The sequence below is a fragment of the Chaetodon trifascialis genome, chromosome 3 (genome assembly GCF_039877785.1).
Source record: "Chaetodon trifascialis isolate fChaTrf1 chromosome 3, fChaTrf1.hap1, whole genome shotgun sequence".
NCBI classification, from domain to species: domain Eukaryota; kingdom Metazoa; phylum Chordata; class Actinopteri; order Chaetodontiformes; family Chaetodontidae; genus Chaetodon; species Chaetodon trifascialis.
The window spans coordinates 11,637,834-11,775,222 of record NC_092058.1 but is presented as its reverse complement, the minus strand read 5'-3'; the positions used below and the strand labels follow the sequence as shown (position 1 = coordinate 11,775,222).

The 137,389-nt window shown below is 41.0% G+C and overlaps 1 protein-coding gene across 14 annotated transcripts; it reads right to left on the bottom strand.

The window, feature by feature from the left end:
* Window positions 1-16,111: 16,111 nt before the first annotated feature.
* On the bottom strand, window positions 16,112-135,542 carry atp2b2 (ATPase plasma membrane Ca2+ transporting 2). 14 transcript variants are annotated; one of them, XM_070958577.1, is made up of 24 exons: window positions 79,963-81,113; window positions 58,276-58,476; window positions 54,977-55,234; window positions 54,222-54,347; window positions 53,064-53,189; window positions 52,595-52,627; window positions 50,393-50,485; window positions 47,986-48,027; window positions 45,049-45,213; window positions 43,398-43,612; window positions 43,025-43,267; window positions 32,563-32,804; window positions 31,313-31,547; window positions 25,896-26,075; window positions 25,700-25,787; window positions 25,443-25,549; window positions 24,374-24,565; window positions 23,825-24,038; window positions 23,528-23,739; window positions 23,256-23,363; window positions 22,912-23,094; window positions 21,696-21,885; window positions 21,325-21,374; window positions 16,720-18,923 (listed from the first exon to the last, which is right to left on the bottom strand). In XM_070958577.1, the coding sequence occupies exons 1-23, from the start codon at window positions 80,159-80,161 to the stop codon at window positions 21,367-21,369; spliced, it is 3,660 nt and encodes a 1,219-aa protein (XP_070814678.1). In that variant the 5' UTR covers window positions 80,162-81,113; the 3' UTR covers window positions 16,720-18,923; window positions 21,325-21,366. The 14 variants fall into 14 exon arrangements, with proteins under 14 accessions (XP_070814675.1, XP_070814673.1, XP_070814674.1 ...); XM_070958574.1 differs by lacking the exons at window positions 21,325-21,374; window positions 21,696-21,885 and adding an exon at window positions 135,265-135,397 and having other exon boundaries at window positions 16,112-18,923; window positions 79,963-80,718; XM_070958572.1 differs by lacking the exons at window positions 21,325-21,374; window positions 21,696-21,885 and adding an exon at window positions 98,580-98,789 and having other exon boundaries at window positions 16,112-18,923; window positions 79,963-80,718.
* Between the last annotated feature and the right edge of the window lie 1,847 nt (window positions 135,543-137,389).

Sequence of the window (137,389 nt, the reverse complement as noted above, 5' to 3'; positions counted from 1 at the left end):
GATGGCAAGTTAGCAAAATTAGCATGACCCAATGTCAGCATTGTCAGCATGATACATATCAAGAAACTACAGTTCATAAAGGCCAAAATTACATCAAATTTGAGGTAAATTAAAAAAAACAATGTCTGTTTGTCCACTAATGAACACTGACAAGTTTATTTTTCAACAGTAAAATGCCTGAATTGGCAGATGTTTTAATCAAAATATTTTAATAGCAACATTTAAGGGAATCATCAAAAAAATTGACTCAATTTGTTAAATAAATGACTATCATCCTAATTTTTCCTCTCTCAAATATTGGTACAAGCACCAGCCTGGATAATGCAGCAGGCATCAGTCTGCATGAACGCATACACAACAACACAGAAATTACATTAAAAGTCCTTTGCGCACAATGAAAGGCTAAAGGCTCCCTTTCACCTCAGGTGTTTGTTGGTTGAGGACTTGTGGGAAGTCAAGTCTCGATCTTCAAAGAGGCACTGACCCCGTTTGATTTATGAATTGATGTCAACAGTCTGGTCCCCTTTGTCAAAGCGGTCGCTCCTGGGGCTTTGCTCGCAGCATACCAACTCACACCTCTTTGTCCCCTCTAGAAGTCACTCTGCACCCGAGCATACAACATGAATGGACTTCCTCACTTTAAAACATTGGATTGCTGTTGTCACTGGCTAATGATGAATGATCAGTCTGTCATAAAGTGTTAATAACCCATGCTGCTTGAGGAACAATTATTCCTTATGGACTAAAAAAGGAGTTTGTAGGGCTTGTAGGGTTTGTTCATACACAAGCTGATTGCCTGGTTTCCAGGCGTGATAGACTCGGTGCACTAGGAACTCCCCTGACTCCAAAAGCCTGACCTAGTCTCTAAGAATCCCTTCACGCAAGGGTCACTCGTCATTAGAAGCTTAAAGGAAGTGCCCTGCATAAAAAGTATGGCCACCCAAAGCGGCTGGCAAACACTCACTGTGCTTTTCAAACAGAGTCAAGTCCTTTATTTGTGTTTCCCTGTACAACATTATCAGAGGGGGAATGCTTGATGAAGACAAAACTTTGATAATTTCTTGCAGGTACGGAGCTTCCTCCGAGACTCGTGTTCCTGATTTCACACTCCTTTGCTCTTTGCAGGCTCGGTAAGAAGTATCAGATTTATTCCTCTAGAAAGTGCTGCATGTGGCTGCAGTGCAGTGAGTGTTGATGTGAGCGCACAAAAATAACCTTTCATCTTGTCTTATGCAGCAACAGATTGCATTGTCAAACTTTAGGAAGGTCAAGAGTGAGTCATGGACTCTGACGTGAGAGGGACTGCCTCCAGAAGGCATGTTAGAAATAGAAAATCTCTCACTCCAGCACTGGATGTCTGTTGGCTGCAGGTCATTCTCTTCAACCATTATCCTTCTGGCCTACTGACACCAGAACAAGCAAGACGCTTGAAAGTGATTGGCCGCCTCTCTCCGAAGGGACCACAAACTTGTTGTTCCATTGGTTGTTGGAGTCTGGAGGAACAGAGTCATTTTGCTGTCCAGTTAGGACACTAAAAAAAAAGACTTGTTGCTAGGATACCTGTCATCAGTCTTTTACAAGGTGCTGTGAGTGAGAAAGAATATAAGATAAGAGATTGGACAGGAAAGAACCGTCGTATGTTAGAGGCAGAAAGATGCAAAGGAGAGAGGCAGAATTCAAAATGAAGGACAGCGAGAGGAGAGGGAATGAAGCTGTCTGTCGGCATCTCTCTCGCCTGCTTCTCACATGATGTTATGTAACAGTGGCAGGTTTTTTAATAGTTTGTGAATGCTGCTCCAGTTGTCTCCGAAAGTCTCTACGGCAAATATCTTTTCACTCAGGATTCAAGTACTTTGAATTGGTTTGCTCTTTTCACAGAAAGGTTCTGTTTCTCATTCATTTTACAGCAAATTGGAGCAACCTTAGCAGTTTTTAATAGTTCCACATGATTCCACATCAGCAGGGACTGCAAACGCAGACAAAAAGAAAGCATGCTGACATCGCCTACATAGTTTCACAAAGTTGATGATGCAGTTGAAATACAAATACTAAAAAATGTGAAGAGGTTAACATGAATGTGCTGAAAGTCAAAGTTTCAGAATGAAGTTGAGGTGTTGAGTTAAGTATAATCATTAAGTGTAAGCATTAGATTTAAAGGAAAACACTAAAAGGAGCTGAAATATCAGAGATGAACAAAATCAAAATGTCAGTTGATGTGTAAATGATGAAAGCAGTTGAACTGTTACTTGAAGAGTTAAAAGCCCTTTCAGACACAACATTATTTGAGCTGCACTCGTGGCTGGGTTCAGCCGTTTGTCGGCGAGTCTTGCCAAGTCATGGAAAATACAAGGGTTCAGAGAGCGGTGGTGCCGGTGTCATGTTGTCTCTGAAAGGGCCTCAAGAGGTGAAAGCAGTTGGAAAAAAGAGATAAAGCAATTGACATGTCCGTTGTGTGTAACTGTAGTAGACAGAAAAATAGCTATGTAAAAACATTTTTATTTTATATTATTTGTTATGTTAACACACTGTGATTTTGTATTTGGCTATTGATATGTTAATTTAGCAGTTTATGAAGGAGCTAGAGCTTCCTATGGGGTCAACACATGGCTGGTCTCATTTAATACAGAGCTACCTGAGAGCAGCAATGTGTTGTAGTCCTTGAACTGACTATCTGCCCTTTTACAGGTAAGAAAGTGTTCAAAAGCATTGTGATTTTGGACAGTTTATACATATTATTAAGCTTGTGTAAATGATAATTACATGCAGCTGGAGTTTGAAATACTTAATTTTACTTTAGGCAAAGTTATGCTAGCTGTTTCCGTGTTTGTATGCTAGCGTGCTCTGTATCACATGATATTGGTGGAGCTACGTTCAGGTAAAGCGGGAGCCTAGGATACCAAACGCAACTGAAGGTGGAAGATAATGTCATAATGTGTTTTATTTACTCCTTAGTGTTTTATTTACATGCTGAAACAGTAGACCACAGAGTAAAGCCTATGTCTTGAGATTAGTGTATAAACATAGTAAAATGAATTGTTATTAGGGAAACTGAAGCTGATTTAAAGGTACTCACATTAATATTATTTCATGGTACAGAAACTGGAGGTAATTTAAATTAAAGGTATAATGACATGATTTTAGTAAAACAGATATATCAGATTGTTGAAAACAAATACAATTATTATAGAGATTGAAGTATTGAAAGTAAAATATGTTGATGGTTATGGTCCGATATTTTGATTGTTGCAGGAAGATGTTTCCTTTGTCTTTCATTGATGATGTTCATGTTAATAATTTATGATATATTGAGCTTATTTTGTGAAAAAAAAAAAAAAAGTAAATCATCAAACAGAGCGACCTGAGAGCAACAATGCATAGTAGTTTCTGTAATGACTATCTGCCCCTTTACAGGGGTGTAACATAACCACTGAAAGCATTTGAATGTTAAAAATGTCAGTTGAAACATAACAGGTGTAAGCTGTTGAAGTGTCAGTGAAAGTTAGAGTGATCAAAGCGCTTCATATTTAATTCAAATCTAAGTTACTGAGACAGATGAGTCTTGGATGAAGCTGAACTACAGTGAGCGTGTGATGTTGTCCACTTGAGGTCTAAACTTTTTGCGCAACAATGTAAAAATTTGTAAAGAGCAGAACAACTCAAGTGTGATTACAGGACAACTATAAAATGTATGAAATGTATGTATGATATAGAGATGTAACGGGCTGATTCCAGTGTGCTGGGAACTGCTGCCCCGCTGCAGGTAAATACCGTATCAGGTGTAGTGATAGTGAACACAGCCTCAGGAGTGACTCCTACCCCAACAAAATCCCTAACCAGGTTCAGACTATATGAGGGCCTGCTGGCCTGTGATCACTCCTTTGGCTCCTGTTGTGGCTCATAGTGTTCGAGGTTACAGATATGTAGTTAAAGTGTAGACTGATCAGTCAGCCAGTCAGCCTTTTTTATGCCACATACTCTGATGACGGCCTTCTGTTCTAGCTTTGATCTAACTGCGTTGGCTGAGCATGTTGTGTGTTGGAACCACACTGTTGTTAAGTGAGTCTCTGTTAATGGCCCACGGTGAGTCCTTTAAATCCTGTTTTCCCTTTGTAGGTTCACCTGCTGCATTTTTGCTCTTTACTGTTTGTTTTTCTTGAGTTATCATTCTTTTTATCTGTACTGTTGAACTGAACGTGTTGTTTCTTTTTTGTGTTGTTTCTTTTAGTGCAGCAGAGAGCCATATCGTTGGGAAGCTAGGTACCCATGGTGAGGTCTCTACACTTAGTGCATGTGAGTGAAAGCACCTGGGACGTGACTATAGATTGCATGGTTTTTACTGTGAGGATTGCTGTGTTGTACCTGAGGTGAGAAAGCAGTAGCACCCCTCAGTGTGGTCTGCCTCTCCACAAGTGGCCTCAGCTTGGTTTACCCAGTTGTGCTGGACTGACAGTTAAAGGTATTTTAGGGTTCATGTATGATTTTTATTCCCCTGACTGTTTGTATTAATTCTCATTTGGCTATTACTTATCTTATTAAGTAATGGGTTCCAAACCTTCATCATTTAATTTTTGTTATGGAACATGTCTGGCTTGTGTCAGTAAGTAGTTTCTATAACTATATTCAAGGTTCCTGAGACAGCACTTCTGGGGTCCGATCCCCCAGGTGGTGCTGTCTGTCCTTTTTACCCATTCTCCCCTACTCCCTTCGATCAATATTTGGATGGATATTTTGGATTGATACACTGGTATCAGCTAGGAGATAAAGCCAATGCAATTCTAATCCTTCCCCCACTATACTGTGTTTTGTGTACCTCAGCACGCTGGTGCTACAGTGCTGCTCTCCTTACGACAGCCAGACTCGACACTGCAAATGTTGTGCTGCACATCCAAGTGAAAATTAAAGTGACTGTGGAAAATGATTTGGCAGCAGCAGTATGACTACTTTCTCCAGTGCCACTGCAGCCAGAACACTAGCGTTCCCACTTATTTTATCAGTGTGGGACGACGGGAGCTTTTCAGTCTTCACTTTCAGCAAAGTGGTGTTCAAGGGTGTGCAGTTTAAGACTTTTCAGTTTTAAACAAACATTAGGGTGTCATCAACATAATGCAGTCGGTTTTGAAATGAGAACCAAGTCAAAGCCTATAACCAAAGGCCACACTAAATAATATCTAGTAATATCACAAAATGTCATTTGAAGATAGATTTGGTGAACCTTTGTGAAATTGTGATTGTTCTCTGAGATTTAGTAATCTGATCTTTGAGGAAGTGCTTTTCTGTGTTGAGATTTAATGTATTTTGTGAAGTTCAGTGGAAGAAAAGTGTGAGTAGGTGACATTATCTTGATATCCAAATATACTACATTATCAGTTACCTGTTATTTCTGAGCAGTTAACCACCAGACATAGCTGTAACTAAAACAGCATGATAGCAGCAGTAGTAATACAGCAGTCCTGCAACTCAAACATTAGTCATACCTCTAGTTAACTCCCACCATTTTTTTTTCCACATTTATTTAAAGAGGTTGCTGACTGCAGAAAGGAGGAAACAGATTCGAAACTCCTGACAGCAACAAGATGATTGGTTGACAGAGCACTTGGCAAAAGACTGCTAGTCAGCTGTGGAAAGCAAAAAAGGAAAAACCTAAACATGTGGAGTAACCATGAAGGTGGTCTCCACGATTGAACTTTCGCTAAGCTTCATTCTATAAGAGGACTTTTTTATGAAAGTCATTCCTCTGAAAATCTACTTTTGACACGGTTAACATTTTGGAACCGTGCCCACTCAATGGAAGAACCCAAACTGACTGACAAAAGATGAAGTCATAACTTCAGCCAGACCTGCCATTCACTGCCTTGCAATGCTAATTTTTTGCCAAGTGTATAAACCTGCAGCTCAATAGAGACACCACCCCACATCTTCATATCAACAGCAATTTGTTTGAGCAATTCAACCAGACGCCCCTAGAACATTTAAACACGGGTCACTTCACTGAGAAAGCTTTAGACTGCATTGATGCACAATTTTGACCAACAACAAAAAGAAACCGCAAGGGAAAGTGCAGAGAAAAGAAGCAAGGGGAAATGCAAGACAAAGAGCCCAGCGCAACAGATCCCAAACTCAGGTTCAACAAACTAGCTGCAGCCAATCCACTGCGTCTATTCAGTCCATTCGAATTCAGCGTTTCTTTTGTCCGCGCGCGACAATTAGTCTGGTGTCCAACAAAAGGTAGTATTTACATTCACAACAATAGTGTGACAGTATCAGATAATAGTATGAGGTTGTGATAATTAAGCTTGAGTCACAAACATACGCGTGGGCATGCACACACACACACACACACACACACACACACACACACACACACACACACACACACACACACACACACACACACACACACACACACACACACACACACACACACACACACATTGACCCCACCTTACTGCTTTCCACGGAGAGTCCAATAGCTTTCTCTGCTTGGCAAGAGGGGAGCGTTGAGTAGCTACCAACCAGGCCACCCAGTAGTGACTGAGACCTGCCAACAACACCCCCGCGCACATGCCAATAGAGCTGAGAAGGCTGATATTGGCATGCTGAATATTAATACTAGTGTAACAGCATGCACTTTAATGAAGCAACAACACTGACCAACACCGCACTTGACAAGCTGAATCTCACAACACAGCTTTAAACTTTTAACTACAGGTAATATGTGTTATAAAAAAAAGTATATCGTCTGTTCTAATTTGATAAAGTGCATGACACTTAGTAAGTCATTAATAAACGCAACAGTGTGAGCAGTAAGTGCTGCAGAGGGAGCCTTCATTTGCTGTTTGGCTGAGTCAACCAGTCACCTTCACCGGTCTGCTCCGTTCTTCTGTTGAGTTGTTGACAGAGAATCTGTCTAATATCTGAGCAGACCTTCCTTCTGGATGTGGCAGAAGGGGTAAACAAGACAAAACAAAAGGCTAATCGTATCATGGGACATAACTGTGCTGTTTAGAGGCTGCACATACTGTTTTATACCTAAAGCTACATCACAGTGATATTTTAGAACAGCGATTCCCAGACTTTTATAAACCACTTTGACATACACACACACACACACACACACACACACACACACACACACACACACACACACACACACACACACACACACACACACACAGCATGCATTTATTTTATTTTTTATTCACTTAATTCAATCTCTTTGTTGGCTAAAAGCTGTTGTTTTGTTAAGGGGCATGTAGCTGCATGGCTAAAAATGCCACAGGGATGGTCGCACTCATCAGTCAGTCAGCGGGTACTCGACTTTGATCCAGGCCGAAACATGTCAACAACTATTCCATAGATCTCCATCAGTTATTCGTCATCACCAGAGGGTGAATCCTGATTAAGATGGTCATCCCCTGACACACCCTGAAGCACCACCGTGAGGTTGTCATTTGTGAGTTTGAGCTAAAAGTCACAACAACTGTTGGTTGAATTGCTATGAAATTTGGTAGAGGCATGCATGTCTCCCTAAGGATGACATTTTCTGTAATGCCTTAACTTTCATTTAGCGCCATTATCACGTCATCTTGTCCACCCCTGTGCTACGGGGGTTAAAACACTGACCCTGCACTGCGACACCCTCAGTTCAAATCCATCTGGGAACCTTTGTTGCATCTCTCGCCCTCATTTCCTGTCATCTTTCCGCTGTCGCTGTCCTTTAAAGGAATAAAATGTGGTTTTGAGCAAGCGCTACTGACCCTTTGGTTTTACCAAACCAAAATCTTCTTCTCACATTAAACAAGTCACTTTAAACCAAACCCATGTGAACCGTATTGTAGAGGTCATTGGACGGAAAAGATGAACTTTAATGTAAATGTCTCCCCAAAATTAGAAATGCTATCATAAGTCATTGACATAAAGTCAACATTTTACTGTTTTCTCAAAGGATTTTGTGATTCAACAAAGTCCTGAGTCTATTTTTTCACAGAAATGCCAAATGTAGACTGAAGTGTCAATACTGATAACTCATTGTCACTCACAGTCACTGGCTTGATGAGCACCAGGGTAATAATTGCAATCGAGCCCTTTACCCTGCAGATTCCTCACGGGAGACTGATAACATTAAACCTGATGGGCAATTATACGTTCAGCTATTCTTAGTTCTATCTGTCTCCATGCTCACATGCCAGACAGCCTTTTGATGCATGAGCTATTAGTACATCCTGGAGTGCAATGGACCATGGGTAATGAAGACAAACTGGAGATATCTTACAAATAATGGCTGCTGGTGGTCTTGTTCTCTCTCACTGTCATCCATCCACCTCCCCCTCTTCAGCTCATCCTTACCTCAAGATGAAATGTCCATCAGTCTGGGAAATATGACACCCCCGCATCGTCCTCTGAATTTCTCATTTCACTTATCGCCGGCTGACATCTCAGTATCGACTTAATGAGCCGGAGAACGGAGATATAATACCTGTGAGGTTTAGAGGTGGGACGGTAATCACACACCTGTCCATCTGCCACCACCAGAGAATACAGTGTGATAGTGTCTCTGGGCGTGAGAGACAGAAAGAGAGCGAAGCAAGCCAACATGTTTGTGTGAGATAATGTGGTGTATAGGTTTGTGTATGTGCGTGTTCCCAGGCTATGCATCTTACTTCAGGCGGAGGAACGTGACTCCTCAAGATTTATCGGCAAGATCTTTTACACCACTGCTGTTTAAATCATCTGTCATCCAAGAGGTTTTCATTTTCAGTTGGTTTCACTAATGAATTCCTCCCAGTCTGGTCAGAGGTGTGAATTAACTGGTGAAATAATGGACTTTCATGAGCGGACACAAATATTCATGTAACAACAGAAAACTGTGTTGTTTGTCCAGAACAACACATGTAAGCGTTTTCAGATGTGATGTTTGAGGTTTAGGGAAAGATTGTAATCATCATGGTTACAGTAATAACCGTGATGAAACGGCACCGGTCATAGTTAAAAGTATGTTGAAGGTGGTAACTTTGATCTCCTGTGTTAAAATGTGACACTTTCTCATAATTTGCACAGCAGCTTGCCACTTGAACATAAGTTGTTGTTTAGGTGAATTTGCTGAAACGTCTATTGCTGTCGCTTTTCTTCGGAGGACAGTCTCGCTTAAACTATTTGTCATTTTATCAATTAGCCGATGAGATTAAAAAAAAAAGCAAATATTTGCTGCTTCCAGCTTTGCAAATGTGAAATGAGAAATATAAGAATATCTTTGGATCACTGTTGGTCAGACAAAAAACTAAACTAAAGATGACACCTTGGACAACACTGAGATGGTTCATCATTCCTCTATAATCTCACAAGAGATGGTCCATTTATCACTTTGTCTTCGTCTGACAGGTAGTTATACGGGGATGGACTCGAGTTGGGTGTGAATGGCTACCTTTATATTTTGATGACCTTTAACCTCCCCCCAGTTGATGTTGCCTGTGGTTTGTTCTGGGGTTTGTCATTTAGTCTCTCATCCTGGGTCCTTGATGTTCCACTTTTTCCCCACAGCTGGCACACATGACGTCCAACAAACACTCCAGTTTTCCTCAGCAGAGGGCTGTTTTCAACCACCTGTTACGAGACACATTTAATTCTTCGGCCCTGCAGTCTTACAACTAAACATCTCTTTGAAAATTGAGCAGCTCCATCATCTTAAAGCTCAAAGGTTTAGTTTTATAAAAAAAACAAAGAAATAAGTGGAGCTTACGGTGAGAATCTTTCTGTTGAATTAATATTTCCAGAGGTAAGAATAAACCTCTGCGGTAGCTGCATCACCACACAGCATTGTTTTTCATCATATGACAGAGCTATGACAGAACTAGAGATTTGTGGTTCCTAATCTGGGGGTCCAAGACCCCCATGGAGTACCAAGATGAATCTTAAGGGGGTTACAACATAATTAAAGGTATAAGAAAGAAGGAAAATTCGGTTTCTGACTTTCAACTAATTTTTTTGTTGCAACACTGGATAGTTTTCTCTCTTTGGCCTCTAAAAGTCCTTCAAGTGAATCAGTCTATGCAGAACTCAGCCTCTGTTAGAACTGTTCACAATTAATGTGCACAGTGATGAGATAACACGTGACAAAAGGCTGCAAATTGATCATGAGTTATTTTATTGGTCACAAGCCAAAAAGGTTGGGGAAAACTGACGACTAATACTGTAACAGGCTTGTTAGCATGAAGGCTTCTGTGAATATTATGCCACAGATGACCCCTACTGGTCAGAAGTAGTTATTGCAACACCACCAGCCCTCCTTCAATCACCTATAATGTCACTTTTTTTGTTCTCCTGAAATGACCTTTCATTTTCCATTGTGTGAAATAAAACAAAACAAAAAGATCTGTAATTTCAAAACTATGAATGCACTCCAACACTGAGCGCATGAGTCATTATTTTTTTGATTATGGTTATATTTTGTCTTGCAAAAAAAAAAGTTGCAGCCCTGCCGAAAGGTTTGTCATATCTTTTTTTGGCTAGTGTGCAGAGTATTTTCAGCCCAGAGGTGTTTTTAGGAGATAACAAGGCTCCACATATCACCTTTGCTTTGAATCATCCAATAACATAGCTGCAAGTGCTATGAATGCAACGTGTGTGTGTGTGTGTGTGTGTGTGTGTGTGTGTGTGTGTGTGTGTGTGTGTGTGTGTGTGTGTGTGTGTGTGTGTTCCCGTGTCATTCCCACAGTCCCATCCCCCCAACAGGAACCATAGTCTCCCCTTATCCCATTAAGACAATTGCCAAGACTGGCATTCAAATGTGCACGTGTGCGTGTGTGTGTGTTTGTGCATGTGCGTACATGCGTATGTGTATGTGTATGTATGTGTACGCACACACAAACCCACATATACGGACGAATGCACACAAATATACAGACCCATACACACACTGGGCAGAGAAAGAGTAATTTCAAAATCAATCCTTTTGGAGAAAAAGAGTGAAAAAAGAATGAGAGCCCCAAAACCTCCACCAGTGTTGGCTGATTGTAAAGGACTGTCAGTTACTGCAGCCTTCTTTTGGGCCAAAGGGAAGCAGCAGGATTCAACTTGGGGCCCAATAAAGGGCTATTCTTCCTGGAAATCGGCCCTCGCACATGGACTTGAATGCACTTGAGCGCTAATCTTCCGAGCTGTGGGAGCCCACTCTATATTCACAGGCTGCGCCACCCCAGCAGGCACGGCCGCGCATGCTGATGCTATTACCCACACTGCCAGGCTAATGCTAAAGCCAGCGCAGGGTTAATGCTAATGTGCTGAAGTCTCTGGGTTTGTGTGTCTGATTGTTTTCTCTCATTCTCGTTGTCACACTGACTCTCTGGGACAGTATTCATCAGTAGTGTAAAGCACCTGTATTGTATAATGTTTGTTTGTTTATATGCTGTGAGCGTCTGTTTCTATACATCTTACATACTAACAGGGTCAGGTCACCCAACTGAGATAAGAAAATGCTTATGCTTGCCAGAAAGTTATTGGAACTTTTTGTAGGCAAATGCAGATGTGTCAAAAATTATCACACTTTCTGTTGATTGAATGCGATTAACTAAGATAAGCTAGAGTCTTTCTGTACCTAGACAACAACAGAATATGTGATATGAATATATTATATGAAAAGTTTCCAGTAATAGCTGATTAATTAATTAATGCACATTTTCTTAGCTTAGCAGCAGCTTTTTCTTAAGGTTACATAAATGTTTTGTGAATCATTGCAATCAAATTAAATGGCTCTTTCCAATAAACTAATTAAAAAATGAAGAAAAATGGCAGATCTGTAAAATATAAATTTATATATATAAATATAAAACTTTTTTTTTTTTTTTGAGTTGACGTTGAAGTAGTCCCAGTGAAAGTGACAGAGAGGGAAAAGCTGTGAGCACCACCAGTACAATTCCATTTATCTCCACTGAAAAAAAAAAATTACATTTTGTTTTGCCATTTGAATGAGGTGACACTTTAAAATGCCTCAGGTAAAGTTTGCACCAGTAAACGAGTGTCACGATTGCAACCTGAGTCTCAATTTCATTTCATAGTAATTTTTGAAAAATCCTGATTCCTGATTTCAGATGTAAGCAGCGTCTCATTTTGGCAGGTGTTGATTTTGTTGGCTGAAAAAAAAAAAAAAAAAAGTTTGCTAGCAGATTTGAAATTTTAAAATGAGAATCCTGTAAAAGGGTCTTAAATATGAAGTTTGTGGTTACATACAGCACTATTTCAGCCAAATGTAACCCCATTTGGCTGCTTAGCTCATATACTTGGACAATAAGACACAGATTAGATTACTTTTGGTATCGTAACGATGCTGAAATCACTTGGGGAAAAAAGAACACACATGGGGGCTTCAATGACCCAACACAAACAATACAGACACATACAAACACACAGGTGCGGTGTATACTTAATTCTGGGGATGAGGATCAATCCAGTGATGAGTGACAGCCATGGCGGGCTATTGACCAGAAGACAAACACTGTTCATTATGACTGTACACTGACCCTTTTTTTCTTCCTCATTAACAATGTTCTGGGCCTGGATTTATTTCTGCACAGTGTGTGATGAATGAGGCTTTTTTTCATCACTGTCTGATGGATATAAAGTAAAGTCTAACCCATTCCGTAAGACACAGGAACAATATATCATCCTTATGCTGATGATACACAATTGTATATTTCACTTTCACACGATAACCTCAGCCCTATAAATGACCCTGTTACCTGCATCAGTGACACTAGACACTGGATGACCCAAAACCTTCTGCAGTTAAACGATGAAAGACTGAGATCCTTGTGGGAGGTGCATATTTTTTTATGAAATGTGTCCTTTATATGTATCTAAATATGTATTCATGTTCTATTTTATTTTGCTCATATTTGTTGTGTGTGAAGCACGTTGACCTTACATGGTGTGAAATGTGCTACAAATACATTTGACTTGACTTAACTAAATTATTTGTTTGTGGTTTTCTCACTGACAGTAAACACGACTGCCGACAGCAACACGTTTATGGTAACAAGCATCTAAGATGAGCCTTTCCAAAGGTCAGCAGTGAAAATCCATCCCCAAATTTTAAGCTTCTTTTCTTGTGACAGTGCTTATTTTGTCAGACATTTTTCAACAGGGAGAGAAAAGTGATGCCAGAAACTTGAATTCCTATTTAAAGCTGTTTTCCTCCATATTTCAATATTAACAATGGATCAAATGATCATGTGTAATTTGAAAGGGGTTGGTCATACACACACCAACAATTATTAATCCACTCTGCAGTTCCCTTCAGCTCTATGGTTTATGTTTTAGCGTCTTTCAGCTTCGTTTTGTTTTGGTTCACTCAGGAAAAAAAAACAAAAAACAAAACAACTTGGATAAACCCAGTGTTCACTACCAGCCCAACAGCTATTCCCAAGTGACCACAACTAAAAAAAACTAATTTAATTTACTACATTAAACTCAGTAACAACCTCAGCCCTAAAGGGTAAAGCATGGGCAGGGACACACTGCTTCTTGTCTTGAACACTGATATGAAACCTAATCCACAGTTCTGAAGACTGAAGCAATAACCTTTGTCTTATTATCAAGGAGCACTGTCACTGAGGAGACTCTTCATATGCATCCTTACAGGAACGTATTGGTGTATTCTGTTATCTTTAGTGAAATACTGCCCTCCAGTGGACACAGGCATTTAGATAAAACATAGTCCATGACCTTTGTGTTATATAGTGATCATGTCTCCACTGACTAGAGAGTTCACAACAGGAGTGTCGGGTTGGCACTTCCTTCATTCATCTCCTCATCTAAGTCAGCTCAGCAGATTGAGCAATGCTTTTCTATTTCAAATGAGTCTAAAATAACCCTGATACTGGCAGGCACAGTCCCATTTTGAATGAAACGAGAAGACTAAGTCAGCGTGTGATGTTTTTCAGACGCCACCCTCCCCATCAAAACTGGATGGCATCAATCCTGCACAAACCTACTTTAGCATGCTGCAGGCATCAGCAACTTGACGTCATGGGGAGACAGTTTCCCATGTTGATGTGCTCAGAGAAGCTTTCAAACACAGTGCATCAAAAGCATAGTGTAGTATGTAACCACTTTAGGAGTGTAATGATCACCTGAAATATACCATAACTACTGTTGTGAGATGTGCAGCGTGCTAACAGTAACTTATGAAAAGAATATGGTTGTTTAAGGCAGTGGTTCCATCACTGGGGTGAGACAAACCAGAGTTGGACAAGTGAAAGACAAACACCTGCCTCTCCTACACTCCGTCCCAACAACTGGAACTGATGGTGATCCCCTCACTTTTCCTCGAGCACCATCTTCACTCAAAATTTCAACTTGTCCAACACAGTTTATGATGAAATACCTGCAAAACGAATGACATCCCCATCAGCCTCAGCTGTGTGAAGACGGTGAACGTGGTAAACACTTTACCCACTAAACATCAGCATGTTAACATTCTCAGCATGTTAGCATGCAGTGTTAGCATTTAGCTCAAAGCCTGACAGATTTCAGACATTTAATCTATTGTTTTCTAATGAAATACTGGATAACATTAACTAACAATCTGAAATTCACTTCTTGCCGGAACTCTGTGTGTTGTCTAATCTTTTTCATGGCCTTATTGGAGGAGAGACAGTACAGACAGACAGGAAAAGGGTAGAGAAATGGAGAATGACATGCAAGTAAGGTCCCATGGCCAGACTTGAACCAGCGATGCTGCAATTACGTGATTGTCACCTTAAACCCCTTTGCCATCAGGATCCCCCAGTATTGCCTCATTTTAAGAAGTCATTCATTAAAAATGTTGGGACCAACTGGTTGAAGGTGTATTACATCAAGGGTTTCTGTTGATCAAAGTGAAAATCCCAGACATTTGCTACGAGCAGAACTGTTTGCAACAAGTCAATGAAAATGGAAAAACAGTCAAAGTGGACACTGGTATGTGTAGCGTAACGAATCAGAACAGGACATGTCACACGGGGCCAGGACACACCATGCTGGGTCATGCTGCTCTGGGAGATTTATTTAGTGATTTTTCGTTTTTTTGTTTTTATTATGTTTTTCACTTGCGCTCCTGTCAGGAGTGTGGTAAATGGGACAGTCAAGCAGCAAGAGTCACAGTTCATCATCATCACCATCACCATCATCATCATTATCATCATCATCACTGTCACCACCATTGTTATCATCCTCCTCATGGTATCATAATAATAATTTTCATCATCATTTAACTTTTTCCCCAAGCTAGAAAATAATTTACATCACATGTTTTCACTGACTTTTGAGACCACAAACATTCCAGCAACACACTCTAGGATTAAGGGTGGGTAACAATCAGAAAAGCATGACTTTTTGCATAGTATTAAATGAACAAAGACATTGAGTTCTTTATTTACAATTATTGTATAGATAAAAAAAATATCATAAAAACAAGATGAACACTTAAATCACTTACCCATAAATGGCTAAGTATGCCATTAAGTTATCTGTTGGCATTTCTCTTTTTCTTTGTTCCACAAACTGCATGCTGCTAAATACAGTACATCGAGGCAGGTGAGAGTATATTGCAAGGAGTATCATTGATATCGTCATCATCATCATCAGCATTATCATCATCATCATCATCGTCTGTGTCATCGTCAACGTAATTATTGGTTGTTACAACACGTGTTATCATTTGGATGTGATCATGATGCTTTGAAATGTTTCTGACAGGAGCATTGATTGATTACATACAGCCAAACAGCTGCGCCGGCAGTATGACTCGTTGTGGTGCATGATGGTAGATGTAGTCAGGAAGAGTTCCTGTTTTCACACCACTCCGCATGGAGTTTCTGTCCTCAGTGGACTCATTGCTGTATTTACAAAGATTATTTTTAAACTTGTCGTCTTTGCGTCCCCTTAAAGCTGAATGTCCTCCTGGATGTAAAAGTGGTTTGAGAATGTTGGCTTAAGTCTTTTTTTTTTCTTTTCATTGAAAATGTGGTTTGTTTATTGTTTTTAATTTTGTACAGACAGACAAATAAATTGTCAAGTTAAAATGCTGGAAAGGAAACAAAATAAATCAACTCTAAGCAGAATATCAGGATCCAGACTATTTTTCTCAACTCAAATAAGACAGATTTTATTCAAATGGTCCATGTTACGTTTTCAACACGCCTGAGCTGACTGGTAAAGCTTGTGCACCCTCTCCAGATGGACGGATCGACTGGGAAATGACAGAGGAGGAGGATATAAAAAAGAAAAAAGATGCTCGGATAAATGATTGTATATACTGTAGTAGTGTATAGGAGTTTTTTAAAAGTAGAAAAACCGTCAATTTTTTCAAGTTGCATAATGAGCCTATCATGTCATGCTTGCCAATGACTTCGGTTAGTAATAGAAATAACAATAGCACAGGCTAGTTAAGTGGCCTTGTCCTTCTGAGTGCAATAAGACAGGGTAAATGTGCATTCTGTATGTAACCTCTCTGGTAATGTCTGATTGGTCAAAGCACAATAAATAGTTTACAACTAGTGAGTACAGTTGAGATGCTAGAGTACTGTATATTCTGTGACGGCAGGAAGACAAGCTTGGTTAAAACACACAAAAGCACATCTAGAATTACACCACAGAAGTTTTCATTCATAACCAGATAGTGCAGAAAAGGATCGTCTTTTTTATATATAGAAAAAGAGTCAAAGCAACATTCCATTTTTGTTGTAATTTGTTTTGTTTTTTTGTCTGTTTTTCCTCATTTTTTTTTTTTTTTTTTTTTCCAGATGTTAAAAATGCCAACAGCTTTGTGGGGCTGTGTGTGTCCCTCTGCGAGAGGAAAAGGAAAAATCTTTTCGACTAAAAATAAATCGGAACGAAATAAAAAATAAACAACACATTATATTCCAAATTTTAAACCAAAACAAAATAAGTCTGATTTCCGTGCGGCACAGATAAGCCAAATATAACTTTGCGGATTTCTAATATGACTCGATTGCAGCCTTTTCGATGGTCCCACATATTTTTAAAACATCAAGTCCTTTGAACAAACAGGTTTATCTAGAAGACAGTTCACTGTAAAGGTCCTGATATCAGCCTTTGACTCGAGCCCTGACCCCAGGCCAGCGCTGAAGCACAGAAAAAAAAACACAATTTAAAAAAAAAGAGAAGAAGAAGAAGAAGAAGTGAAAAAAAGAATTAAATATTCCCCCTCTGTCACAAAAGGGAGGCCTCCGTTTAGAAAAGGCAAGCCACTCCAACTTGATCCCAACAATCATATAGCGTAATACTAAGATTCCACATTTACTACATATCCCATTACATTTTGGTTTCTTTTTGTTTGTCAATCCTCTAAAAATATCTACAATATCTGAAAAGATAGCAGGCAAATTCCAGCACGTTTTTTCAGTAATAACACACCAACACAGCTCTGGTCCTTCTGAGCTCCAGCTCCACCTCTCTCCTTCTAGAAACCAGGAAGTTTATCTCTACGAGGTTGTAAACAAATTACATTCTCTTTAAGACATAAATAAGTCAAAGTATTTTGAGCCATTGAAGCAGGAACAAGGCAACATGCCGACAAACAAAGATAAACTCTCTCTAAATATATTTATAGTATGTATTTATATTTATAGAATATATCCCATAAATGCTATCATCATCAATATTATTTTGCGTTCCTCTTTTCCGACAGGTGCAAAACTACTGTGCAAGTTGAGCCCCACCACCTCGTCACTCATCTCTGTTTATGGATGAAATAAATTTTTACAGTTGGGTACATGTTCATGCCACACAGAAGAGGGAACTTTGCAGGCCAGGAACTCAGAGAAGCTGTCTTTAAAGCAGTAGTCCGCCTTGAGGCCTAGCCCATCACAACGAAAAAACTCCAATAAAATTAAACCCCTTTTAAATAAAACTTGGGTAATGTACATTCATGCAGGAGCAACAATAATAATAACAATAATAATCAGAATGAGAATCAGAATAATAACAATGCTTTTCAATTTAATTTAAACTATTATCAGTATTGACAATGTTATTGTAGAGGAGGGGGAGTGTAAGGGGAGTTTCGAGTCTGTCCTGTTTTGTGATTTTTACTCCTCAGCAGGGTCTCCCTCCTCATCGTCCTCCGCCTGGTGCCACTAAAGACACAGTTCATACATGTGTGCAGTCAGCGGCACGCTAATACAGTACATGCTTAACACGCATATAGTCATACACACCACTGCCGCCGCCACTGCCGTACACATACAACCACAAAAGCAGGATGGCTGTGTAGGTTTTGTGGCTTTGTTGCGCTTTTTTGATTGTATGTTAAGTTTGTTTTTCTTTTCACCTTGCCATATTACTTTAAGATTTTCTCCATTTTGAGAGGAGCAGAGAGCTTTAAGAGCTCCACGTTTAAGGGGGGCAGATGGAGATTTTGTCACAGGACCTGTCCTGTGTAGGTGGTGAATGGGGGGTTGGAGGGTGCTGGAAGATGGGAATTGAGCTGGACTGGGTGAAATTTTGAGGGTGACAAGGTGTAAGGTTGCAGTTAAAGGTCTGGAGGAATTGGAGGAGGTGCCCCCAGACTGCAAGGAAATGACGTTAGAGGTTAAGAGCTGAGGTTAGGATCAGGGTTAGAGGCTGGTCTCCAAGCTGTGAAGAGGGCTGGCAGGGCTGGAGGAAGCAGCTGATTTACTGGTGTCGATGGTGAGATTGATGCCACTGTCGATGGCGTTGTTATTCTTGTTGGGGGACGAAGGCTGGCTGGAGTACTTGCCCCTCCTCCGAGCAGAATCGTCATCTGTGTCGTCGATGAGGGGGATGTTGGGCGTGGAGTCTTCTATCCTAAACTCGGGGTGTGTCATGAAGTTGTGGATGGATGATCTGGAGTCTGGTTTTTCCAGGCCTTCATAGAGGGAGCTACGGAATGCATTCACAACGCGGATCTGCCATAAAAAAGGGAGGAAAAGGGAAGAAAAATGATGAGAGGTGATGCCAGGGACATAATGGAAGGTTTGGAGGGACCCTCAGGATGAGAGGAGAGAGGGAAGTGGGAGAGAGAAGGGGACAGAGGGGAAGGAGAGAACCTCTTAATTGGGGTAAGGAGGAGGAGAAGGACCAACAAGAGAAAAGGCAACTGTAGTCTGTGTTCTGCTTTCACACAAGATGACTACAGTTCACAAGTCACTCAGTTTGGGCGTGCACTAAGAAAAGCCGTGTGGAACACAATCCGAAAAAAAACACAACCAAATCATACATTTCGAGAAAAACAAAGACCAAAGCAACACAAACGCTCGTTGTAAGTATACGCTTTAGTCCAATGTGCTGTATACCTAGAAACAAGCCACGTTAATAAATGGAATGCTCACAGAAAAAATTAAAGGAGAATATCACATGCAAGTTTGAAGAAATCTGGTGGACGAGGTCAGTAAGAAGGAAGGAGGTTAGATCTGAGAGATCCAATCAGGTGGTTTAAAAACTTCTGGAGGTACCAGAGCACCGTCTGGGAAAATATCCACACAGACTCTGAATGGGACACACAAACACACGGATATAGCACAGGGTGGGTAAAGCATGGTCCCAAACAGGGCAATGGAGACCGTCAAACTCAAGCCTGCATAGTAGGTTGGTTCGACACGAGCATTGCAGTGTAGAACTCACAACAGAACCACACATCCAAAAAACCAAACGAAAACAAAACAACAGTGGCATTAAGAGCGAACACATCAGGTTTAGATATTATGAACACAGGAAGTAAACAAGAGGTAAACACAAACTACATGCAACAAGACAACAGGGCGGTGGTGAAGAAGTGGACACCAGCACAGAGACTGCTGACACGAAACACGTGGAAGTGAAAAATGGAAATAATACGTTTGCTGTCAGAGGTCTGACGGTCAAACCATGTCCTCAACTCCATGCACGTCTACGTAAACACTCAAGTATAAGCCCCAAACTATTGGTATCTATATGTCAGTTCATTCAATTCATCGATTACAGGAAAGTGCTGCTTTAATCAAAGCCCCGTCTGCGTGTAACATATCTGCTGAAATTTAGGATTTACATGCATAATAATAATAGTTAAAATGATGATGCTTTATCAGGACATTGACTCATGCTAAATGCTAATGCTAGAATCTATGAATCAGCGAACAACTAATGACAATTCTGATTACTGAATATATTTCAGATTTCATGTTAGTGTATAAAATAATTATGAAAAATGTAAGGGTGACATCATTAAATTGCTTGTTTTCTAAACTGACTCCACTGACTCAGTCCAAAATATTGCTAATTCTAAATGTCCAAAAAATATTATTATTATAGTTTTTCCATGGGAAGCTGTGCTAGAAGAAATGCTACTTTGTACTTCAATACATACAATTAATGCATGAAAATAAATGACTCACCCCAGTGTATTGTTTAAAACTTACAAAGATATGTTATATGAATACTGCATATGCTGTCAATATTGTAGTACTGCTGCTGTAATAAGTGTGGCAGAGTGTGGTATAAGGAGACAAAACAGACAAAGAAAAATAATAAGAGGGGCCTGTCTGGATGAGTGCATGTGACAGGATGTCTGACAAGTAACACTGATGGGGTGTCAGAAACGGGTGGGGGGTTGAATTTACGTCGCTGGTGCTGCAGAGGATCTATGTCCGTAACTATGGCAACATGACAGTCAACTACACTGACAGTATGAAGCGACAAGACGGGATGAATTATTGGCGTCGTACTGCTTTGTAGCGATTCTCCTGTCCCCTCCATTCCTGTCCACACAGCCTGAGCAGAGTTTTACATCTGATCTTCATCAAGTAAATAGAGATTAGAGACTGTGTGTGTGTGTGTGTGTGTGTGTGTGTGTGTGTGTGTGTGTGTGTGTGTGTGTGTGTGTGTGTGTGTGTGTGTGTAAAACAGAGAGAAAGAAAGAGAAGATGGAGGTGGACAAAAGCAGAGATAGTCCCTGATACTGACAGTCGTCCCTTGTGGGTAGGTTTTAGTTGCACCATTTGGGCTCCCCTTTTGAAAGATTTGTTTTTGCCGCTGCACACACTGTAGCTCCCTTTATTGTCATTGCAGATGATGTGTCAGCTGGACGATGCATCAAATAGCAGGTAAAATTTGCTTCAGATCAATTCAGTGTGATTTGCCTCATCAGTAATCAAACTCACAGATGAAAGAAGACAACACTGCGTCTTATACTTGAATGTTTACCCAGTCTCTCGGTGAGTTGATTGGAATTAGTTCACATTAATGTCTGTCAAGACATAAAAATGGAAGGATTGGAGGATGGGATGATGGATGTGGGGGGGGGGGGTGAGCAGAGTGAGACAAACTCACAACCTGAAATGTCACGCCGTGGGTATCACCCTTAGTCCTGCGCTCCTAGCACTCTGAGGAAACAAACACACATTCACCAATGAGAGGACAGTACACCCAAGCATGGGAGGAGATATCAAGATGAATTTGAAATCCAGCATGAACAGCAAAAAAGACAGAAGAAGAGAAGAGAGGAAATGAAAAAAGCATATAGTAAGAGAGGAAAAAAAAAATAACGGCTCTTCAGAGATGCCAACCCCAAAATGGAGACTGTCTTGCTAATTTGTTTTGGGAATAATTCTCCAGAGCGGAGAAAGATAAGTTTTAATTTGTGATGTGATGGCACCCCTGAAGCAACGAGAGCACAGAAGCAGACTGACAGAGATCTGACTCACGGCCAGTAGTGGGAGGAGCAGTAGCAGCAGTAGTGCTTGTAGGAGAGGAAAGGGCATTGGACAAGGACACGTGACTAGGACTAGAAACATTGGTTACATCCTGGGTCTGGCTGGTGGTGGATGATTGGCGTCTCAGAGCCCCCGCCCCCTGAAAGGAGGTGCCACTCTTGAAGGTGTTGACTACTTCAATCTGTGGGAGGAGAGCGGGACAGGAGAGGACAAATGGCTGCTCAGAGTGACAGAGACCAAATGGCAACACAGGCTGACTGGCTGGGTGACTTTGGTGGTCAATCATGGCACGATGGGGGGGGGGGGGGGGGGGGGGGGGGGGCAACGAAAGGTCAGGGTGTAGTTTCCCATCAACAAAATGCTCAATTTGACTGGAAGGGTTTGTTTTCAAGATTTCTGCCCCCAACCAAATACAATGTAGGTGAATTATTTTTTAATTGTTTCAAAGGATCTGCATGGTTAAGACACCAAATGAGGCAAGACAGGATGAGCTCATTTGGGTGATGCAACCCTTTAAAAAGACAAGCTGGTCAGTGTGGAGCATACAGATGCAGCCATTTACATCATTCAAGGTATCCACTCATCTTACTTCAGTTATTAACATGTTATTTATTTAAGGTGTCTGGCTGACTGTAGGACGCTGTTCCACGGTATCATGTTGTGGGATAGCTTCACCCTGGACCATCAGAGACACATCAGTGAGATGAAATCAAACCCAACACGCAGGCCGAACGGCCTTGAGTATCACAGTGATATCGGTGTGCAGCGCTGCTCACAGTGAGAACAATTCAGTGACTATGTCTGGTTGTATTTAACCCCAAAGCCTGAGCGTTGATCTTCCACAGGTGCCCACTGGTGATCGCCTCAGTCCAGAGAGGAAGCTGCATCTTCATGAACCTAAATAAATCATCTTTAGATAAAGTGACTTTAATACACTGACTATTACGACGTCCTACTGGAAACTGATCATATGACAAAGACAAATAGAAAACTTCCACTTTAATCTTGTTGGTGTTAATTTTGAAACAAAACCTTATTTTTTTCCTTATTATGGGTTACTTTTTAAGAGTAACCCTGTTTAAGTCAAAATTTTAAACATCCATATATTCTTTCTCTCAGGAAAAATCAATCCAGCAAAATCTCTCTGTGAAATAAAACAACAAATCACAACATGGAGATTGAATTCGCGTCCTTCTCGTGTCCTCACCTGAGTCTGAATGCGGTTCAGTCCTCTGAACCAGAGGATCTGCCCTCTCCTCAGCTCCCTCTCTGCGTGGTCGATCTCCTCGTTTTCCTCATTCACGTCCTCCTCTGGTAACTCGTCTTTCTGCGTTAACTGGCCCGCCCTCCGCAGGAAGCGCAACCTGCTATTGGGTATGGTGGCGATCACCTAACCCGCAGAGAAAGCAGAGCACTGGGTCAAAGGGAAAGGTGGCAAGCTCACAGCACAGAGGAGATTCACAGAGAAACACGATAAACTAGAATAAATGCAGGAAAACAAGAACAGTGGGAAAAAGGAAAAACTGAGAAACAGATGAGTTTGCGTGTTACCTGTCCCCAGACAAGCTCTCCCAGCCCGAGGAAAACGCACCACATCCACTTTTCCAGGTCCAGAGGTTGACAGCTGAATGGCTTCCCTCCAAACTGCACAATCACAATCTAGACAAAGCAAGGCACAAACCATGAAAATCATAAGAGAAGAGAGAACGGCTTTCATGCCTGAGTTCAAACACCCTTCCACGTTCAAATCAACTTAAGATGTTCTTCTAAAGTATGATAATAACCAAGCAGAAATACACCATTAATAAAACCAGCCTGCTCACCTGCATAGCAAAGGTGCCAAAAACAATAGAGCAGAAGATGGGGTTTCTGAAGATGCCATCGAAGACGTTCCTCTCTCCGTGGATTTTGCGGGCGTTTATCTCGTTAAAGAGCTGCATCATGACGAAGGTGTTGAAGATGATGGTGTAGTGCTCGGATGGAGGAGAGTGGAGTGGAGCATTACGGCCGCTGTCGATGTCAAAGATCTGCTCGCCTGCAGCGGGAAAGAGGTGACAGTTAGTGTGATGCGATGAATTTGGTGGTGGGATGTAGAGCAGAGGAAAATAACAGCCACCAACCAACAAAGAGCAGCGTGAAGATGATGATGAGCTGATAGACTCCGTGTCCGAGGATGTTCTTTGTCATGGTGCTGGAGATGAGGGGCTTGTTGCGACCGTATGGCTTCCTCTTCAGCAGAGACTCTGTGGGAGGCTCCGTCGCCAGGGCCAGAGATGCAAAAGTGTCCATGATCAAGTTCACCCACAACATCTGCACCGCCTTCAGGGGAGAGTCCTGGGGAGACGTGGTGGAAAGTGCAATTAAGAACCAGTAACTTCAATACAAACGGGGGTGGAATGTAACTAAAAAACAGTAGTGTAGTTATTGTAATGCTTTGTCACACACCTGTATTTTGTAAAACAAAAAGAGTTACTTTCTCACTTTTACTAGTATATTACTTTTCATCCCCAGCAAACAAATCACCAGGGCAGCAAAGGTGCAAAAATGTTTATTTTTCCAAATATCATCATTTTTTAGAAGATCTGTATTTACAGGAGTGTGATATTCGTTTAAAGAAAGTCGTTCATCTCCGCCACCCCCACATGCAGCTGCCAACACCCCCCTCTGACCTGTGTGATGCAGGCGCCAGTGAAAGCCACTATGACGGCCACAACGTTGACAGTAAGCTGGAACTGAAGGAACTTGGAGATGCTGTCATAGACGTTACGGCCCCACATGACTGCCTTGACGATGCTGCTGAAGTTATCATCAGTCAGAATGATATCTGATGCCTCCTTGGCCACATCTGTTCCAGCAATACCCTGTAGGTGTGCAGAAAAGGCGCAGTCAGAAAGAAACTCGGTATCCTAATACACAACTCAGTTGATTTCTAAATTTGCTGATCATCTTTTGCTTCACATTGCACTAATCCTCAATCTACCACAGAAACAAACCAAAGGATATCTTTAACTACCAGCCACAGGCCACACCACTGTCAAACTTTGGTCAGCTGCAACAACAAGAGGCTTGCAGATGTCAAAATACAGACATGAAGGTAAAACCTGAATGGTTTAAAGGTCCTCTTTCTGGCATGCCAGGTGGATGAAAAAGAAATACAAACTTCACCAAAGACTAAGTTTAGACTAAGCCTAAACATCCTGAATTCCATCACAATGCCTTACATGAAAAATGTACTTTGCAAATGTCCAGTTTTACCTTTTACCTAATTGACAGTGTTAACTAATAAACAATTTCAGATCAGTTAGAATAGGTTGTTTGGAACAAGACAGTCAATGAAGGGACACTGGAGCTCATCTGAGAGGCATGTGGAGTCATGGCAGGCCTGGTAACCACTGCCAATGGTGCTCTGGATGAGCCAAATTATTTCATTTGTGAGGAAAAAAAGGGAAAATGGCGAGTCAAATAGCAAAATGAATATAAAGCCATGAAAGAAAAACAGGTCTGAAAAGTGTAACGCACTGCAGAGAAATTATGAGAATATAAATCCACTAGGGGGAGCTCCACATCTACACAGCCTGAGGAACAGTGTCTGAGAACAAACCTGAAATACTGCAGAGGTGAAGAAGATATCTGCAGATGTTGACTGAGATCAATTCCAAAAGGTAGCAAGCAGGGCAGAAAAGAAAGAGAAAAACCTAAAAAAAAAAGGGGGGGGAAAGGGAAACAGGGTTTACTCACCATGGCGAAGCCGACATCGGCTTTCTTCAGCGCAGGCCCGTCGTTGGTCCCGTCTCCTGTCACAGCCACCACCTGCCTCTGGTCTGCCATTGTACTGTCGATAATGCCTGTGATAAAAACACACATACACACATAAACAAAGCAGCACATGCAGCAGTGCACATACACTGAATCCAGCATGAGGAAGGTACATACAGCAAACAGGGTGTTTCATTTTGATCAGCAGTCATGAGTATAAGAGAGTGTAACCAGTTCACCTTTGACGAGTGTGTGCTTGTCGGTTGGGGAAGATCTGGCCAGAACTCGGAGTTTAGGCCAAACCTTGTCAATGCGTTCCTGCTCCACCTGGACACAAAGAGAAAGAAAAGGACAGGTGGTGGTGATGTAGCTTTAGAGAGGTGTCTTTCTTTCTCCTGAGCTCAGCCTCTCTCACTCTGACAGTAATTACTCTACCTCTCCTTTCTCATTGCGGATCCTCCGGTTAAACTCTTTGCCATCGATGCAGAGGAAGTCCTCCCCGGGGTGGATGATGCCGCACTTGATGGCAATGGCCCTGGCTGTGTTTATGTTGTCTCCTGTCACCATGCGCACTGTGATGCCTGCACGCTGGCACTTCTGGATAGCATCGGGCACCTAAAGAGTGATGCATAAAGACATGCGCAAAACAATGTGGTACAACAGAACTAGTCACCACACATATCACTGTAAACATAAGATCACTGATGATAACAAGCTGATTTGGTGAACTTGTTAGCAAACAGCTACTTATGTATACATCCAGCACATCTAGAGCAACATTAGCATTAATGTGCAGTCATTTTTCTGGCTACCCGACAAATGTGAGTCCAGTATTCACTTTCCTTTTAACCCTGCTTTTGGTCTCAAATATTTAGTTATCTGCTGCTAAATGTGCCACTATGTTCAGCAGCTAGTCGCTAACTTTATCAATCTGCCATCTGATGCTGGGTACATAACAGTCACTTTTTCAGTGTTTATTGCTGAAAACAGCTGCCTGCCGCAGTATGAGAGCAGTAAGACTGAGTCAAAACACTAAAGTTATGGACAGAGCAGAAAAACGTTATAAAGTTCTGTCGAGCGGAGAATGACTGAGAGGACAGTCGGGTGATAACTATTTCCCTTTCACATGCAAGATCTGTTGTCGATAAAAATGTTGATCATAGCAGCTTAAAGAACAGACCAGTAGCAACAATACTGCTATCTTTGACAGGCAAAACACATTCAGGTGTACAAAACAGATCTAACTTCCTTATGCTTACTTTATCTGAACAGTATTCTGACACCTGTCCGTTTTTGTATTGCTGAGATGTATAATGAAGCATTTTATCTGAGCTCTTTTCCCTCCAGATAGTAGTGTAGAGTAGAATAACTGGAGGATATTACTGTATGGAGATTGATCTGCGGTGAAACCAGCTAGAAACAGCACAGTATTAATTCAGAAACATCTTCTTCTTGACAAAGGTCAGTGTGGGCGAGCACTGCTCTCCAAACCCACACATAAACAACCGTGTGCACACACACAGTAACAGCAACTCGTACCATTGCTCTTTTTCTCTCTGACACACACACACACACACACACACACACACACACACACACACACACACACACACACACACACACACACACACACACACACACACACACACACACACACACACACACACACACACAGAGGCAGGAATATACACTTTCCACCTCACACTCACAGACACTTGGGCATATTTCAGATACACATGGGAGCATAATTGTACTCACAAATACATATGCAAAGTACAACATAGGACGGAAGACCAAATTAATCCACCACTGCAATATCGGCCCATTAAACTGGAGGATGGAAGTTTTAATTTGCTTGAAGGAAGCTGATTATGAATGTATACAGTGGAGAAGGGCAGATCTTTAATGAGCTGGAGGTTAAACAAACAAATGTATAATTTCATCCCACTTAATGAATTTCACGTCTTATGATTCTGTTGTGTGGCTCGTCATAGATAGATGAATTGAGACTACGTGCAGAGAAACTTTTGCTCCACAGCTGCCACATGTGAAAATTATGATTTAATGCTAAACTCACCACAACAGAAGCAATACTGGAGAAAAAATATGACAGTTGTACAGCCATATTTATCTTAGGCTTGCTAAATTAGCTAACATTAGCCACCATAAGCTTCAGTGTACTGAATTAAACAAGGATTTCTTGTGTTTTACTGCTTCTGAATCCAACTTTTCATTTGTAAAATAAAGAATAATTTATCTCTTCTTTCAAACGTTACATAGACGTACACTTTAAAGATTAGAAATGCAAGGTTTTAATTACATTTTTTCAATTGATGCTTGTCAAATTATAGACATGTTACAATTAGAAACAGATATGATACATAAAAATGAGGTCAAATTAGCTTTGGATCTTATCATTCACACGAAATAAAATACTAAATAAAAAATGTGATTTCTGACTATAATTTTGCACCAATTTCCCAATGAGGAGAGGGTCAAGGAGGCTGAATGTGTTCTGAAAATGACGACAATATTATTCACAAATGTGCACTTAGCGGCCTGCTAACATCAGTATTCATACATGAGCTGAGTTGGTAATGTGTTAAATAGTCAATACAGTGCACAAGTACATTAATTCATTAGTTCATTTTAAGTAATGTGATCTGACAAAATAAAGACGCTCTTGCAGTAAATACTGTGGCAAGTGAAGCAAATTATTACATCCTGCTCTCACCAAGTCATTGTTATCAAGATATCAAGTTCCCGTCTGCCTATCTGTCATCCCTGCTGTCTGTTTTACTCTCCTCTCCTTTGGATTCACACTGCTCTAGTTGACTGGTCACCCGAAAGAGGAGGTGGAGAGAGGAGGAGAGGAGAAGAGCGGAGGCTTAATAAAATACAATCTGGCCCATCAGAGGAAGAGGGTAGGAGGCTAGTAGGTGAGACTGAAAAACAAGCCTCTTGCGTCTCTGCAGATCTGGTTACACACTTGTTTTCCTCCTGTTTCTGTCCGTACCCGCTATCCGATTCCGAATCTGTTTTGCTTTTTCTATCTTCCCCTCGTCGTTTTCTCTCCCATTCTCTCCCTTCCCATCTCTTTGGGAGCAGCCCTAGCAGCCAGTTATTAAAAGAACATTGCATTCTGGAGGAAGAAATCGGAGACTAATAAACAAACCAAAAACATGTTTACCACTCTGTGTGACCTTTTTAGCAGAGCGGAAAGTCATCTCATTTCCAATATTAGCCAGTCCTGCTAAGAGACCTGGAAAGATGTTAGTGGAGTGCAGCGGTGTTCAGAGCACTGCTTTTCCACACCAGTTATTGAAAATGTCAGATGTTAAGTGACTTCTGTGGTGGAAGAAAACAGAAGTGCAGCAAACCGGAGGAATGCAAGGGACTGTATTAACACCTGAAGTATGACTGAATATCACAAATTTTACAGGATCCGCTTTACAGCATGTCCAATGTGCAATATTTGGCTTCCTGCTGCACATTTCTTTCTAAGTTCATCTTCTCAGGATGACTCTGTAATTTGCTTAAATCCACAACCTTAAATAACACTGTGATGTAAAAGGTTGGCTATCTAGTTGTTCCTAAGATTGTTTACTTATTAATTTAAGCACCGTGGTTTCTCTTCTCCCTTATCTATTTTATCTAGGTCTGTTCGGCTGCTTGCATAACTCGGCTCCAGGCAGAGAGGGAGAGAAAGGGATAGTGGAAGAGCAAGGCAGGTGCAGAGGAAGTCAAAAGAGAAAGAGAGAAACCAGAGAGAGGTGAGAGACAAACCCTGCAGTATGGAGAGGGGTGGAAATGAGGAAACGTGATTGGGAGAGGTTGAATGAGAGACCATGTTACAGATTGAGGAGGGGGGTGGAAAAAAAAAAGATTAAAGGAGGAAGTTGAATAATGCAGTAGTCAGTTAGCTTCCTGCCTCCCTGTACTTGCACAGGAGCTGTCAAGTGAGGTCAGTTTTCCTACTGTACACAGATACCTCTTTTCACCAGACTTTCCTACTTTTCTTCAAATGAAATTCATCATAAAAGACTCGAGCTGCTGAAGAAAACATTTCTTGCTGTATCACTTATTTCTACATATAAATATATAATGCTTCTCATTGCAAATGTAATTTTACTCCTCTGCAGGCTGAGAGTATGTTTTAACCTGTTACCCTTTCTAACCCTGCTGTTCACTGATCCTTGAAGTTAACAGTTTGGGAGATTTTTACGCAATAACAGGGATTTTTTGTGGTCACAGTTTATGTTGAGTGTAATGTCTTCATCTGCAAACAGACACAAAAGTAAAGTAGCAACACCAGGAGACCCCTTTCTATCTGTTTAGCGCAGTGTATCCTTGGCATCTGCACAGTCATGTCCTCAAGTTGCATCTCTCCCAGAAACTGAAAATTTCAGGACCCAATATAATAAATTCATATATTAAAATAATATTTACATAATACAGTAATATTCACAACATGCAACATCTCAACTGCAACACATATAAGGAGCAACCGCATGTTAAAAATATAACTGAGCAGCACACGTTAGCAGCTAAAGCTGACCGTCTCAGGCTGAAGTGCACATTTCATGAATCAATAATCATCAGCGAAGCAACTGATCATACACACACCCTAACATTGAGTCTTCAAAATGACACATGAACCCTCTCTATCAGCTCACTGTGCAGGCTGCCCCAGAGTCTGGTTGCTTTGTTCACTTTTTGTCCCCACAGCTCCAGCTTGATAGAAACAAGCGAGTGATTTCATGGAAGCGATCACAGGAGCTGGTCTGATGCAACGAAAATCCATAGAACTGTTTATGTGTCTAAAGCTGGGCTTTCTAGGAAAGAAACTGGATTATCTTTTGCAACTGAACAGAGGCTTTTCATAATCACAGGACTTGAAATCCTGGAAAAAGGTAATTGAGGGTTGTTACATATTGAAAACTGAATTTCAACAGACGGGCACATAGTGACCATCAAAGATTTGGTTCCAACAGTAGCTTTTTACCCCATTATATATATATATATATATATATATATATATATATATATATATATATATATATATATATATATATATATATATATATATATATATATATATATATATACACACACACACACACACACACACACACACACACACACACACACACACACACATACATACATACATACATACATATATATATATATATATATATATATATATATATATATACACACACACACACACACACACACACACACACACACACACACACACACACACACACACACATACATATATATATATGTATATATATGTGTGTGTGTATATATATATGTCACATCTCTCAGTTTATGGATATATTATTCAACAGTTGTACAGTACATGTTGCTAATGCTATGCTATGCTAATACTCCATGCTACTCCATGCTATGCTAATACTGCTAATAATACTGATTTTCTACTGACACACTGTTGACGTACAGGATGCAGCTGACTTTGCTGTTATTTCTAGGTCTTGGCACACAGTCTCAGATATTACAGACCTGTACATAGAAAAGCCTAAATGCTCTCATACATGTAGATATGAAAACTGTAACTGTAATAGCACACCGTTAATACAGTACAGAGGAATGATGGTTGATGTACGATACTTAATTCATTCCTGGGGCAGCACACACCAGGAGCACAGTGGAGACACTTGAAATCTTAATATGTCTAGAAAATATTAAAACCATTGTAGGACAGACAAGATCTCATACAGTAAATATGTAAAACCTTAAGGTAAAAGGTAAGGTGAAGACACACCAAGCTGCTGGTATTGTAGTGTGTATTTATAACCCGCTTTAGTTTCACTCGCTCCTACCTCTGGCCTGACGGGGTCCTCGATCCCAACCACGCAGATGGCCGTGAGGTCATTGAGGATGTTGTTCTCATCTTCCCAGTTGGGCTCAGGGTCACCGCTGAAGTCACGGTACCCCACACAGATGGTCCTCAGGCCGTCACACGCCATGGGCTCGATCACCTTCTTCACCATCTCGTCCTTGTCCCGTGGACGGAAAACCCTGGACTCACCCACCTCGTTCAGGATATGGCTGCATCTGTGAGTCAGGGTGGAGTGGTGGGACGGGAGCATTTCATATTGTGTATTGTGACTTCTGGGTTGTCAAAATGTGCCAATGTGGAAAAGCAAATATACTGCAGAGGAGTCCTACGCATCCACTTTATATAGTATGTAATGTTAAACGCAGTTTTTAAATCGTAGCGACTTTGAAGGAACAGAAAACATTTTGGTCTTGATTGATTATGATCAGTGCTTCATCAGTGAAAAAGAAAAAAAGAGCGGTGTTGCTACTGCCTTAAAAACAACATTGAGCTTCTTAAGAAATATAACAAATATTTGTGATTAAGAATAGATAACGGGCTGAGGGTTTATTTTCTATCACTCAGTCTCACATGTTCGATACATGCAAGCTATGGATACATGATCTTTGACCTTGTGGTCAAATGGGCCATGATGAGAGCAGTGAAACAGCACCACCAGAGTGGACAGAGTTTACCGTAGATCAACATCTGATCTACAGTAAGTGGAGCATACAAATGAAAAATAAACACATGTAGTCAAACAAAGGGGCTGGATTGAATTAACATACTGTAAACTAGTAAAAAAGAAAATTAACTCTTTATTTACACTTATTTATCTTACTGTATTTATGTCTAATGTGTTAAATCCACAGTGGCTACAAAACCTACCAGATATTACTGTCAGTTTCGATTTAATGTTAAAAGTCTATCATTGTCAAATTTCCGCTCCCTGCTTCATCGGGTGGAGGAGGGTTTATTACTGCCTCTGATGTTTGTCTCAGAGCTACTCATTTGTTACTGTGCTGTTATTGTAATGTGCTTTAGAGTGTCACAATTATGTGACCTTCTAGTGGAAAATCTAGCCTGCTCTCATTGCATTGCTTGTACCCTCAAGCACATTATGCACTCAAAATGGATTTTCTATGCATCTGGTAAAAGTTCAGCACTTTATTATACCATATTACCGTACAACAAGGCTATGTGCTGCAGTTATGACCAGAATCACGTCACAGTAATCAGAGGCAGACTCACTTTTTGAGGACGATCTCGGAGGCTCCCTTGCTGTACATGCGGAAGCTCCCATCAGACAATTTGATGACGGTGCTCATGGACTTCCTGACAGAGTTGAAGGTGTAGACTTTGTAAAGCTTCTCCTCTGGGATCTGGTTTCTTATTGGCTGGTAATCCCGCTTCAGGTCCAAAACCAATCCCAGCAGGCCACACTCTGTCTTGTTGCCCACCTGCTTCGGCAGACCGCCTTCCTTGTCTGGAGGCTGGAGAGGCAGAGGAAGAGAGTTTGTGGGCTAATATTTGATGCAATAGAGTAATGAATGCTTATTTTCTACATGTAGTTGTTTTTCTCTTAACTTCTCTTCATAAGTTTTGATAATTTAAAGCTCTCTTATATTCTTCCCCTCACTGTACAGACTGTACCTTCATGCATATTTGATTACATTCCATCTTCAGCTGCATTTTCTCATATTGTAAAGACAATCCTGCTGCAGAGATTCTTCAACTGAATGCACTTTAAGAACAAATAGTCTTTGCTGTTTGTTCTGTGACCTATTCAATCAATGAGATTCTCTTTTCTTCAGCGCAGTGCGACCAATGTAAGGCTTGAAATAGCTGCTAGCGGTAATTACCCAGCTAGCAGGTGAAGGGGTTGCTCTGTGTGGGAGGGTAGGAGATGAGATAGATGGAATCAAATTTGAATGTTCTTATTTCAGGCATACGGCTCAACCCAGCGCAATCTGGACATTTGTTAAATTTGGACATTTAATTGTACATTTGGAACTGTGTTTTCCTCTGGTTCAGCGAGCATCTCAGCGTCCACATTTCTACATGACTGCATGGACTGTGTGTGTCAACTGTGGAGTCAGTTTGTTTTAGATTGAATGTGTAAAATAAAGCTCTTTTTCAACTATCAATTAACATGTAGATTATTTTCTTGGTAACACTTTATATTACGGGGCAAATCATTAACTAGTTGCTTATTAGCATGCATATTAGTAGCTGGCTCTTGGCTGTTTATTAGTCATTATGAAACATTAATATCTCATTCTGCATGACTATATGCGACAACTGCTCACAATAACTGCTTTTTAATAGTGAGGAAGTTGTTTCTTCAATTATGATCTTATTACCCAACCCTTAATAGCTCTAAACCAGAATAAGGTGTTAATAAGAGCTTTATAATGTCTAATAAAAAGTTAATATGCATGCAACTATGTAATGGTGAATATGTTTACCATAATATGAAGCGCAACCTCTTGTCTATAAAATATTGTAAAACTGTGAAAATAAACAACATGCCAGAACCAAAGTCACATCCTCAAATTGCTTCGTTCTTTCTGACTTACGATCCAAAACCAAAAGATACTCAGTCAATTTACTGCCATAGACAACAAACAAAAAGCAGCAAATCTTCATGTTTAAAAAGTCAGAACTAGAGAAAATTAGCTGGTGATCAGTAAATGCGATTAGCAGAGAGGAAACATTGTACAGTATGTGATGTCTCGGCTTCTCAAAGCTGGAGCGTGTCCGTTATCAGAGGAGCCTTTCACTGCAGCTTATGCATGTGTCTGTTCAAAGCTGTGCAGGTGCAACAATATACGTGTGAAATTGCACACACTAACGGTATGTGCGAGTGTGTGAGTGTGTGCATGTGGTCAGCTTGTGGAAGACTCAGCGTCGCCATGGTAACACTGGGCAAAGCATGTTTGGAAGCAGAGACTTGGGGGGGGGGAGAGAGGGCGCTTTCGCCGCCACTTGGGGATTCTTACTCTTTGGCTCTGATTCTCTTGCAGGATTTTCACTCATCTCACTTCACACATGTCCTCAAGTCTTTCTATCGCCCCTTTTCATCTTTTCCCTGTCCTTATTCATTAGCATATCCTGAGTTTCCCTCTATTTACTCACTCTCTCTCAGCTGTCAAATCACGCAGAAATACAAGCAATAAAGCATAGTGTGAGTAGTAATATCTTTTTCTTTTAATACACTGTTGTCTGTTCAAGCCACTGTGATACAACAAATCTCATTATCATCAATATCCTGCACACACTCACACGCTGACCACTGTAGTGACACTGACGCTCATAAGTCCCGACACATGCGAGAGTGTGCAATTCCTACTGTCATTACTCATAACATGCCTGTTCACATAATCACACACATATTCATTTGGGTTTGATAAAAGAAAATAAGGACAATTTGGGCAAAGTAAATCACATGTTTGATAGCAAATAGCAAGTCAGTGTTGCTGTTAATCAGAATTGCAGTCCTGTTCGGTTACATTCGGTTCCCTATTAGCTGGCACTGAGCTGAAAGCTCGTCTCCCCGGGGTCTTGCTATATAGTACCAAGAGTACACTTGACACCTACACTCAGAGCTAAAGAACAGCTTGTCAGGTACACTGTCTTTCTCTAACACACATGCACGTACACGTACACACACACAGCACGGCATGTCAAAAGCACACTGAGCATAATGCTTCTGACTTGCTGCTAAGCAGACACCTTCAGTCTGTGCTATTTGCCCCAAAATAGACTGACTGCAGGCTTGCTGTTCTGCGTCTAAACAAGCCTCCAACCAGGATTAGATTTAAAAGGATAGCTTGACATTTCTTCCTTTGTCAATTTTACTTTCTTCTTTTGTTTTCTTCGCTCGGCACTTGCCAAAATGTGTTGAGAAAGACTCCGCATTGGCAGTGCAGTTAATCACATTAATGGTTTGTAGGAATTGGTGCACTCACGTTCTCCATCTAATGAACCGCTCATGTCCACCTGCTAATGAGGTTTTGATAGATAATGCTAATAAACTGTTTGAACGTGCCCTTTAAAGGTGACTTATTATTTACTTAATACTGTCATTTATTCTCCATAGTGTAATTTGACTGTTTTTTTTTTCTGTTTTTTTCTCAGTTTACGCTGTACGTTGGACACTTACTGCATGCCTGTCTGTCGTGTAGGAGGCATCCCTCTTCTCTAGCTGTCTGTTAAAGGTTTCTTTTCTGAAGCGGGTCTCAGGATAGAAGGCGTCGTACTTTACTGTACGCTGTACAGACTGTAAAGCTCTTTGAGGCACATTTTGGGCTAAATAATTTTAAATTGACTTTACTTAATGACATATCTGCTTCCAATGTTTGCTTAAACAGCTCAATATTTTGAAAACCCCCATTTCTTGAGAAACAATGAATATTGATTCACTAAGGCTCAGAGATATTTTACATGTCCATTTAGATGCAGCTGCAATGAGCCACGGGTTCTAGCTGAGAGCCAGAGAGAAAGTCAGCTAAAATCTCATTAATCATTAAAACCCAATCAGACTGCTGGACCATGTTCACCTAGTAATTGGACATATCTGGTTAATGTTCAGCTGTGGTGCTTACAGACACAGACATGAGTATAAATACTTTATACTGAGTTTGCAGTAAATAACAGAATTAATGCCTTTTCCTAATGACCAATGATTACATCAGGAAGACACTGCCTGTCATTGGCTAATGAGGGGCTGGAACAAATGGCCTCATCTCCACTGTCTGCTAAGTGTTTGGGAGAATAGGCTCCCAGCAACAGAAAAACACCACAACAAACAACTGAAGGTAAACGACCTGCTGGAAACCGTACAGGATGTATTACAGTTTTAAATGATGATTTATGCATAAAAACTTAAATTAATAAGAGATGTTTGCTCTATAAAACATGTCAAAAGGTGCTAGGTATTGTTTCTGCTTTGCATGATGTAACTTCAGAACTTTTATTAAAGAAGCCAATGGTCATCATTAATGCCACTTGTTTACTATTCAGGTTCCCTTAGTTCATGATACAAATTAAGCTGAATTCTGCATTCGGAACTAATTTGGCTTGTTTCTACATTTTGGAAGATTGAATTTGTGTTTGTGTATTAAAATTAAGGTTTTAATTCCAATACAAATTAAATTTCCTACCATGGGATTTAATCACTATTCAGGCCCAAATGTTTTCTGAGACACTAAGTTTGTTTTCTGGAAATTAAATTTGTGGGCCCGTCTTACATTAAGGACATAAATGACATTATGTATTCATCAATCAGAGAGTTTCTCCAAAACAGGTGCTGCAAAGGTTATTCTTATGATCAGGGTCATCTTACATTTGGGCAACTAAGGCTTGAGCCAGAACTCCATCACATGACTGAATGATCTGTGAGGTTGTTGTTTTTTGTTTTTGTTTTTTTTTTTTTTGTTTTTTTTTGGGGGGGGGGATTAAAATTCAGAATTTTATAAAATATATCTATACATCACAGTATTCACACACTTCAGCAGCACAAAATTTAAGTGTGCAATTCATATCCAGAAAACAGATTTTGAATTAGGAACGTGTCACTGAATTCATTTGGCACAACTCCAGCCACTTTGTGGAAAAACACTGAGACCGCTGCTGCAAACACATATGAAGGCAGGAGAAAGAGCAACGAACAAATAGAAGACAAACAAAAGGCAGACAGCAACGCCGCTGCCTTTTATTCCCAGAGAATCCAAAGAGGTTTAGCTTGACGTGACTTTCTACGCACAAGGACAGTCGCTGGCATAGGACGCCCAGCCTGGCATGACTGGGCTATGGTTGGCACGTCCTGGCCTGGACGTGGCTACGGACCAGCTGCCCTCTCCCTGGTCCTTGGGTGCTCCCGCAGGCGAGGACATATGCCAGAGGGAGAGCTGGCAACTTTACTTCCTATTCCACCTGGGGCTGTCCGTAATCCATCCCTCCTGTTCCTTCCCCTTCTCTTTCATTTTCTTCCTCATCTTTTCACAACTATTCCCCACCCTTTCACTCCTCAGTCTGTCCCTGATTTTATACTTTCTGTGCAGTCTTTCCCTCTCTCAGTCCCGTCTACCAGTGTCCTCCGTCCTTGCTCTGGATGACTCTCTCCTCTTTCTCACTGTAAGTTTCTCTCATTTCTTACAAGGCGGCCCACCTTCCCCCCGCCTCCTCCTTCCTTCTCATTCCCTCTTTGCATGTAGGCGTGGATGATATTCGAGCTCTCCACATGACTGTACCCACCAACTGGGCTAAGGCCTGGAGGCATGCTGTAGGGCAGTAATACAGTCTTCCAGTCCACTATGAGAACACTTGTCACGCGAGTGTGGTTCCTCTCTCCTCATCTTGTATAATTTTGCCCTCTCTTTCATCCTTTTTTTTGCACTCATCCTTGCTTCCCTTCACCTCTTCGCTTGTTTCCAGCCTCCATCACTGACCTTTCATTTCCTTTATTTCTCGTTTTGTCTTATATTTTCCCTTCTGCCACAGACATTTGATCTTTTAAAAGCAATAGGACAAGAAACAAGTTTCCAGTGTAAATTAATACCATTTCTAATTTGTGTTGTATCAAACCTGTATGAATGTCTTTTCAGTAATATCTTACAATGGCAAAACAAAACACAATTTATAACAATCTTTAGAAAATACAGTAACTATATTATTTCTTGTCTGACTTGCTATTTTCCTCTGCATCAAAGAACGAGAGTTGCCATGTTGAACAGTGATCTAATCTCTCCATGGTGCTAATAACAAAGCTACAGGAACTTGTATCTGCATATCTTTAAATGCGTTGCGGCTCTTGGCACCATTTAAGCTTCCTTGAGTCTTACTTTAACATGATAATCTTTATTTTGCGGTTTTGAACAGTTGCATATTTCGGTGTCACAGACTTGCAAACGTCCAAATACCCAACGTGATTGGCAGCTTATTATTTACGTAGTTAGAGTTGAGAGAATAAAGACTGTTGCAGTGGATACGTTACCTGGTCTCGTCAGCATCCAGGACGACTCATACATTTACATACAGTTCATGGCTGTGAGATTTCTGTTACTTTCAAAGCTACACGTTGTGTACGTTTCACATATTTGCACACAAACCATTTACGAGTTCTTCCATTATTTCCAGCATGTGGCCTTCTCTATTGTATTTACATCTGATACAAACTCCGGCGCCATCCTGATGTCTAAGCTTGCAATTGTGTGTAACTTTAAAAACTTAACATCAAATGTGTACCCCACTATTGATATAGAAATAATACAATATAAGATTAAGGTGCCTGTAGATTGAATTCTGTCTTGATGAACCATTTCACAAATATAACTACAATTTACTTTAGGGTTGAGTTTAGTTAAGACAAAGTCTGGCATTGTGACCGAAATGTAGGTTTAACTGGTTACTATGGAACAAATCATGGCTCTTTGTTAAAGGCAGCACAAACATGACTTTACAACCACAAATTTGAAGTTTTCTCACCACTGACTTCACATTCTCCACATAAATCTCTTATGTATTTAACTGACAATGGTCTAGAAAAAACTAGAAACAGCCACCAAAAGCATCAAATCATTTATGTCATGTGTGAGGGAAACGCGGAGAACCCATTAAGCTTTGTGCCTCTGAAACATCAAAGCACTGTCATTCTAATGTGATGACGACTTCTCTTTCACTGCCATCTCAGCAGCACGGTCAAGTCTGTAAGCAAGTGCTGAACACACAACGAGAGAGCAGGAGAGGAGAAGGACAAAATTCTGCTGAAGATGTCTCTGTCTCTGCTTTCTCCGTTGATTCTCCTTCTCTTTCTCCTTCTCAGTGTCCAAAAATTATTTGGTGGGGACACTGGGTGCTTCCAGCTAAAGACATCCAAGACACTCTCATCTCTCCTCCATGTTGTGCAAACAAGCACGCAATGTCCAGATGACAAAAGCACTGTGAGCCAAAGCCAATTATATCAGGACCTCGCTGCTCACAACTGAACAGAAACGAGGCACTTCATTTTAATTACAAACAATAATTTGCTCGTTGTAGAGCGACGAATGGAGCGTATTCCTATTTAACATGAACTGAATCTACGTTTCATTCTGTTTTAACCAAATACTGACCTACTGAAGTCGTTCCCTTTGCCCAAAGACCTGTCCGTCACAATTAAAGCCATCTGTGTGTGTGTAGGTGTGTGTGCGTGTGTATTATCTACCTCTCTTGTCCCTGACCAGAATATTGACCTGAGCAGGTGGTTGAAGCAACATGAGACAGAGCTCCCAGGATACTCACACAGCCATGCTAAACACACGCCACTGTGCTGCGAGAACATACACCTGTGATCTGAATACCTCCTGCGGAGTGAGTGTGCCAGATATGACAGATGTGTGTATTTGGGTACTACTGTGTGTGCATCTGCACCTCACTAGTTACACACGCAGCCTTCTTGTAGACAGTGTTAATATGTCACATGTATAATGGCAAAAACTCAAAATGTGAAGTGAAAGTTAAGAAAAAGACATGAATAAAAGTAGGGCTAATTCAGCGGGGCGACTGCTTGCCATGAGGCTGCTACCGCTGGCGATGACGCATGTTCCTTTGAAATGACGTCAGTGTATGTATTGACGTCACTGAATGCCATTCACATATTACTATGTATCACGCTTGACAAGTCTGAAAGAGATATCCAAGGCAAGCTAGTCTGTTAAGAACCTGCTTATTTGTATGCATGCATGCCCGGTCTTTTCAGAACAAAGAAAGAAGTGCACGTGTGCACGTGGCTGTAGTGTCTATGAGCATGTGCGTAAACGCTATGAGTGCGCGCATACTGTACGTGTGCATGGGCTCATTGTGTAAATGTGTGTGAATTTCTCCCTCGAGGATGAGGCTTCTCCACTTTAGACTCTGTATGTGCTGACAGAAGAAGTCGAGCTATACCACTGGCTGTATTATGAAGCCAGAGAGGCAGTAGGGGGACTGATATGGGTATCAAAGCCTGCCTCTCTGCCTTTGTGCCTTTGTGTGGTGGCCATCAAAGACTTCCATAGCCATCCTGGCATCCCACAGGATTGGCCTCTTATATAAGAACACACCAGCCAGCATACTGCAGGGCTGGAGTGGTGCTGAAGGAGTGGGGGCGGCTGGGGGAGGGAGAGAGGGATGCACTAAATATTCCTCAGAAATGTCCCTTTGCATCCTGCTTTCTGAGCTCACGTCATTCCTTAATTACTTCTGTCCTTCTCTGTCTTGCTTTCCCTTTGTTCCTTTCTTTCACTCTAACAAGAGCTCTCTGTAAATGAACACACCCATGCCGACATGTACTGCACTATCTACTGTTTATTATATTTAATCATGTATGTACTGTGCACTTTTTATGTATGTGCATGGATGAAGTGATGTTAGTATAAGGACATATGAATATGAATGCAATGCAGTCAGCTGGGTAACTAACTGCTGGGTGCAGTGCACACATGCTGTAGGTAATAACTGTTGATGGAGGGTAACTAACAGTATGAGTACAGTATGTAAGCTAATATCATTCAAAGTTTACCCTAAGTTTAACTTCGACTTTGATGCACGAGGTAACCTCTTTTATGAATGAAGAGATTATAAAACAGACTAGATGTGCCATTTAATCCACAAAGTCTAAGCTGCACTCTGCTGGTTCTTAATTCGGTCGAGCTAAGCAGCTATGGAGGCACAATAGTCTGATGTAATGCTGCAATGCATTCCTCCAGCTTTTTCTATGGGGATAACATCTCATTAATGTAGCATGTCTTGGTAAAGAAATGCTGTGAGAAAAGGGGAACTGAGGCAGCAACACAGTTCAGCAAATCTAAATCACTGTTTGAACACTGTGGCTACACTCACACACTTTTAATAATGTAAAAGAATCACAGTAAAGTTTTTGTTTCTTGTCTTGGCCACTGCATTCACCCATTACAGGTAGTCCCCAACAGAAAGACAAAATACTTAATTGCCCTTTTTTCTATAGTCTGTGTTTGCCACATAATATATATCTTACTTTCATAGGTAACTTTTTACATTGTGCAAGAAAAAGATTGACAGATATTAAATGGGCACTGTTTTGTTTCTTGGTTGTCAGTGTTAATTTGAACCTGCATCTCGACTCGGTCTACCGTAATCTCCAGACTGCTTTGGTTTTGACTTGTCATGGACTTGACTGGTCCTGGCTACAACCCCAGGTGCAGGTCCGGGTCAAATGCAGAATCACTATTTGATCTTTGGCAAAAGGAGGAATGATGCAACTGTGAGATACACTGTAAGTCAAAAGACTCTATTTGTATATTGACTGGAGATAGAAACAGCAGAATGTGAGGTGTTAGGTCAGACCTTTATTTAAACAGGGACATTCTCTGTGGACATGTCTCTGCTAAAGGGCCTGCTTTAGAAACACAGGGAAAAGTAGGGCTAAATGGGAATACACACACCATACACATTATTGTTGCTATTTTATATATTTAGATAGGTGCTCTGTGAACTCTCTTGAAAAGATTTTTAAAAAATCATTGTACTCACTGGCATAAAGCCTGGAAGACACAATTATGCTACTTGTATGCCAGAAATAACTGCATTGCCAAAGTGTACCTTCTGTGTTTCAAAGACGAGTTAAAACCAGAGGAGACGCAAATATGTAACTCTCTATCTTAGAAACCCAGTGACCATCGCTCTGCTTTCACCAGGACTGCGATCGTGCCCTGAGGAGCGGGAAGTGAAATCTGTGGGATCCTTCTATCGCAGATGTCCCACCTGCTCAGCTCATTCCCCATGCAACTTCCATCAGGGCGATTGTCAGTTTGTCAGCCATCAATGAAGAGACTCTACAGGGGTTCACGAGGATAGTGATACACAGACGGGCACAAACGGTACAGTGTGTGCAGGTGAGTACGCGTGGTCATGCCAGGAAAATTATTACTCAGGCGTGTTGCTCTAACAGTCTGAAGACATCCTGATCTTGGCAGTCTTTTGCTTTATTATGTATCAGACCTGTGGCCTGAAGGACTATCACTGCAAACAGGTTTCAGATTCTGAGATAAGAACATACAACAGTCCATCTGTCTACATATGTATAATTCTATCTATCTATCTATACATCAATTTCTTATTGCATACAGGTCTAATTGGCTTAGAGAAAATCTCTCTTCGCTGCACTCACGGTAAACACAAGATCATCTCAACCACTTAGACAGACTAAATTCAATTACAGTCTGCTATGCTCTGACTATCAGATAAGACAAAATTACACAACCGTTCTAAAGGTGATAAGTTGAGTGAATGCCTGATGAATCTAAAGCCGCAGCCAAGGACACAGACTGCCTGCTTTGCCAAAAGAAAGCACTGCAGAACTGTCTCACTGTTTCAGGGCTGTTCTCGTCATATGGTTTCATTGTCACGCAGAGGGAGCCAAAATCTATGCAGCTAACTCAAGATGTTTAAGCCTCTTTAATTAAATGGGCTTTGGTATAGTAGAAAATCTTAAATACTCTGATAAAGGGTTCATAGAGAGAGCCATATATGATGTAAACTATAAAAATGGGAAGGGTATAAAGTATGATGTTTCAAATTCCTTGAGAGAGACTTGGTTACAAAATGTAAGAGATATATAAATTAATCAGATGCAGTGACATTATGTCTTTACATTCATGTTTAACCCCCGGAAGAATGGCCTCTTAAGTTAACTTCTACATTACAGGTGGCTTACCAGAATCTTGGTGGTATAGGCGCTGTTGATGGAGATGGCATTGACCAGTAACTCCAGTGATTTGGGCGGCAGAGCTCCAGGATCTGGGATTTCTTTGTAGTGCACATCTCCAACGTAACACTGCACTGCCGTCATGCGGTTGGTGGTGAGCGTGCCTGTCTTGTCAGAGCAGATTGCTGTAGCATTGCCCATTGTTTCACATGCATCCAGGTGACGCACCAAGTTGTTGTCTTTCATCATTTTCTGCCGGTAGGAAAACGTGATGATCAGGATGAGTTTCAACGCATGGGTGAAAAGGCTTGAAAGTACTTAAAGGGACACCTGAATTAGCTAAACAGGCATGCCTGGACTGTATGTGTCTGTTCGTCCTCACCTTCACAGAGTAGGCCAGGGAGATAGTGACAGCGAGCGGCAGCCCCTCCGGCACGGCCACGACCAGCACGGTCACACCGATGATGAAGAACTTGACAAAGTACTGGATGTAGATGGGAGTGCACTCTGGCAACCAAGGGCGCTTCTCCATCACAAAGTTGTCAATGGCGAAGTACAGGACCAGGATGATGACTGTGATGGCCGACATGAGCAAACCTGAAAGAAAGATACGAAAGGTATCTGAGCAACAGAATGATACAAGATGAAAGTGGATTTAAAAAAAGAAATGTTGTCACTGGACACTGCAGAAGGTGAGTGTGAGTGGACTGTCACTTCATGTGTGTCAAGCATGCCTGTAATGAATAAAATTCATCATGTCTGCTTTACGTGTGTGTGCCAGTATCAGTATCATTTTGTGCATGCTGGCTCACTTGGATAGCATACTGACACACCTAAGCTGAACAAAGACAACATTTTTCTATGAAGGAGAGTTTTGCTCTCACCAAGGACATGGGCTTGTCTACCTACTCTTGCCAAGGGACTGGATCCATCTACCCTTCAGCTCAATATAAGGACTTGGCTTCATCATTAAGATGCATAGTGTCAATGCAATGCTGTCAAATAAACCATGCAAATGTTTCACGTATATCAGGGGGTCTTCATTCCTTCTCTGAAAGCTAATGGCTTATTAAGAGTATACAGACAGCAGATAAGCCATAGTCATATAAAAACAGGCACACATGCTGGGGGGGTCACAGGCCCCGGTGCGAATTAAGTCCAAACATTTTCTGCCAGACCCGCAGGAAGGCCATATGATGTTAAAGTGCTGCTTGTATGCTAATCCATCCACGGTATTTCATTGTTCTGACACCACGTCCTCATTCCATCACTCAGACCAACAGTCTGATGTAACAGCACACTGCAAAAACGAGGACTTCTTTAAGGGGTACAGAGAAAATGAGAAGCTCTTAACCTTTTACTCACACACACACACAGAGATAGCCCCTCAAAGAAAGCCTCAGTAGGATTTTTCAGATTCTGGTTGACTGAATCCCCAGACTGGACCAGAAACCCTTGCATTTTTGCATGAAGTATTTTAGGTATGTAACGTTCATGACTGTCATTTGTTCAACAGTAATCCTACTACGTTGCTGCTGGGAAGACACCCACAGTGTGGGCATACTGGCATGTGGGCATCTGCTACTAAAATGGTAGCTGGTGCAGACCCACTGCAATTATTTTAGACATTGACTCCCTGGTGCCATGAACTGCTTTAAATTACATTACAAACAACTGATTATGGTATGGATAGCGCGCCCTTATTAAGTTTAATACATGTAATTAATGCAATGATTGTAAAATTGCAAAAGTGAACAAGCCGCATAATGCAGCTTCAGTTGTTCTCGGTACAATGACTCAGCAATCCCTAGAGGACGGCTCATTTAGAAACAGAAAACAAACAGGCTCCACTTCATAATTCAGACACTTAAACATTCTTCTACACCACTATGATTGTTTAAAGCAACCAAGAAGTGAGTCTTATCAGTGCTACATCTTGCTTTGATGGACAGGATGATTGGTTCAGTACCTTGTTGCCCCTAATTTAACTGCCTGACTGAGTGATGGACTTGTCAGTGTGCAATTTACTGTACCTGCTTTGCCAATCTGGACAGCCAGTTTGGTCAGCTTCCCTTGCAGCACAGACTTCTCTTTCTTCGGAACGGACACCCTCTTCCTCTCTTTCTCATCAGCCTCCCCACCCTCAGCACTCTTCAGAGGCTGCATCTCCATGGCAGCTGCTCCATCCTGCTTCTTTACTGTAAACACCACAAAAAACAGACAGCAGCAGCGTTAGTAATGTGGATTAGACCGAGGGAACGAAGAGGAGCAAGGAGACAGGCTTCAAGTCCCAGGTGTTACACTAGCTCCAGCACATTCAGTGCAGACATACAGTTTGGATTTAAAACCAAGAGGAGACAATATGACATCCCATGACAAGATGGGAACTAATTGGTATGTATAAAGCTTTCACATACCATAACTAGGGTTGTTTATGTTTGTCCCTGCATTGTCAAACCAACCTTCTGTATAGAACATGAAAGCTAGCAATTCATGACACTGTGGGTCTTCTTTTGCGTGGTAAGGGAAACACTGTGTTTCTTATCACTCACGCTACCCTTTCATCATAAAACCGTATTTACAGTAAGTCATGAATAATTCAGTGGTCCTACATCCAAGGTGCGGGTGTTTGCACAAAGTGACCAAGAGACTCTACAGTACATACAGTGCAGCACATGGCACACACAAATCACTACGCTTCATATAAAGAATAAAGAAAATACAAAGAACCAGAAAAGAGGTGAAATGAAAATAAAGTGGAAAAAGCAGAATTCAAAACAAAGATAAAAAGTTAAAGAAACTGAAGTGGAAAATATATTTTTTTGGATTCAAAACAGTCTCAAACCTTCTGGAGGTTTGTGTATCATAAGAACTAAATATCAGTTTTTAGTTGTCTGGCTGTTTTTCTTTTCTTTCTTTTAACTCTGGGAACACTTTGCAGTCTCAAAAGACCTTGAATGTGTAGAGGACTCACATTCTAAAAGCAAGCCAGACATATATTTTAGCCTTAATCCGTTGAGTGATGTACAGTATAGACCTTGATGTGTAGATGTACAGATGGCAGCGGTGCTTTAAAATCAATTTTATACCAATACTGGAACACAGTTTGCAGAGATCTAAGGTGAAGACTTGGGGCACTAATAAAACCACAGAACTGCAATCCACATTGTTGAAAGCTCATCTTTCATGATTACAATGACAGGAAACTAATGATTGGAAATCCCCAGATACTGTACTGAACCTTGGATATGAATGTGATCATACATTTTACTGAAAAAAAAAAACATCTCAGGGAGGCTGAATCACACTAAACACTGTTACATGCATTTGAAATGATTGTCTTTGTATTGCACAAAAAATAAAATGAAATAAAACTGCTCCACCAGTCAGGAAGTCCAAATCCAAACGGTTGTTAATGATCATCTCCTAAAATACCCCATGAACTCTGTACGATACATATATGTTATGTTTCTTCACACTGTGAGATTAATTGATATTTTATCAGCTTTGTACTGTGGGAAGTGTTTTATGATGTGGCAAAAACAAGATTTCATATTTTCTGTAATAAAAATAATGTTCAGGCTGTAAAACCAATCCTAAATTACCTCACTGCCTCCATCTCTCTCCCCCTCACTCACTCTCTCTCACACACACACACACACACACACACACACACACACACACACACACACACTCACACACAGACACACACACACACGCATACACACACACACACACACACACACACACACACCGTACAGTGCTCCTCTTAATGTAACCCATTGCCAAGAATCATTTCAACCCAGTTTCCCAATAACCATGACGCATGATGCTCATGAAAAAAGCTTTCAATGGTGAACCTTTGTCTGCTTGTGTATTCTGTTTCTCCACTTCCACGACTCAAGACAGAAAGTGTTCGTGTCCAACTGTACGCAACAAAACAAGATCAAACACTTCATGCTAAGACACACTAAGGACAAAGGCTCTTCTACAGGAAGGTGTGTTTTGTTGAAAATGTCATCAATTTAAAAGTATGACTAATTAAATGACTGAAAAAATACTGGTCTGTTCACGTGTCAAGTACGTGGTATAAGCATCAGTCAACTACTCAATCAGCGAATAAAAAGAAAATGTACCTTCAATGAAAGATTTATTTATGAAGAGAAAAACAATATCAAAGATTGGCTGAAAACAGCTTCTGATATGCACTTAATCACTTCCGCGTTTTCGGTTGTTTGCCAGACACAACGAGCGATTTGAGGGCATCTCTGGAAACCTGGGATGAGCATTTTTCAGGATTTTTAACATTTCACAAACTAAACTGGTAGATCAACAACAATGAGATTGTACACCATCAAAAATGTCACAGTATCCCTTTAAAGCCAGACAATTTATGGCATATTGTCTGGGGCACATTTCATGAACAGTGGTGGCAGGGTGTTGTATATAACTTGTGGTATAAAACTTGGACAGTTTTGGGTGTTTCTGGTGGAAAAGCACAGCCTGAGTGTGGCAGGTATAGTAGTTGAGGGACATGTTTCTGTTCTCTCACAGAGAACACGACAAACCAACAACACAAGAACAACAACAGAACAACAGACCAGGGACAACACATCAGTGACAGACAGAATGAAGAGGAGGGGATTTATACCCTAATATGACTGCAGGTAAAACCTGGGTCACACACACTCGTGTTCTCTGGGATTTACTTTGTCAGTGCTAGACTTTGTTACAGTGCCGACAGTGAATTAGCACTGCACAAGTACTTGAGAGACAGTGATGTATTAAGAGTGTAGAAAATAATCTGGGCTAAGATAATAAAAGCAGTGGAGGATTTTCCACCTGAATTTGACCCAGAGTTTACAACACACACCATAGTAGGGAAAAGATGAAGAGAGGGGGGAAGGAGGGGGAGGAAGAGGGCAAGGAGAAGGCAAGGGAGGAGAGAGTGAAAGACATGGTTTGGTTACCTTTAATCTGGTTGCTCTCCATATTGCCATCTTGCATTTTACCTATGATGGAGACATACAAGACAATAACAACAAAAATAACCAAAGCAGACAAGTCAACAAATTATCACCACAGAGACGACACACACAGTGAGAACCAAAAGTCACAAACAGGGAGACAGAAAAATGACTTTTATTACAACGTCTCTGTCACATAGAAAGTGATGTGTAAGTGATGTGATGCAACTAGAAGCTCCAGCTGACAGGGGTTAATAAAACAACTGAGAGCCACACACTAATACTGCAGTGTGCAGATGTTCTTGCATTAAGTGGGCGGAAATAAGACGTTCTTTTATTGCATAAGCAACTAATCAGGTAATTAGAAAAGCTTAATGGGCCCTGTTGGACATGTAAATATTTTGACATCTAAATATATCGCGTGTAACACAACATTATGCTGTACATTTAAAAGAGTGCACACGCTGTGCTGAGTTTTCTGTATTTAAGTAGTGTTCTGAATCAAATACTCACACTATGAGCACAGGTAATTCCACACACATTATCATCAGTGCGTCAAATCATCAGGGAATAAAATGAGATATCAGGACATACAGTAGATACAGCATTACACTGAACACTGACAGTGAGGGAGCGTACACCATACAAGCACGCACACACACGCACGTACAGTACACACAAACCAGAGACAGCATGCATAAGAGGAAAATTCAGAAAGCACATGCAAGATCACACACTTAGAGGGAAGCAGTGAACAATACAGTGAGTGTGTAAGACAGGGAGAGGGAGAGAGAGAGAGAGAGAGAGAGAGAGAGAGAGAGAGAGAGAGAGAGAGAGAGAGAGCCTGGAGGAAAAGCCTCCCACATGGCGCAGTTACATAAGAACAACTGGAGGAAAATCGAAATCTAAGTTCGGGGACAGTGATTTTTTTATGCTGTTGGATTCTGCTTACACAAGGAATGAACTTAGTTCAGATGTGTGTTTCAATCAAACGACACTGTTTGGATTGAACGAATAAACTCGCTGATTCGTACAGTATATATCACTCTGCAAGCTGATGAAACTCAAGGGAGTCTTGCGCTTTCAAACCAAATGTATACACAATGTTTACAAAACAAAACATTATAATTAAAAAGACATTTATAATATACTGCAGTGCTGATCCCATTATCTACCCGGGCTGTAATTATAGAGATATGCTCTGTTTGTCTCAGTGGCAGGCAGGCTACAAATTGCACAAAATCTGTCTTTCGGTGCTCTGTGCTCAAATGTCATCGAGAAAATGACTCAGGTAGAGCTGGAAGACCGGATTCTCTCAGAATCCTCGGTATGTATGTGGAGAATAAATGGCTCGTTTCACCTCCACTTCCACATTAGCCAGTTCCCTGCGGAGTCACAATAAAGCTGAAGATGACAAATTGCTCTGTTCCAGCCCAGGACGGCACAAGGTCATCATTACAGTGCAAATCACGCCCCATCCTGCCTTGAGTACAAACATTTTGTGGCTGCTCTCCAAGGAGGCAGAGATAAGAGAGAAGCCAGCGCTACAATGAACGCTGTTAATCTTTTGCATCTTGTCCAGCTAACACAAAAATGGAAGATTTGCACCAAGTGATCTCAGAGGACACCCGACTAAAGGAGATGGCCTTACAGTATGATTTTGCCACCATTGTTCAGACGGCGTCTTATCTACACTCAGAAATATGAATTAATATAACAATTCTTTCCTTACACAATAGCTACAATAGGCACCATTTAAGGGAGTCCTCCTACATTTTTTGAGATATCTTACTTTGCTTTCTTGCCTAGAAGATTGTTGCCACTCTAATGATGGTACAGTAAAAATATCAAGCTTGCATCAGGAGTCAGTTATCTTAGCTTAGCATAAAGTCTGGAAACAGGGGAAACAGCTAGTCTGGCTCAATCTACCGGTAACAAAAGCTCACTACTTAACAAACTGTATCTCCTATTTTGTCAAAATTACGATGCTTCAAACAATACAAGACTTCACAAATATTAACCTTGCTATCCTTCACAAAAAGTGAACATAAAAAGGCTCAAAAGGTTTTTTTTTTACCATTACAAAGAGCTAATGAGTTTTATTTGTTTTCAAATAAGATGAACCAAAAGCTCATAAGGCATTACAAGTCTTTCCAAGAGAGCCATAAAGCATTACAAGACAAATGACAGCATAAAGAGAAGAAAAGGAAACACGAGACTAGTTTCTACCACTACAGAGGACATGCATTGACAGCATGGATACAAAAGGGTCCGATACAACTGAAAGAAAACGCAGAGCAGAGCAGAAGGTGAGTGCCCATGATAGGAGGGAGCTGGAGGATGGAGAAGGTAGGAGGAGTCAAAAGTCACAACAGAAAGAGGTCAGAGATCAGAGGTTTCATCAACCTACCATTAATTAGGCTGGCACTGCCAGGGGCATTAATGCCTGCAGCCCCATCCGTGGCTATAGTTGCGATGGGGTGGATAGGGGGATGGGAGCAGTCTAGCCAGTAACAATGAAGGCCGAACATGAACAAACAAAAACAGCACGCACGCACACACGCACGCGCCCACGCAAACACAATCACACGCACGTGCACAAACAAGACAATGAACAGAAATAACATGGTTATAGCACATTTAAGAGATTCAGCATATGCAGACTGTATGTGAAAGTCTGGTGTCTGTAAAATCTACGTATGTACGTTACTAAAGTGATTTACTAAATGTTACGTCGATTAAGTAAAGTGTAACACTGGACAGACATGAAACATAAAATCTGAACATGACATACATGGAAATATAACAAAATGTGAAACCAGAGCTACAAATTAGGCAATCCAACTCTTGGTTGATTTTACACATATTTGTTACAACATACTGAACGTACTGTATGTAAGCTTCTGTGTCATATACTGCATTTACTGTCATATTTGTTTGTCTTGTTGTTGCCAAGTGAAGTTCATTTAAACCATGTTATTCATGTACTATCTTTTAGCATCACAAAATCATAATTTGAGCAGAAAATCTGAAACAAATGTGCTAAAAGGTGTTGCGCAGCCAATCTGAAATTAAACTCTCCTGTCAAGAAAACCAAAAGATATTAGCCGGGGAAGGGTTGCACATGTGCCAACCAGTTAAGTGGTTAAGACGGGGATAGTGAACTTTAATGGTGCAAATATGTTCATGTTTTTGACAGCTTTCACATACACTGAGATTACTGGAGAAAGGAAATTCAATGGAGGAATTGTTATCCTGTGTCCTTCTGGGTTCTGTGTCACAAAGCAGCTATGACTTATAGTAGTTTAAGGGTTTTATCACACTTGCATACTTCATTTATTATCTCAATGAAAAGCTGCTTTCTTTAATGACCTAGCACCTCAGCGATTTTAGTGCAAACTACGAATGAGTCTGCAGTCACAAGCAGTGTTTTGACAGCAAATCCATCTGAATAAAAGCACTTTTGGCTGATGGGATCCTTCACAAAAGTTTCTGTTGCCTAAAGGTAATCCTAACTTTAACAAGTTATATTTTTGTAGTCTTAATACAACTTTAAATTAAGATGTTGAAGCTGTGCTAATTGGGCCAGCACTGAATGCATGATGTACGGTCATTTCTATCAGTGAAGCTACCAATTTTGATCAAATATACAACTTTAAATAAAGAATGGATGATGATCAAGGATATATTAATATGAATTTGGATAGTGCACTGACTGCTTCTCTGGGCCCAGATTATATATTACACTGTACAGTTTGTTGCTAGATGATTGGACACCTCAGATTATTGCTCTTGGTTTGATCAATGTGATCAGCTTTGTTAAACCTGGAAAATAATACATGTGGTCACAGTGCTACAGCCAGATCAAAAGTATGCTGCTGAAGTCCTACATTTACTGGTCAAAAAAAGAACACACAGAATATTTGTGGTGTGGCGAATGAAAGTACTGTCCACAGAGGATGACATGTTTCACTGTCCCCTTGAATAACGTGAGGCAGCAATGAAGCAAAATGTCTCAAAATACAGTCTGCTATCGATGCAGATAACTAAACTGGGCAGATCAGTGGGGTGTGTGCTCATTGAAACTACACAGCTGTCAGAGGCACTGGTAACAGTGGTAACAAATTGCTACTGATGTTAAAATATATTTATGTACATGTGTGAGATGTTCTTATGTCTTACAAAGGCTTATAGTCTACTTTACTCCCTACTGCTGGTACATGTGCTGCACACCTGCAAGGCTGTCGCTCTCATGTCATTGTTCTGTAACAGAAATGAGATGAGTCTGACAGGCTTTGTTTATTCATGGCATTCAATACGTCTATGAAAGAGGACCAATGTTGAATGCTAGCTAGTTAGTTTGATGAGTGCAGTGCCTGTTATAAGAGGAGAGGATTATGCATTGTGAAATGTGTCATCTGTCAGCACTTAAAAAGATGCAGTGTTGTGATGATGAGGCTTCTCTTTTTAAGTGAGGGATTTAATTGGGGCAAGGGTGCTGGGCTACAGAAAGGGGTTGAGGAGTAACAGTGATTTACTGGGGATCAGTGGGGGTTACAGGTCAAAAGGATCAAGCACCACTCCCAGGGGTCAGAGAAAGGTGATACTCTACCTGTGTTCTGGTGTCCGTCTTCCACTGCCCCTCCTTCGAGGTGAATTTGTAAGGATAAGAGAGTAAGGACAATAATGCACCTGAACCCACAGAACCTGGATACTGCAGCTCACAAGTGTTCCCACCAATACTCATTTCATACAATATTTATACACAAAGTGCGCTGTGCTACAAATACCTACAAAAGGTTAATATGGCTGACATGAGTTAAACAGGAGGACATGTGAGTTTTTTTGCTTACAACCCTGATAACAAGGACAGTTAAAACCACTGATGTTATGCAATGAGCATACACAGTTACACTTTCAGGACATAAGGTAATGAAACAACAAAAGCTTTTTCAAATGTACGTTGCTGAGCAACACTGACAACAAAACCCAAATTACCTCAGTACTGCTGAAGCAACTGCAAAACACTCTTACGGAGCATGTATATAAAAGACGATGATTCAATGTTGTAATGGTCTGACCTTTCTTTTCTTTCTTCTCTTCTTCCTCTGTGCCGGCCCCCAGCAGGGTGAAGATGATTCCAGTCTGAGAGTTGACACCGACCGCAGTAACCACCATGCGCCCTGACCCCTCCATCACATGGGTGCCTGAAGAAAGAGCAGCACAGTATATTCCATCTCAAGATACTCTAACAGAGCTCATTTAATATAGATTAATGAATTGATCTCTGTGGCACCCATTCCTAAAAACAAACTAAACTCATCACCCCTACGCATAATGGTGAAATTACATCAAATGGTGATTGTTGCCCTGTTTCTGCTATTTTTCCTCAAATCATTTTTGTACAGTGTGAAAGTGTGAAAGTATTCATTGGCTTAGAGCGTGTTCCAATTTCATAGTACAGTATACACTGAAACAGCTCACTCCTATGCCAATAACACCTCTGAGTTTTCTCCAGAAAACTTTGGTTGCTTTGGTTCTATATTTAGGCTCCTTGTCCTGCTGCACTGACCTAAAACAGGGGGATTACTGCATGTGTCAAAAGGGCTGCGATTTCAACACTCCACCTTAAAAAGAAACCACATCCAACATCATTAAACCCGAAAGTCAGCACTTCATTCTCATTGACAGTTTTATTTTAAATCCAATGCGTAGTGAGCCAAAGGCAGTAAAAATGTGCCACACAAATATGTGCAGACAGCACTCCACTTTTGCCTGTGTATATGTACAGTACACACACACAGAACATTATTAACCTTTGGGAGAATAAGTCGATGTGGGTGAATATGAGGCTAATTAAAGAAGGCAGCAAAAAGGCACACAGCTAATTATTCACTGGAAAAAAAAAAAACACTAAGATGTGAGATCAGATTAACCCACGTTTCTGTTAACTGTGATATTTTTCATTTCTAAGAATCCTACAGCTGCAAATTCTAGTCTCACTAAAGAGGGGCAGCAGCTTACAAACCAGCAGCTGAAAGGAGCTACGCAGACCAAACCTAAGCCTCTTTCTCTGAGACTTTTCATACTGATAGAAAGTTGTGATTTTTACATAAACATTTAGTATTTCTATGTATTTGCCGGTAATGGATGGAAATAAAAGGTTGTGACATTAGGTTAGTAGGTGTAATCATGACTGTGACAAGGGGTACAAACACATCCATCAACTGGCAACATACCAGATAACAGCATGGGGTCCTTGTCTGCAGACTTCCTGACATGGTCGGACTCTCCGGTCAGTGATGACTCATCAATCTTCATGTCGTTGCCCTGGATCAACACTCCATCAGCAGGAAGAAGATCACCTGCAACAACAGAAATGGCAGAGTTGCTATTTGCAGTGTTACTTACATTTATGGAATTGCATAACAAAACAGTGCAGTTAACTTCCAAGTTTCATTCAGGTCAAATATGGATTTGAGCTAATGACCACTGTGACACATTCTTGGTATGAGACAGCATTGGGACAGGATGTGTGTGTGTGTGTGTGTCTGTGTGCATGCATCTGTCTGCAGCTAATTCATTTCTCAACATTAACACACTGTAGCTTGAATATCTTTAATTGCTTAAGGTGGACGTCATAACTGTAATCCCCCTCTGGAAATGAGGTGGTAGTCTATTTTCAGCTACCTAACCATGGAAATTATTTTATACAGAACAATGGAAAAGCCAATTAAGGCGGCCAGTGTGCACATCCAACCACATAAAACTTTGCAAAATGCGCTGCTCAATTTCGGTCTGTGATCACGTCTCAGAGGAAGGAACTCTCCGATTTCAATCAAGGCCTAGGTTGAAATCAAAAATGAATTGGTACAATATTTATTTACTCATAAAAGTAAGAAAAGGCAAACTGGATAGATGTAAGTGAAATGCAGGAAATATCACTGGTAAACTCCAATGGATACACACAGTTTGACAATCTCCTACCACCTACCATATTTGACCTGTGCGATATCCCCCACCACTATGTCAGCCACGGGCAGCTGTATGACCTGGCTTCCACGAACAACCTGGAATTTCTGCTCCTGCTCGATGCGGCTCTGCAGCCCACGGAACTGCTTCTCCTTCGACCAGTCGTTGAAGGCCGTCACGAGCACCACACACACCACAGATAAAAGGATAGCTGCGCCCTCGATCCAGCCGGCGTCCGCCTCGCCCTCATCCTCTACCCCACCTCCTGCCATGCCACACACTACAGTTCGGTAATGGTGACAGGAAAGAGAAGAGGAAAATGATGCAGAAGTCACAAATTTGCAAGAGCAGCGTGTTTTCATACATGCACAAGTATTCTGTTGACACACACTTGAAGTACAGACTGAATATGAACTCACACATTTCATACACAGGTATATGCTTATTACTTAGGTAGAGTGTGAGCCCTTCATAATAAAAGAGGCACAAAAGGGACATAATCAAAGCTCACATTCACACAGGGGGGCGGAAAAGCTATGGACAGAGACAGCTGTGACTGTGCATGCAATAAGCGTGTGTGTGTGTGTAAATACATGTACAATGTGTGCAATATGACAGACAACTGAAATAAAATGAACTCTGGCTGAAATGACCTTCAGAGAATTCACTTCTCCTCGCCTCTTCATTCATTTGCTCAGCCTCAGATGAATGCCCAGCAGTGTACTGGCTGTTCACTCACAGACTGGGATATATTTGGGAATGAAACAAGGCCTATTCCCTGTCCTCCTCATGCTCCTCCATATCATTCTCTTGGAGCCATTGTACACCACACTGCTGGCTAGCCAACTCCAAAAGCCCCCGGCGGGGTGATTTGCTTCGGACTATAAAACACTTGCAGCTCACAAGGGAACCAGTGCAGAACTCATACTATAGACATTACATATGCAGGGTCTGGTTAAACCAAGAACTAGAGTCCAAGAAGTAATTTGGACTTACTGGTGCACTACAGAGGGGTTCCAATCAATATGATTTTCATTTAGTGGATAAGCTTGCACACAGTACCAGAACAAACCCTCCTTGTACTGTCAGTACCAGTGTGCACATATGTATTCATGCATTCATATTAGTTTTAGCACAAATAAAGACATAGACATTATCATAAATATTATCTCTTTGTATGCATTCATATGTTGTGCTATTTAATTTTTTTACATTGCCCATGAAGAAAAGTAATTTCATTTCATAGGACATTTTTCCTCAGTTAATCATGTTCTGCCCGGGAAAACGAGTTCCTGACTTTGACCATTAGCAGCTCACAATACAGAGATTCAGAACTAATCTACTTCCTCAAAGATTATGCAACAGTATATTCAGACTGGCGTTTGTGTGTGAAGAGAAGCAAGTGTCAATAAAAAAAGAGATTTCATGTGAAACAAATCATTACCATTCATTTCTTTAACTGGGAGAACCAAATACTAGTAAACTGGGTAGTAAATAATTCAAAAGGTGTTGAGCCAGTGAGTGAAGACGCTGGCAACAGTTCTCATTATACAGCTCTCAGTATTCGGACATGTAAATGCAAATGTGTGCACAAACTGTGCTCTTGTCTCTCACACAGAAAGAAGAACACACAGAATCATGCAGACATTGTGTAGCTGTCCATGGTGCTGAAGTGCTAAGGTTGCGCAGCCGGACACCAAAGCCAGACAAAGCACAAAATATTATAAGTAATGCGGCTGTCTGAGAAACTTCTACAACTGGGTGGCATGTATATGAATAAATAAATGTCCACAGGCTTTGAAAGCAGTTCAACAAATAGGTTTGGACACTTTGCCAAAGAATGGTGGTTTCTGTGGCTACTTATAGTATTTCCTTTGTGTTTTTCAGGGTTTTGTTTCTATGCATGCTATGTGTTTGATACAGACACAATTAAGAGCCTCCTCATTCAACTGCAGCCAGGCTGTTTCATATGTAAATGAGAATTAAGTCATCCCACCACTTTCTATTTCTGGACCGTTGAGCTTTTTGTGACCTATTAATAAATAAAAGAGTAAATCAGCAGTGGGAGATGTGCGCTTGTGTCTGCATGCATGTGTAGATACTGTGATATTAGCCATGCAGACTTCTCAAAGCATAAATGTTTGATGAGCTGCAATTCAATGGGTTCTTTTTCAACATGGAATTTAAATGTTTTAGCTGCATTGTTGCTGTATCATATTCATAATCATCCAGTTTTATGGTTTCCAGATTTACTGTTATTTAGTGAATTGTGTTATACCAAAAAGCCCTTGAGATGGTGATTTCAGGATTCACAGTGTGGACCCTCGTCTAAATGTCGGGGTATGTGGACAGTGGTGAGGGTGGTGGGACAGTCCCGGGAAGGGAGCTGGAAAGTTTCCCTTATTTTCTAATCCCATTGTTGACAGATATTGCACTTATGTCAGTCAAATATGGAATGAGACTTGCAGATTTGCGCCTTTTCTGCCTCAAGTTAAAGGGAAGCTTGATCATGTATCTGCAGATGGACCCAGTTTTAATGTTTAATTTGCACTTTCATTGCTTTATTTGGACTTGATGGTGCAGTGAGCAACATTTACAGCTTTCTTTATAGCTTAGGTGCAACATTTATTCACTCACTAATTAATCCTCTGTTAATCTTAACTAACCAACTACAAATGCATGAACTCGGACAATATTTGATGAGCTATCCACGCATATCCAAAAGACAATGGTAACTATTCCTTCTTTCTCTGGTATTTCTGTCTTTTCAAACCCTTTGAGATTGTGACTGGTCCCTTTGGCAGGGTAACTGAATTCCATTACTGTGATAATGCTGGGAGCAATGACTGATGTTGCTGACTCAGCACCTCGTTATGGTCTCTGTCTTCATTTCCTGTTTCACGGCTCACGGGGCTGATGTATGGGCACTGGGAGCTCAAGGTTATTTCTCTACTCAACACTTCATTAACCTTCCCGGTACCTTTTATATGCACATTTAACACGTTCATAATGTGCACGCACACACACAAAAATGACCCCTATGCTCCATGAGTCACTTGATCTCTTGCGGCAGGTCACAAACCAAATGCGACCTGCCTCACCAATTAAAAAGTGTGTGCACACAGGGCATGTACAGTAAGTGTGTCAGCAAGTGCCAGTAATGTCAGAGGAAGTGATGTCAGTGGGCCAGTGCAATTATAGCCCTTTGCCGTCCTCAGCACTAGTGGAGAAACCAGATATAGCTGTGGGAGTGTGTGTGTGTGTCTGAATGGGAAGAGACCATTTTAAAGGAAGTGATGTCACAAGGGCCACTTCACTCACTCTCTCCGCCGCTCTCTCCGGGAGGGTGGTAGAAGGAGAGACCCAGGGAGATCAGGGCAGCGATCTCCAGGATGATGAGGGTGACGTCCTGCAGGGCCTCCCATACCAGCTGCAGGAAGGTTTTTGGCTTCTTTGGAGGTATCAGGTTTTTACCATAAAGTTCTTTTCTCTTGTCCAGGTCAGGTTGGGCACCTGCGAGTCCTGAGAGACGAACAGACAGAAAGAGGAGGAGAGAGGAGCAAAGAGTTAGATCACATGTTTACAGTTTTTAAGACATTTTTTTAGTGTTAAAAGTGATCTGCAGCCAGCTTTGTAATCAATCTTTTATTTCTCACTTTCTTCTTCTCCTCACTCTCACACCACACACAAACCATCTCTAATTACCAGTTTGAGTCATGGTGGGCCACAGCTCTGCGTTTCTTATATAATTCTGTTCAAGAGATGAGGGCCTTGTGCTTTGACCTCATCCACCTCCTCATACACCATGTACACAAATATCTTTGGCTCTTTTATCTGAATACTGGCTCGAGGCACAATTTACTTTTAGAATACTGTCCAGAAAATTATTCTCAAACAGTAGCTCATATATTGTGGAAAAAGGGCCAATTACATCAGATGTAGAGCTTGCGCAAGAGGTTGAATGTCGTAATCCAAACAGCATTTCCACAAATGAGAAGCTTTTTTGAGCAAGTGTCCTTTTTCATTCTTTTTTTTTTAAAGATGCATTGTGTAAGCAGTACATTAAATTCAACATTATGTTGAATATGGATGTAATTTAAGGTTGAATCTGTGGCTGATCCTGTATCTTTTATCTTCTTTGCCTTAACTGTTGTTCTTCATATTGAGTCACGTTCATATATTAAATCTAATTTATTACAGCTGCTGATTCTGATTAACTAATTAAACATTTAGCACATAAAACATCAGAAAACAGTGAAAAATTTACTTCATCTTTAAATTGTTTCTTTTATTTGATCAACAGTCTAAAACCTACTTTGGATACCTACAACATATCTAATTCATAATGACATTACATAGAAAAAAGCAGCAATTTCTCACGTGAGAAACTGTAACTAGCAAATGTCTGAAATTCTTGCTTTGTAAATAGCATATCAAATTATTATTATTACACTGAGTGTATAATTTTTGATGTATCATTTGGTATAATTGTACTGTGGCTGATTTTATGTATTTTATCTGTATTCCAGTCTTACCTAATGGGCCTCAAGCTTGAAAATACCTGAAACTACTGTACTTTATATTAATAAATGTCCTTACATGAATCACATGTAATACAGTGACAATAAAAAATGGCATCAGTGCATGTACTGTGTCTACTTTAAACCTTCACATTCAGCTGTGGAGGTAGCATTAAGAGTGAAAAACACAATGAAGATGTGTGCTCTGTATTGCCAGTAAAAATGATTCATGAAAGATTTCTATCAAGTCACATTATTGGTTTCTATCTGACTGCTTTTCAGTGTGGCACCATTATCTGGCTGCTGCGCCACACACACACACGCACGCACGCACGCACGCACGCACGCACGCACGCACGCACGCACGCACACACACACACACACACACACACACACACACACACACACACACACACACACAGTGTGTATTCACCGTCTCTGTCTGTCTCTCTCCCTCACAACCACAGACATTACCACAGCATTATGTCATGCATACTGCGTCACTGGGTCTCCCAGGAGTGGCCCTGGATTGCACCTGATAACATCACTGCTACATGACACTGTTTCACATGCCTATGACTGCCCGATGACTTATTAACATCTGCGGTGAATAACTGATGAGCCGCCGCAACCGATATGGCAGAAAGGGAATGACAGAGTTGGGTGAAAAATGAAGGAGAAAAATAAGAGAAAATAGATCAGTTTCACTTGCTTGTAAAAGAGAGATAGAGCAACAGGGAGGGAAAAGGAGAGGACATAAGGAGGGCAGGCTGAAAAGAGAACAATTCCCAGCTCCTACGTAGGAGAATGCCCTGGTTACAAATAGATCAGCCTATAAATAGCCTCATTATCCATTCTCTTTTAATTGTCGCTGTGAGAGAACCTATCGTGCTCTCCCATTGATCTCCACAGCACCCTACATCATATTACACGCAAACATGTCTGCGTGTGCGCGCATGTGTGTATGTGTGTGCATGTGCATGTGTGTTCATGTGTGTGTGTGCATGGGTCTGTGAGTCATGACCGCCTGCACGTGCTTTGTGTGTGTGTAACAAGGCTGGCCAAGAATGCTAGTTGCTTGCACTATCACACAGTAAAACTAGAGCTCATATAATCAGGCTTTAGCCAGTTCCAGTTACACACACACACGCACGCACGCACGCACGCACGCACGCACGCACGCACGCACGCACGCACACACACACACGCACACACACACACATAAAGGTACATACATATACACACGCACAGGCACAAATGCACATATTTATACATATCCACATATCTATCTTTTTAGCTATGTCAGGTGCAAGTCAAATATGACAAACCACTCATATTTATGCTAAACACTGCATCCTCTGAATTTTTAAACACAACAAATACATATGCTAATCCTCCAACTCCACATTTCTTGCTCCTGTCCAGAGGCGGGCTTGTACTCAAAGCATGCAGATTCACCATTCTGCATAAGGGCAGCAATCATTTCACATAAGTACCTCTGTGTTTGGAATTGTGCATCAGTTCAGCTTGACATTTAACCTTGTGAAATGTTTGAACTGTGTTGTTCTTAAATGCCCTTGAGATGTGAGCCGTGCTGTAATCAATCTCGCGAATCATTTCACACTCATTGCTTCTTGGAAAATCCTTTGCTACATTATCATTCCTTCCTGGATCGCTGATTGCAATGCTGCTTAAGATTCATTTGCCAGATTATGAAATATTGTAGGCTAAATACTGTCAGCCCACCTAACTGCTCTGGCAGAGGATTTTGAGGAGGCAGCAAGAGGGCAGAAAAACTGTGGCGATGCACAGATGAGTCACAACAATCTCACAGAGGATTAAGGGTGATTGCAAGGAAGTCTTTGTGCTGGAGTTCATAACCAAGTTGTGAAGCTCGAACAGAGCAACAAATAAGCAAACTACATATGTACATGAGCAATAGATGGGAATAGATAAGAAAGTCCTGGTACTGTGTCATGGGTAATTAATTTTATCAAAGCTCATTGTAATTGTTCAAGTGAAGGTTCAAACAGTAAAAGCCTTTTGGAGAGGTAATTTGATTCCACCTATGAAAAATGAGAAATGAACTGAGGGATAATGCACCGACATTAGCGTTAGATTGCAGTTCCGCTTTAGATCTTCGGCTGATGGACTCAAAACAAACCGTGGGCATGCTGGTGACTCAGCAGATTAAGTAAAAGCCATTTACTGTAGCAGCAATGCATCCTGTGTTTTAATCTATTTTATGAATTTGGTTGCATGCCATCAAATCACTCTTCTGGATTTTCCGTCACTTTCGACTGAAGTCAAGCTAATTAAGCAGACATGCTTAATAATAAACCAGATGTGGTCATAGTTGATTGTGAGCATTAGGAAGAGTTAGAACTTTCAATGCCCATTAAACATTAGTTTAAACTTATTATTATGGCATTAATCATGAAAAGGACAACAGCCAAATGATCAGGTTAGGGCTGTCTGGGTTTAGGGCCAAGAAAAGCTGCCGCTGCTTCAGTAATTTAGCAGACAAACTCTACTCTCTCTACCTGACCATCAAGTCTGGCATAGTGACAATACTAATGTAATGATAAAAAGATACTATACCACATAAACCTGCAGTGATTAGACTTGCAGCAAAGGACTGCTCTCTATTGATTAATCTGTTCACTGCTTTTCTGAATTATCATATATAATTAAGTCTAGAAAATGTAGAAAAGAAATGAAAAAAAAAAATGAGGAAGCAGTGGTATGTTTGATATGTTTGTTTTGTGGGACCACTAATCAAAGTCATTTAGGTAAAACATGCTGATGCACAACAGAAAAGCATCAAAGGCGAACATTGTGAACATGACATAACTGACTCAATTTCCTGTCAACTGTCAAATTGCTTGACTAGATTACAGAATTAGTATTATTATGCATGTCCGAAGATGTTTTTGTCAAACTTTGAATTCCTCTCCTCCTCTTCTTCACTCTACAATTTATGGCGAGTAATGTGCTGATCTGTCAAACACAGCAGGATCTGTGATTCAAATCGGCTTTGACGAATGGATCACACCTAACATCCTGTTTCCAAATAGATAGGGACGAGAAAAAAAGAAGAAAAAAACTTTACAGCATCCTTTCTGCATGAGAGGAAATGGGATTTTTTTTCAGTCAGAGGGAACATGATGGCATATTTTAACAGTTGGCCCTTTTTTTGTCCATGGTTAAAAATAGATCTCCATGGAAACACTATGCATCCCACTCGTTGAGTGGAAATACCCACGATGCCGAACCTTGAGGAATGTGTGAATATGTAAGTAAGTGTGTGTGTGTTTTGTGTCCAAGAGAATGCATGCATGCATGTGTGTGTGTGTGTGTGTGTGTGTGTGTGTGCGCACGCACAGGTATGTGTGTTTCTACAAAGAAAAGACAGTAATGGACGACATGATGCGATGACCTCTAAATGACCTTGTGGAACAGACACGTCAGAGCGGAGTGGCGAACAAATCACATTCATATATTTAAAAAAAAAAATCATCACATTTTAACGTGCCTGACTCGATCCAAGCATCTGCCCCCCTGCCCCCCCTTGGCTTTTGTTTGTCTGAACTTTCCCCCCCTCCCTCCCTCACAATCCCGTGTGCCACACTGTCCATAACGAGTCACCATGGCAACAGGGTTCTACGATTACAATGATAATCATCATAACAACGCAAAAACACTGATGCTTTTTTCTGCAGCAAATCAATAGCTTCAACGTGTATTCTCAGCTTTCACCATTTTAAAGGGAGAGAGAATGAAGAGGGAAGACAGAGAGGGCTGAAGTGTGACTCAGAGAGCACAAGAGAGTGAGAAAAGAGAGAGAGGGAGAGTGAGAGCGAGAGTAGGCTGGATGGAGAGTAACTCTATGAATAATAACCCATCAGCGGCTAAAAGGTGGATAATTATCATGCTCTTATTAGAAGATGGAGTGATGGAGAAATGTGTCACAGTGTCCTTGAGAATGACCTCCATAAGACTGACACCATTTTATGCCAAAAAGGACTTGGTTTGTCGGTGTGCATGCAAAGGCAGAATACAGTCGACTGAAAAGCGCAGATGTTCTCAAGGATGATACAGAAAAAAATTATGTGCTATGTTATGAGCATGTAAATGACATAGATCGGAGGAGGAGGGAGTGGGATGGAGAGAAAAGATTCAGACAATAACAGGAGGTGCACACGAAGATGAGCAAAGGGGAACGAGCCACAGAAACAATAACCTTTTATGCTTTTGGGGTTATGCTATGGAGGCGGTGGGCTTGTGTCTGTTACATAGGAAGATATTACAACACTGCATGCATTATTACTGTGGTGTGAGTTCAGGGGAGGCAGTACTGGGTGCTCCAGCCTTCTACTTGCAGTCCTTGTTTTAGCTGTATGACTGTGTATCTCCCTGTGCATTTGTTCTTTGCACTCTATGTAAGTACACTGAGTGATAGAGTTTAAGTCCTTGTATGCTTAAAAATACTTGGCCAATACTTGCAATACATGTGTGCAAAGAGTGTTGCAAAACCGTTCACGGTTTACCGACAACATTCAGTTCCCAAGGTGATACATTTTCCACAGCATTGAGGATTCATCACATCCGGGAGAGAGACACAGGCATGAAAACCTGATTTATGCACAACCTTTAGATGTGCTGACCCATGTCAGATTCCCCCCCCCAATCCAACTCAGTGGCTTGGAGTTTAAGTTGAAGACATTTCAACACACTGTTTTCAGAGCAGCTTCTTTACTTCATGGTTGATAGTGGGGAATATAACTAATTGAACAGCGGGTCCACCCACTGTTAAATGAAGACATAATTAAAGAAAGGAAACCCTTTTTCTCACTTAATCATGGTAGGGCTGGATGTTTTTGGGGAAGCAGCAGGGGACTGATGTGAGTGCAACATTTAAAACAGCAGGGGAGGGGTGTCTCAGCCCCTGTCCTGTGTTCAGGGAGGGCTTCTCTAGTTTGAAGGAGTTTTGTTTTGTCTTATTTGGCGCCATCTTCACTTTAAAGATGAATCTCTTTGCTGAGCCTAAAACATGGAGTTGCGTGCTGATTCTGGGTATGCGCCACGCCCTATCAGGACCGAGAGCGTGAGAGGGCACGTCAGGAGGCGTGCTCTCACTGTGAGGACAAGCTGATGTGACATGTGTGTAGCCGAACAGGCAAGCAGACATACTGCACTGTATGTAAACAAACAACTGAGAAAATACATTCTCTCATTTCATGAGGAGTCACAGGGTCACGCTAACACAAATACATGCTGGCACACACAAACAAACACACACACATAGATCTATCATCCATTTCCCCATGGACAGACCCATCTGAAAGGTAATGGACTGGAAAGTGACACTGAGCAATTTCTGACACCATGTCTTTCCCATCACACATGTGCTGTATGTGCGTGTGTGCGTGTGTGCATGAGCATGTGACACCATATCACAACTTATTATGCTTTCTGCCTGGGCAGACAAAATGACAGATCAGTATAATACTGCAGATGCACTGTGCTACATCTACTGTAAGAGAAACAAACTCTGGGAACAGGATCAGTGGCGGATTTTCATGTTTATCAGGTAACAGAGAGCCCAGAAAAGCTCCGCTCACGGCTGCTGCTTTTACTGGAAAAATACTTAAAGCAACAGTTTGACATTTTGGGAAATGCACTTATTTGCGTTGCTGCTGAGAGTTCGATGAGACGGGGGACTAGTTGCCAGGCAACCAGCAGGGACTCAAGGAAGTTACTGGTCCTGGCCAAGAAATAGTCTCGCACATAACCCCCATTAAACAGCAAATTGATTTACTATTTCAGATATGGTGCGTTAATTAGCGAGCTTTAGAGGTGTGGGCAGGCAAATTTTGTCACCTTTGGAGGTGTCGCACATCCTCCAACGCTGAATTATGTTTGATTTTGACAATGCTCCAATCTGACCACGAAAAAACATCTTTTGGTCTTGGCTTTATAAGTCTTTCATTGCAAGACATTGCATCTAATTTATACACTGATGCCACATCATTTGTGTTTTCTATAAGGAGGCACAAATGCCAGGGCAGTTTTAACGGTCTCCCCACAACCCAAATTAAATGTATGTTGCAATGCTGAAAATAAAATATGCAATTGTGTGTGCGTGTGTGAGAGTTTGTGGGGGCAGCTGTGCAAGTGGGTGAGTTTTGCTGTCATGCACTGTGCTCATGAGTCTGACTCATGCGAGAGTGGAGTGAGAGAACACAGCTCACAGCTCTCTCTCTCTCTCTCTCTCACTGTCACGCATACAAACACACAAACACACATGCCACTCACTCGACAGCACAGGAAAACTGATTATTATTTACTATTCCTACTCTACATTATATATATATATATATATATATATATATATATATATATATATATATATATATATTGCCGGGAGTCTCCAAAAGAGACAACTCGAAGACAACTGCATGAACAGAGTATAATGCATCCCATGATAATCTGGCTTCTGACTCAAAGTACACGCACTCTTTTGTTTCTTGGAGTTCTTTTAAATCTTATAATGTTGTGAAAATAGCTGATTATGTAATGTTATGCAAGAAACAGAAAACAACAAAATAACCCATAGATGTGGTTGGCACATGCTGCTCATCACAGAACTTGAATACCCAAAGGTTTAATTTACACCTCTGAGAAATGTTTTTTGGAGACCTGGCAAGTAGTACATCAAGAACAGCACGGGGGGGGGGGGGGACAACAGAAACAAGCTGACAGTGACTCATGTAGGACAAAGGTTTCAGTGCATATGGTCCTTATCAAAATTCATGAAACAGCCATTATTGTGTTAAAATTCTGTGCATGGGTGAGGTCCAGTCTCATCGGTCTGTGCCACCCCGGGTGCGTGCGACCCCCATTTAAATAAATCACGTTGCACGTTCAGGGTTGCACATTTAACCATATTGAGATCACGCCTCTATGCAATGCCATTCTTGTGACAGCCATTCTGCTGTGTTTGCATTGGTGGGGAGATCCATTGCATCAAAACAAGAGAAGCTACAGCAAAAAGGTAAAAGTCACCCGACCAGTAAAACATGCAAGAGACGGTGTCCCTAAAAAATGGTGTAAAAAATGTGTGAAAATCATTTGTGGAAAAAATTGTTATTCTCATTTTGGCCTGAATTGTGCAGACCCAGTGTGCACACATCCATGTGAGTGTACAAATGTACTTATTCAACATGCTGCAAGTGGAAAAACAACTGAAAAAAAAGTGTTTCTTACTGAATTTATGAGTCATTTATTGTTATCTGTTCCACCATCTGAGCCTCAAACACTGTAATGTTAGCTGGCCCGACTGACCTAGATGTGGACACAACATTAATGAGACATCTGTTTACAGCTTCTGTGTGTGGGGAGCTGTGTGTGTGTGTGTGTGTGTGCGTGCGTGTGCGCTTGTGTGCGTGCGTGTGGCAAAGAAAGAGATAGTGAGAGTGTGCAAGCGTGTTTAGACACAACTGCTTAGCGATAAGGGTAAAGTATAACGGGGTCAGTTACCTCATCCTGTAATTCCAGACTGTTCAACCATTCATTCAATCAGTCAATCTACCCATGCATCCCTCCATCCACCCATCTATCATCACTCTGCCCTTCATTCATCTATCCATCTGTGTTATTCAACTAAATGTCAAGTTAACATAAATTCTTTTTTGAAGTCCTCCTGTCTATTGATGAAATGTCATTGTAATGAATTCTTATTTACCTTATAGACTCTGAGATAAATAATAAAGAGCAGTCGCTGTCTAGCAGCTGCAACAATGCAGTACAGTATCTACTGTTTTTTATCTGTCTGTCTCTCTTTACACATACATGCATAGGTGGAGGAAGCACACCTGTTCACTACTTCCTCATGTGTGATGCTTCCTATATATCCTCATCCTTAAAAAGAGACTATTGTATGCATGAATGCAGGTATACAGGAATATGTTGACAGCTTTAATACTGCTAAGGATTTGGAGCTTACTGTACATCCCATTTACAAATCATAGCGTCTGAACCTAAAATTATTGGTTCATTTCAAATAATTCCCCAGTGAGCTATTTATTGCACAGGAAAAATCTAATCTGAAGAACGCTATTTCACATAACCCCGACACTGTAATTTTGACTCCATGGCTTCTGCAAACCATGCCGATAAGAAGCTGCTGTATTTTCCCTCGTGCTCACGCACACACAAACATTTCCAGTTGCACAGTGGATGCACACTCACACGAATCAGCAAACCCTCCCCCCTTGGGAGTGAAAAGGGAGAGCGTCCAGGGCCAAGAGGCTGAAAGGGAGAGTGACAGTGGTCTATCTGCAGTCTCCCATCTGGGTGTCAGTCTCTGGTTTCGCCCAGGGGCTCAGATAAGCTCCGGACACAATAGGGACAGCTATTAAAATTCAAACTACCAGAGAGAGTCATGAAATAGTCATGACAGGTAAGGGAAATCTACACACTCTAATGTGCCCCTTATTATCTGGCTGCTTGGAACTGCAGGGAAAATACACTGTTTGGAGGACAGCAAGGAAAGTGCTGTGAGTGTGCTGGGTAAATGCCAACTGAATTAAACAAATACTAATAATTATAACAGTAATTTTATTATTATTCAATATAATTTCATCAACATATTTGAACATCAGTATGAAAGATATGTGAAATCGATTCACCAGCATATAAGAATAATCATTCTACCTTCTCTTTCAATGGGAGTTGCACTGTGGGGACTTTAAAGTGGAGAATTGACAGAGAATTGATCTGTGCTTGTGCTATGCAGCAGCATTGTGACTGAACCGTGGTGTGACTGAGCCTGTGAAACCCCGTCTGAAAAGTTCCATCGGATGCACAAATGGATGCATCTCCTTTAATATTCCTGACATGAAACAGATGTACTTACATGGCATTCAGCACAATTGATTTTTCCATATGCCACTCATGTAAGGCCAGTCATTTGGTGTTGACAGGGCATATTTATGTGCTGTAAAGAAATACTGAAATACTAGCTCTCGTTGTAACGGTAGAATATTTGCCATAGATAAGAATAGAGAAGAATGTCCCTCACAAGTTCCAAGAATCCAAATCTGAAGATATTCATTTTACGAAACAGGGAGAACAAGAAAATTTTCACATTTGAGAAGCTAGATCAGACAAATATTTGAAAGTTGACTCCTGAATAACTTGAATGAACTTCGTCAAAATGTACCCAACATCAAAATTTGGATCCAGAGTTTTAGGATTTGCAGTGGTTGAAAGTCTCTTAGTGCATTTAGTCGAGTACTTAAGTACAATTATGAGGTATTTGTAATTAAAAAGTCAAAAACTACTTTTTACTTCATCTATTTGACAGCTATAGTTACATTGTACTTTGCTAATTAGGATTTTACATCAGACACATTTGACATTGTTTTGGTACAGATTAAACTATCAGTATAAAAAGCAGTAAAAACTACACTGTGCAACAGTAAAATGTGATTTACATGTGATTTCATGCATTGCAATATATTAACCTAATGTCATAATAATAAATCACTCACACAGGGCATTTCTCTGCAGCACTTTTGCTGATAATACTTCTGCATTTTTACTTCAGTAACATTTTGAATGCACAACTTTCATCTTTGCCGTCTCATATTGGTGCTTTTGATGAATGGACCTGAATACTTCTTCCACCACTGAAGGTTTGATTGAAGGTAATGCACAATTCCTTGATGAAGAGTCGTTTAAATCCAAACCTGCTCTTGTATATGTATTTACAGGATAACAATGTAACTGACCGTCACAAAAGAAGTGGTCGACGTATCGAAGCTGATATTAGTGATTTGATTTTGTGCCCTTGGATAAGTATGACTATCTCTGTAACAGAATCTCTATTACTCTGAGAAAGACACGGAGGGACACATATAAAATAGTATCCACGGAGGGAAATCCACGTTCCTGCTCCTACTTTGTGCTGCTGCTGGGATGTTGAAATATGGTTTATTTCCCTCTGCCATATGTGTAAACTCAAAGTTGAGTGATAGCTGATTTGCGCCCTTGAGCAAGGCAAGGATGGATCTGGTCCAAGACTGTGTGGAGTATGTGCCCTTGAGAGGGAAATGCTGTCTGTCTGTGTGTTGGCAGCAGTGGTACCACCCTTGTTTTGCCCCACAGCGGGAAAAGAGGGAGGAGAGAGGTCAACTCAGGAAAAGAGCTGACATGGAGAGAAACAAGCCGGTTATAGCCTGGGACTCTGCATATTCAGCTAAAAGCATCACCACGCCTGTCAACTTGCTATCCATACTGCTGGCTTCCAGCAGCCAGTTCAGATTCAGGACATTTCAGAGGACAAGAACTGGATTTAGATGTATGACAGCAACCTGGGACAGAAAAGCATTTGGAGATGTCATTGTCACTGTATTTTTGAGCGATTCACTTATCCAAGGACACTCCGCCCCAACCTGTGCACTCACTGCATTAGAAGACTGTCCACTAAAATGAGGCCTCCATAACATGCTTTACGTCACTAACTATTTCAAAGCCAAGGCAGTCTGACAGCAAAAATACAGGAAAAATGAAAAAATACAGCACTGGACAGTCATTCAGTGTTGCCTTATGCTTAAAAAATGACAATTATAACAAGATTAGATCAACCCCACCCAAGGCCCAGCCCTCGGCCCACACCCTCCAGAAACCTCACCCTCAGCCGAACTGAACACTGGATTTTTTTTCAAATGAACTGAAAACTGAGAATACATTTTTTAAAAAAATCATACAATTCACAGCTCAAATCATTTGTTGTTGGAGGCAGATGCCAATCTTTTCCTAATTTTCCCCAGAAGAGCTGACTAAGCACATACTGTATGTTGTTTTTTCAGCACTGGGTTTCTTCACAGCCAGTTTTACACCTGGAATTTATGAACATGGCCTCATTTATTATTATGTTGTTTACATTTACAGGTAGTTCTACTGAATACTAATGTGTACACTATATACACTCACACACGCAGACATACTGTATACTGTTGTGAGTCAGCACCAGGCTCCATGGGAGCAGGCCAATAGAGTCTGGTTTTTGGCATCTGTCCTTTTAATTCAGTCAGGCATCTCTCAGGACAGCTGACTTCACTGCCGGCCATGTCCGGCGTCTGCGATTGTGCGTGCACGTTTGTGTGTGTGTCTAAATATCTGTCTGACAGTCTCTATGACAAGATGTGATTTAATAGAAGGAAGTTTTCACTGCTTAAATAAAACTATATATACGATACCATACGTCAATAAGCATATTCAATAACAGTACTGTTGCTTGCTTTGTTTTGACCAATGTCTTCGAAAACAAGGGAGAAAAACAGACAAAATGTGCTGCACAAAATACACCTGCAGCTGTTTTTGTTCCACTGCACACTGTTTCAACATAAAAATGCTTCTCCAGCTCATCTGAATCTCCCTCTGTTGTAACTGGCATATTTGTCATGAGTGAAATCAATATGTGTACTGGCTTTTCAGCCAATATGCATCACTACTGATGGAGAGCGGTACAGGTTCCTGATCGTTTGTACACTGAAGGACAATTTCTCAAAGAGAAATTAGGCTTGTTCTAGACTGGGGATGCATTTCAGTGGACATCTAATGGATATACATTTTGTTTTAGTCTGAGACCTTGTTCAATCCCTGTCTGGGAAACCAGCCCACAGTGTACTTCTCCAGAGGCAGTAATCAAACCCTGATATAAAAGCCTAAGCATTCGAGAAGTGATTGCACTTCATAACATGTCCCAGCGGAAATGTTCACAAGCCATTATTATTTTTTCCCGACACCTGCTCATCTTTTTGTATTATGCTGCATTAAAAAATTGGCACAGCTTTGGGACAAGGAACACTTTGTAGTAAGGCAGACAAATGGTTCACCAGTTGTCATTAACAACTTTAGTAATGGTTAATTATTTTTATGAATGCTTAACAGGAAGCAGCATGTGCAAAAAAAAAAACATTTGAGTTGCCAGGTCGGAGAAGATTTCATGGTGTCCTGTTACACCCCATCAAGGGGTGGAGGGATTTTTACAGTAAGTGATCATGTTTGCAGAGTCAAATGTTAGTACAGTAAGTCATTCTAAAAAGTGTTTGGCCTGAGGTTTGATGATGTCTGTGGGACTGTGGGAATTTGTAATTAATTACAGTCAAAATCTGCATTGCTTTTTAAACCAACACGCAGTAATGTTACATCCACCTCTATGGTTGACTGCAATGAAACGGACATAGCGTGCAGATGAAACGCTGAACAGGTTTGTCTCTCTATCCATTTTCAATGCATACCAACAAACTGGGGTGAAACAATGACATACACACAGCACTAGATGCTTTGTCATCTAGTGTTATGGATTACAGATTAAAAGATCAAGAAAACAAGACAAAGCAAGGTCCTTTAGCAGAGGATATACGGCTACCAGAGGTCTTTATTTTACATTTGTGTGTTCATTCTGGCTACTCAAAATGCCAAATTTGAATTTGATTGGTGCATATTACTGATCTAGAAGCATCAATAAAACATTACTGAATGTTAATGAAATCAGGGTTTTTTTTTATAGACATACCAGACATGTATTAGCTGAACGGCTCCTACAGACTTCAGCACATTCCTTTCCCTGCTAAATCTTCTTAATATTGCATATAGAGTGCTACTGCAGAGTGATTGACCACTGTGCCACAACACTGCTTAAGCTTGCCTCAAGGTCACTGCTACTACACTGCAGAGGAACACCTGTGTGAGTAGTGGTGTGTATTTGTGTGTGTGCGTGCCCACAATGTGGTTTTGCTCCTTCACTGAGCAAAATGGCTGTGTATCATTTATAATCTGTCCTCCGAGAGCCATCTCTCTCTCTCTCTCTCTCTCTCTCTCTCTCTCTCTCTCTCTCTCTCTCTCTCTTCTTCACTGCCTCCTATTTCACTCTCTCTCTCTCTCTCTCTCTCTCTCTCTCACTCTTCTTCACTGCCTCCTATTTCACTCTCTCTCTCTCTCTCTCTCTCTCTCTCTCTCTCTCTCTCTCTCTCTCTCTCTCTTTCTAGCTCTTCTTTCCCTTTTACAGAGCCACTACGGGAGGGGGGAGAGGAGAGGGGAGGGTAGAGAAGAGAGAGGGAGAGGAGGAGGAGAAAAGGAGTTGCAGAGCAGGAGAAATTGTCCTTTTTTAAAGAGACGGCTGCTCCATGTGAGAGATCCCTTGTGGGACAGAGATTAAATAGACTGCGTCAGAAGGGAATGCGCTCGTGGTGCTGCGACTGGAGGACGCGATAAGTATGATCATCAGGGAGGGAGGGAGGGAGGAAAAGAACAGGAGCAAGGAGGAGAGGTGGGATGAGGGACCAACAGGTGAGGAGAGGAGAGGAGAGGAGAGGAGAGGAGAGGAGAGGAGAGGAGAGGAGAGGAGAGGAGAGGAGAGGAGAGGAGAGGAGCAACAGGGGTAAGACTAGAAGAGGAGAATGTAAAGAAATGTAGGCGCACCCAGACTGAAATGTGGACTTTATTTCATGGGAGGGATAAAAAGAAGATTAGAGGGAAAACAAGGAGAAGCTGGGTGAGGACGAAGGAAAATGAGAAAGAAAGGAGACGAAATGGAGGAGCAGCAGAGGTGTTTCAACTAAACTCTGCAGTCACAGATAGGGTAGAAGAAGAAGGAGAGGAGAAGGTGGGAAGAGGTGGATGACAGAGGCGTGGGGCAAACAGTATCCTGAGTTATGTATAGAATTCATAAAGGCCTTGTCATTGGGAGCAGTACAGAACATAGTGAGTGAGATATGTAGGAGGAATAAGAGCAGTAATAGTAGCACAGTCTTGGTATTACAGAGGAAAACTACAATAATATGTAGATACGAGATGGACGACTGTATTGGCACGAGAAGAGGTAACAGCAGAGTAAAAAAATGAAGTGTTGGTTTACTAATGTTTGTACATCTAACATGATTCCTCATTTATCCCATCTTGTCTTTCCCCTGCTACACCTCCATTTTTTCTTTTTGTTCTCTTTCCAGATATTCTGCCAACCACACACATGTGCATCACTACATCTGTGTCCTTGACATCAAGGCAATGTCACCAAAGAAAAATGGATGCAAACATCCAGACAGTGGTCTACGAATCAATAGAGTTGTACTGTATGTGAGACACTGTGTGTGTGTGTGTGTGTGTGTGTGTGTGTGTGTGTGTGTGTGTGTGTGTGTGTGTGTGTGTGTGTGTGTGTACGGTATCAAATCGTATTTGGATAAACAAATCAAGTGTTCACCTTAGTGAGTGGAGTGTTAACACAAGAACCATCAACAACATCCTCCCATAAGCAATGCGGGCAGCGTGCATGATGTATCATCTGGCGACCATCCACTCCTGTCATTACTGCCACAAAAAGCAATGCAGGAGCATTCCCCTCAGGGATCTGCTATAAACACAACTGTCCTCAATCAACTGATTGCCACCTGCACTTCTGCAAGCTGCTATTTGTCCTCTTGTCGAAACCTACCACACTCTATGTTAGCAGAGGTGCATCAGCTCAGCGCCAAAATACCCCCTGTGTTACATTTGTTGTCGTCTCTGTTAAGTATCTTCTCTTTTCAAGCAAAAAATAGAATTAATATCAATCAAAAATCAAGTCTACACTATATTTTTCATCAGTTTAGGGACAGACAGAGTTCAGGAAAGGTGTGCTACTTTTCCACCACCGTTACATTGTTACTAACTCAGTGAAAGAAGTGAGAGTAAAATGGAGAGATGATGAAGGTTAGCGATGTGGAGCAGGTCTATTTAGGCTATGCTGTACACCGGCCCACTGGGATACCAGCGACCGACCAGCACACCGAAATAGAAATGGGAGCAGAGGGGAGAGAAAGGAGGAGAGGTAAGGTGTGGTGAGACAGAGGGATGGGAGGTAGAGGGAGAGAGTAAGGGCAGGTGGAGGGGTTGATGATGAGGAAGTCTGGAGAGGACAGGAAGGAGTCACAGGGTGGAACAAAGGTAGGTATAGGAAGTGAGAGTGCTTCCATCATAGAGTTGCAAAGTGGGAGGAAGGCTTGTTTCTTACACTGAGAGGTATCAAATTTATCATTTTACTTTCAGCTGAATTGGATAAATTAGATTGAAATCTTGAACTATTTGACAGTATATGCAATAATTTAACAATTTATGGGCATCAGGTTTAATTATTTCAACTTTACTTAGAAATCATTTTTCTTCTACCTTCTGAACGCCGAAGCACCCATTAGCCTGAGCTGCTGTTGCAGCGCAGACGAGCTCAGTCAGCCGTGAATCACACCTGTAGCAAAATCAAAATGCTTTGCTGTTTCAATTTGGAACAAAATGTCAAGCTGTGAAAGAGAACTGATTTAAGCTGCTGAATGTACAGTGTTACCTGGTTTCGACTTTGCAAAATGCACCATGGGAGCCACAGTTAACTTCTCTCCATACATGTGAATGTGCACAGACCAGATATTTCTCACACAGTTGCTCATCTTTTGTTCAGACCATTTAACCGTGTGAGCTTTTCTGCCCGTCCAAGCCTGAACAACCGGCCATTGTCTAGGCAGAAAATGAATGGGACTTTAACTTTCAGAGCTATGCAAGCCTGAAATAATCCTTCCCACTTTACAATCTGTGGGGTGAAGAAGAGGAGAAAATGGTGGCTGAAAGGCAGGTGAAGGTGGAGGCATCAGTATAATAACCCTGCAGGCATGGACACCCAGAGCCATTTTAGTCAGGATACAGATTATCATATGCATTTAAAATATACATTTTCACATTAGGTTACATTCTAGATACATATAGTTTTGGTGTGGTTACGATATCAGTAAGGATCTGGTATGGACTTCAAAATGAATCAGAAACTGCTGGTGTTAAACTGCTTCTGAAGGTTGAGGGAAGGTGATGTTCGGAGATTTGTAGGTGGTGGTGAAAGTGTGTGTACAGTATGTGCAGGGGAAGTCAGAGGGAGGGGGAAAGAAGAAAGAGGCAGTGAGAGGACTGAAATGAGATGTGGTGATATTGTAGAGTGCAAAGAAAAAGTATTAGACAGAAAAGGGCCAAGGGTGAGCATGTGGAATGGAGGAAATCTTTGTTGGAAATAAAATAGCTCAGTCCCAGACTGACTATATTAGAAGTTATTAAAAAAGAAATACTGCTGAATTTTACTCTTGGATTGAATTCATATTGCCTATTCAAAGTTGATATTAATTAGCATTTAGTGCTATCTCTCTTCAGCATGCATGAGATAGCACTTCATCCCATCACCTTGGTGTATAAAGTCATCCTGATGAGCAGCTGGAAGTTATAAAAAAGGTGACTCTGGCTATTATGAGGGATATCTTTTAAGGGCACTGGTGGACTTTCTGCTTTGAATGAATAACTATTAGGCAGCTAAAAATACCTGAACTGATTGGTATTATATAAAATTGAGTGTAAGCTTGCTGTGATGCATATTTTAAAACGTCACTGCTTCATTTTCAGTGACGTTACTTTATGCAAATGCGCAGTCATATCTGCATGAGAAGCTTATGGCGGTGTGTGAGTGGACAGACTCCTTGTTTATAATGTGGCTTCCCCATGTATCTATATTTACTCCTCCTTTCCCATACGCTCGATAAGTATCCTCCTGCCCTCCCTTTCTGACATCAAAGACTATCGATGCCCACAGCACCTCTTCATCCTCCCGACCCTTGAGGAACGGCTCTGCCCTGAGCACTCTCTCTCTATTCCTTGACTCCAGACCCAGAGGACCTACCAATGTGCTGCAGCTCTCTGCAGTCTCTCTAGAATAGTTAGACTGTGAGCACCTACTGACCATCTTTGCTCCCATCTCAAGAGAAGCAGGTCATGCCCAGAGCAGCTTCCAGCCATCCCCTCTCAGAAACTTAACTGAAGCCTGACATCCCATCTGGCCCCTGAATGTCTTACGCCATTCACCCGCTGGCTGCCTGAGGGAAACGCTAGCTTCTTCACCCCACAGTCACCTACAAGGCAACACATAGGTAACTACATCCTGGGGACAGGTATACAGTACAAGGAAGCAGATTACTGAGAAAACTGAAGGGTAAGAGCCAGAGAATGTTACGGAATTAGATGCGGCACTTAATCACCATTTATCATCGTCGTCATGTATCATTATCAGGTATCTCATGCAATTTTGATTTGAAAAAAGGAATTTTACTTCTTGTTTATGTTTCAGCCTCAATATGTTTTATATTCTTCCTCTATGGGTTTAGAAAATTGTTTCTCCACTGAAGGCACGAAAGACTCACACTGTAGAAAGTGAAATCTAAGATGAAATATCTTAAATCAAGGCAAGCTTTTTGTCCTTATCTGTCTGAATGAGATATTCCAACTTCTCACTCAGATTTTATTACTGGTTCTGAATTACTCTTAATTGCTTGAAGATAAACTTAAAAAGCGGTTTGAGCAACACTGGCAGTTACAAAACTGCGTCCAAGTTAGAATTTCTTTGTATGCAGATAGATTTTTAGCCTGGATACGCTATTTTAATATAACTGTGGGGTCGTCAAGACTAGATATTTTCACTTGTTTTTAAAATTTTGGTAAGTGAATTTTGCTATGCTGTTGGCAGATTTTACTTTACTTCACTTATTTTTAAGTAATATTGCCCCATTTTATTGCTTTTTTTAAAACATAATAATCCCTGAAGAAACATGTTTGAGCTGCTTTTAGCTCTGCAAATGTTTAGATTAACAACAGAGATATGTTTCCCCAACACAGGCCTATTGCATTGTATGCATTATTCTGTTTTCTTTATAGGTATCATTTGCATAATGGCCTAATGTGTATCCTGTGAGGGAGCTACTGTAGCAGTCCTCAATCTCTCATGTATTCTCCAATTACTCTACTTGGAAATACACTGAGTGCTGCATACTCAGGCATATATAACTTAAACACCCTATTAGAAAAACAAATGAACAGCTTCTCAAATGTCTGGCCACTGTTTGCACCTTTCTGTCATGTGCTGTAGCAACAATGTAGCAGGAGCCGATGGTCTGCTGCATCTAAATGTATGCGGTTACGAACGCAACCTCTTCACTGGTTGCATTTCTATAATCACTAAACCATTATACATTAATCCTGCATAATGGGCTATAGCCATTCATGAACTGTTAGTATCATGTGAGAGGGCTGGTATGAGTGACAGTATACGGGGCTAATAGGTCAACCGTGCTCAGGGCCTCTTACCATCAAGCGCAGGCCCCTGGGACCCATACACATTACACGCACCACACATGATGACGGAAAGCAATACAGAATACCTTCAAGGATAATTACCATGATCATATTTCTAAGGTAACATATGTTCTGTGGAGGAACCACACAGGACACAAGCATAAACGCAGAAATACCTGGGATCACTTGCAAATAGCAGCAGATATCATTACCCAGTGAATGTTCCATTGAGAGATAAAATAATTAATTAGAAAAATTAATAATTCTGACCAGGGATGAGAGAGCAGGAGGATCCTGCTTGTTAGCAGGGCAAGATCTCAAACAAAACCCAGGGACTTGTTGAGTGGGTTTACCCATTGAAAATGTTGACAAACTATAACATGGAAGCACCAGATTTATCCAGAATACCACACACAATACACAATGTGTTCTCCTTAAGCCAATAAATGCTGAAGTAATTAATGGCACACACATGAGATTGCAGTGTTTTGAATAATGTAGCCTCAGAGCACTGCATTTACATACACTGTGACCTGTTCCTCAGAGCAACTTTTGTTTGCTTCTTTTCATCTTTTCATGACTATTACCCACAGTGCATTTCAACAAGGAGGAAGTATAATTTACACTGTGATCCAGAATAACTTTACTGCAGAAGACTTAAATTAAAATAAGAAACTGCACTGGCAAACATTTAATATGGGATTGTTTATGTTTTAAATAAGTTCTATGATGTAATTAAGACAACATGTAAGAAAAGAAGGTAAATGTTAATGTTACTCATACAGTACAGTGGCAAACAGGGAAATGTTAGGGTCAACAAATCAACCACAGTGACAGAAGGCATGTTAATAAATACAATATTCCTGTTCATGTATCATACGTTTAATCACTTTAATTTTAGTTTTATTGAAGGCTGCAGGCTGTGATCTTGGCTTAGTGTTTAACAAACTGATGAAATGTAATGTTGGTGCATCTAATCAGGATGCTCATGAGAACGGGAAAATGAAATTAAAATTTGATGTCTGTTATGATAATTTTATTGCTAGTTGAAATTCAGTTTCATTTCAGTATCGCTGTAACACTGCAGGCATTGTCTTGTATTGATGTTCCAAATACGGTGACAAGCAATAGGTGCCACACCTGACTCAGTGCTCATCAGTGCTTTTATTCTTTTCTATCGCATTTTGCTTTGCTCTTTATTCACTCTTAATTGAATGAATTTGTCTAGTTTACTCTGGTGTTGCCTTGCTCCAGCTGACTGAGAAGTGGTGCTGCTGGATGAGAAGACCAGGGAACACAATCTTCTGTCACACGGGTGACACAGCGTGAATACTGATCAATGATCTCTACATGAGGAGAGGTGGATGATTTCATTATAAATATTCAATACACAGATGAAGCCATTATAGAGGCTGTTTTTTTGTACATTCACTTTAATGCAGCTGGTACTGGAGCAAAAGGAAATCCTGCTTTTATGTCTTTATAGATAAAGTAAAGGTTGGGCTGTTTTAACAATACATGTCTGTATAAATATTTGATTAAGCTATGTGGTAAAATGCATATAAAGGGGTTTTGTGGTACCTCAAGCTGTGCTTTAATGAAATTCTCACATTTCTATTTCCTACGTGAAGAAAAATAGTGTTGTAACAAAACTAACCTTCACCTAAACAAACAAACAAATGTCTGGTATTTGCATTTCAGAAATGAAACATTTACAGGAACAGGTGCTGTGCCTCTTTAGCTGTTATTTAATATTGCTATTGTGTTTTTTGCTTTCTCATTCCACTCATGCCAGCCTCTGCAGACGCCACAGTACATCCCATGTGGCCAAACCCTCTACCATGTTGCCCCAGAGACCTGCTCCTTAATAAAGCTAAGGCTGATTGGCTGACGGGATGAGAGAATGACAAGGGAGGGTGGGGGGGGGGGGGGCTTGTATGGAGAAGGGGGAGTGAGAGGGGAGCTAAACTGTCCAGTGAGATTTCTATGCATACTAAACAGGTCTAAGACTAGCTGGCTGAGAAGAATTTTCATTATTCCCTTCAAACAGGACTCCCTCCTGTCTGCTCCTGTGATGCTTATGCATTCCTCCAGGTGCTTTACAAAGGCTGTGCACGCAATGCAACAGTAAATACAATGAAAATCTACCATAGCTCATCAGCCTTATGATTGGCTCAACACACAGCAGCAGAGCACATTCCTCAACATGAGATCATCATCTAACACACACCAGTGCACACATATTCACATACACCCCCAAACACATACACATTTGAGCATGTGGACTCACCTTCTGTGGGTGAGGTTTTCAGTCGTTTGCACAGTCCCTCTATGCCCCCGTAGTCCTCCTGGAGCTTGACCACCGCCTCTGTGCCACGCAGCTCCATGAGCGAGCGCAGCTCCATGAGCGAGCAGCCGAAGCCTGCCGCATGGTTGTCCTCGTTTCTTTGGTTCTTGGCATAAAAATCGCTGTTGGACATGTCCCCCATGATGTCAGCTTGTCAAGTCAGTTAGATAAGTGTTTGTTATTGCTTATAGGTCAATCAAAAAACTTGCACAACAGAAAGATGAGCTCAGTCTCATCCAAAAAATCCAAAATAGGTATCAAGCAGGCAACAACAACCAAAAAAGGGAAAAAAGAATGAATGCCACTTGTAGGTAAAGTAGGCAGATAGAGAGATTAAAAAGGGGGAAAAAATCCGAAAGGATAAATCGATGAGCAGCTTCGCTCTTTCAGGAGAGACTGTCAGATATCAGTCGACCAAAAACCATCAAAGAGAAGAAACAGAAGAAGAGGAGAAAGAGCAGCAGTGAACAAGGAGAGGAGGGGATGACGAAACACAAGTGGGGAGCATCCAGGTGAGCGTTGGACAGCCCCAGTGGTCAGGTCCTGAGAAGGGCAATGATGGTGGTTTCAAGTCCTCTAGGTCTCAGGCTCACCACGGCTGCAGTCCAGACCCGCTCCATGTGTGGCTTCCCATTGCTGCTATTCTGCTGTTGCCTCCGCTGCCTCTCTGTCTCTACATGGTGGTCTTCCCCATCACTGCTACAGAGAGAGAGAGAGAGGGAGAGAGGGAGAGAGAGAGGAATCGGAGAGATGAATTCAAAGAGGACAGAAGGTGAGGGAGGAGGAGGGAGAGACAGAGAAAAAGAGCACAGGAATGAGCGTTGCGTTCTCAGGGCAGGGGTGAATGCAGTGGTAGATGGTGCACGGCTGAAGGACAGCCTCTCCTGGCTGCTGCAGTAACTGTGGCTCTGCTGTCTCTATCTACTGCTGCTGCTGCTGCTGCTAACCTCATTCTGAGGACACACCGACTGACAGAGAGAGAGAGAGAGGGAGAGAGAGGATACGGAGGAGAGGGAGGGCGAAGAGAAGAGGATGCTCCTTTCTGGTGCAGAGCGGAGAGGAGCTGTGCGCGGGCGGGAGGCTGGGGCTGCTCTGACGACAAAGCGGAGAGGCAGCACGTAACGCTGCGCTGTCACGGGGAGGATGGGCTGAGCCGTGGAGCTGCTGCTGCTATCTCACCACCAGCTCTCCTTCATTCTACAGTAAGTGACCTCTCCTATGCAGTCACTCTATCTCACCGATCCACTCCTCTCTGCCTGCTGTCTTGTAATGCCTGCCATTAATGATTTCAGTCCATGTCTCCCATCCTCTCACCTGAGGACTACACTCAGCTCAGAGAGGACACTTCTACGGTGTTGAGGTGTTACACTGCAATTTAGTGGATTAAGATAAATCCCTGACCAGTTTAGATCAATTGAAAGTAAATTATCAACACATTTCTTGGTGTTCTGTCCAGACTCATCTAATATGTAGTGAAGACTCAAGGAATTTAATTTGTTTTCACTATATTGAAAGCATGATTCCAGTGAATAATTTCCAGTGAGAAATATGCTGTTTTCACTTCACTACAGAGGAGTACAGAGGATGGATAGAGAGCTTCATCAAATGATGTAACAACAAGCACCTGAAGCTCAGTTTCAGTAAAACCAATGAGCTTCTGCTGTATGTCTATTCGTGTTTTAATTCATTTAGAGAAACATAAAGCAGAGTCAAAGTCCTTGTGTGTGTTCACATGCTTGGCAAATAAAGCTGATTCTGATAGAACACAAACTTGTAGCCCAAGCAACAAACAATGTTTCAAATACAGATTTTGCAGCAAAGTTTTACAAATTCTGAAAACATGGACGTTTCACATACATCTGAAACCCGACAGAACAGAAGATCAATGCAATCGCCACAGTTTCAAGGTGACACCCAAGATTAGTGTCACCAATTCAGTATCTGACCGAATGTGAAACATGGTCACAATCTCCTGTCCTGTTCCTGAGTTATGGTGTTCAATAATGGCCAGAAAAGGCTTTCGCGGAACATCATGATGTCACAGTGAAGTTGACCTTTGACCTTTTGAATATAAAATGTCATCACTTCTTCATTTTATCCCATGAGACATTTGTGGGAAATCTTGTCATAATTACTGTATGAATTCTTGAATTATTGCCAAAAATGTGCTTTGGGAGGTCACAGTGACCTTTGAGCCTTGACTATCAAAATCTAACCAGTTTATCCTCGAGTCCAAGTGAGCGTTTGAGCCAAATCTGATGAAATTCCCTCAAAGTGTTCCTGACATATTGCGTTCACAAAAATGGGACGGAAGAAAAGACAACACAAAACATAATGCCTTTGGTCATGGCTATCGTCAAAAGCAGAGGCATAAAATGTCAAAGGAGCCCATCTGTGGCATTCAGCCCCTACTGAAGATGTAAATGCTAAAAAAGAGATCAGTTTCATTCAAGAAAGGTTAGGTCATTTCCTAAAACTGCTGGGCACGATAGTTATTAGCAGGTTACTCAAATAGTTGTGGTTTAACACACATTTGGTGCTTTAGTGAGTATTTCCAGCTCCAGGACCCAAAGTAAATGATAGTGCTCAGGCTCTCTGTAAAGAAGCAACATGTCACTGTGAAATGTTGTGGCTCATTGTGTTTTTAATAGTCTTTGGACAACAATGGCACAGAGGAATAAGCAGCACAAGTAATACTTGGTAATGGGATCAATTCATTGTTAGTCAATCTTTCAAACAGATTTGTTGACAGTAGAGGAAATATTGCCATCCTTTTCCTCACAATCTACCCACCTCCACACAAACATGTAATATCACAATACAGTATATAAAACCCTGTTGATCTGTCACCAATAATTCACAAGTGTGAATCCATTTTCAATCACTGAAATCAAAGTAAAGCTCTGACTTGCAGCTGCCCTTCATCACTGGCTACCCACACAGAGGAGAGACCTGAGTGCTACTGCACTGCATCTTGTTGAATGCAACAGTAAAACTCTCCATCTCTATCATCTGAAATGCAAACTACTGATGTTACAAAGAATTCCTCTATGAGGTCCCCAAGGAATCATAAAGTAGTTATAACACTGCAAAAAAATTGCATTGTAAACAAATGTGAGAGTCGCCTCCATCAAATGACCTTATCCTGTGTTCGAGTTGTATATGGAGACCATTTTGCAGAAGATCCATGTGATAAAAAGTAGAGCAATGCTGTGCTACATCAAATTCACTCATATTCATTAAATTTTAAATATTTTCTTATTGAACTGGTGAAATTTTATCCATCTATCGCATGATAAGACAGGGGAAAAAAGGATAATGTGGAAAAAATTTAAATGGTTTTCACAGGACACTTCCAAGAGACACATTGGTTGTTGCCTGTTTGGAAAAAGCAAAGAACTAACTGAACGTTCACTTGGCAGCTGATAAAACTCAGCACCAGTGAGGTGCAGAACACACTCAGATTTTTGGTGGTGGTGGCACAAGCTGCTTAAATTGAGCTCACTGACACAGCAATCAGCAATTGTGTCCGGTTGCAAATATCAAGTGTGATGATTCAGACGGGACTAGCACCAGACACAATTGCAAGGCCGGGCACAGCGGGGCACCGACCTTGTCACAGCAGGGTGGTGAGAGACCCTGCCAACATGTGAATACACATCTGTAACTCCACAGGAACCAGCGCTGGCTGCTAATGAGCTCCAGCCCTTACTGCAGTGACAAAGACAGCACTGGCAGTGTCACCTGGATACATGCAACCCAACAAACCTGCTAAACATTTCTGTAAAGCAGATTGAGGTGGGAAGCTACCAAGTGCATTCATGCAAGTAATATATAAGTACAATTGTGAGGTCATTCTACTTTGATGCTACTTTATACTTTTACTACTGCACTCCACAAAGTAGTTACAATTAGCCTCACTTTTACCAACTGCAACATTAAAGTAATGTTTACAGGTTAATGCATCCATAGTTGTCCATAATGGAAAAATGTAATATATATGATTCTGAAAATGGGCCATTTTTCATCATGAGTACTTTTAAATTTGGTACTTTGTGTATATTTTGATACTTAAGTAAATTCCGAATGCAGGACTTTTACTCTTAAGAGTATATTTCTACACTATGGCATTCTTACTTTCGCTTAATTAAGAGATCAACCACTAAATTCTGTATTTTACACATAATATAATAATGACAGACTAAATAAGACATTACATATTTACGGTCAGATAGTTTCTCCGTTTATTAAACCACAAAAAAAGGACAGCACGGGGAAGGACTGCATCTTTCTCTCTGTTTTTTCTCCAACCTTTTATGCTGTCCCCCTTTCCTGCCGATCAGGTCCAATCAATGTTGGCGGTACTCTTTGCGTGCCAAGGCAGACATCTGTGCCGGCCAGACCCTCCAAAACTATCAAATGAAAGCAAACAAATGCTCTCCCAGGAAATTATCATGCATGTGTGTGTGTGTGTGTGTGTGTGTGTGTGTGTGTGTGTGTGTGTGTGTGTGTGTGTGTGTGTGTGTGTGTGTGTGTGTGTGTGTGTGTGTGTGTGCGCGCGCTTGTATATGTTTGCCGAATGGTTAATAAAGAGTCTGGCTGAGGAGAGGGACACCACCTCCATAACTAGTTATACTGGTTTACCTGTACTTAGTAATAGCTGCTTCTCTATCCTACTAGCTTGTGTTTTGCAGCTCATCAGTTAATTGGTCAGTTAACTGGACAAAATGGAAACCAGCAGGGCTCCAGACACCAGTTTGAAAACCCACTGCCTTGACAGTTGAAGCTGTTGCATATTTGAGCTGGCATGGCACAGAGGCACCAAGACAGATCGTCAGCATACTTTTAAACTAATAATTCTGATGATCATAAGAGACAAAATTAAATAAATGCATAATTAGATGCCAAGACATCACCTTGAGTATTGATTTCCATTACTCCAAACACAAAGAGGTTAATTCTGTCTACCCTCCTGAGTATATAAAGTAGGACAGACTTTAAGTCATAAATAAATTTCAAACAAATCTATCCGGGAAAGCAGCAACATCAGCGACCTACACTGTATAATTCATACTTGAGTTTGATTCAAACTGATAAGCTGTTCTGCATATCACTGTTCCATCCTTTCCAATAAAATGGAGAAAAAAAATGGATAGAAATGCAACATTTCATGACTAATTTCACGCAGAATGTTGATCCGACTTCCTCCACACAGTACACTACAGACTGCGTGAGGCGGTGTGTTCCCAGCTTCACATTATCATGCTGGTGATGTAAGTGACTGGCAGCAGCGGTGGTGGTGGTGGTGTTATATTCTGCTGACGTGCCGCTGCCTATCTTTAAATTACGATGACATGCGCAGGAGTGGGAGAGATGGAGATGTGGGAGGAAAATGAGAAAAGAAAGAGGAGGAGAGGGAGATAGCAAAAGACAAAAGTTGAAAGATGGAGGAAGGCGGAGACAAAAGGAGGGGGAAGCGAAGAAAGAGCCGGGGATAGGGTAAGATAGAGGTGAAGTGCGCTGCTGAAGCCTGAGCTGAGTAACTTCAAAGCAAACGATGCTCTCCTTTTTAGAAAATGTAAACATGCATACACACAGACAGACACACTAACATGCCGAAATGTACGCAAAGAATTGATTTCTTCTTTGCTTGGAAAAAGGAGGGCAGCTGGAAGTAGAGCTATTGTTGGTGTTTTGTATGCATTCATAGATAAAACCATGATGAAGGCAGTGTGTCAAAATGCTCTCTGCCTCACTCTTCAATAATTTAAACATCAAAGGGTGAGCAAATGTCTTTTTCTCAAGTGTTGGGGATATGGGGCTCTTCATGATTTTGTTAGCACCTTGCAAAATACCTTCTGTCTCCGATATTTCCATCACCACCACTTCTATTCCTGTCTCTGTACCTGTCTGTGTGTATACTGCCCCGTCAATCTCTATGCTGTCATCCTGCTTATCTGTCTATCTGTAGCTGACTGAAACACTTCCCTGCTGGGCTATTCTTCTGTCCACCTCCCTGCCTACTTGCCAGTATATCTGCATAATTGCTAGCATGCTCCCCGTGGCTTGACAGTGAGTAATGAGTAACATACTGTATGATCAAACCCTCAAGAAAAAAAGTGTAGATTTTACAATAATTAACAGCTTTTTATCTAAAGCATCAGAACACTTAATTGGACTTTATGAACTTCAACACCATATGGAATCCATCCACAGAAAAAAGGAAAACTCGGCCAGATGCTAAGACCATATGACCACCACACTGTACAGTGTTTGCCGTATGACAAAACTACTGAAAAAACACAAAAGGATCCACAAAAAAGGCGATTAACATAAAGCCAATGCAGCATCACCAAACAGCTGTCTCTATAGGCCATGTCATGCCGTTTTTCCAATGGCCCATTATTCCGAAACCCCAACAGTCCGAAAAATGTTCCACTGGACTGAAAGCCCATTTATCTGACAGCCTGTTATCCTGAAAACAAACAGCCATTACTCTGAAGGCCCATTGCTAATGTAAACCTACTTTTTTAACCCAAACCGTAACCAATCTTTTCCTAAACATAACCAAGATGTTTTGGTGCCTACTGCCTAAGCTAACCAAACCAAACTTCTACCATTTCAAAACCACTTGTCTATCATTGTTACCATATCACCTGATTATGACAACACAGGTCACGTGGCTATTGTTAGCATGAGGACAAAGGTCACCCGATGAAGGTCACCTGACTTGGTCTTTTGCTGCACGTCCAACTACACTGGGACATTAAGGGCCAAGGAGAACGTAATGTCAGGACAATGGGCCTTCGGTGCAGCAAGCTTTTGTTTGTGGGGTAACAGGCTGTCGCACAAATGGGCTTTTGGTCTAATAGGACATGTTTCAGACGATTGGGGTTTCAGAATAATGGGCTGTCGGAACAATGGGCAGCCTCCATACAGCCAAGAACTCTGGACACAACATGTTGGGGAATGACAGTGAACTAGTGGTCATGTAACTTTTTTATCCTTTCTGCTGAGTTATTGAACCACCAATTAACATTTTTGTCTTTCACATGATTGTTTTGCTCATCTGAACAGCACATTTTAGAGTTAACATAAATCAAATGTGCTGCAGCAACTGAGCAACCCTGCAGTACTTATTCTATTAGTGTTGTTGCGGGGGCACGGTATTCTTTTAAGTGCATCACACTGACAGCCTCAGTCGATAATTTCTAAAAACATAAGTATATACAGTACACTCAACTAATGTATTACTAAAAGATGTCGTCCGGTCTTATCAATATTTAAAATGGTATGATTTTAAGCCCTTCAACCAAAGGTTCATTTTGAAGGTTGTTTTATTGTGTTGTTAAGCACAAACTTCTTATCAGGCAGTTCCTCTATTCATCTTCAGACATATATATCTTGTTCACACATAATGCACAACATAATAATGTGTTTCTCTTGACATCAATTTTACCTTAAATTTGAATTCCTCTACGTTTTGTGCTGAGTGATTCATCTGCTGGGTCTCTCTGTACTGCACTGTGATTATAAAAAAAACAAGTGTTAATGATGAAACGGTACTCTAGAATAATTGCTGCTTTCTCTTTGATGAAAAGTTCCTGGGCTGACAAGCAGTGGATAGCTTTCTGTCCTCCACAGTGAAGCCATGCGCATTCTCCGTGTCTGTCTCGAAATGTCCTTGAGCACAGTGAGGCAGAGCCGAGGTATGAGCTGTGCCCACTGCACCAGCACCAGGAGCGCTACTGGCATACAGCCCCCCCTGCCTGTGACAAAAGATAGTGCAGGAGACTTCACGTCTGCTCTGCACACCTGCACCTCTGTAAATATCGCATTGTAATTTCAGATGACAGGTTTACAAATGGTTTGTAACAGGACATGAAGAGTTTCATTTCATAACACAACACAAACACCTTATGATGTGATGCTATCCATATGACACCACCACAAACTACAGCCTCTAAAATGACAATCAGCCGTTCACTGACATAGTCTCAAAAACATATTAAAGGTGGCATTTACAGCATTAACTCTGGATGGGACTGTATTAGACTGTGAATGTTCTGATAATTGTGTGTCAAGTCCCTGTATGTTGGAAGTGACTTGCTGCTTGTGTATGTTTGCTGATTGGTTCTTGGTATCACAATTTGGAAGGCAGAGATCACACAAATGAAGGCATACCTTGCGCATGACCTAACAACAGTGTGTTCGAGCACGTACATATTTTAGCGCACCTCAGGAAGATAAATTAACTCATGTGTATAACTTGCTAGTTTCTGCAATGGAGCATTTATTTACTTAATTTGTCTGTTAAGTTCCAATGTTGTAGAAGAAGCAGTTGGACGACGCTCAGGGAATCCCCAAACATACGCAGACACACATTAGATAGCAGCTGCATTGCAATACTGCACTGCATTATCCAAAGGCGCGTCAACTCACATTGTCTCTGAGGTGAATTGTTATATAACAACCACATGGAGAGCCTCCTTTCAGCCACCATCAGTGCTCTGTAATTGGGCTGAAAGCAGCTGTCATGCTAACTAAGCACAGCAGACAGAGTCTAAAGAAGAAAAAGGTTATTTTGGAAACGAACGCAGAAGCTCAAAAAGGACTGCAGCTCCTACTCATATCAGGCTGAAGAGAGGATGAAGCGGAGAGGAATAGAGGAGAGAGAGAGGGATGAGTCAGAGAGAAGGAGTGAGAAAGAGGGAGAAAGAGACACGTACGTCGTAAGTGTATGTGTGTGCTTAGCCTATGTCGGCTTATAAATGGTGAGGGGGTTTTTGAAGAAAAGCCAGGCAACCCCGATAGCTGCAGGGGTTGCTGTGTGTCACTGCAGAGTGAGACTGAGAAGCGAGAAAGTGAGAACTGGTGATGATATGCTATAGCTGTGAGATGACTGGGTTAGAGGACGGAGGACGAGGCACTGAGCGATATACGCCTTTGGTCTAAATAGAGAAGCCCTAATGGAACCTGTCTCTCACGTCTATGAAATATCCTCTCCTAAAGAGGACAATCGGTGCCTCAATATGTTAAGTTGTGCCACTGTGAGCGACTCATCTCTCCCTCACTCTCCTCCTTACTTCCACCTGCCTCCTTTGCTTTTATGCCTCTGCAGCGTACATGCCAATTCTGGTTGGTGTACACCTTTCCTCTTGCCTTGGTCCATCGCTTTATATTCAACTGCCTGCTCGCTCCCACTCTCTCTCTTCTTCTTTCAATGGAACATCTTTTCATTATCATTGCTTTGTTCTTTGATAATTTGCAACAAATAAATTACTTGTTGACTTTGTCCTTGTTTCCCTTGTAAGGAGCTGTGCTGTTTCATGGCCTCCTGAATGTACTTAGTGAGCAAATGGCTTTATACAGTGTAAGCCACACTGTGGGGCTGTGGAGGGAGATATGGAGATGTAGAGTGTAATCCTGCCTGGAGCAGCAATGGTGATGCACATTAACAACTGTAACCAAATAAATACTGGAATATTATTGCCGGGCATACTTAAAGGCAACACACAAATGTAGCATGAAAAAGTCATTATTATCAAAAAACTAGCTAACCCAAACGTTGTCAGAACACAACGATCACATAATGAATAGTGGTGTGGCATTAGCTTAATAGTGTTGTGGATGCTCAGGTGCTTTCACAGGCTCCGTAGGAGATCCTGTAAATGAGTAGCGGTTTTGCTATCTGCTGGTGAATTGTCTAATCAAACTAGACTCAGACAAGTTCCCCCAGAGCATGACATCTAGCTGTCAATCATCTTGTACAGGAACTCAGGGGAGTGGAACCCTGATAAATTATAAGATGGGGGAGTGAAATTATATTCTTTCTTTTTTTCTTTGTTTTTTTTAATTATTTTTTCTAATTAATAGAGGCTAGTGTACGGTGGTAGACTGAAGAATTAAGAGGGAGAAAAGGTAGGGCTGTCACGTTTCATTTGAAATTCAAACATTGGTTTAAACATCAGAAAAAAAATGTAATATTTGAACTGTCATTACCTGTTTGCAATCTATAAGTGCAACAGACAACTGGAAGCAGTTTGCCTCCTGATCCATTAGTTTGACCTATTACATGGCCTGTTGACCCTGTCAGTAAACTACAGTAGTAAGTTCATGCAAAGCAGCTGTCTTACTCTACAATGACAATGAATTTTGCAGACTTGCCTGCTAGCTTGTCACCCAAGTGAGGAAGCGGAGGATGACGAGCAACACCATGTGTACAACCTCATCTGACAGCCTACTGTTCGGCACACTAGGTTTCAGAGGGTTCATTGTCAGAAAGTCATAAAAATATTATGACCAATAACATGCAAGGTATAAATGCAAGGAAAGCACGAAGATATGTGGCCAGTTGGTGGTGTTTCTGAAGAGGGATTTCAGATTATCATGATGGAACTGGAAATGATGCTGTTGTCAACAGCATCATTTGGTGGTGGGGGTGGATTTGCATGTCATTCCAAATTCGCTAGAACTTGATATTTGGAAAATGGAGGAATTAAAGCTGATATCAGAAATTACAGGCTTAAAGTATCTTTTCAGAGAGTCTACATTAATATTGATCTCATGTGTCTGGGGTAAAAAAAAATCCAGCTCTGGTACGATATCCTCCTGCTAGGTGAACTCCTTCCTGTAACTTCTGTAACTAGTCAAAGCTTCAAACATTAGATGATATCAGACCAAACAGCTCAGCTCAGCTCAGCTCAGCTCAGCATCATGGCTCAGAGCCAAGCATGTGACAGTTTCAGTTTCACAGTTATTGAACTTTAGTTCAGAGAAAACGTAATGGACGGGACCCCATGCTCTCTACTCTGACAGAATACTCTGTGATAAAACACATACCAAAAAAATTAACTTGGAGAACTGGATGTTTTTTAGCCACACTAGCGGCTAAAAAGGTAATATTGTTTTTGGTTTTTTTGGTTTAGATTTATTTCAATGACTCTTCACGTATGTCAAGATCAACTCTTTTCCATGAGGTCAACATGCCTAATGCCATCCCCATCAGTCACAGATGTACTTCCTAGCATGCAAACATGCAAAACTAAGTGGACATGAAAATATTACCTGCAAAACATATTATCGTGATGACATTAGCATTTACCTCAAAGCCCTAGTCGGTACAGACTTGCTGTAGGCGTTACAACTACAGACTCCAAGTTTCATTTCTTAGTTGCAGACTAACTTAAACTTCCCACACATGGCTGCAATAAATTATAAGAAAATTAAAAAGACTCCGTAAACATTCCCAAAAAAATGTAACCAACACAATGTCTGCCAGACTCAGTTAAAATACTGAGGGAGGAAGAGGAAAAAGGTAGTAGGGTCTACCTTTGCACTTGTGCCCTTTGTAATAATTACATCTTTCATGCTCTTAATGCTCCATGCTCCCATCCAGCCTCTGCATCATAACCTTACCCACTTGAACCAAGTCAAGCCTAGAATGAGTCTGTTTTAGTCTGTTTCACCACTATTCACTACCTTCACAGAATCAGGCATCAAACAAGCAGATGACAAATGTGCTCATGGGGATTTTACTAATCCACACACAGTGTGACACATGGTGCAGTCCACATGTAATATGTCTCACAGAATAGTAATGGCACTCGGTCTGACACTTTCTTAAGAGGGTTTCAAACCAAGAAAGGTCCTGCAAAACAGACTGAGTCACCATCATTTCCGAGGTTGAATGCTTAAAGCTTGTGTGTAATGAGGCAGAGACGGTGAATTTAATGTCCAGGTTTTGGGTTAAATCCACAACGGTAATGATAAACCTAAGACTCTGAATACTAATATGCGCATGTGCGTAGACACAGACTGAAATTCTGTATGTCTTTATCAGTAATGCCACTAAAGCTTGCGATAAGCATGTACATAGGGGTTTACATGAAAAGTGGTTTATGTCAAACCAAGTTAATTTTGTTTCAATCTTGTTACCAGCTGAAAAAAAGCTTTGTCACAAGAGGTTATCATCAGTACATACTGATGAGAATAGAACTTCAACAATGCTCTCACCTCTGTAAATGTCACAGAAAAAGAAATCTGCACATTCATTCATGAGAGGACTGGCATGCACCAGCCAAGGCATTATGCATGGTGTGGAGAGCATTTATTCACTTACAAATATGTATAGCAAGACTGCTCATGGTGTATACTAATTAGTTAGAGCAATTATCTGTGTCAACAAAAACAAAGCCCAGTTGTTAAAAACTAAATGAGTTTGACCCCCTGTCTTCTTCCATTTGTTTCCCTGTGGGCCAGGATCCCAACCTCAGATTACTCATCTGTTCCTAGATTTGTAAACCTTTTCATGGAAGCACTCTGTTCAGCATGACAAACTGCTTAATCTGTGCCAGCATAACACCAAGGGATCAAAAAGGACGATACAGCTTCTCACTTCTTCCTGTGCAAATAAATGGGCATGGATGCTCAAATGACAACAGATGTAAAACCAGAAGGCTGTTGATTGCTTTGTCATTTGGAGAAAAAGACCACCCAACTAAAACTGGCTGAAGAGACTGGGTTCTGCACTTAAAATTTTATACATTTTAACCGGCACAAACGTTTTTTTCAGTGTGAAAACACGAGCAGACGCAGCAGACAGAAGATCACGATTACAGCCCACTTGAGTTCTAACCCCTTCATTGTCTCATAAATCCCAGGAAAACACACTCTTGTGGTGCAGCTACAACATATAACACAAACACGGAAGTGAAACATGTCTGCTGTGTTGTTCTTTCCTTACCCTCACTCTCCTTGACTGTTTCCAGCCAGCCTCCTTTTAGATTTGAAATCTTAAGCATCATTACATCAAGACTTTAGGACTTGCCCTGAATCAAGTTGTAAAAATCAAATGTTTTAAATAATATCAATGCTCTGAGATGAACTGGAGAGCAAGTGAATGAAGACCTTAAAGGACCAGTGTGTAAGATTTAGTGCCCTCTAGCTGTGAAGTTGGAGATTGCAAGCAACTGCAAAGAGAGCCAGTGTTTGGTTTGTCTATTCTGGGCTATTATATGAACATGGCAGAGCAACATGGACTCCATGGAAGAGGACCTGCCCCCTATGTAGACATAAAGATAGGAAAACAAATTCTAATTCAAAATTTAATCCTCAAAATAACAAGTTAATTTACGCCGACTGCCAGTTGCCATTTCAAACTATTGCAGGCTCAGTCTGATTCTAAACATCAGTCATAATAAGCAAAATGTTGCTGGAATTGGCCTAACAAATCAGATGACATTTACATCATCTGCTTTGTGTCAATCACATCAGTGGGTCTGGACGGACTGCCACTAAATCAGCAGGACAATTTTCATCATTTTTACTTTCATTCTTTTGTAGAATTTCTGCTCAATGATCTGTTTGTGTCCCTCTTTTGTCTGTCTGCAACTACTTTACACATTATTTCTACCACTTTCCCTACTTGCATTTCTGTAAACAACCCTGCCTGTTCCTGCCTTGAACTTCTGCTTTGCTTCTTGCCTGCTTCTTTGCCTGCAAGCGGTTCATTATATAATGCCAGATTCTTCCTTCAGGGGGACAGTTGGAGTCTGTTAGGATCCTATACTGGGTGGGGGTTGATGTACATGTGAGGAATTGGAATCTGTAAACAATCTGTCTGATGGTGCCATCAAGCATGCGGGACTAACTTCTATAACAATCACGCAAAACATTTGCCTCTGGTGATGCATTTATGTCATTGTTTTGTAAGGAAAACAATTGGTTCAAGCTCGGGAAAAGGCCTGATATTGGTGTTCAAGGTTTCACAGAAAAATAGGCGTAAGGCCTGGAAAGACAGACTAGCTTCAAATTCAGCTGTCTACAGGGAGATAAGGAGGAACTGAAATGGTGTAATATTGGCTGTGGTATGCATGCAGGGGAGCACATCTATCAAAGTGTTAATGGAACAAAAGAGAGGGCTCACAAAAGACTCACCAGCAGCCATTTTATTCCACCAGAACAGATTTATCCCATGTTCATCCTGAATTAACATTTTTCAGATGTTTCAAAGTACAAAAAGCATATTACAATATGACAAACAGTTTGTATATCTAAATTAAGTATCATCAATACCAGAAATTAGACATTTTGAAGACTGAAAGACAGCAAAACCTGACTTTTTTTTGTATTTTTTTTGGAGATGCAGTATACAGATAAAGGCTGTAGGATTATATTAAGTATTTAATCCATACATACAGTACATTCATGTGTTTATAACTATGCACTAAGCAAGATCCCACACCTCATGTCCTTCAATACACATGTTCATTCATATACGCATTCCTATGCATGTCCACACACGCACACACACACACACACATACGCACAACACACACCACACACAAACTTCCAGCTGCAAGGTCACTAGAAGACATAAAGAAAAAAGGCTGCTGTGGCCCTCTCCTTGCTCCAGATGAGCCAGTAGAAATCATTAGGGAGTTACTGGTCTAATTAAATTCAACACATGCAGGCTAAGTGTGCTAGAAGGGGACTAAAGACAGAAGGAGGAGAGGAGAAGAGAGGAGAAGGAGAGAAAATAATATAATTTGAGAAGATTTAAGTGAACAAGTAGCAGCAGTCCTTTGAATCCAGCCTTGTTGGGCATAACATGAAGATATGAACTCTGCAAAACAGGCTTCAGATTAATGGTATTGTTTTGTCTCGATACAGTGTTTTCCATTCCACACATCATCACACTGTCATATTATCTGCCCATGCTGTAGCACAGATAGTTAAACTGAAAATTTATCTACCTTCTTGTTTGCCAGTAACACCCCAAGTGCAATCTCTGGATACACTGAGTTCTAACAAGTACCTGACAAGTATAAACAACTGCTGGACGCAGCCTGCCACATGATGGCAATGCAAGTGTGGCTTAATGTGTCATATGTCATCAAAATGTGTACAGGTGATGACATGATGCAAGCTGATATCACCACTTTTACTGGATTTACTGCTTTACTATTGCTCTCTGCTCTGCTGTTTGATCAACAAGCTACAACTAGCAGATCCAAATGCTGGAAATGATCATTTATTTGAAAATTTGTGACTTTGCTGCCCCCGGTGGTAGTATACAAAAAGACACTGTGGCAGACAGCAATGAAAGCTGCTAATCCTCAACTGTAACACCCCCTTAATCTCATTAAAAATTGTACTTCATGTGCATTTAAATGCTTATAGATAAAAATGCATATCAAAGTGATAGACGTGTGCACATCCACCAAGCAAAGCCAAGAAAACTGCTCTTTGAAGATTAATTTGAAATGAGAGGTGGTCTAAGCAGGTAGAACCGCAAGTGCATTTTCCATGATGAAAATGAGTATCAAAATTGCACTATGGCATTTGATACTCCTGAGACATCCTTGCAAAATTATGCAAAAAAAAAGAATTAACAAAAATAGCATTTCAAATTTGACTCTGATAGCTTTGCACCTGCTCAACAAAAGCAGCCAATGAGATTATTAATGTGAACAAGAACAAACTTGTACAAAAAAGAAAGTGCATTTACCCTCACACAGTCTAAATATGGCAAGGAGCATCTCAAACACATGGAACCTGAATGAGTGTGAAATAACTCCTCAATCACTGAGACACTGTCTAAAAGAAACCTCATCAACCAATCAAGTGCCAACACACCCAAAACAGACTAGAGATAGATCAAACCACTGTCTCTACATCACCAACACATGCATGTCCACAAACACACTGCATGCTGTCAGATTCTCATATACTGGCTGACTGGAACTCAGAGTCTCTTCACCTGAATGTAATTCATTGGAAAAACAAAGATTCTGACTATCATTATGCATAACAACATGGCATTACACTTGAAGAGTCAGGTGACTGCCTGCAGTTGCATACATCCTGCCTTCCAACCCATCTTATGTTTATCTGAGGTTCATTCCATGAGGTAATTTTTGTCATCCAAGAAAACTGTTTTTGAGAGGTAATTGATAACTTTGGGTATTGAAATTCATAAATTGTAAATCATATAACTTGGTGTTTGTAATATGCACATATAGCATGGTAAATCTATCTTTGGTCCAGGTTTTACATAAAATTGCACCTAGTTTTAACATTTAGGGCAAAACTGAAGGGGAATAATAAAGAAAAGCCCAAAATGCAGAGAGAAAATATCTAAAGGACTGTGTTAATAAGCACGTGACATGATTTCAGTCAGTGCTATTTATGTAGCCTAAAAATCTCAAATTGCCCTCAAAGAGCATTATAATCTGCACAGCATATGGCCACCCTCCATCCTTAAACAGTCAGGTCTTTAAAAGAGAATTGAGGCCCACCTCACTGCATTTGAACATCAGGCTGAATTAGGAGTAAAAATTGAATTTAAACTGTCCTCAAATAGCATGACAGACTTCTCCCTCTCAGTTGTTACTCCCACCTCTCACCCTCCTCATCTCTCCTTTTATTTCCTCTCCTGTGTTTTCTATAAATTCTTCCACTGGTAGACAAGCTTACAAAATCAAAATGAGCTATTTATGATGCTGCCAAGCATCATCTCTCAATTCTTGCCATTACCAGCAAGACAAGAAGAGATAAATGAATAATTACTGTACCTACCCTTGGCTCAAGTCTCTTAATTGAAGATTTTTTTTTGTGGAAAAATGACTGTCAAGTCTGCTTCAGCACAATGTTTCTCCCCCGATGCTACAAAGAGGTGATGATGACACAGCAAAATGTAATGCATTGCGACGCTAACAGATTCTCTCTTGACTATATGAAACATGACAGAGCAGAGCAAGGTATGGATTTTCTCTGCAGGCTGGTTGTTTTTCTTGTACACGTCTGTTGTTATTTTTAATGGTTGTTAACTCACATTTAAAATATGACAAATTTCAGGAGCATAAAGAAATACTATAAATACTTTATATATATATGTGTGTGTATATTTTTATGTTTTTTATGTTTTACCTGGGTATGTTCACACTGTATTGGAAAGACTGGTTAAAGTTCATAATACAGCATTTATAGGGTTTACTCCTTATATCCAAATAACATTCAAATAATTTTATGTGTGTATTATCTACCCTTAAGTTAAAAAGAGCAGTGGAATATGTCACTGCATGATTGCAGCCTACCTTGTTGTGCTATTACTATCCTACAATGTCATCAAATTTGTGGTTTAGATATTTAAAATAGTGTTTAAGGGCATGAAGTTTTAGAGGACAATGCCAGGACACTATTCTTTTTACCTTCTCCTCATTCCCATCTTGCATATGTACGTATGTACTTTTTCTCATGAATGTCTCAGCGCCTATATGTTTTGTGTGCATAGACTGGGACATAAAGAAAGACTGAGAGAAATAGTAAGGGAGAAAGAGGAAAAAAGAGGGCTGACACTCTTCTTCTGAGCTGCCTGTCTGTCTTGATGCAGTGTAGGTGATGGTTGAGGTCACACAGTCATCCCAGCCCCAACAGAAGCACAATCAATTTCCTATGACAGCCTGTCTAACTGTGTGCCTGACTGACTAAATGCATGGCTGAAAGACTGACTTGCTGACTGAATGAATGCATGAATGACTTAACAACCTGGTGGCGAGGCAAATGGCTGACTGGTTGTTTGACTGACTGCCAAGCTGTACTGATGTGAGTGTGTTTCTTTTTTTGTTTTTGGTACACACACTGACTAACTGGCTGTCCACTGAACAGACTTGACAAGTCAGCCAACCAGACAACAAGCCTGTGACCTCGTCAGTCACTTAGTGTCATGATCCATCATCTGATCGGACAAGCAGGAAAACAACTAACTAGCCAGTGAAATTACCAATCGCACCAGCCACTGACTGTAATCAGCTAGACAATCAGCCATCCAGAAACCAGACAGCCAACAGATCAAGGAGGAGAGGTGATAACATTCCCTATTAATCCTGTCACCATGCAAAGTAGTCAGTCAGCTAATGCGGTGAAGACAGCTAGCCAGCAAACACACATGATCAGTTACGGCAGCGAAGCCTGCTGCTATAACACAACCAGTCAGTAAGTGTGACAGAGACTGCAGAGAATCTGCCAACAGATGGCCTGACTGAATGAAGACGTGCAATAAAACATCTTCATCCTGAGAAACTAAAGGAAACGGGGATTTGAGTTCTCCAAAAAAATCAGAGTTTGACATGGAGCATGGACCTACTCATGTATGATATGTTCATAATGTGCATGCAGACATATGGATATTCAGATATTTGTAAAAAGATATCATGTACATGTAAATATATGCACAGAGATCAAACAGATCGGCAAACATGAATCCATCCTGCAGAATTAATTCTACCACGGATCATCCTCATCTCTCCTCTCCCTCTCTAACACATCACCTGCTTCTTGACTACCTTGCCTACACACAGGACACAGTGCTGCAATATCATTCACGTTCTGTATCCGTAAAACACTGATACACATGCAACAATGAGAACACATTCATATTCACACATCAGAGCCTCCCAACATGCAGATGATTTACGCCAACAGAATCAAAAGAGACTAACGAAACCGGGGAACACAGATGCGCTCTTCATTCATTCTCAAAGACAAAGTATACTTACATGGCAGCAGGGTTATCACCACCATCACTGTTACGTGAAAATCCTCCCACCTAAAAATGATATTGCAACGGCACATGCGGCAGCGGACTAACCACCACAGCCGTGTCCGGTATATGTGTGTGTATGTGTGTGAGTGAGTGTAGGTGTGCGTGTGTGTGGAGATTCGCTAAGCTGCACACTCACCGCTACTGCCTCAGCTGGGGCTGTCTCAATGCACAGCCTGTACCATGTCGGCAGGCAGCAGGGGTGGGCGTGTGTGTGTCACTGCCAGTGTGCGTGTGTGTGTGTGTGTGTGTAAACAGTGCTGCATAGCAGAGAGGCTGCTCTTCACTTGACAAAGCTGTCCCTTAAATGGATAGAGGAATAAAGATGGATGGAAAGTTAAATTGATGGACTGATGAGGATAGAGAGGGATGAGAGGTTGGCAGCGTGGGGTAAGAAAATAAAGAAAGGAACAGATATGACAGATATTCTCTACAGCTCTCCTTCTCTGTGGCTCCCTCTTACTTCCTCTGTGGGACATTTTTGCCTCACAGCGGAGCAGAGCAGGAGGCCCACTGCAGACCTGCACGCAACCTCAATTCAGAAATAACTGGAGAAGGAAGAAAGATGGAGAAAAAGGAGGAAGACAGAGAGACTTGATGAGGATGAGGGAAAGAGAAACACTGGAGCAAGGAAAAGGTGAGAGGAGGAAGAGAAGGATGGCTAGAAAGAAGTAATACAGGGAGAACACTGGGAGGGAGTGAAAGCAGTAACACAAATGAAAGCTGTTGAGGTAAAGAAGTGCATGAAAAAAGATGGAGGTGAGTGAAGAAGAGGAGGGCAGAGTAACTTTCAAGGACATGGATCATTTTCAGGCTCATTCTTGTCTTCTGTAGATCGGGACACCCATACGACATGCGAGAACTTGCGTACAGCTCACACCAGTGGACATGACAGCTGCAGGAAATGATGCTTTTCCTGTGCATGTGTGCGTGTGTGTACGTGTGGCTCTTTCACGACACACACATACAGACAAACACACCTGTTCTGCCTTAGCCAGTCATCTGGCTATCCAGCAAGCCAGCCACGACAGGAGAGGATAACAGCTTTGTGTCATGTTGCCGTCACGTCACTATCCCACATCCCACATCTCATCCTGTCACAGGTTGCAGGGACTGTAGGGTAGGAGGAGGGGAGGCAGAGCCTTACTGTGTCATGCCCCCACACTTTCCCTCTCTCTATCCCATGTTGTGTCATGGGTGTATTATATGAATATCAGATTTATAACAGCACCAGCATCACTAGCAGCATTCCCCCACTTTAGTTTATTCCCTCTAGGATGAATACATGTTACACAGAGCTGAGCAGTGCACATCCAAGCTGCGCTGGGACAGCTGAAACAATACACAGCATGTGCTGACATGCATACAGTATTTTAGAGGTCTCAGTCTTTTGCATGCTGTACAGTAGCACTGCTGCTGCACAATTGTTCCACTTGAAGAGGAGTACATCCCCGGTTATGTGACAAGTACTGAGTCACAGAATGAGGCAGTCAGCACAAAAAGAAAAAAGGGGCTAGTGCGTGGATGTTCGAAGAAAGACTGTCATGGTTAATGTCAAGCTATCAGGCTCGCTTAGCAAGCCTCAACTATCGCAAACAGTCCACTGTGGCTGGCGTTAATCTGAGATACCATACACTGAACTTTTACTGCAGAGGATCACTTTGAAGAAATTCAGACTTCAACCAGCTTACTTTAGTTGTTAATTTCAAAGTAGTTCAGTGCTGCATTTTGGATTTTTGCAAATACGTAAATACTACATTTTATTCAAATGTGCTGTGTAGGTGAATCAGTCTATTTACGGACAGTGTGCACATTTTTAGTTAATCTGATGTGATAAAAATTCAAATCAGTCAATTTAGGGAAGCTGGGTAAAAAGGAGATTAATGATCAAAACAACACCTTGACTCCAGCATCACCAGGAGAGAATTGCCACAGTAGGTGCAGCAATGCAGATGAAGGTAAGTGGAATAGAGTTAAATAGAACAGAATATAAAAGAAGTGCAGATGTTTGACAGGCATGAAGTAGGCCTCTACATTGTTGTGGTGAGACTGGATAACTTTGTACCAACTAAACCAGTGTTTAGACAACCGGACAGGTAGGGAAATAGAGAGAGAGAGAGGGAGGGAGGGAGGGAGGGAGAGAGAGAGAGAGAGAGAGAGAGAGAGAGAGAGAGAGAGGGAGAGAGGGAGAGAAGTGATCGGGATCAGAAACAGGCCCTGAATATCAATGCAGCACGTCTGAGAGAATTCAGGGCTGCAGTGCACCAAAACCTGGGAGAAAGAGCACGCCAGAGCCAGAGCTGGAGGTACCACTTCTGCAGTGAAGACCCCCCCCATACAAAATCACCATGCTGCCCCACACCCATGAATGATAACACCATTCTGATACCCCCATGTAAAACTGTCATTGTAATTCTAGGTTTAAATAAAAGGACAGTTGAAACTGTTTTTTCAGAGAGATACTGCTGTGGTGTGGAAAGCTGTGCCTCTTTTTTTGTGGAAATTAAGTATGGTACTAGGTGTTTGATTAACATGAAAGTCAGCTTCTCCCCACCCAAATCCTGCAGGTAGGCCAATTTTAAGTAGACGCTGCAGGCACACCTTCACACTCAAGAAAACACACACACGTATTTAGCTTAAGAAAATTCATGCAATCCATCTTAATTAAGTGACAGTCATTCAAGAAGCTTATTAGATACATTAGTATAAGGCTTCTCATCCTCCTTGTCCTCTTCTCTATAAATGGCCTCTTCCCTCCTTCCCATAAAAGCTCCATTTTCTTCCAGGGGGGATCTGTTAACCCATAAAGTGCCATGTTTACCTCAGGTCAATCAGACATCTCATATCCTGGTCACTAGCCACCAGCCAATAACCATTAGCTTTATTAATTGTGGAAGCCTTAGATCATCTCCTGAGTGCTGTAGTAAAATAGGACCATGCACTGTGTCTGTGTGCAGACACACACACAAGCATGCGGTTAATAAGATGACTCCCAAAGGTCTCTAACCTTTCACTATTAGAGGTCACCATCACACACACTTCTTCTTATCTAATATATTACTCACACAGCGCATCTCTGTGCTTCCTTGTAGCATTAATCTCAGACAGTTATGAAGAGTGAAAGCCCATTTCCAATTTTACAACCGTGTGTTAAGAGTCTGGGGCCTGCAACATGCAAGCTGCAATTTGCAACATGAGATCATTTTCTTTCATGTTTGACATGTTTGGCTGATAGAGACAAGTGCAAAACTGGCGAGCCCCTGCAAGACGAGAATGTCTAAAAGAATTAAAAACATCTTATCCTGGTTTTGAGAAACACGGATATGCTATCTGGAGTACTTCAAGAGAAACCAGGATACTGCTGCATGTAAACACCTTATTCAGGTTTCTGAACATCCTTCAGTGGCTGAGATGGTGAGAAATAAAGACACAACTTCTCACAGATGATCAGAAACCTGGATAGTGTTAGAATAATGTATAAAGGGATATAAATAACCAGTTTTCTATTTCATGTCAACATTATCTCCCAAATAAGATCAAAGCCAAACTGGGATACTAATGCCCACAAAAGCGCACTCAATGACATCAGTTGAAGGGGTGTTATTGAAATAATAATCAATTAATATGACCATTCCTGCAGCCTTCAGGTTACTCTGTAACAGAAGCGTTGCTGGTCTTAATTGTACACTACACTCCCTCAAAACATGAAGCTATTCCCCAACCAAGAGATCAGGATTCAAAGAACATATTCTGAATGTGATTCAACATGTCTCCATTATGTAAATCTCTAATCCAATCATATTTTTTGCTGCCCCTCTCCAATCTGCATGATGACATTAGTTTGATTTGTGCTCCAAAATCCGTCATTCACCACTGTGCCTTTTGTTGAGCTTTATTCACTGCATAGAGAACAATATATAATTTCAATAAAAAAGATAAGTAAAACAAAGAGCATATTTATGTTAATTGTTGACCAAAGACCATTTTTAACCTTTAATACTGGGCTTTCTTTACAGCGCTGCACAATCATACTCTGCATTAACTGCACTCAATTCATGATTATTTCATTATTGATTAATCTATAAATTATTTTCTCGATTGATCAATGAGTCACTCAAGCAAGAGAATGTTAGAAAATAATGGCATTACAATTACAATGTGTTTTGACAATGTCATTACAGTATCCCAAAGCCCAAGGTGACATCTTCAAATTGCTTATTTTGTCCAACTAATAGTCCAAAACCCAAAGACATTCAGTTTACCATCATGTAAGAGAAATAAAAGCAATCAATTTGCTGTCAATTAAATGTCTGTTGATCAATTGGTTGCTTAAGTTTTACTTGAAAATATGAAGCAGGTGCACTAACTCCTGCATCTTCCTGTTGCTTTGAAACAAAGACAAAAGAATCTGGGTATTTAATATGTGGGCAATCATACTGTGTCTCATACAATCACAATCACCACGGCAGGCAATACATTATGAAGGCCTCATCATCCCATCCTATTTTCCTCTCTTATACCTCTCTACACTGCTATGCCCCTTTTTCTGTTTTCTCAGTCCTTGTTCCAAGAGTGATGGAGAGCTTCATCTTACTCCCCAAGGACAGCCATAAGCCATAAGACTAATGGAAACACACACACACACACACACACACACACACACACACACACACACCCACACCCACACACACAAGCCTGATAGTCGCAAACAGACTCAGACACCTACATCCACGTACACACACCCACACGCAGAGCCAGCAGACAGGGAGACATCGTCCGACAGTTGGGGTGAACTCAGTCAAATTGTCTTTCGCTAAGCTTCCTGCATACCAAACCCAGAGGCAAGGGTAAGCAGAGGAGAGGGGACATTACACAATGACAGATAGTGCAGGCAGTACATAAAACCTTTTTCATTTGAGACTGTCAAGTATAGGAGTTTTGTCAGAAGGCTGAAGTTGGAATTGGTGTGTTCACATGTGCCAACGGTCTATGGTTTCTGCCACGTAGCACAGCATTACTGGTCCTGGTCCTATGTGGGACTGCTGTCAAACCATCCCTTTCAACCAATGTTTCTGGTTGTTCTTCCCTGTTAATTCATAACCTCAAACTGGTCTTAGCAGCAGCAAAATCCCCTCTAATTAGGGATGCACAATGTATGGGACCAATAACAACAGTGAGAAATTTATATTATGAGAAATAGAGCCGATATTACAAACTAACCAGCAAAATTGATTCAAGTGCAGAATCTGCACACTCAGATACAGTAGGTGGCAGTGAGCACCCTTCATAACACACAATTTGTTTTTGACACAAATACAGTTTTTAAAAAGCAAGAGAAAGTCACAGCAGTCTCAGGATTTTTTTTTTTTTTTTTTACATAACACTGAAATAAATGCAGACTGTCCAAAATATAAACAGGGGTTGAAGTGCTAAACAGTCAGCATTAAAACAATTTGGGCCATTATAGTACAAACAGATAGCCATGTACTGTAGATACTAAGATTAAATCTCACAGATGACATGCACAGTACCTCGATTACATGACAAGAAAATATGCTTTTATGCTCCCAGGGGACAAAGGGATAATGACTGGAGACTACCTTGGCACACTGACAGGTATTGACTGGACTTTCAAATTCATTTGATACACCAGGCTGTTTACACAAGGGTGGGAAAAAAAGAATAATACTGTATGTACTGTAACTACTGATTTTAACTCACTGGCATTACATTACATTCATTCACAGTGATGTAGAAACACTGAATACATGATTATTAAATGTGATTTACTGTATTCTGATTTTGGTTGCTTACAGATTCAATGACGTCATACAGTATTTCCTCCTGGTCCATCAGTCATATGAGATACAGTAAATTAAATTCAAATAAAATGTTTCACATGTCTGCTTGGACCAGCACACATCCTGTGTGCAGCTTGGATAGATTTCCGAGTGATACTGATAGCCAGAACTCAAACGTCACGAGGCTAATGTAGCTATATAAATGCAATAATTACCCAATACTTACTTCACTGGATTCAATAAGCGCACCTTATTTTATCTCACCAGTATGTCCCTTGTTAAATCTGAACAAAATGTGAACAGGCTGTGCAGAAACTGTGCAGAGAGGTTGGTGGCTCAGCACTTGTGATGCTGCTGAAATATTAATGAATGACCACATAGTCCTTTCTTATCACCTAACAACAAGTGGTTTTAGAAGGTTGTAAAGAGTCTGGTGAGGAGTAAATGCACGTGTTGGTGGACGACGAAGTCTCACTGTTGAAACATCCATGTCATGTCCGTGCTGGGAATTGACAGTCTACAAGGAGCACAGTTAAGTTGCACATGAAAGGTGTGATTGGATTAGCAAGCTCCCTACAGACGACTGGCATTAAAATTCAAATGTAAAACAAGAGAAGATTGACCAAAGATAATAATAATAATTTGCACTTCATTAAAAGTCAGTTAACATCTAAGAATGTTTTTAAAATCTGATTTATTTTCTCAGAACTACAGTCATTACAACGTAGAGCTTTTACTATTCTAGTCAGGTGGAGATGGGAGATAAGAAAAGGGAAGATTTTAATTCTATTTTTCCAAGCCATCCGTTGTTGTAGCCTCCCCCCAATGCTTGCAGGGGAAACCCATCAACTTTGCTGGTGGGGGTCTTTGTTCCTGATTGGCTGACCCCTGGGAGCAGAGCTAATTCTTAAAAAAAAAAAAAAAAAAAACAACACATTGTTGTACTGTTAATCTAACAAAGCTGCCTGCCTCTGAAATCTGTTCAGCTGGTAGGGGATTCAGTGAGGTACAGACGAGAAAAGCTGGGTGTCCAAAGCCATTAATCTACCCTGGCTTCCTCGGTCCCCCCCCCCCCCCCCCCTCCCCCTCTTCATTTATCTCCTCTCCCTCTCGACACATGCACTCCCTCCTAAATAGCCATATATTGAGTTCTTATTCCCCCATTTCTAGGGGAAATTAATGCCTGGTTGAGGTGAGGTGTGAGGATTAAGCTGCAGCAGAGGATTAATCAGTCTTGCATGCCTGTAAGATGGACAATTCTATAGTTTATAAAAAGACTGGAACACACGTATGAATAGATAGAGCTAATTGTGAGTGAATATAGTTCATTCACAGTGGAATACAATACTCTTTCTGGCAAGATTGGACAAATTATTTTTCATGGAGTGCTTTTGTATATTATTTTCAGCATAAGGAGTAATTACATAACTTCTTTGTCAAATTGATATTAAAAGAGGTAGATAATGACATGGACACACTCACAAGACCATTTGGTAAATTAAGGTGATTATGACTTCAGGGCTCTGAAGAGTAACAGTCATAATTTCATTTAAAAGTGTCAGGCTTAGGGTGTTGTCCCTCTACATTTTGTGATTGCTTACCTCTGTTGAGGTAAGCAATGAGATGTTTTCTGAGGCAGTGTCTCCAGGGGGAATAAGTAGAATCTGACCACACTATGATTACGTGTCAGTCTGTGTTGGGACAGAGCTCTGTCAGTTCAGCTGGAATCAAATAAGGAAGCAATTTATTTTGCAAATATAAGAGTAAAGAGTAAATAAAAAGTCACTTCTTCACTACTCTGCCAGAATGAAAGCGACCATTGGTCTAGTTTCAAATGTCAAAAAAACTGAAAGTCAAAACAATATACTGTTCGTAGCTTTACCTATAGATTTGGAAGATTGAGCCTTGTGACTTGGTTAACTGCAGCTAAAAATTTACTCATCTAGAGTGCCCTAATGGAGGTGGTTTAAACGAGTATGTTCAGTACAGACAGAGTACGACATTTTGGAATCGCCTCAACCTCACTGTCCAATACAATTAACAGGAGACCTGACTGTGCTCCCTATCCAAGAATAAACACGAATGCACTTTCACACTTCAAACTCCATCTAAAATTAGGTGCTTTAAAGTGTGGGGAACTTTTCAAGGACCATGTTTTGGGTTTTTTTGTTTGGTTTTTTTAACAGCCAATTCATCAGAGCCAAGTTGTTACACTGAACAATTGCCAGCTCTCTCCACTGCAGGACAGAACAGCAGAGAGAGAGGAAGAGGACGGAAATGAGAAGAGAAGAGCAGAGTGCTGACAGAGAGACAACGCTCGCCTTTACAGACCGTCTTTGACCTTGAATGGAAAAGAAGCTGGAGACAGATTATCTGAGTGCATGGAGTAGACGAGTCCAACACATCCAGCACCTGTCTATGGTGCCTATGATATCGGCTATTGCTTGCTGTCTGTCAGCCTTCCAAATGGTCAAGCGTGCATTCAATTGCGGTTTAAGTCAAGAAAAATAAGTTACAACATAAATATATAAAATGTATGTCCCACTATGGTATAATGGAGTTACCCATCAGCTCTCATATAGTGAATGTTAAACAAGGACACAGATGTTTAGAGGGAAAGACAGTACAAAAGATGTCAACTTCAGTGTGGTAAGGGAAAGGGAGTTCCCATTCACTGGTGTCCATGTTGTACTGTACTGACAATAAAACATATATTGTGGTCCAAATTAAATTGATATGGAGTAAAATATCCAGTGAGATATGGAAAAACAAAGTAAATGCTATGGGACACTCTGCTTCCAAACACTGCATCTGGATCTGAACAGCAGCATCCAATATATTGAGCATGACATATAGACAATTAAACAAGCATTGCAGTGCCCCCTTAGGCCAATCAGTGTAATTTAGAGAATGGCACAAATGAATAATGGCACGCGTTATTCCCTAAAGGTGTCTTTAAATTTGATTACCGGCATGTCTGCTATGTGTGTGATAGATTGATGGGCATACAAGACAAAATATAGTCCCTCCCACAATTTTAATGTGGGGTCAACAAGGTTCTACTGCTGTACCAGTAATGTGGTGTGCCTTGGTAATACACTTGACAGTGGACAAACTGGTTGAAAACCGACAGTAAAACTGTAAACAACATGTCCATAAGCTTTGAAACGCATGAGTCTCATTAGCTGTCAAAGACAAACAGCAAATTTACACCCAAATAAATCCAAGTGCAATACATCACAGCAATTTTAGCACCACTTGTACATTATTCAAATGCATAGTTATTACACTGGGTTACTTCATCTGCAAGCTACAATGAGAATGACGAGTGCTATTTCAAGAAAAAGCCAATATCCCCCCTTGAACATTTTTTCTGATTATGCCCATTTCTCATCATATATTTCCATAAACAGTGTTTTATTTGAAATCAAATTTTAAGACTCATGGCTTTTAAATAACAGCTCTGGTGCAGAGGTAGCAGAGCAAAGTGGAGGCAGCTCCATTTAGGCTACTGTGCTGTATGCAGCCACGGACAAGAGAGACTTGCTGACAATGTGGCAACATCCCGAACACAGTACTGTGAACTGTTCAGGGCCTTTGATTTTAACTAAACATCTCAGTATATTAGACTTGTGTGACAAAGTCAACACACACACTTGGTGTAGGGAACAATCACAGTAAAGGAGTGAAATATTAGATATATAAGAGTGAGAAAGGAAAGGAAGTGGAGTTTTGAAAATGAAAAAAAGTATTTCTTAGAAGTCTTAATTCTCAGATATTCTGATCCAATGATTGAATCCTACCAAGGCATTCATTCGGACAATGAATCATTTAGTCTAACGTTAAGTGAAAGATACTGTATGCTTAATCTGCTTTAGAAGAAGAATGAAAAAAAAAAAAAAATATATATATATATATATATATATATACACACACACACACACACACACACACACACACACACACACACACACATATATATATGAAGCAGCCAACTTTTAACAGAAATATAGCAACCATGACAACAACGTAACGCATAACAACACATACTATATACAGTTGTAGTTCAGTGTTTAGCGGTGACCTTGGTGTCACATCAACTACTAACAATGTCAGCAAGCTGTTGAGCAACACGTTTATAGAAAAACAGCAGTGATGGAAATGAGCCTCCAGTGACAAGTCATTTTTAATGTAAGCACATGAGATATGTAAAGAAGGTTTTCTTTTCACACTCTGCCAAAGGCTACAAGCACAACCGAGCTAATGAAACACAGGGCACTGTGTGAGAAGCCTTGCAATGTCGTTGAGGACATCATCACTTGCAGATGGTCAACCTCACTAATAAACAGTAAAAAGACGAGATGAACAGGAAATAGAGCAGCAAAGTTATTTCCAACAAGAAGCAAGCTTGTTTAACTGGATTCTGCTCTGACCTCTGGCACCATTCAAAAGACATGCACACTCCTCACACACAAGTCCCGCTGGGTACACACTCCACAGGGTCATTAATACCACTTAATGCAGCCACTTCTGCAGCTTTACAGTTCTGAGCAACACTGTAATACAGCCTGTTAGAACACATACATGTGCTCATTTTCAAAGTATAATGTCTGACTTCATAGACACAGTGTGGGCATGAGAGTGACGTTAAAGCAATTTGCTTAAACAAGATCGTCTGCTTGCGATTTATGACCAGAGATTAACAGCAGTTTGGTTATGATTTCTTCAATTTGGATTCATGTTTTATGTAATTTCTAAACTTAGAATAGGGAATTTTGGGGTCTGTACAATATGTATCTCTCTCTTTCCAGTTTCACTGTTCTTGTGCTTGACACATTCCACTGGTGAAAGATTTCCTGCCCTCAAAAAGTTCTTGTTGCTATGCAACTGATCTGCCTGGCACTGAGAATAATGCTAGCTCACATAGGCTACACAGAGTACAAACCTACACACACACACACACACACACACACACACACACACACACACACACACACACACACACACACACACACACACACACACACACACACACTTGTGCGCCAGGCAGCTCTTAGCCTACATCCTGTGCTTGTTAAAAAAGATTGGGCTATTAAGCTAGCACGAACAAAACATCTTTAATCTGTATTGTTTTTGACAAAATAAGCCTTTTGCATTACAGCTACTTTCATTCTCTCCTGCTAAATGCTTTAACATTTAGACAGGCTAGAACAAATACAGACAAGAACATGTTGCAACAAATAATAATAAATGCACAAAACACAAAGTGACTGCTGGCATTGAGCATGACATTATAATTTACAGTAGCAATATGCAATCATGAATGACACTTCATTTAGATATTTGCTTACAAAATGGTTGTGTTAGACATGTTTGCTTTTGACAGTAGGTTAAACTCAAACAACCTCCTCCGAAATGAGAATCAAACAAGTTTGACTAATCTATGCTAAACTCCTTACAGGGCCAACAATGCTGCTAAAATGCTTTCCTGTACAATACATTTCTCACTAAGACCGTGCTCATATTTGTTGGTCGTGGTCCCTTGGTTACAGTCATGGATGGATCAGAGAGGCACACACAGAGTAGGAAAAAGACAGAGAGTCCAAGGGAAAGACAGGAACAAAGAGAGAGAGATAGATCATTCTTGAATGACACCTTCAAGGAAGTAATCAGACAAGAACCCCAATCCTTTTAAGTAATAAAATTTATCGCTCTGTCATTAACCATTTCTATTCAAATTGAAGTCCTCGGGATGAGACTCCTGGCCAAAGACTGCAGCTGAAGATTGCTGTGCCTGATATACTGTCTTAATACAATCTACTGTACCCCTTTCAGTGCCAGTTTCCAAAAAAAGTCCTTGAAATATCCTTTTCTTTTCCATTTACATTCTGCCATTTTGATACTCCATTACTTTATTAGTCAAAACCGGCCTCAAATCCTTTCCAGCACACGGTGAATGTGAAACTCAATGAAGTGAAACTGTGTTGGCGAGCAACACACTAAAGTGTCAGTAAATGGAGAAAAAAACCCAGTTTCCCATGAGCAAGATTAGCTTGTAACTCCCTTCAAGGCAGGAGAAAGGAGTCAGATTAGGTGACCAGGGAGCATGTGATGAGGAGTGATGGAGGACAGAGGAGAGACAAGGCAGAATTGGGAATGGTGAGCTTCAGAAGACAGATAGACTGGGCTGCATGTTAACCAGACCTGCCTGGTTGAGATACATTACGCAAATAACACAGACTTGTGCTGCACAGGACACACACACTAACACACACACACACACAGGCTGTGCTTCTTTCACTCTCCATCTCTTATTATCCAAATACACACACACACACACACACACACACACACACACACACACACACACACACACACACACACACACACACACACACACACACACACACACACACACACACACACACACACACACACACACACACACACAGTGAAAGCGACTCGCTCACTCTCTGGCTTGCGACTGCAGAGCTTTAGACCACCTCTTTCACGGTCACACCAAGGGCATCAACTCCCCTGAAAGAGTAGAGCAAGCCCGTCACAGGAGAGGAGAGGAGAGGAGAGGAGAGGAGAGGAGAGGAGAGGAGAGGAGAGGAGAGGAGAGGAGAGGAGAGGAGAAGAGAGGAGGTGCTCCCTTTAATGATGATGATCATATGCATAGGGGAAAGAATGAGTACTATAAAACGTCAGAGGGATGAAATGAAATGAAATGAAATGAAACACTGGCTAAAACAAAATCTGCTAACAATAAAAATTGAATAAATATGAAAATTAAAGGGAGAGTGGTGGAAATGGTGCAAGTGAAGTAAGGAAGAAGAGAAAACTGAAGGTGGTAAAAAGCAGAGGGAGCGCGCAGGATGTTGCTGGGTAATGGAGATGAGATGTTAATGTGCCTGCTGGTGATGCACTGCAGCAAAGTGAGGGAAGAAGGAGAAGTAGGAGAAGGAAGAGGAGGTGGCAGAGGAAGAGGGTAGTGGGAAAGAAAAGAGGGAGAAGAGGGGGAGGTGAAAGAAGAGAGACGATGAGGAGATACGCATTAAAAAAGGAGGGGGACAGAAAGGGAGGAGGAGAAAAGGAAAAGGGAAGAGGAAGATGGTATGGTGTGAACTTGGATGAGGCTGATGGTGCAGCAAAATGATGCTTGAATAAATGGATACTGATATCTCTGATGAATCTATAATGATGCTATTAGGACAGGGTTTCAAGGCCAGCACTATATTTCTAACCAAAGCAACTTTGCTATTCACACAATGCTGAATTACAGACTGTTGCCTTTATCTTCTGGCCACACTTAAGCTGTTTGGAAAGCCTCCTATGTGGTCACATTCACGTATTCATCTGTTGAATCATTTCCATAATTTATTTCAACCCCAAATGCACACACTGGAAACTGTGCTCTTGTTCATAATGAATGTATGAAGCACGAAATGGCCTGCTTCCAAGCAACATGCCATGCACTAGCAACATCGTCAGCATGGCTCCAGCTTGAAAACCATGTTCCTTCTCCCATCACTGCTGCTCACTGTCCAACTGTACAAAAAATGCTCACACAATCTTCAAACAAGGCTGCTTGACACAGAGCACCCGACATGAAGGCGTCTTTGATGTTACAGTTTAACTATGGCTGAACCTGCAAAACAGCAAATCATCTTACATGCGGTTGCTCTCTAAAGGCTGACAAAAGAGAGAAGAAAAATAACAGCGCAACATCATTAAAAGATGGAATGATGAAAAAAGCAGATCAGAGAGAAAACGATAGACCTAACAACCAACACGAGGCACAACACCTCTAAAGAAACTGCCATGTGCCAGCTACACCTCGACACATAACATACATACATGACAATTACAGCTTCTTAATAAAGAAAATGCAAAATCCCAAGAAAGCAACCCACTATCATAAACTGTTTGATGAAAAAGTCAGCATGCAGCCTAGCCTGTTACTCTGTGTGTTAGAAAAGAAATATGAAATATCCAACTAAGTGCCTAGAATAAAGCCACCACAGACATCAGCAGTAATCAAAATCACTAAAAGGCTTTCCATAGAATAGACCAATCCCTTTCACTTCACAACAGAATTTCACCAGCAGAGTCACATACCGAAGGGTACATTCAAACATTTTTTTCTAAAGTGCAAAGGCTCTGTTGCTTCAACTCAATTGTACTCATCAAAGCCAAAAAGTGTTGAAGTCCAGCGTAATGAAGACAGTGCTGTCAAAAATGTAAATTATTCAAATGCCATGAGTGTCCCATTGCGTGACATATCTTTCATGACCTCATAAAACCAGGACGTCATCTCATACCCCAACGAGCAGCTCCCTTGTAATGCCAATACTTACAAAGAATGCACACCAGCGTGCCTCTAACATCAAGGCTATATTTATCTGTAGCTCTAATAGTGAGTACCGTGCAGAAGATACAGTATGAAGGATATAGGTCTGGCCCAAAGCAAGCCAGGCTTTTCATTCAGAGCTTTTAGTGTGACTATGACATAAGAGGTAAGGTCTTTGTAGTCCCAGCCTTTCACATCAAACATGGATGACTAACATCTGAACACGCCTTGGCTATGGGGTTTTCTTTTGTATGTTAATAAATATTACTCTTGGGTGAGTTAAGGTGAAAACTAAAATGCTCACTGCAATACTCAATGCTCACAAAAAAATTAGCGCAAATGATCCCTGTCTAGTGAGGGTCCAACAAGGAGTGGCCATGTGGCTTGGGAAAAAGCCTGGGTATGTCACATTCAACCAGCCACCGCAGATAAAAAATGTATTAAAAGGAATAAAGCATGCAAAACACCAAATGATCTGAAGAGGAAAACTAAAGAGGATAAAATGAATTCACCATTCTGTGGCAGTACCAGAGGGAGGGTGTTTCAAAGTAGACAGAAAACCTGCTAAATACTGTATGTAAGAACCATGTTTGCTTGTGCTGTAAGTGAGGATATTGCAACCATCTGTCAATCCTTTTTCTCGCTTCATCAGCACTGGAGACTTTTTGTTTTGTTTTTGTTCCTAAGTAGCACGAATGTCTGGTGGGTTGATGGCTGCTCCATTCTTATGTAAGGATAACATGATTCAGTAAAGCTCAAAATGGGTCATTCCAGAATTTACCAGACAAAGTGCAAAAGAGCACATTTAAGATAAGGACAAACTGTTTCCACCTCAAACACATCTTTGGCATTTTCAAATGCCAATTTCACATTGGTCATCAGTGAACATGCCCACAATTACAATATGTACTCAACAGGGCTGCAACTTACAGATTATTTTTTTGTTTTTTACAATTAATCAATTAGTCTTTGAAATTCCAAAAAGCAGTGAAAAAAAATGTCTATTTCAGAGCCCGAGATGACATCTTCAAATGTCTTATTTTGTTTGTACAAAAGCCCAAAATCTAAGGACCAAAGGACAACATAAGAACATTCCTTTACCCTCTACTTCATATCGACTATATCACCAACCAAATAGTAATGAGCAATGTTCATTATCCATACGTTGTCTACGCACACACATCATAAAGTTACTAATACGTTACACTTAAGTTACACTCACTCAGTAATCAACTGCTTTTTCTTCCTATTGGCATTGCTTCCGCAGTTTGTCTTTCACTTAGCAGAACTTCTGGTCAGTCTGAGTATACTTGTGACTAACCTGTTACTAAGATCCAAATTGCAAATTAGCACTTTTCTATATTTGTCTAATTTTAAGTCAAATGTTTTCCTACTGTTTCCAGTGTTTGAGCTGAGCTTAGCTAAATACCTCCAAGCACCTCGTCTGCACAAACAGACACAAATTTGATGACATTTGACTGTGTGCAAGACGGCAAACGAGACAGGTGAAGTAGTCCTTTAATCCGAGAACATTCATTGTTTCAATAGAGCAATATAATAGGTAAAGACTTCACACTCCTTTAAAGCTGAGGCGCTGCATCATATAACACCATTTATCATATATAACATTAGGTCTGACAGGGCTGTTTGTCTGATTTCAATAATATACTTTTCATCTTCATGTGTATGTCCTATGTTTGATCTTCAACACCATATCACAGACACTTACTGCATGCTCCAGGTGATTCAGAGAGAGAAAAGGTTCAAAGACAAAAAGGAAAAGGGGGGAGGGATGATGGTGCGAGATTGTGAGGGAGAAATGTAAAGAAACAAGATAAAAGGGAAATAGAACAAGTCTTAGATAAGACAACAGAGCGAGGCAAAGAGAGTCGGATGCAGGAATATAAGAAAGGAGGGAAAATAGAGCGGGAGGCGGACAGAGGCTATGCATGCCATATTACATCCCTACGTATATGTAAGTGAGGAAAGGAAACAAGATATAAAGCATGATAGAAAAGATAGAGAAAAATGGATGTGAGGATGGACTGATGAATGAGAGATCACAGAGGTGAAACAATCAATGAAAGGAGGAACAGATAAAGGACAAGGTAAGAAGGGATAGACACAAGATGAATGGCTTAAGGGATGCTGACTGAGGGTGTTACTGTTTCTAGTCTTGCCCTTTTCCATGAAAGGATTTCTTTAAGTTCCCGCGGCTGCTCTGTCTAAAGTACAGTACGCAACTGGATCTACATTAATGTGACTGGAGTAGTATTACATGATTTGGGAATAAGACAGAGTTTGTTACTATGTGGAAAAGCATCTGTGACCTGGGAAATGTCATGAATGATATATAAAAAGGGCAAAAGATTGTCCTGTGGTTTACTTAATGTGGCATAAAGAGCATTGTGCTAAAGGTGGTTTCACTGTTATACCAGAGAAGCAAATTAGGTTTTCAAGGTTTGTGGGAGGGTTTTGGGTAATTCAACATGAAGGTCCAAAACACCTACTTCTTAGCTGTTTTTGGGGGGGGACTGGGCTTATTTTGTTTTCTTTTGTTTTAACTGAAGAGTATATAAATAGACATATGAACTCCACTGAAACTAGCACCTATTCATTTTTCACAATGAGCAAAGAAATATGCATAATCAGGAGTTATTATTTCAGTGAATCGACTTAAAACAACCAGTACAGCTCTGTAGATTTCATGCACACTTGTCACCATGTTGTTGATAGTATATTTCCGATTATGTCACTAAGTACATAGCTAGCTTTGTTGGAAGATGACATCAGCATTCTCAGTCCTTACTACAAAACCAAGTCAATTAAGTCAATAAACAGCTTGGAGATGTGGCCAGTGAATCAGAGGATTGGAACCAGGCCATCATTTCAGTAGTGTCCCAAAGCATACGTGCTATCCTACGCTAACGCTGTGTGTGACCGCCTATGAAAAACAATTCATATCAAGTTTCTCATTTATTAACAAAACCAACTGTGAGTGTAAGAGGGAAAAGCCTCGTTTTAACTTAATGGAAATGGGATTACCAGCAAGAAAGTGAGTATGGACTTTAGAGCCCCTCGATCACAGAGCTTTAACAATGCTGCATGAAGAAACTGGGCAGGCATCCAGTATTACCTCTGCAGCAGAATAGGGTGATACATAACTCTGTCATTCTCCTCCTCTTCCACAAACTCACACACACATCAAACAGACACTATTTCGAAGTATAAATAGCACACACCACTAAGCACATTAGAATGAACATGGCCTGAATGCTCAATGTATGGTGACGTACTTTTGGTAATGCTATGACCACAGGTGCACAGCACAGTTGGAAAAAAGGGTCATTTAAGGAGGATCACATTATGTTTGGTCTGGTTTCAGTTAGGACCGTTTAAATCAGCTCTTTTTCTTTCCTTCCTAAGAAGAGTGCTCACCACTGTGGCGTCCTGACAATTTACTGCAGGAAGAGAGGAGGAGGAAACTCATGTCCTTCATCAGATGGGGCAGAATCACCACAAGAGAGTAGCACAAATAAACTGCTGAGGGCAATTGATGTTGAACTTGCTTGGGAGGCAACAACACAGTGTGTGTTACTTTGCAGGATTTGTGCATTTGAACAAACCCTATTTATATTTTGATATATCTTAATTAACAAGTGAGTAAAATTAACGAAGCAAATGTATCTAGAAAGACGTAAACCAATTGAATTTGCATTCCTGACTTATTTTAATGTCACCTTAGAATTACTTTTTGTGAATCAGAATTCTCCTCAGGGCCATGGCTCAAACCATTCACACTTAATATTCAAATGATGTTGGGTCCCAATTAACTGGAGGGTGCATTTGGGAATATGGACCTGTAGTATCTCTGAAAGGCCTTTTCCTACGTCTTAAAAGGATTTTACTGCAGCACCAGCTTCCACAGACATTAATGCACTAGAATGTCTTCTCTATTGTGGGGTCCAGTCTTTTATAATAATATATATATAATATATTATATTAGATAAGTCATTCCATGAAGAGATAAGACTGACAACCTTGTCAGAAATGGTGCCTGGTCCTGCAGTTTTGTATTATTTTCTGTGTCTGATTCAAGCTCTTGTTTATGACTTTTATGTTGTAAAATGGATTGTTATTTGTGAGACGGGAACAGAAAGACACATGAAGTACAGCTATTTAAAATTGTCATGTTAATGATTTCTAATCCCTGTTTACATCTCTTTTTCATTTTCGTGACTTACTGTCAGGTAAAACCTGTCCAGTGGTTTACCTCAACGCACTTGTTTTGCCAGAGGAGTTTCACTGATATACAAGAGATAATTGAGTTCTTAAGGTTTATGGGGGGGGGGGGGGGGGGCTGGGTGATTCCACATAAACGTACAGGTAAATTTGGTGTGAAAGGCTACACAAGCTAAACATCGGAGCAACATTTTCAGTGGAGACCTGTGACAAGCACACAAGCTGTGGCGGCACACCTTCGTTGCCTGTTTCTTGGGGCGCTTCTGTGCAAACTGAGATGGAAAAATCTCAACTTTTTCACAAGCCTGACAGGTGGGGGACAGTGATTCCAGCGGGTTGGGCTAAAACGGCAAAGGAACAATCAACTTTTGTTTTGCAGATGGAGCTGGGGATGGATACAAGGCCAAGATTTGAGGATCGGAGCAGTTGAGAAGACGAATATGGAGCAAGGGGATCAGGAATGTAACTGGGGGCAAGGTCATGAAGATCTTGTAGTAACAGCAGGCTCAGTAGCAAAACCTGCCAAGTGCCTTGGATCAAAGGATGAAAGCAGCACGGCTGACATTTTCCATGCATTTTTAGAAGAACATCTGAATGGCCTCTAACACTGTTACAGAACCATATGTTGATGGTTAAAAATATACCTAATGACTTTCAAGTCCCTGTTAAAACATCACTTTTTAGTACAACAAAGTAACACAGTGATTTGATTACTCCTTCTCCTCCTCTGCTCTGCCCTAACCTCCGCTCTGTCTCTCCATCAGGCCCTCACACCATTCTTTCTACATATTCTCTTTCTGCTTCTAGCTGCAATCATTACAAGAAGCTAATTAACTCAGACAAATGACTGAACTGAGTAACCCCACAAGCGGACTGGGACAGCTGGCTATTTTAGGAGGAGAAGTTTGCTGTTAAGGCAGTAAAGTGACACTTTGCATAGAATGGGCACAACCCCTCAGCTCCACTGAAACACAGATAGCTGGCAGAAAGGAATATCTGTGTCTCTGTGTTTCTGTGGAGCAGGAACTGTGTGAGCGCAGGCATACAGGTAGCTCCTCACTATGCTTTGCCCTGCGCTGTTCTTTGGTGCACTGAGTGCGTGGGTTCATTGATTGTATCTCTCTCCTGGCACTTTAATGGTCGTGGTACGCTCGTCTCTGGACCCGGCATTAGCATGGTCAAGTTATTTCCTCTCAGGGGCTATTTCCACTGAGCGAACAGGATTTTTCCGTTCACTCCTTCAAACTTGTGTAAGAAAACGGCAAGCTGTGTTTTTCCATTATTTCCTATACGCTGTCTGGAGATGCAGGGAGCAATAAGTGACTGTGCTTTGAAGTATTTATTGGTAACATAACAGGCTGTTGTGCTTTCATTCTTATCACCGAAGCAGTAAACCCTCTATTTGGTAACCTACACACAGTCTCACACAGACAGTTTGAATTGTAGCTGACACATACATACAGTTTGTGCTCTGAAGAGTGAAAGTGAAAAAAGATTTCAAGTCAGTGTCGATACAAGTGTCTCCTAAAAGTGTCAATTATAAACTGTATAAATATAGATATCTGGGAACCGTACTTCAAGACATCACTAACCTCGATTGTGCAGTGATTGCATGGATTCAAGCACAGATTGGTATTTGCTATTCTATATGGACTGCATATAAGATTCTCCTTGAAACCGTTACCATTTGGCAAGTGATTATTAGCACAAGGTCTCCTTGAAGATGACGAAGAATTAAGGTCATGAGATGAGTGTGAAAGCTCTGCAAAGCGTCCAGTGAGTGGACTTTGTGCAAACAATTTTCTTTATCTTTATTTAACAGCTATTTCCAAGGCCAATAACAAGCCTTCAAGCTCACCTTTATCAATCTTACTGCACTTTCATCCCAACATATTGACCGCATTTGAAGGTAATTCTAATACCCATCATCAGTCAACACAAATGAAATCCCAGATTTCTTTTCTTCTTGAAACGTAGATAAACAGAATACATTCTGTACATTCTACTACTCACAAGGCCATGAGACAGAGCTATCTTCAAAACATCAGCATCAAGGTGACTGAATCTCCTACCCATGGGGAGAAGAAAAGCAAAGAAAAAATAGTTAAAGCTGAGGAAAAGGTGGGAGTGAGGGGAAGTAGGAATAGAGAAACAGGAAGAAAAAGATGAAGAGGGAAAATCCAAGTGTGTGTGCTCCATCAAGCAGCTTTTTCCCCTGCAGTAAAGAATGAGGGGATGACTTACTTGGGGTAATTCTACACCCATGTACACACAAACACACACTCTCCACTGCAGGTAATTGGTCTCATGAAAACTAGCCTGTCAGTCCACCAGAAGGTAGCAGTGCTCTCTAATACCCCGACCCTGCGTCTCACCCCATCATCTTCCTGGCCTCCACCCCCATCCCTCGGGTATATTCGGTGCTGCACCTTTTGAGCTTCCTCAGTCCTTACACTGCACAAAGCTGTCCTTAACTAGAGTCTCTCCATGGCACTCAATTAGAAAGGCTGAGAATCCTAACCAAAAAAAAAAGAGAAAGTTCTCCGCATACTGGTACAGCATTAAAGATATGTCAAGACAGCACTTGAAAACTGCTAATGCTTTCACTGTTATTTAAAGAATAAAACACATCTGTAAAAGATGCAATTAATTACATTTTGATTAAAGATAACTCTTCCTGCCATTCAGGATTGCCCCCTCCAGTATACCATTGGACTATAGTATAAAACTGCAGTATGCCATGGGAGTATAAAGCCTTTAAACAGAACATATAGCCACATGGTGTCTTGTTAAAAGGCCTTAGTGGAGCGCAGCAGGTGAGCTGTGCAGATCATTGTGCTCACAAAGGCGATGAATGTATCCCTGTACTGTGAAACCATTGCAAGTGCCTATATGGAGCAATATAAGGCTGGTGCACAACTTGTGTGCCATATTTAAGTCCTGAGTACTTGAATACTGACAAGGTGTGAATAAAAAGGTACTTCTAAAGCAGTCAAAATGAAGTCCACTGGCCTTTAGTCAATGTATTCAACCTACCAACTACCTCCAATGTGTACTTAGACATGTATGTACGTGTGTGTGACTGTACGACTGTGTGTTCAATCCTCTCTCAGGAGACTTTCCAGCCCCTTTATGTTGTCACAGGGTTTGGCACTGGTCTTGTTTCTCCAGATGTTCCCACCATCCTGTCTCTCGCTCTCTCTCTCTCTTTTTTTTTTTTTTTTTTTTTTAACATCTGCCTTCTCTCTGACTTTCCATTTTCAGGGATGAGAAACTAACTTTTAAACTTTCCATGTCTTGCTGTCTGCTTCCTCTGTCAAACACAAGTACAACCATGACCCAAATCCCAACCCCCTCCCTTACCCTGTAACTGATGAATAAGATAAATGTTTTCCCTGCACACAAATATGTACCTGCTGCATTTCCCTATTTAAACACAACGCAAAGATGGTGTGATGGTGAAAAAACTGTTAAAAGGTTAAAAAGACAGGGACACTAACACTAAAAAAAAAATCACACCACAGTCTCAATTAAGGATGTTGGTAATACACAGCTGTGTTTTAAACAAAAGTTATTGATGTTTGTACAAACATCAAGTTTAATCTTGACTTCCATACACTGACTATGTCATAGCCAAACATCATTGCTCTACATATACTTCCACAAAGTCAATTACAGGCCAGTCTCTTCTCATTGCTTAGAACAACAAATAAAGAATGAATATATTATTCAACCACATGTTTTTTCCACACCACAGTCTAGAGCTGTGGTGATTACTGAGCACATTTCAAAGGCAGTCCAATACATTGAAACACACAGCGAAGTTGACTGTAACCACAGCAGTTACAGGAAGGCTCAAGTGGAATTGTGTTAAAGGATTACAAAACCTGAAGTACTTCACTACATGTCAAGTGCAGTGTAACTACTTTCAACTAATCCCTTTGTGCTCTCTCCATTCTGGCAAAATCAGTCCTCAAATTTAACAGAATGCCATTGTTTTAAAAGGATTTACTTACAGTGAAACAGCAGAGAGGAGTAAGTGGTGGCAGTGCTAGGTACAGTTTCCCCAGATATCCCTTTTGGTGCTGATGATAGTTGTAGAAGCAGGGTGGCCTGTCCAAGACTAAATATAACCTAAAGAGCTTGTAGCAGGAGCAGACAGCAGGCCGAATCTGGCTTTCCCACGTTGCATGGTCAGTGTATTGGCCATAAGCGAGCTCATTCTGAACGGCTGGAAAGCTGCACAGCACGGGAAAGTACAAGAACAAGAAGCTTCACACTAGGGCTGTGTCCCTAGAACAAATGAAAGGAGGGAGGGAGACAGGGAGGGAGAGATGAAGGGAGAGAGAGAGAGAGAGAGAGAGAGAGAGAGAGAGAGAGAGAGAGAGAGAGAGAGAGAGAGAGGGAGGGAGGCAGGGAGGGAGGCAAGGACAGACAGAGGTGGTGGTGTATAGGACCTGCTAGCATGACCTTTTGTAATGACAGCACACACTGACACACACACGTAGCCACAGACTTCAGTCAATCCTGAAAAACTTAACTGATGAACTGACAGCTGACAACTTTGCACTCAAAGGGCTTCCTTTTGCTCTGAAGAACATGAACATGTGTTTACACTGTCTGCCGTTTCTTTTCATTTTTTTATCTGTAGAGAAAAAAATAAAAGTAAAATTAACATGTAAATCAGCTTTAATGGCACCGACTGCAGAGTTTTGTTTCTCATAATTAAGACCACAGTTGGCATTAAGCTCATTGCTTCAGTCCTCCTGCCTGTTCCTGTGATGTGATGCTATCAAAAGCAACAAAAAGGACAGTTTAAGTATTATCATCTCATAACTGTCCATTGATGTAATAGAATAATAGAGTAGAATCATAAGTCACAGTATGAGTGCTTTGAAAGTCAGAGTGTAGCTTTATCACTGACTGCAATTTATCTCTTTTCCTATCAAAAACCAAATTTGGACAAAAGGGTTGGAGCTAAATGATGCAAGCAAACGGTAACTCCCACAGCAAGATGTAATAGTTCTAAGGAACTGTCAAGTCAAGTTAAACAAGCTTTTAGATGTGCCGCTCTTTCAGGGGAATCTGTACCACCAATTTCCCATCTCAAGATCTAGTAACATTTCAGGGAAAATGCCAGCACAGCTGTGTTGTGAATGAAAGCAGTAACATTACAGAGGCGGGCACTTAAAGGGACTGTCTGACGAAAGACCCAGGCCCCGGTACTGGTGGAGGAGAGGGGGGAGGAGATGGCAGGAGGTGGTGGCTGCACTTTTCCCTGCTATGGTTGCTAGCTTCAGCACTAGTTCCCATTTCATTACTGGAATCTAAATACTGTTAATAATACTACTACTACTACTACTACTACTAATAATAATAATAATAATAATAATAGTAATAATAATAATAATAATAATAATAATAATAATAATAATAATAATAATAATAATAATAATAATAATAATAATAATAATGATGATGATGATGATTTCTCCTGGAAGGGTCAACTTCCTGCATGAGCAAGTGATCCACATACACATACATCCAGCCTTTCTGCTGGACTGTCACAGTTCATCAATTGTGGCACTGCCGTTGCACAAGTGAAAAGGCACAAGGCAGAAATGTTCCTGCATTAGCTGCATGTGCGACTAGTTACACTATGTGTGAAAGAAGCTTTTGAAGACAGATTAAGTTCAATTTAAAGAAAATCCCAATAATTCTCAGAAAAATCCCAATTAGATAGAGTCACTATGGCTAAATGTTGCTTTGTATGCCACCAACATTATGTGAACTGTATTTGGTCCTTGAGCAAGAGACGAGTGTATGAATGAGAGGGTGGCAGGCAAAATGAAACAAAAACTTCATTTGGTCCGTATTTCAGCACATTTGAGGATTTTTCAGTGGTAGTTGTAGAACTATTAGTAGTCCCTGCTTTCATGTAATCTGTATTTGGGAATGTGATGGGCACCTAGTCTTACACCTTATTCAGACTGTCACAGTAATGCTGGTCAAAGCCACATCAGCCGTCTGAATGGATCAACGCACGTCAGATGACCTCATGTCATATGCGTGTCTCCTGTATGAGAGGGGTATTAGAGCATCTGCCATCTTAAAGCACTTCAGCACTGTCTGCACACAGTAGTTGCTGCTTAGTTGAAGTAAAGCAGTAGGGATGGAGTGCATTGCCACATTATTTCTATTATTTGTGGTATAACTTTATCGTGTTTCTATGGCAGGTAGGGTGGAAGTAATTAGAATAATGATTAGGTTAGAGAAATAATTGACAGCAATTACTTTTGTTAAAAATTAGTTAAGAATTTAAGCGATTGAACAGATAAAAATACTACATATTTGAACAATTGATTAATTAAAAAATAATCAACCATTTAATGAATTAAAAGAAGAAAAACAATTCATCGCAACCACAGTGGGAGGAGGAAGTCAATTAGAAGTGAATGGCTCACTAGCTCTTCAGTAACTACAGTAGATTAGGTTGCCTATTCCTCCACAGTACACAACTGCTATTTTGAGAGATATCCAAATTGTTATTAGGCTTCCAGCTGTTTACAGAAAAATGGTTGTAAATGGAGCATTGTGGGTTCAGGTTGCTGGACTGCCTGAGAAATAAAAGGGTAAGGTCTGAAGGAAATGAATGTGAGCAGGTAAACCACAACTGCTCTCATGAGGGAGCCCAGTGGCCAATAATAGATGAGCGTTGTTATGCTGGACAGCTGAAGATGTTTAGACATCTCGAAGAGCCTCAAGCAGATCCTCGAGTAAAGCTTCATCAATTCTACAGCCTGGCAGGGAGTTCCAGGCATTTAAAGGCCTTGTGAAAGCAAAAAGCACCATTAGCTTCTGTAAGTAATGGGAGAAGAGGAATCTACTCGAGAGTTAATTCATCTAGTCCAGGTCAACTAAATTCTTCTATTACAGCTGGATGTGAAAGTTCATTTTTGACCTTGGAACTACTAGTCATCATACTAAAGCATCTCCACAACAACTGAGCAAATTACATCCTCTGATGAAGACAGTGAGATGCGGTTGAAAGCTCTGCTAAAAGCCATGCTGACATTAAGTTATGATTACTTTGTGTGGGGGAAAAAAAAAAACCCTGTAACATACATTGTCACAAAGATCACTAAGTGGGCCTTGAAGGATCAGAAGGCTGATATTTTGTTGATTTGGAAATACCCTGCGGCAACCTGGGTATTGAAACATTCTTCAATTGAAAGTAAAATAAAGCCAAATAAAAGTTTGTTTCTCTCTCTCTCTCTCTCTCTCTCTCTCTCTCTCTCTCTCTCTCTCTCTCTCTCTCTCTCTCTCTCTCTCTCTCTCTCTCTCTCTCTCTCTCTCTCTCTCTCAAAATAATGAATCACTATCAGTGGAAGAGAAAGTATTTGGCCTTGTAAACAACTGGCTGTGGGGTGAGCCACAAGGATAATCTTGTTAGACAATTCCCCCTGAACAATTGTGAGTGTGCATGAGCATGCAACAGTCATATTCTTTTACTTATGCACTGAGACTATTTTCAGCAACCTTGACACAACACAGTGCGCGCACACACACACACATTGCTTCCTAACAGAAAAAGGATGACACATGAGGCAGAGTGGAGGTCTTCCCATGCCCCTCTGCCCTTTCTGTTGGACTTGGACATCTCCCACAGGCTGAGCTGTAAATAGACAGTACCCCCAAAACCTTCACACACACACTCTCTCTCTCTCTCTCACACACACACACACACACACACACACACACACACACACACACACACACACACACACACACACACACACACACACACACACACACACACACACACACACACACACACACACACACACACACAGATATATACACAAACTGCAAGATGCATGCACACACACCGAACTATACTTAGATGCCTCTTCTGGCCCACCACCATATACTGCCACAGTGAGATGGGGCACATCAGCTTGACTCTTTAAACAGAAATAAGACTACATCTTCCCTCTCACTACGGGCAGAAATGTCTTAAGTGAAAACAGTGGAAGTTCTGCACTCACTAGTCTGTTTACATTTGATAAAGTACAGTAGCACAGAGGATTTCATCACATGCAGTGCGGCTTCCAGCCTCACTGGCAAGCTCCTGGAACATCTGTAACCATTAATGTCCAAACAGATCAGAGTAATAGTTTATGATATGTCAGGAGGGGTCTAAAAGCTATACCACTGAACAAAAACAAGGTTTATTGAACTATTTGTCAGGAGCGAGGCACTTCAAAGATTGCACAGTAAATTACTGTTTTAAAACAGTGAGATGGGAACCTACAGTAAAATACAGTAAATTCATGGAGTGTGAGATATGGCTCCTCAAGGGGGTGTAATTGTTACTTGTGGCTGTAGACAGACTAGGCACTGTGGAAAAACATGCACAAATACAAACACTGACTTACACAGACACTGAGATGTCTTGACATATGATCAAATCCCTGCAGCTAAAAAGCACTCGAAAATGTTTAGTTTAACTGGACAGAACTTTAGTTAAACTAAGGCAGAAGAAAAGTAACAGCATGAAGCCATGTTGAGATCATGAGGCAGTTAAGGAAAATAACTCTGATCTAAGGTGGAGCACGGATGTTACAGTAAACTGCTCACATGCATCGCTATCATCATGCATCTAAGCCAATGCAGCCTATAACTTTTCAGTACACTTAGCAGAAGTGAGCAACAAGCTTGCAACTACAAAGCCAAACAAACAAACCACTGATTGACGATTAGATCATGCATTTTGCTGCTGCAATGATGGCTTCACGTAAATCTTCATAAAACCCCCCAAAATGGGGAAAAATGCAGTGGCAAATGCTATGGTATCCTGATCATACTGCTTATGTACCTGCAGATATACAATTCTACGCACATAACATGCAAATATACTCCTTTGGGTCTCTTTTTACATCACGTGTGATTAAAAATCCAGTGCATTCAAGCTGCAGGTAAGAGAAGAGAGCAGACTTAGCCTGAAAATTTGAACCAGCACAAGTTCCACGTCACTCCCCCTCCCTCTCCACTGCACTCACGCCCTGCCTCCAAGCCCCTTCTCCCTGCGGCATCTGTGCGGCTGCCGTGGCAACCAGTAACGTTAGCCTTAGCATTGGAAACAAGCTAACTCTGCCCATCTTAGCTGTATATGCTGTTTGGGCAGTTTCTCCTTTGTGGGTGGCTGTTGCTCTGCCATAGCTTTCACTAGCCTCCTGATGCCGCTCACAGAGCTGTTTGACTGAGTGGCAGCCAGCAGCATGAGCGGAGGGAGGGGGCAGTTTGCAGCGTGTGTGAGTAGTGATTGACAGATGTCAGACACTCCCTCAGACGCTCCTCTGGCTGTGATTTTTTGTTTTGTGTCTGGTGTGGTGGATTCCTGCAAATCGCAGGAGGAGCAGTAGGTGGGACCAATGGAGCCGGGGTTTTTTTGTTTTGTTTCACAGATTACATGTTTGATGTACTGCTGTCTGGGCATAGGGGCAGTTTGAGCAAATATGACAAAAATTACTTACAGGTTACCTACTACAGCTTTCAGTCGAGCAAACAATGAAACACACAGTATGAATAAACGTGAGTATTGACTCATTAGCTCTGCATCAATTGCATACAGTGATCAACCAACAGGGAAACACCTTCATATAATGGTGACATTATTTTTTAGACAACATACTGATCTACTCTGCATTTGTCTGTTACATTTCCCTCCATGATTACAGTGTTTATATGTGCAAGGATGACAACAATTAGTGCATTTGACTGTATTCCTTGTGTATTATCTGCCCAAAAAAGTTATGTTCAGACAACACCTCTCCACTTCTCATAAAACCAGCTCACAAATCCCTTGATGTGACATAAGTGTCTACATAATTGTAACCTTGTCTCACTGAAATATTACATACAGCACAGGACTGTCAGAAAGTATTGGGTGAGGGAATTGCGTTGCTGTGTTGGCTCATTTGAAATTAAATAACGAGTATGAGGTTAAAGTACTGGCTTCAATTTGAGGGTGCTCAAATAAACATCTGATTAAATGTGTAGGAACTGGAGTCTTTTTAGTATATAGGCTCACAATTTTAGGAGGTAAGGAGTAACAAGTTAACATAATTTCTAGTCATACTAGTTAATATTTGGTTTGTACAGCATATTTCTAAGTGCTTCCAAAGGCAACTGGACTTTTTTGTTTGACAGGGAGCTGAATTCAGTCTGGGTTTCTGACAAATGATGATTGACGTCAGGTGATTGACTTGGCCACTCAAAATCTACTTCTGCTGCTTTATTATTTAGGAAAACCTTTTAAGTAGCCTTTTATGTAGGCTTAGGATTATTAGCCTGCTGATTTCCTTAAAATGGTGGTAATGTGTAAAAAGAATATGGAATCTAACACCCTCAAACACCTTTGAAAATAAATTTTAGTCCTTTAACAGAATGGTTGAGTGCACTACCACCACCCTCTGGACTGGAGTAGGAACAACCCTGATTTTCATGCAGCATGGGAGAACCATGCGGACTGCAATCAGATTTCAGATCTGGCCAATGGAGATGCACATATGACGATAAGTGTAAACCAAATTACACTCAATCACTTCTGGATTTAATCCAAATGCAAGGCACTTTGGGGCCATTTTTTCATCTGTAATCCAATAAACTGGAGGAACATAAAAACATAAGGTACAAAGATGAGATTTATCAAATTCAATACTGTGCAGAGGGCTTGAAAAATAAATCAAAAGAATGCCAGTAAGACAGCATATACCTCCTCACAAGAAACAAGACAGAGGAATATCCCAGTCATAAAGATATTATCAAGACATCCCTCATTTGAGATTTAAGCTCCATAAAATGAGGGATAGAAATGCTTGACATACTTATCTTTTGCTAATGTTATTTCTACAAATGTTGAAAAATATGTGGGGTTTTCAATATATTATTCAGAGAGACAATGCACAAGTTTGTTTGTTACATGGATGTCTTGCTACATTGTTAATATGAACCAACATCAGTGACTAATTGATGAAGACTGGTGGAAACACAGGAAGAGAGAGCAAGAGAAAGCAACAAAGGATTAAACTGCGGAATATTGGCAAAATTGCCAAAATGTGGAGGCAATTTATAAAAATTGGGTTTTCCTTACAATTATAAGCATTTTTCACAGTGCCTTAGCAATAAACAAAACAAAACAAAAAAACGATGCTGCTGTTTTGTCACACACACACACACACACACACACACACACACACACACACACACACACACACACACACACACACACACACACACACACACACACACACAAAGCCATGTAGAGGAGGTTCTCTAAGAGACAGAGAGAGAGGCAGCACACTAGCAAGAGTCCATCACTTCAACAAACTCTCAGAAGTGCAACAACATCGCCAGATGCAAGACGCCAGTTTGTTGAAGATCTCGTGGCTGTTTGCACAAAGTCAGATATTCTGGTGGAAAAAATGTAAAAGCTTCATCCCTTCCTGCTCAAACACTGTAAACAAGGAGGAGCGATGCCTGAACATGAAAGTAGCCTCCGTCAGACCCACTAACCCGGTGTTCAAACTGCATATGGAGGCTGCCCTGCAGAAGATCCATTTGCTGAAAAATACTGCTATCAAATTCATTGATATTCATAAAATTTTGCAGATTTTCTTATTGAATCAATAAAATTGAAAGAGAATTTGGGAAAAAAATAAAACAATCTGGAAAAGGACCCTGAACAACACAAGGACATCTTCAATGCCACAACAATTCCACACAATAACAAACAATTGTGACTCCTGGATGACCTTACTGCAGCATAGTACAGTATATTACCGTGAATGCACACCCCCAGAGTACAGTGTTGGTTCATTCCTGGTCTCCTACTGCTGATATTTTGGCAAGAGATCAAGGTTCTTCGAACCAGGCAGTCCTATTAAACGACCTTTAATATGTTAACCCCATGACCTGCAGCATCACACCTACCCAAAACAATTCCATATACAGTACGTCTTTATTACCAACATGATACTGTCAACACCACATAAAATCCCATGTCACCACCCCAGTTGATATTACAGGTATAAATTACCTCCGCAACATCTATAACACACCAAACAACAGACAGTAAATCCTCCAACCTTGCTCTCAACACACCTTTAAGATTAAAAATAGCATGATGCTGACACACAGGTGTGGAAAGAGCAGCCCATTCAATCCAGATGTTCAATCTACCCACGCTGGCACGGCAAACCAATTTCAAACTCAATGGAAAAAGCACAAGATGATGCACTGTTTCTCTGCATTTCATTTCGTTGACTCACTCTTCACCTGTGGACACAACATCTGACTTCTATTTTGTGGTGTCTTCAGCTTGTTTGTGGTCCCATACTTTTCTTTCTTCTTTTAATGTGCTATACACACAAAAAGTTGATACAAGAAAGCTCATCGTTTTTCTCCCAACATTTCTTAAATCTATTAAGTAATTGTTTACTTAGATTGTGTATAGTTAATTGTAAAGTTGTACAGCTATTGTGTTTAATTTGTTAAAATTTGCGAGGCAGTTTTTTTTATCTTCAACTTCTAACTAACTATCATGAACTGTCACCAAAAACCATTTTTTGATGAATGAAAGAACCAGTCTAACTGTAATATTGTAGCATTGTAGTGTGAACAGTCCCAACAGATCCCAGACAGTCAGTGTCAGTGTTGGGCAGTGTTCAGTTCTCACATGGCTCTAGGGTAGAAGCTGTTCTAAAGTCTGTTTGTCCATGACTTGATGGGCCAGAACCAGAGGGCAGCAGGTCAAACAGATGATGTCCAGGGTGGGATGGGTCTTTCATACTGGCTCCTTTACTGACGTGGCAAAAGCTAAATAAGTCCTCCAATGACCATCTGAAAGGCTCTCCTGTTCACTGCTGAGCATCTGGGATACCATGCAGCATACCATACTATCAATGGAGCAGCGCTAGAAGGACACCAGCAGCTTCTCCAGGAGGTTGGTTTTCCAGGAGGGACCCTTTCCTTGTAGTCCCCGTTGATGTATAGTGGGTCAAAATCTGCACTGTTCTTCGAGTCAAGTCTATTATGAATTTTTTTGTTTTTGAAGAGTTCAGGACGGGCCTGGTCTCCGACCACCACACTGTCAGTCTTTGGACTGTAGGCTATCTCGTCTCCTCCTGAGATAAGTCTAACCACAGTCATGTCGTCCACGAGCTTGAAGGTGGTGGAATGAGTGGGGTCATAGTGATGAGTGTAAAGGGCATAGAGAGTGGGACTCAACACACAGCCCTGGAGGGAGCCGGTGCGGAGTGTAAGGGTGGATGGGAAGCAAGGGTCTACCAGTCTGCAGATGGTTGGTCAGAAAGTCCTTGATTCAGTGGTGGATTGGGAAAGTCCTAGGTTAGTAAGTTCAGTAACAAGTCTGCCTGGGTGTTAAATGGTGATGATGGTGTTAAAGCTAATGCCTATTAAAAGCATCCTCACATAGCTATCCTCTCAAGGCATGTCAGTGCAAGCAGTGGCAGTTGCATTAACTGTAGGAAACAGTGGTCTCCCATGTCCAACATTTTACTGACCCATCCTACCACATCCATCCCCTCCCTCTGTAGACTTTGTGGCTCTGAAACATTACGCTATTTGGATGGACAAGTCATAATTCATATGGCAAATAGAGGGTTAAGTCACTTTGATACGTTGTTTTTGAGTGTTTTCTGAAACAACCGAGTCTGCTTTTTTTCTTTGGTTGAGAGTTTCAGCTTTTAAGACACTACTTACACGACATTACAATCAGAGCATATCAAATAAAACCTAAATTTATTGAGCATACTGCCCTCCCACGTGTTCCAAAAAAGAGCAAAGTCTCTCATGGAGAAATGAACAGAGCTTGTTTCTTGGGTAATTTTTGGGATCTATATTCTGTTAAATCACCTAATCCTACTTTTCTCACTTTTCGTTCCACCAATGGCTTCTTTGACTTCTCCTGTGATACTGGCATTGACAGTAATTACTGACTGAAGGCATATGCATCCTGCAGCATGTTGAAGTCAATACTTCCACAAAATAAACAAAAACCTGTATTCCAGCTTCTCAAAATACAACCTGCAGCAAATGCACAGGATTCATCTTCCAACAACAGCTCGCAGGAATTGGTTTCATCATTTTCTGGGTCTAATTCATCTATCATACTCCAAAATAATGCCTAAATTTCTGTTTGCAGATGCTCTATTTTGAGTGATTCAATTTGTTCCTGCAAATAGCTATCCTTTTCACAGGGAGAATGTGCACTCCCACCACGCAACTTAAAAATCTCCCACTCTTGTCTAATGCCACACAGACATGTAGAATGAATTGTAGGGGAGTGTAACACAGAACAGCAAGTCAGCAGGAAGGAACTTAGGTGACCACTCAGTAGGTACCTGCTGTGTCTCATACGTGGCAGGAATTTTAAGCCTAGGAGGTTGGAGTATGAAAGAAAAAAATCCTAAAAAAAACAATGCATGTGTAAAACATACAGAAACATATAAAAGTAATGTATAGAGCAATTTATATTCTATTACAAGTTAGTTTTCTACAAGTTTGTCACTTACATTGTAATGCATAATTCCTTGAAAATGAAATCCTGCAAGTTCCTTTAGTCTCAGTGAAGGCTTTGTTGAGCAAAAGGTTTGACCTGAATGCACCCAATACAAACACCCCACTGTAAGCCCTCTAATGTGCAGTTTACCCAGGAGTCCAGATTATTCAACTACAAGTGCTGAAAGTCCACTTTTGCCAGCAAGGCCAACAACAGCACAATTAGACATTCCTTACATAATAAGGTAAACAGCTGCACAGAGCTGAATTGGGTGATAAAAACAAATAGGAAAATGTGGCTGCTTATTTAAGCATTTTGTGCAATCTGGTAGTTACAACTGGCACAATTAAATACTGCAGATAAGTATTTGAAGGGCACTGTTGGCAAGCAGTGCTATCAGTCTCTCTAGATGACTATTTCACTTATAACATGAGTCGGTTGACAGGTCGAACAGCCAAATCTTTTGGAGGCTGTACTGCTAACATCAAAATGGTGAAGCAAACACATAACAGTTGTTCAGGTTAGGTGTGTTGTTAATTTAAAAAATGTGTCCTTCACAAGAGAATGGCTGCATTCATCCAGTGGACACTTCCTTACTGTATGTGAGAAAATCCTGAGTCAAATTCAGTTGAAGAAGGCCTTAACCAATGTCACATTTTGGAAATATAAGAAAAGGAGAGAGCCGCCTCAGTGTAAACAATTTCAATTGTCTATTCAGTGATATGAATATGATTATTTTAAATGAAAACTGGCATGTGCATACCCTACTAGTTTAAACCTAGACAGTAAAATGGTTTAGAAACAGATATGAAATAGCTGTGATCTCAAGTTTTTAATTGCCACATCTGGACAGCAAAAACAACAGTCCTATTTATCACTGTCAGACTGCACCGTGAACAACATGCATTCAATCAAACTATCGTACTGAGCGGGATGGAGAGAGCGGGGGGAGGAAAGAGAGAGCAGAGAGAAAACACATAAGAAACATCATCAGAGAATGATTCTCCATCCATCTGTCCAGAGATTCAGTGAGGACCATAAAGCCTGCAATAGTGCTTTTGATTGTTGCAGTGAGAATTTGTCATGGTTAAATTAATTCTAACACTGCGCCATGATATGCAAATGACAGACAGAGGGAACACTGAATCTGCAGTAGTAATTAACTGTCCTAAATGGCTCATTATAATTCATGATTTTATTAGCTAATCAAGTATTTTATGTGCGGATGCTTGTGTAAACATAATATTTTTTTTGTTGTTGTTTTTCAGATATCTACAGCTGGATCAATCACTCTGCCAGCCTTCACTTAAGACTTAAACTACCTCCACAAGACATTTGTAACTGTAGCCAAGGTGTTTGTCCCTTCCCCCTCTGTGTTACAGTATTGGACAGCTGTCCTACATGCAAGAATCTCTGCAGCCCTTTACATTTCACACACGCATATTAAGATGTCAGCTCTTGCTGCATTGCAAATACAAACAAACAACGTAATTATGTATGCATTATTAATTGACAGTGTCAGAGGAGCAGCACCAATGGAGCCACTGTTTGTGAAGAAGATTAATGAGAATGGCAGCCTGTCTTCAAACCCATATTTTACAAGCTCTTTACCAAAAGGAGGATTGCTTTTTTATTTTATTTTTTTACACAAACTGGGCTTTCATAATTTACTCCTGCTGGGTATTATAGGATGCAACTCACTAGTTTCACTGCTGAAATCTGGCAACATGGCAACACTGGTAACACAACCTTACAATAGGGATAAAAGAAACAAGCTTCTAAAATACATATTTGGAGGTGAGCCCGCGATAACAGACACCTGAAATGTTCTCTACTGTATAACTAGCCACTACATTAAAGATATGCATAGCTGTAAAATTAAGGTGCAGTAGGTCAAAGTTGAACTAACTTAGACAATTACTACAATTATTTACAACAGATATAGAAAATAACTACAGTATCCACCATGGCTGTCGTTTATTCTGACTAGACAGAATGACTAAGAATCTGTTACATTACCACTTTTACTTACAGGTCACCTCAAAAGAGTTTTATCAGGTTTGAATACCTGACAGGAATCAAAGCTATTTGCTCAGAAAAAGGTGAAGAGCAAAACAACTACTCAAGACCGTGAACGTGAACGGCCTCATGTGATTTTAAAACTGAAAGGTGAAACAGTGCAACATCTTAAATCACAGCAAAGTGTACAATCTACTGCAACTAGAAGGATAAGATGAACAGTTTCAAGTATAAAAATACTTTCAAATTATATTTTTGAGCATATGTACATATGTATTTCATCCTTGTTCGCAGGCTCATTGATGTGGACTGCGTCATCTTGATTTGCATTAGTTCACCTTGGACACTATGACTGCTGACAACTGTAACAATTAACCTTGCACACAGCAAAAGACTGAAATCATGAGCCACGACTGGTGTCAACAGTTACACCTACAGTATAATAATAATGTCAGGGACTCTATTATTCTCAGCAGTGTGAAGCTGCCTATCATCAGAAAAGCTACAATAACAAGTATACAGCTCACAAAAACTAAACATGAAACTTTTCAATTTAGGATTTACAGTAAATAAAATAAATATTCGCCATAAAAACAGGTAAACAACCACTTTATCCCTAAATACATCTTCAGTTGAGGTACCTCAAGTTTAACCTCAGAAACGCCGCTCATTTATTACCATTACATTTAGGTCACACAACTAAGCATCCCATATTCTTACAAATAAATACGTGGTGTCTATACAGGTAGCTGGAAATGTCATTGCTCATATAATGTTTTTTTTTTTTAATGAAAACATAAAATATTGGAAAGAAACATCAACAATAATAAATTTTAAATTTTGCTTCGCATTGTATAAACTGGGCAAGGAAACCGAGGTGCAACTTGGGGAACAGGTGGGAATCTTTTCCATTATGCAATGGATGGAATATTTTTTCATCCTAACAATTAGAAGAGTTTGAGGATTCTGGAAATGCCTTTATAACAGCAGCGAAGAGATGCTCCAACACACCTGATTCAAATGAGTGGCTCGTTATCATGCCACTGCACTTGATGAGGAGCTGATCATTTGAATCAGGTGTGGTGGAGGAGGGAAACACCTAAAACATCCAGGGCGGACGAGGACCGGAGTTGAGAAACACTAAGAGGCACAAACTGGGGCTATTTTGAGTTATACTGCACTCAGTGGACAGAAAAAAAAAACAAAACAGAAAATAGGTCGCCCTATTATATCATCAACCAGTTATTAGGTTCTCAAACTGCATGATATGAAGAAATTAGATGCACTATATTGCATGTGCAGCACACAGCCACAAAAAGATAAGCGGGACATCAAAAACTAAGTGGTTGCTTCCATCCCCTCCGCTCCACCGCATACCTGCGGCACAATGCACGTCTCAGAGGCAACGACAGCAGACCGAATGGGTAGCAACAGTGTGTCATTCCTGCCGACGCACCTCACTATGGATGCAAGGGCATCTCCCATTATCACCGACTCCTCATCTGACAGTGGCCTCCCAACAACCACGACATGGACAAACTAAAGGGACCGCAAAAACTAGACAGTAAAGGACTATTTCCCACCGCCACCCCCACTGACTGGATGTGTGGGTGACATTTTCCAAATCGGAAGCGAGTCCTACCTGTTTCTGCTGTTCCAGGAGGGAGAGGGAGAGGAGGAGGAGGAGGAGGAGGCGCATCAGGATGAAGATAGATGCTGCATTTAGGAGATCGGGGAATAATGGATATCGAGACGTAGCAGGGACGCACTGGTGCTCCCTCCTTCTGTCACGACGCGCGTCCGGACACTTTGCGCTCAGCGGCCACTTTTGGCTCACAGCTCCTCCAACATGCAGGGGAATGAGTTGCGCAATATTATCTGAAATGAAGTTGAGGATTCATTTTCATCCTACTTCAGACCAGTGATGTAATTAAAAGAGGGTAAACCATGAACTGACTGGCAAACAGTCGCTTAAGCACACGCCAGCGTCCTGGACATTACATGAACAACTGATTAACTTGGTTTTTCAGTCAGCCTTGACCACAGAACTACCTAATTAAACAGAGGGTTACTAACTTAAAATTAAAATTAACCCCCCTAACCCGTGGCTTTCCTATAGGTTATACTGCCTTCCGGCTTTACATCTTAAAACTACAATTTTCCTAATGTCATTTAAAGAGCCATAAACTTAACTAAAACATTAACGTTAACCTCAGTCTGGAGTCTGGTGCCTGGAGAGTTTCCACCGTTCCATTTTGGGTCCCAACCTTCATTCACAGGCATCACACAAACAGCCGTAATAATAAACACACTTGTTTTTTAAAACTCCTTTACTTACTGTTGTCCTTGCTCGCCTCAGTCCGTGTGGCCTGTAAACGTCGTTTTAAAATTTAAGACTGTAGTTGCGATTAGCTAGCGCTAAGTGCTAACTTGCTAGCGTTTAATTTTCTCGATAATAAACTCCAAGCCAAACTTAAAATATGAACACTTACCACAGGTTTGAAGACATGCAGATCCCTCAAAGATTCTTCTATCCTTGTGGAATGAAAAATATTTTGTCTTCTGCACAATGAATATAACCTTTTTCAAAATTGTGAATGTCTCATAAACATATTAAAGATGGCTGCCGGAAGAGACATGCCAACTGCCACAAAACACCAGAAGAAGAAAACAGACGTTGCTGGTTGCATAGCAGGCAAGACAAAAATAGACACATTAGATTATAAATGAATACATGAACCTGATAACAAAGCTATCATTTGTCAGTCCAAATGATTTGTTGGGGCTGATACTGATTTAAGGCCTGATGGCTGTGAATACTGAAGTCATGTCCTCAGTATATTTTTTCCTGATGTTTACAGGAATATGGAGATTGTAATAATCTAGGGCAGTTACATTCAATACATTTTACAATAAAAACAAACTGAACATTGTGGAAATATTTAAGGCTGATTTCAGTGTTTTTAATATCAACATATTCAGAGACTGTCAGGCTATAGTTCCACTGCTTTGGGTGTCGGGTTAATTCCACTCATTACACACCTCCCAAAGCCAAAATAACAAACATGCCAATGTTCTCTTACCTATGGTTCTAGCTTGTTTGAGGTTGTATTTGCTGCTGTCATTCTGCAGCGGGCAACATGCAGGGTGCTAAAAATTGATTTACTGGCAGAGATTTAGATTTTTCCATTACGCAGCACATGTGTGTTGCCAGGGTGGGTTATTGGCTTATGTATTCTTGAAAACACACCCGTCGTTGTCCTGCACTGTGGCGAAACTTTTGTTCTCTGCTGACTGTAATGAGTTGAGTTGTCCATTATTAGAGTTAGATGACAGGGGTCATGTTCACTTCACCCAGGCCGCATACTGTATTCCTGTGATGTCTATCAGCAGATGGGTCGCTGACCTCCTCTCTTAGCCGGGCCGGGGTGTGCGGAGGCACAAATGGAGCAGCAGGAGCAGATGGGAGCGAGACGGATGAGAGAAGGATGAGACAGAGCTGTGTGCTTAATATTTAACCAGTGAAGCAGCATGCTGCTCCGCCCAGGAGGGGAGGAGGATAAAACCATCACACTCAAGTGACACTGATTATAGAGATGCTGGAGTTCACAGGTGGAAAGTTAAGTACTGTATTATCATATACTCCTCACATTTTGAGGGGGTACTTTTTCTGAAGTGCTGAGGAGATTTTACACTTTTCCTCCACAATTTTTCACTCTGAGTAACCACACTTTACCTTCCAACATCAGAGCACTTTTTAATGTTTC

Excerpts from the sequence above, each read along its gene's own strand:
- atp2b2 (XM_070958574.1), bottom strand. The coding sequence starts at position 80,161 with ATGGGGGACATGTCCAACAGCGATTTTTATGCCAAGAACCAAAGAAAC. Across the intron at positions 52,628-53,063 it reads AGAGAAGAAAGAAAAGAAAG|GAGGGGCAGTGGAAGACGGA; the intron begins GTCAGACCATTA and ends TTCACCTCGAAG. Across the intron at positions 50,486-52,594 it reads AGACGGACACCAGAACACAG|ACTGCTCCCATCCCCCTATC; the intron begins GTAGAGTATCAC and ends GTTACTGGCTAG.